At 49.2% G+C, this 139,631-nt stretch overlaps 2 protein-coding genes and 3 long non-coding RNA genes across 67 annotated transcripts; 3 read left to right on the forward strand and 2 right to left on the reverse strand.

Moving 5' to 3' along the window:
- Nucleotides 1-2,714: 2,714 nt before the first annotated feature.
- On the reverse strand, nucleotides 2,715-74,297 carry COMMD7 (COMM domain containing 7). 13 transcript variants are annotated; one of them, XM_021077440.2, is made up of 9 exons: nucleotides 74,181-74,297; nucleotides 66,499-66,549; nucleotides 66,300-66,402; nucleotides 53,724-53,780; nucleotides 53,605-53,642; nucleotides 53,057-53,147; nucleotides 52,434-52,483; nucleotides 51,513-51,561; nucleotides 50,325-50,994 (listed from the first exon to the last, which is right to left on the reverse strand). In XM_021077440.2, the coding sequence occupies exons 1-9, from the start codon at nucleotides 74,262-74,264 to the stop codon at nucleotides 50,918-50,920; spliced, it is 600 nt and encodes a 199-aa protein (XP_020933099.1). In that variant the 5' UTR covers nucleotides 74,265-74,297; the 3' UTR covers nucleotides 50,325-50,917. The 13 variants fall into 13 exon arrangements, with proteins under 13 accessions (XP_084859672.1, XP_084859673.1, XP_084859667.1 ...); XM_021077439.2 differs by having other exon boundaries at nucleotides 66,499-66,552; XM_085003546.1 differs by lacking the exons at nucleotides 50,325-50,994; nucleotides 51,513-51,561 and adding an exon at nucleotides 2,715-6,508 and having other exon boundaries at nucleotides 66,499-66,552.
- Nucleotides 25,776-31,719, forward strand: LOC146395259 (uncharacterized). The gene is made up of 2 exons (XR_014832169.1): nucleotides 25,776-26,987; nucleotides 27,581-31,719. It is a non-coding gene; the product is annotated as an uncharacterized LOC146395259 (long non-coding RNA).
- LOC146395260 (uncharacterized) lies at nucleotides 54,167-58,026 on the reverse strand. Its single transcript, XR_014832168.1, has 2 exons — nucleotides 57,757-58,026; nucleotides 54,167-57,271 (listed from the first exon to the last, which is right to left on the reverse strand). It is a non-coding gene; the product is annotated as an uncharacterized LOC146395260 (long non-coding RNA).
- Nucleotides 74,298-74,375: 78 nt separating the features above from the next.
- On the forward strand, nucleotides 74,376-83,078 carry LOC102161730 (uncharacterized). Of its 2 annotated transcripts, XR_014832166.1 has the most exons (4): nucleotides 74,376-74,470; nucleotides 76,477-76,702; nucleotides 82,222-82,348; nucleotides 82,482-83,078. It is a non-coding gene; the product is annotated as an uncharacterized LOC102161730 (long non-coding RNA). The 2 variants fall into 2 exon arrangements; XR_014832167.1 differs by lacking the exon at nucleotides 74,376-74,470 and having other exon boundaries at nucleotides 82,706-83,078.
- Nucleotides 83,079-95,308: 12,230 nt separating this feature from the next.
- On the forward strand, nucleotides 95,309-135,605 carry DNMT3B (DNA methyltransferase 3 beta). Of its 50 annotated transcripts, none has more exons than XM_085002749.1 (24): nucleotides 95,566-95,674; nucleotides 97,441-97,515; nucleotides 110,832-111,021; nucleotides 111,839-111,900; nucleotides 114,084-114,191; nucleotides 115,500-115,625; nucleotides 116,256-116,465; nucleotides 117,502-117,660; nucleotides 119,568-119,675; nucleotides 120,557-120,701; nucleotides 121,394-121,453; nucleotides 122,803-122,928; nucleotides 123,050-123,094; nucleotides 124,151-124,230; nucleotides 124,520-124,632; nucleotides 124,971-125,154; nucleotides 125,648-125,732; nucleotides 127,536-127,681; nucleotides 128,007-128,097; nucleotides 128,420-128,568; nucleotides 129,523-129,608; nucleotides 131,728-131,797; nucleotides 132,542-132,660; nucleotides 134,082-135,605. In XM_085002749.1, exons 3-24 carry the CDS (start codon nucleotides 110,838-110,840, stop codon nucleotides 134,221-134,223), a joined length of 2,598 nt encoding a protein of 865 aa, XP_084858875.1. In that variant the 5' UTR covers nucleotides 95,566-95,674; nucleotides 97,441-97,515; nucleotides 110,832-110,837; the 3' UTR covers nucleotides 134,224-135,605. The 50 variants fall into 50 exon arrangements, 42 of the variants coding, with proteins under 42 accessions (XP_084858883.1, XP_013840728.1, XP_084858899.1 ...); XM_085002750.1 differs by having other exon boundaries at nucleotides 110,832-111,012; XM_085002751.1 differs by having other exon boundaries at nucleotides 110,832-111,003.
- Nucleotides 135,606-139,631: the final 4,026 nt, after the last annotated feature.

The raw sequence follows: 139,631 nt of genomic DNA on the forward strand, positions 1-139,631 counted from the left end.
GAAGCCCTCAGTCCCTGGCAGACCGTGATGGCTCTTACAGGGTGGGCTGGACCCCACTGCTGCGAGAAACTGTCTGTGAGCCACACGGGGTGAGCCCACCTCCCCCCACCCTTCCAAGGCCACCAAACAGGCCCAAAAAAATGTTTGCTGATGCTGGCTGACGGACTAAATGACTGAATGAATGAATGTGGATGGATGGATGGGTGGATGGGTGGGTGGATGGGTGGATGGGTGGGTGGATGGGTGGGTGGGTGGATGGGTGGATGGGTGGGTGGATGGGTGGGTGGATGGGTGGATGGGTGGGTGGGTGGATGGGTGGGTGGGTGGGTGGATGGGTGGGTGGGTGGGTGGATGGCTGAAGAAACACTCTTTTGAATTTTTGCTCAAATGGCCCCTTCTCCTCGGGCTTTCCCTGGTTGTGCTACCTCACATGATAGCACCCCCTCCCCTGACGCTTTTCCTTGGCGTCTATCACCAAGTGACAATCTCCATATGTCACTGTTCCTTTTCTCTGGGGTCTGTCTCTCCCACTAGAGTGTTGGCTCCACTAGGGTAGGAGTTTTGTCTTCCATTTGCTGCCGCATCCCCAGCGCCTAGGACAAGTGAAGGACCGAATGATTGAATGAGTCTGTGTTTTCCTACAAAAGGCGGAGCCTCGTGACCTTCTCACATACTTGGTGTCTGTGTAACTTGTTCAACAGACCTCAGCACCCATGTGTCAGCGGTGGGGAGGGAGGTGTCCAAGCAGAGGACCCGGTCTGCTGGCCCGGCGGGAGGAGGAGGGGCAGAGGCCAGGCTAAGAACCCCAAAAGCCATTACGCCTGGTTGTTCTCGAGGCCCAAGGCCCAGCATCTGGAGCTGAGGTCTCCGGGGCAGAAGCCCTGCACTTTGCAACGGCCTTAAAAGGCTGGGATCAGAGTAACTGTGGCCAACATGTTAAACGCTTGCCATGGCCCAGCACAGTTCTGGCTCTTCCCAGGTTTTTTCTCAGTTAATTCTCCAGTCTTTTAAGGGGCAATTGTTCTCCCCATTCTGCAGATGAGGAGACTGAGGCTGGGGAAGCTGAGTAGATTTCTCAGGATCCACAGTGAGTAAGTGGGGAGTCAGACTCACTGCTGATACCGGGGCCATCGAGGAGGAACAAGGCTGAGAGAACAGGAGTCCCACTGGGGGGCCAGCCTGGACGGTGCTGGGATGACCGAAGAGAGGGGGACAGGGGCAGGCCGGTTGGTGTCCATGTTCCAGAGGTGCAGAGCAGCGGCACCTGGGAGGACTAGGGGGACCGGGCCTGGCTGGGGAGAGTGGGGCAGGCTTCTCGGTAGAGGTGTCCCCCCTTCCTCTCCTGTCCTGGGAAATGGACATGGAAACTGTGGGTGACTGTCTCTGACCCTTCATGTGGGCTGGCCACCCTCGGCTGGACCTGGAGAGCAGTGTGAAAAGGCTGAGCTGAGCAGTGGCCCCTCTCCTGGCCCCTCCTCCTGGGCTCCCCGCACCCTCCACCCAACCCACCCGGTGGTGCCAAAGCTTATTCTGCATCAGGAGGCGGCCAAGTGACACAAGGTGCTCTAACTTATCTAATTCATTTTTTTTGCTTTTTACGGCCACACCTGTGGCATATGGTGGTTCCCAGGCTGGGGGTCGAGTAGGAGCTGCAGCTGAGGCCTATGCCACAGCCACAGCAACATGGGATCCGGGCCACGTCTGTGACCTACACCACAGCTCACAGCAATGCCAATCCTTAATCCACTGAGCACGGCCAGGGATTGAACCCAAATCCTGACAGAGACAATGGTGGGTCCTCAACTCACTGAGACACAAAGAGAACTCTAAACTGAGTTAATTCTTACACCCACCTAATAGAGACAGGGGACGCGAGCTCACACTGTGAGGAAGCTGCCCAAGTCCCCAGCAGATGGGGGATTCCAACCTCAACTGTCTGTCTCCCGGGCCTGGCCCCTAACCCCTACCCAGACGTGGAACCCTGCCCACCCTGGCTCCCACCCTGCCAGGCTGCCATTCCAGCAGACACATACTCAAGGTCCCACTGCGTCCCCACAGCCCGAGCCTGGACTCACACCACACCAGCACATCCTCGTGATTTAAATCTTGGAGCGGCCACTTCCTCGTTTGGGAATAAGAACACAATCCCCCATTTGGATAGAACTCAAGCTTTTTTAAAGACATCGCTTTAAAAGAAGAAGCAAGAATCCTCTTTCAACCGGCTAACCTGGAAATGCACTCCACCTGCAGCTGTTTGAAAAGGTCAAGTGACTGCACCTCCCCAGGCCTCGGTTTCCCCTTCCGACATAAGGGGTGGATAACACCCATCACAAGGATGAAAGGAGATACCTTGAGCCAGGGCCAGGCACACAGTAGGTGCTCTGACGAGTGGGTTTTTTTTCCATCGAGGGTCACAACCACCTCCAGGACTCTCCCAGGGTCTGGCCCTGAACTATGGATGTTTTGAATCTTGGTGTGTTTGAAACATACAGAACATACAGAAATGAGCTGCCCCTGGTTGGAGCACTCCTGGCTGGCACGAGCGTAATCACATAACAAAGCCTCTGTTGCCAGAGTGTCTTCCTGGGCTGGGGGTACCCGGTCGCCTGCCTTCTTCCTCACAGCTTGCTCCGTGGGGGGTCCTGTGGTTACCCCACCTTGCAGGTGGAGAGACCAGGGCTCCGGCGCACAGCCAGTGAGTGGTGGAAGTAGGATTTGTTTTTCTGTAGAAGTATATTTATTGACATGGAAAGATGTTTACAATGTATTATTAAATGAAAAAGCAGCACATAGGGCAACAGAGTATAATTTGGGAGAGTATCATTAAAACATAACAGTGGTTGTCTCTAGGTGATAGGATTATGGACCTTAACTTTTTTTTTTTCTTTTTTCTTAGGCTTATGTGTATTTCCCAATTTTTTACAGCAGCTTTATGGAGATACAATTCACAATAGCATACAGTTTACTCATTTAGTGCCCAACTCAATGGCTCTTAGCATCATCACAGAGTCGTGCAACCATCACCACTGTGTTCTAATAGTGTCATCATCCCTTCCCCTCAAACCCTACCCATCAGCAGGGACCCCCACCCCCCGACTTCCTCCAACCCCCTCCCTAGACTTGCCTGTTCTAGACAATTCACACAAATGCATCCACGCACTATGTGGTCATCATGACCGGCTTCTTTCACTCAGTGTATCTTCAAGGCTCATCCGCGCTGTAGCGTGTCTCATTATGTCATTCCTTTTCACGGTCAAGTCATATTCCATCTTATGTTTATTAGTTCCTCAGTCGAAAAGCACTTAGGCTCTTTCTACCTTTTGGCTATTACAAATAATGCTAGTGATGTTTGTGTAAGTTTTGGGTGTGGACACACCGTTTCACTTCTCTGGGGTAGAGAGCTGGGAGTGGGATTGCCGGGTCATGGGGTAATTCTGTTTAACCTTTGGAGGAACTGCCAGGCGTTTTTCTAACATGACTGCACCGCTAACATTCCCGCCAACGGCAGAGAAGGGCATGGTGTCTCCACATTCTCACCAACCTGTGTTATTCTCTGTCTTTCGGATTCTAGCCACCGTAGCGGGTGTGACAAGGTCGCTCGTGTGGTTTGGGTTGCACGTGCCTGTCCCTGATGGCTGGTGATGTTCATGAAGCGTCTTTCATCTGCTTGTTGGCCATTTATCTTCCTTGCAGAAAGTCTATGTCCTTTGCCCATTAAAAAAAAGTGGGGGGGGGGGGCGTGGGAATTTCCGTTGTGACTCAGGGAGTTAAGAACTCGACTAGTATCCACGAGGATGTTGGCCTCACTCAGTGAGTTAAGGATCTGGCACTGCCGAAAGCTGCCGCACAGGTTGCAGATCCAGCTCGGGTCTGGCATTGCTGTGGCTGTGGTATAGGCTGGCAGCTGCAGCTTTGATTTGATCCCTAGCCTGGGAACTTCCATATGCCACAGGTGTGGCCCTAAAAAAAAAAAAGAAAGAAAGAAAAATGAGACGTGGCGTTCTCTTGTGGTGCAGCGGGTTAAGGATCTGGCGTTGTCACTGCAGCGCTTGGGCTGCTGCTGTGCTGTGGCTTCAGTCCCTGGCCCAGAAACATCTTTGTGCCAAGGGCACAGACAAGAAAAAAAAATTGGGTTGTGTCTTTATTATTAAATTATTGGCAGTAGGATTTGAACCCAGGTCCTGTTCTACCAACAGATCCTGCACTCGCAGGCGTGCACCCTTGCTTCCAAGGTGATCTGGAAGCACCTGAGGTCCTGGCCACCCTTGGGGCAGGTGAGGGCCAGCAAGCTGCCTGCAGAAGTGAGCCTGGCGGGGGCCCAGCCCACAAGAGGTGCCCAGTCCGCAGATGGACAGACAGATGAACAACTCTATCTCCAGGAACCAGTGAGCTAAAGGGGAAGAAACAAACCACTCAGAGTGAAAAGTCTGCACCCCAGAAGGAGGAAGCTCCAGGGGCCCTGCTCCAGGAGGTGGAGATAAAGCTCCACGCGGCCAAGCGGCCACCATGGCAACTGCTTCTCACGGAGGCGCTCAGTGCTGGTGACCTATCTGCCTGTTTTTAGGCTACTGACTGTTGGGCCATGTGCGGCTGGGAAGGGGAGGCCCAGGGAGATTATCAGGGAACCCGAGATCATATCTGTCCAGCGTGGGGGCTGAATGGGTCTGCAGGCGTGGCCGCTGGGCAGAGGAGAGTGGGGCCTGATGGGGTGTGGCCCACGGTGGCTCCGCTGCCCTGGCCATGGGAGCCCACTGTTTTGTTACCAAGGGAACTCGTGTCTTGAACATCTAGCTCTGGAGTCCAATGACCTGGCTCCAACCCCAGGCTCACTGTCTCCTGGTTGTGTGTCTGGGCAAGTTACTTCCCCTCTCTGAGCCTGGGTTCCCCTCCGGGGCGCTCTCTACGGATGGTGCTAAACAGGGTGAGATGAAATGAGAGCATAACATGGTCTTAACGTGGCCTCCGGTGGGGCCAGGCTGCTGGCGGCGCAGCTGGGGGCAGTAGGGCACCCACGGCACATCCCCGGGCCCGACTCAGAGCTAGAAGAAGGCCACCCTGGCCATCTGGGAAATAGAAGCCACAGGCTCCCCTGAGAGCTCCTGAGACCAGCCACTTGCAAGAAGCTTCGCCCTCAGACAGGAGCTTCAGTGCACGGCTGCTGAGTGGGCAGCTTCCGGAGACCCCAGAGCGAAGGTGGACCGTGCAGTGGCCATGACAGTAGCCCTTCACTCAGCAACCTGGGTTCAAATCCCAGCAGCACCACTTACTAGATATGAACCTTGGGCTAGGACTTGTCTCTCTGTGCCTTGGTTTACCCTTTGGAAAATGGAGCTGATGACAGCGCTTACTTTATAAAGTGGTTGTCAAGATTAAATGTGTTAAGACAGGGAAAATAAGGATTAAAGTCTTAGCTTTTTAAAAAATTTTTGGCCACACCCACAGCATGTGGAAGTCCCCTGGCCAGGGATTGAACCCATGCCACTACAGCGAAAACACCAGATCCATAGCCCACTGTGCCATAAGAGAACTCCAAGTCTTAGCTTCAAAATAAAGGTGAGGGAAGCTTCTGTTGTGGCTCAGAGGGTTAAGAACCCGACTAATATACATAAGGATGCAAGTTCAATCCCTGGCCTCGCTCAGTAGGTTAAGGATCTGGCGTTGCCGCAAACTGCGGTGTGGGTCATGGATGCAGCTCAGATCCACTGTTGCGGTGGCTGTGGCACAGATTTGCAGCTGCAGCTCTGAGTCGACCCTTAGCCCAGGAACTTACATACGCCACAGGTGCGGCCCTAAAAAAGACAAAAATTTAAACATCTGAAAATTAAAATAAAGGCTAGAGGAGTTCCTGCTGTAGTGCAGTGGGATCGACAGTGGCTCTGCAGCTGCAGGGATGTGGGTTTGATCCCTGGCCTGGCGCAGGGGGTTAAGGATTCAGCATTGCTACAGCTATGGTGTAGGTCACGGCTCTGGCTTGGATTCGATTCCTGGTTCTGGGAACTCTATCTATATGCCTTGGAGTGGCCAAAAAGACAAATAAATAAATAAGTGAATAAATAAGTAAATAAAGAAATAAACAAAACAAAGGCTAGAGCATCTTCCAAATCCTTTTATTTGGACCCTATGTCCCAAGATTCCTCCAGTTGCGTGGTGGAGGGGGAGGTTTTGACTATGGTGGCATTTCCCAAAGTGGCTTCCATAGCCCTCTGAGCTCATGAGATGGTCCAGGACAGCTGAAAGGACACCGTTGTCAGAGAGGCCTAGCTGCTGTGTAGACAAAGCCGCGGCCTCTCAGAATCTCACGATGCACCTGAAAGGCGCTGAGAAACCTTGCAGAGAAGAAACCGTGTCGTCGGATGTTGAAGTCGGTGTTTCCCAACTTTATTTGATTATGTTTCAGGTGGCATTTCCCAAACATATTTGACCAGGAACACCCTTGTGTGCCCCATTATCATTTTAAAATCCTCCCAGAACATCGCTGGTGATCAAGGTCATTTCTAGCTTGTCGTTTCTGCCTCACAGAAAAGACAGAAGGGTTTTTAAAGCTCATTATGCCCGCACAGGAGAAGCCCCTTCCAGTTTTTCCAACACTTTCACACCCGCCCACGGGAAAGCACTAGACCCCTGCCAGTTTCCCTCAGCCCAGGGGCAGGGGGCAGAGAGGACCAGGCCGGAACACCACATACCCGCACCCCACCCCCGCCTGGACCGACGCCCCCAGGACTGGCCCAGCTCCCTTCCACCCCCTGCAGCCACCTCCGGCTCCAGACCAGACGGAACGCCCAGAACACTGTCAGGACAGTAGGCGGTGTCTTCTGGGAGCCTTCTAGAAAAGGAGTTGCCAAAAAGAAGTAGTTGTGGGCTGAGCCAGCCCAGCCTCAGGCGGCAGGGGGTGGGGGGGCGGTGCTGAGGATCTGTCGGTCGTCTCCTGGCACTTGCAGAGGAGGCCCTGTGACGCCGGGTCCCATCAGTAAGGGACGGTGCCACTTTCAAACAGTCTCCCCCACCTCCCTGTAAGTGTTTCAGCAATTCTAACATTTGGCAACCAAAGTACATCCCCGACAGCCGCGTGAACACAGGACAAGTGCCAAAACTCGTCTCCAGGCTGTGGGGTTTGGAAAATGAGTTTAATCAGCTAGTCAGTGGAGGAGAGTGACATTTATTGAGCACCAACTGCATACCGTGCATTGTGTAAGCAGCTCTACCATTATGATGATGAAATCTCAATTCTGATAATAACCCTGTTTTGCAGACAAGGAAACCAAGGCTCGAGGCGGTGAGGTAATATGACCAGGGGCACAGGCGAGCTGGGATTCCAACCCGAGCCTGGTTTTGCCTCCTCAGTTCCGGCATTCCCCCTCCCCACCCCGTGTTGTTCTGGGCAACCTGGCTGAGATCACTGCCAGATGCTCCCAGACTGTTCTGTACCTCAATCCCCAGGCCCCTCTCACTACTAAGCCAGGTCAGCAGTGTGGCTGTGGGCTGGGGGAGGATGGATGCGGGGGACAGGGGCTCCACCCAGCCCCCGCTCCTGGGAAAGCTGCTCATCTGTTTTGCCTGCACAGCTTCATGGAAGGAAGGCCCCACCTGGGCCCTGACATGCCCACCTGGCCACACCTTTCCTCCTGCCTGCCATAGGGAGCACCCACTGGACAGTGAGAAGAGCAGCATAACAAGTGCACCGGAGGAGTTCCTGTTGTGGCTAAGAACCTGATTAGAATCCATGAGGATGGGGGTTTGATCCCTGGCCTCACTCAGTGGTTTAAGGATCCAGTGTTGCCACAAACTGTGGCGTAGGTCGCATTCGAGGCTTGGATCTGGTGTTGGATGTGGCTGTGGCGTAGGGCAGCAGCTGCAGCTCTGATTTGACCCCTAGCCTGGGAACTTCCATATGCCGAGGGTACAGATCTAAAAATAGAAAAAAAAGGAGTTCCCTTTGTGGCTCGGTGGTTAACAAACCTGACTAGGATTGATGAGGATGCAGGTTCGATCCCTGGCCTTGCTCATGGGTTAAGGATCCGGCATTGCCGTGAGCTGTGGTGTAGGTCGCAGACGCAGTTCAGATCCCATTTTGCTGTGGCTGTGGCTGTGGTGTAGGCTGGCAGCTACAGCTCCGATTTGATCCCTAGCCTGGGAATTTTCATATGTCGCAGGCGTGGCCCTAAAAAGCAAAAAAAAAAAAAAAAAAAAAAAAAAAAAAAAATTAAATAAAAAGAGAAAGAAAAAAAAGTGCACCAAAGGCCTCGCCCTCCACTCTCACGCATCCTCAAGCCATCTGAAAGGCAGGCTTCCCTTCCTCTGTTCCTTTTCCCAGACTACAGGGAAGGCAGCAACTGTCCAAGGCCGTGCAGAGGGCAGTGGCGGGCATCGCTCCCGGGTGTGGCTGACTCCGGAGTTGAGGTCCTTTCTCCGGGGACAGTGCAGTGCTCAGGGGTGTGGCTCTGGAGTGAGACTACCAGACTCAAGTCCTGTATCCTCAACCTCCTTGCTGGGTCCCCTGGGGCTGGTTACTCAACTTTTCTGGCCTCCCTTTCTTCATCTATACAATGGTGTCAGAGAGTCCCTGAGTTCAAACCCTGTATTAGCTGTGTGGCCTTGGGTGAGTGACTTAACCTGTGTGTGCCTCAGTTCATTCCAATTTTAAACAGATGTATATGTATATATGTATATTTATATATTTTTTAATTCCCATACCAACCCTTGCCATACACATATATATATTTATATATACTTTAATTCCCATACCAGCCCTTGCCATACATACATATATATTTATATATTTTTTAATTCCCATACCATATATATATATGGCAAGGGTTGGTATGGGAATTAAAAGCAACAACTGTGCATCTAGAGCTTTCTTGCAGGTCTCCACCCCTATGGGGCCTGCTGGATTTTTGCTAGTGGTCAAGACACTATTTCAGAAGGATGCACAAGGAACAGGTCTTCGAGGGCGTCTCTGGGGAGGGAAAGTGGGAGAGGGGGACTTTAACTTGTCTCTACTTGTTGTTTTGTACCTTCAGGATTTTGTATCACACAGGTGTAGTGTGACTATTTCCAAAGCTGATTACAGAACTGTGGTACAAAGACGCTCCCTTGCTTGAGCGCCCGCTCTCCTGCGGGCCGCCCTGCCACAGCCGCGCCCAGGCCTTGTGCAGGGATGGGGCCCGCCTTGCAGCCACTTTGTTTCCCGGCAAGTCCCCAGCACAGCCTCGAGGGCCATGAGGTCTCTGGTTCCAAGCACAAGCCTGTCGCTTTTACACTTTCACTGCTTTTACCTCGGGACTTGGGCTGAGTCTCTGTTCTTCCTCGGTCTTACCTGTAGGTGAAATGATGGTACCTCCCCCCTCCCAGGGGTGGGGGGGGCAATGACGGTAAGGACTAAAATGAGGTGCTAACTCCTGGAAAGGGCCAGACACAGATCCCAGCCCAGAGTCTCGCTCTTTCCCCCGTCCTTTGAAAGGGACAGGAAGTGGTCAGCTCCTCTTCTCAGAGCTCATCTCCATCCACCCGGTCCCCACCTATCCTGCAGGTGGCCCTCAAGTCTCCCAAGCCATTTCCTGCCCCAGGCCCTGGTGCCTGCTGTCCCTCCTCCTGGCCAGCCCTCCCCTGATCCCGGGCTTGCTTCTTCCCATCACTCTGTTTCTCCCGATTGCGGCCTCCTCCGAGAAGCCCTCCCAAACTACCCTGTCTAAAACGGCCCCACACCCTCCTCCATCTCTTGCCTCTGTTTATTTTCTTCGTGGTACTTCCATTAGCCCTAATTGTATTTTTTTTTTTTTTTTGGCCCATGACTGGGGCAGGTGGAAGTTCCAGGCCAGGGACTGACCCACAGCAGCGACCAGAGCTAAAGCAGTGACAACACTGGATCATTAATCAGCTGCACCACAAGGGAACTCCCTCAAATTGTATTTTTAAAATAGGAGTTCCCGTCATGGCGCAGTGGTTACCGACTAGGAACCATGAACTTGCGGGTTCGGTCCCTGCCCTTGCTCAGTGGGTTAACGATCCGGCGTTGCCATGAGCTGTGGTCTAGGTTGCAGACGCGGCTCGGATCCAGCGTTGCTGTGGCTCTGGCGTAGGCTGGCAGCTACAGCTCCGACTAGACCCCTAGCCTGGGAACCTCCATATGCTGCGGGAGCGGCCCGAGAAATGGCAAAACGACAAAAAAAAAATTAAAAAATTAAAAAAAAAAACTCTTTTTAGAGAATAATTTTAGATTCATAGAAAAGTTGCAAAGACAATACAGAGGATTCCTGTATATCCTCCCATTACCTCACCTGGTACCTGGGTCCAAACCAAGAAAGGAACACCCCTGTGGTACCATTAACTGACTTGCAGGCTTAATTCAGATGAAGTTACACTTTTCCTTTCTTTATGACTTGTTTTCAGCTGTCTCCCCCACTGGAAGGAAAACTGAAAGCAAGGAGGCTGCCTCACTCACCCGCCACCAACTCCCTCACACTTGGCCGTAAATACTGATGAGGAAAAGGAGGAGAAATAATGGCAGAAAGCAGCAGCCCGCCCGTGACTGCTGAGGGCCCCCTCTGTTCTGAACGCCCTGAACACTGCCAATCGTTGAATCCTCATGACAACCCATGAGGTGGCTGCTACTTATGGGGAAACCGAGGCCAGTGCAGTTCGGTGGCTGGCGGGAGGCCACCCAGATGGTCAGGACCAGGGTCGGTAGGCTCTGGCACTTCCCTCGGGGACCAGAATAAACGCTGATCCTTCCACGCCCTTAGTCCACCTCAGAGCCAGAGGTGGGGGTTGACAGCCTTCTTCGGCCCCAGGGTGGCTGATTTACCTGCAGCCACAGGATGGACCAGAGCACAGGGCTGGGATGGAACCCGAGCCTCCTGCTCCAGCTGGCTGCCCCGAGGCAGCAGCCGCCCTGGCTCTGCACAAGGGTGTGCGGTGTCCCTCCCGGGGCCACGAGCCCCGCCCTGCTTCAGGGAAACAGAGTGCCTGGCCCAGCCACAGACTGTGGGCTCACTTTGGCAGCCCTGACTCCCGGGTCCGTGAGGATGCAGAGCAGGGCTGAGAACCCCTTGCCACCTCCTTTTGCCCGTAGCCTGGTTGCAGAATGGACGCTCTCCATCCTGAAAGATGCGGCCTTTTCAGAAGCGCCTGCTAGGCTCTGGGGACAGAGACGAACAGGAAGAAATGGCTGTCCCTTTCGGGATGTGGGGAGGGGGGAGCAACACCTCCCAAAGGGAAAAGTCGTCCCCAGCAGGAGGTGGCCACCCAGCGCCAGCCTGGCACAGCCTTGAGGTCCTAATAATGTTTGCCGGATGCCCTCAATATAAGCGTCAGTGCCCAGAATCTCCTTGAGGTTTCAGCCAGGCGCGCCCGCCCCATCCCCCATTCTGGGGAGCAGAATAAGTATGGGGGGTGGTGACAGGGGACACCATGAGGTGGTGGCAGCCTCTGTGAGAGAGGCAGGCTGCTCAGCCCAGAGCTGGGGGGTAGGGGTGCCTTGTGTGCAGCTAATTAAACAGTGACTGTGATGAATCGGGGAGAGGCTGCCGCCTGCTAATTAAAGGTGCAGGCGTCTTGCCTGCAAGGATGGGAGCGGCAGCAGCCCCGGAACCGTGTCGAGAGGCCCGACCAGCAAGGACACCACAGGCTCTGGGCGTCCCTTCCAGCCTCAGGCCTTCCCAACAGGACCCAGAGGCCCCCTCCCCACTTCCCTATCTCTCCCACCCACCTTGCTGGAGCCCCGGGCCTCAGGCTTCCCCCTCCGCACCAACCCGAACTGCTTCCCTGATAAGAGCCCGGGCGTTGAGGAGGAGGAGCCTGCTGGTGCCCCGCGTCTGGGCTGGTGGGTGGGCACCACCCTGAGCCTTCAGGGACTCCCCCCACCCTCCACCCCCACCTCCCAAGACCCCAAAGTCCAGCAAATGAGTCCAAGGCAGAGGCTGGCTGTCGGGAATGAGACCCCAGGACAATTCTTAGAATCATAGACTCTCAGACTCAGGGGGCCTTAAACATCCCCCACTTTCCGTGCCGGATGGTACCCAGCTCCTGGCTTGCCCCAGATGCCCTGGCATGTACGAGAGGCAGAGAGAGACAGAGGCACAGCATTGCTTTCTAGCCTCAGGGCTCCTGACCTGGATGAAGATTCCTACAGATGGACAAAGAGACCTCAGGGCTGCCCACCCCCTGCCCCGCATCGGCTTAAACAGGGAAGTTCAGTAGCTAAGAACACAGGCTCCAGAGGCCGGGCACCAGCGTCCAAGGCCCAGACCCACCACTGGCCCCAGGGCGGGACCTCAGGCAAGCTAGCTAATGGCTGCATGCCTCAGTTCTCCTGTCTGCAAAGCTGGGCCTGGTCGCACGCCTACTCTAAGGGTCAACTGAGAGGATGAAGAGACGATAGGGGTGAGGTGTTCAGCACAGAACAGGCCTGGAAACGTCAGCCATTGTTATTTGCAAACTGGGGCACTCGGGAGGGTGTGGCCTGCCGCCAGCCTCTCCTCCACGTGACCTCCGCGTGCAGTCCTGTGCTCTGAGGACAATTACACCTGACACAGGGAGAGTATGTCACCCTTCACACAGGGGCTCTTACACCCTCTCTGACCCCCACAACCTTCTGAGGGAAGTAGAGCAGCAGAAAAGAAAACAAGGTAGATGGGGGTTCCCACTGTGGCACAATGGGATGGGTGGCATCTTGGGAGCACTGGGACACAGGTTCGATCCCCCAATGTGCTGGGAGGCGCTGCTTTGTCTTGAAGCTTGATTTGCAAAGCAAAGGTTCTGCTTCTACTTCGAGGGCAAAATCAGCATTAAGAGAGTCTGGAGGGGAGCTGATAAAGCCCCTCTGGTGCTCCCAGGATAATCCTTCACAAAGAGGGTCAGATATTGGGCTCTGGGAAGCGCCAAGTGGGCCCTGAGGTCTATGGTGCCTGTTTCTGTGGTTCTGGGGTCTGTCATGTGAGGTATCTGGAGGTCCTGGATGTTGTGGTTTCCGAGACCACACTGTCCAGGGCCCCAAGCATGAATCCATCCATATCTAAAATGGGCTGTGAGGTGCCCCTTCCAAGTGGCCAGGCACTCACCAGGACAGGGGCTTCCTACTGCAGAGCAATGCAGTGGGGGAAGGATGCAGCAGCTATAAGAGGCTGAGAGACAGTGGAAGCCTTTTGAGGCTGTCAGCCCTGACACTGGGACACCTGGACCTTATGCAGTCAACCCAAAGCAGACAGGGATGAGTGCAAGATTGCCGGCCTTGGATGCTCTATCTCCATCCTCCCTCTTCAGAGATCAGCGCTCAGCCAGAGGAATGGGGAGATAGCTTGGGTAGGTCTGGCCATAAGGCAGCCCCTGTAAGCAAAGCTAATGGCTCCTGGAAAACACTCCCTGCTACTCACTTTCCTGAGGGCCCCCTGCACCAGAGCTGGACCAAGTGCTGGTCTAGGGCGCCCTCTGGTGGTCCCTCTGGGCAGTGGCAGAAGCAGCGGTGAGTTTAAGGGTGGGTGGTCAGAGCAGGAGGACTTCAGAGTGGACAACCTCTCCCACTACACAGGTGGAAACACTGAGGCCCAGGGCAGGGGAAGATGCAGCGACCTGCACAATATCACACAGAAATTTAGTAGCCAAGCCAAGAACAGAACCCAGGCCTCCTCCTGTACCAGTGGCTGCTCTTGGTGGATCTCCAGGCAAGAGAGAAGGCTGAGTGTCCAGGAGGCTCACTTCCCAGTGCCTGCGGACAGCTGGACAGTAGGCAGCTGAGTAGCTGTGTCATGAGGCATGCAACACTTCCCCTCCCTGGCCTTGGGGTCCTCACCTCTATTGCGTTAGCAAGGGGCAAGGGGACTGGGGTCCATCTCACACACATTAGTAGTGAGGGTGTAACCAGCCAACCTTCCAGAAAATCCTAAAATAAGCCTTCCTACAGCGAGGGTTGTATTTAATGGTGAAAGACACGGTGCTTTTCCCCTGAGATCAAGAATAAGACAAGAACGTCCACTCTCACCAATTCTATTCAATGTTCTATTGAAGGTTCCAGCTAGGGTACTCAGGCAAGAAGAGAAAGGCATCCAGATTACAAAGGAAGAAAAAACCATCTCCATTTGCATATGACATAATCCTGTACATAGAAAATCCTAAAGAATCCACCCCCACAAATCAGAATAAAGGATTTTAGCAACGTTGTGGGATACAAAATGAATATACAAAAGTCTATTGCTTCTCTATACACATGCAATGTACACTTTAAAAATGAAATTAAAGAACTGCTGGAGTTCCTGTTGTGGTGCAGTGGTTAACGAATCTGACTAGGAACCATGAGGTTGCAGGTTCTATCCCTGGCCTTGCTCAGTGGGTTAGGGATCTGGCGTTGTCGTGAGCTGTGGTGTAGGTCGCAGACATGGCTCAGATCCCGAGTTGCTGTGGCTCTGGTGTAGGCTGGGGTCTACAGCTCCAATTAGACCCCTAGCCTGGGACCCTCCATATGCTGCAGGAAGCGGCCCTAGAAAAGGGAAAAAAAAGGACAAAAAAAAATGAAATTAAGGGAGTTCCCACCATGGCACAATAGTTTGGGTTGCTGTGGAGGTACAGGTTCAATCCCCGGTCTAGCACAGTGGGTTAATGGAGCCAGTGTTGTCACAGACGCAGTGTAGGTCTTACTGTGGCTTGGATTAAACCCCTGGCCCAGGAACTTCCATATCCTGTGGGTATGGCCATACATTTTTAAATTAATTAATTAAAATGAAATTAAGAAAATAATTCCATTTACATTAGTATCAAAGAGAATAAAATGCTAAGAACTAAATTTAACAAAAGTATAAAATTCCTAAAAAACTACCAAATATTATTGAAAGAAATTAAAGATGACCTAAATAAATGGAAAAACATCCCATGTTCATGGATCAGAAGACTAAATCTTGTTATGGTGGCAAGACTCCCCAAACTAATCTTCAGATTCAATGCCATCCCCGTCAAATTCCAATTTGCTTCTCTGCAGAAATTGACAACCTCATTTTAAAATTCATATGGAAATTCAAGCGACCCACCAAATAGCCAAAACAATACTGAAAAAGGAAGAACAACATTGGAGAACCCACAATTTTTGCTCTTTATCTTGGCCGAGGTGTGCAGTGGCTTAATGTGGGATTTCAATTCCCAGACCAGGGATTGAACCTGGATTGCAACAGTGAAGGTGCCAAATCCTAACCCCTACACCACCAGGGAACTCCCAAGGATCCACACTTCTGATTTCAAAACCTTCTCTCAAGCTATAGCAATCAAAACTGTGTGGTACCGGCATAGGAACAGACATAGAGATTAATGGAATAGAATTGTTGAGCCCAAAAATAAAGCTTCACATTTACAGTCAACTGATTTTCAACAAGAGTGCCATGACAATTCAATGGGGAAAGAAGAGTCTGTTCAACAAATGATGCTGAGACAACTGGTTATCCACATGCAAAAGAAGGAAGCTGGACACCTTCCTCACACCACGCATAAAAATGAACCCAAAATGAATCTTAGACCCAAATGTTAAAGTTAAAACTATAAAACTCCTAGAAGAAAACATGCATAAAATCTTCCTGATCTAGGATTAGGCAACAGTTCCTTAAATATGAGGCCAAAAGAACAGCAACAAAAGAAAAAAATATATAAATTGGATATCATCAAAATGAACAACGTTTGTGTTGCAAAAGACATCAAGAAAGTAAAAAGACAACCCATAGAATGGGAGAAAGTATTTGCAAAGCATATATTTGATAAGGAATTGTAACCAGACTATATAAGGAACACTTACAACTCAATCATAAAAGACAAACTAACTTAAAAATGGTCAAATGATCTGAGTAGACACTGATCCAAAGAAGATACACAAATAGCCCACAAGCACATGAACAGATGCTAAAAATCACCAGCCATCAGGGAATGCAAGTTAAACCCCTGAGATACGACTTCACAACCACTAGGGTTCCTATAATAAAAAAGACAGATAATAACAAGTGTTGACAAGGATGTGGAGAAATCAGGACACTCTCGTACCACTGCTAGGAATTTAAAATGGTGCAGACCATTTTTATTTTATTGTTTTATATTATTTATTTTATTTTTTGTCTTTTTAGGGCCATACCAGAGACATATGGAAGTTCCCAGCTAGGGGTCAAATCAGAGCTACAGTCTCTGGCCTACATCACAGCCATAGCAATGCAGGATCCGAGCCATGTCTGCAACCTACACCACAGCTCACGACAATGCCAGATCCTTAACCCACTGAGGGAGGCCAGGGATCGAACCTGAATCCTCATGGATACCAGTCGGATTTGTTACCACTGAGTCACAATGGGAACTCATGCAGACCATTTTTAAAATGGTCCGGCAATTTCTCAAAAGGTTAAACAGAATTACCATATGACCCAGCAATTCCATACTTAGGAGACATATATCCAAGAGAAATGAAAACATATATTTGCACAAAAACTTACATGAATGCTCACAGAAGCATTATACATAAAAGCCAAAAGTAGAAACAACCCAAACATGCATAGACTGATGAATGGATAAATAAAGTATGGTATAACCATGCAACGGAATATGATTCGGCAATAAAAAGTGATTAAGAACTGATACGTGCTATGACATGGATAAATCTTGCAAACAAAGCTAAGTGAGGTCAGTCACAGTTCACACACGGTATGGTTTCATTTGTACAAAATGTCCAGAATAGGCAAATCCATAGAGACAGAAAGGGAGTTCCCATCATGGCTCAGCAGAAATGAATCTGACTAGTGTCCATGAGGACGCAGGTTCGATCCCTGGCCTCACTCAGTGGGTTAAGGATCTGGTGTTGCGAGAGCTGTGGTGTAGGTTGTAGACGCGGCTCAGATCCTGTGTTGCTGTGGCTGTGGCGTAGGCCAGCAGCTATATCTCCAATTGGACCCCTAGCCTGGGAACTTCCATATGCCGGGGGTGTGGCCCTAAAAAGACACACACACACACGAATTGTAGAGACAAAAGACTGTTTTTTTTGTTTGTTTGTTTTTTACAGCTGCACCTGTAGCATTTGGATGTCCCCAGGCTAAGGGTTTAATCAGAACTGTAGCTTCTGTCCTATGCCACAGCCACAGCAACACCAGGTCTGAGTTGCAACTGCGACCTACGCAGCTTGTGGGCAATGCTGGATCCTTAACCCACTGACTGAGGCCAGGGGTTGAACCCGCATCCTCACAGAGACAATGTCTGATCCTCAACCTGCTGAGCCACAAGGAGAACTCCAGAAGATTGTCTTTTATAGCATTGCTTGTCTAGGTCTTGTCTAGGAGGAGAGGATTAAGAAAAGTAGGTGTGGGATTCTTTATGGGGTGATGAAAATGTTCTAAAATTGATTGTGGCGATGGTTGCACAACTCCAAATAAACTACAAAACATTGAACTGTATGCTTTAAATGGGTGAATTGTATAGCATGTGAATCATATATCAAAAAATAGCCTGTTGGAGTTCCCGTTGTGGCTCAGCAGGTTAAGAATCCAACTAGTATCCAAAAGGATGTGGGTTTGATCCCTGGCTTCATTCGGTGGGTTAAAGATCCGGCATTGCTGCAAGCTACAGTACAGGTCACAGATGTGGCTTGGATCCTGAGTTGCTGTGGCCAGCAGCTGCAGCTCCCATTTGACCTCTAGCCCAGGAACTTCCATATGCCACAGGTGTGGCCCTTTAAAAAAAAAAAAAAAAAAAAAAAGCCTGTCTTGGCATTCCCTTGTGTACAGCAGGTTAAGGATCTGACGATGTCACCTGCAGCACCTTGGACGACTGCTATGGCGTAGATTCAATCCCTGGCCCAGGAACTTCTGCATGCCTCAGGCCCAGCCAAAAAAAAACCTGTCCTTTGAACCCATGACTTTACTTCTAGAAACTCCTTCTAGGAATCATTCAAGCACACAAGGACATACGCATAAAGATTTCCATCACAGTATTGTATATAACAGCAGAAGTATGAGAATAACCTAAGGGTCCATCAGTAGGGGAACAGGTCAGTTATGTTCGTCCTTGGGATGGAACAATGGACTCATTAAAAATGAGAGTCACATTCACTAACGTGGATAAAGTCCAAGATACACTGCCAAATTTGGGATTTTTTTTTTTTTGAAGTTACAAAAATAAACCTGTAGATTAAAGGGACTTAAAAGAGATTTTTTTTTAAAGACAAAATTATAGCATGTGGGCATGCACACTTGGGTGATAACATGCAAGAAAGTGATTATCTTAAAAATCGGGATAATGGAACTTTTGGGGGAGGTAGGGTGGGTGACTGAGACGGGGCATGCTGAGGGCTTCTGGGGCAGCTGGCAGTTCTTCACCCAGGCCCTGGTTCCAAGGTGTTTGCTTTATAATACATCAAAGTGAGCAATCATTTTATATGGTCTGTGTGTGTGATATTTTACAATGAAAAAATTTTAAGAATAAAGTATACTCACTCAAAAAACATATTTATTTTGACTACACCCTTGGCATATGGAAGTTTCCGGGTCAGGGATCAAACCCACACTACAGCAGCGACCCAAGCTGCAGCAGTGACAATGCTGGATCCTTAACCTGCTGCGCCACAAGAGAACTCCTGGGGTGCTCTTAATTTATATTTTTCTAATTTTGTTCTGCAACGAACAAGAATTTACTTTTACAGCCAGAAAATAATGATAATAATAATAATAAAGCTTTTTGCTGTGTCTCAGGTGTTTCCCTGGAGGTCTTGGCAGTGTGTGATGGCGTTGGAGCAGAAGGCAGATGTGACGGCGTTGGAATGGCTGGGAGACAGCGCAGGGACCATACAGGAGAAAACCAGGGTTCACTGCCTGATGGGCCCCCTAGGGCCTCCAAGACCCCAAGACCTAGCCTGGAGACTCAGCCCCCTTCAGGTTGTTGGTGGCATCGACGGCACTGCTGGCCCCCTTGTCCCCAAAGACGCTGGAATGCAGTTCCGGGCTGGCGAGCTTGATGGCGGTCACTCTGCTCCCACCTGTTCCGGTCTCCTCTTGTGGCCGAGGAGCAGAAGCCCTGGGCAGGGTCCTGGAGAGGTGGCGGTGGGGGTAGTTCTCATCCTCGCTGGCTTTGCTCCCACCAGCAAAACCCCCAGAGTAATCTCTAAATGAGCGCTTTCTACACGGCTGGCACTTGTGCCAGGTGGGTTACAGGGTTCGTTTTACTGAGCCCTTTGGATGACGGAAGCCGTGCGTGGGGTCATCCTCCTCATATCACAGTCAGCAGAATGAGGTCCCAGGAGGCAGGTGGAGCAGCCACTATCCCCGAGGCTGGTCTGAGGCAGGCTCCTCATGTGCAGGGCCTCAGTGACTCAGTGAAACCCGGGAGGCTGGCTGCCCTTGTTCTGCAGATGAGGACGCTGAAGCTGAGAGATGAAGTGAGGTATCCACGGCCCACAGCATCTGTATAGAGGGCCAGGTGGCCTCTCCCAGCTTTGAGGGGGCAGTGGGTACCCCGCCGCAGGCTGGCTCCTAGTCAAGCTAATAATTGTATTATAACCTCCAGAGTGTGTGTGATGGTGGTCGAGGGGCTGTCATATACACCATCTTATTTGCTCCTTTCAACAGGCCTGTAAATCTTCGGTCAGACTGTATCTCCATTTTAAAGGCTGGAGGCCCAGAGAGTTGAGTGACAGGCCGAGAGGGCTTAGGGCCCCCATTATGCAGCAGCCGCCCCCATCTGCACCGGGGCAGCTGGTGTGGGAGCCATGGAGGCAGTGCAGCTCTCCAGAGGAGCTGCCCCCTGCTCCTTGACGAGCGCCCCCAGCCACAGTGTGTGCCTCCCCAGCAGGAGAAAGAACACCCAATGACAGAGCCAAGGATGCAGTGCCAGGAACAGCTGCCAGGATCTCATGGGACCCAGAACCCTCTGCAGCCTCAGCCCAAGACCATCCCCTGCGCCTCCGTCAGTCAGCGGTCAGCCAGCTCACATCGGGGAGCTCACACCACACACAAGCCAGGCCACTGCCAACAGGAGGGGCCACTTCTCCCTGAGTGCCCACCACCTGCCGGGCGCCAACTGTGCTGGCTACCAAAGCCTCACCATGTTTCAAATCAGCCCCATTTTACAGAGAAGGCAATGGAGGCTCAGAGAGGCTGAAAGACTTCTCCAAAGTCACTCAGCCAGGAGGCCTGCTTTATACAAGGAGGAACAGAGGAAGAGACCATTCAGGACCCTTCAGTGGGAGGGAAGGGACCCACACTGAGGGGAGGAGGGGGAAGAGAGGGCCTGCATTCTGAGCTCTGATTCTCTTTGGACATAACTTAGTCATCAATCTGTCTGGTCTCTGTTCCTTTACATATTCGTGGATCCTCTCCACGTGCCATTGTCTTTGCTGGGCACTGAAGAATCAAGTAACCCTTGACAGATGACTGGATTAAGACGATGTGGTACATATATACAATGGGATACTACTCAGCCATAAAAAAGACAAAATAATGGCCATTTACAGCAACATGGATGGAACTAGAGATTCTCATACTAAGCCAAGTTAGAAAGGGAAAGGCAAATACCACATGATACTATTTATACGTGGAATCTAAAATCTGGCACAAATGAACCCATCTACAGAACAGAAACAAAATCATGGACGTAGAAAACAGACTTGTGGTTGCCAAGGGGGAGGGGGAGGGAGTGGGATGGACTGGGAGTTTGGGGTTAGTAGATGCAAACTATTGCATTTTGAGTGGATAAGTCATGAGATCCTGCTGTATAGCACAGGAAACTGTATCTAGTCACTTGTGATGGAACAGGATAAAAGATAATACAAGAAAAAGAATGTATGTATGTATGTATGTATGACTGGGTTACTTTGCTGTGCAGCAGAAATGGACAGAACATTGTAAATCAACTATAATTTAAAAAATTTTTTAAAAGAGGAGTTTCTGTCGTGGCGCAGCAGAAATGAATCCAACTAGGAACCATGAGGTTGCAGGTTCAATCCCTGGCCTTGCTCAGTGGGTTAAGGATCAGGTGTTGCCATGAGCTGTGGTGTAGGTCGCAGACATGGCTTGGATCTGGTGTTGCTGTGACTGTGGTGTAGGCCGGTGGCTACAGCTCCGATTTAGCCCCTAGTCTGGGAACCTCCATATGCCCCGGGTGCGGCCCTAAAAGGACAAAAAGACCAAAAAAAAAATTTTTTTTAAAGAAAAAAAAAGGAGCAGGTGGGAGTTCCTGTTGTGGCTCAGCAGTAATGAACCCTACTAGGATCCATGAGGATGCAGTTTCGACCCCTGGCCTCACTCAGTGGGTTAAGGACCCAGTGTTGCCATGAGCTGTGGGGTAGCTCGCAGATGCAGCTTGAACCCTGCGTGGCTGTGGCTGTGGCGTAGGCCAGTGGCTACAGCTCTGATTCAGCCCCTAGCCTGGGAACCTCCCTATGCTGCCAAGCCCAATGCCAGGCACTGAGGGCACAGGCTCCAGTCCTTCCTGAAGCCTTTATTCCAGTGGGGGTTCAGGGCTAGACCACCTGAACCCTGAACATAAGGGAAATTTCTTAGGACAGGCTGGGGGTGCAGTTGACCCAGGGGTCTCCATGAGTCATACTGGGTCCCAGTTCAGGGCTGCTGAGCAGGGATCCGGGAAGGGCCGGGAAGCCCAATTAGTGCCTTGCCAGGGACTAAATTAGGGCCCTGGGGAGGCCAGAGCTGTTCACAGGGGTCTGGAGTCGTCCAGTCTGGACAACTGGAAGGCCAACAAGTTGCAGCCATTCAAAAAGTAGCCTCAGACGCCTGGGGCAGGGACATGCCAGAGAATCTCAGAGCCAGGAGGGGCTCCACAGCCCTTACAGGACAAAAGCCACTTGCCCGAGGCCACCAGGCCCCACCAGGTCCATGTTCCTTTGCTCTGCAAAGAGGCAACACTGGCTCAGAGACAGTTTGATGGTGCTCCATTCTAGCCACTCCATGGAAGAGGTCCAGTTACAGCCTAGAGAAAGCGAGAAAGGGAGCCGCCAGGGGACCCGCCCCAGATCACGTGTCAACTCATCACAAGCAGAGGCCCAAACCTTTTCTCCAGCTTGTGCCCCAGCATGCTGCCCAGAGGAAGGGCACTCCCACGTCCGAGATGGTGACGTGGATGGCACTCCAACAGGGGCACCACAGAGGGAAACTCCTTTCTCAGCCTCCTCAGGGTGGTAGGTTTTATCTTTTTGCTTTTTCCAATTGCTTAACCTTTGCCATCACCTGGAAACGTTAAAGCAGGGACCCCCTCTCAACGTGAACAGCAGAAAGGATAACCCAGAAACGCTCCATCTTGGCAGTCGAAAAGCTAGATCTACACACACACAAACACAGACACACTTTTTCAAAATCGCCATACCCAAGGCATATGGAAGTTCCCGGGCCAGGTGTGGTGCAACCTACACCACAGCTACAGCAATGCCAGATTCTTGAAGCCACCATGCCAGGCTAGGGATCGAACCAGCACCTCTGCATCGACCTGAGCTGCTGAATTGCATTCTTTTTTTTTTTGTCTTTTCAGGTCCACATCTGAGGCACATGGAGGTTCCCAGGCTAGGGGTCGAATCGGAGCTGTAGCTGCCAGCCTACGCCACAGCCATAGCAACGCGGGATCCAAGCCGTGTCTTCGACCTACACCACAGCTCACAGGCAAGGCCCGATCCTTAACCCACTGAGCGAGGCCAGGGATCGAACCTGTGTCCTCATGGATGCTAGTCAGATTTGTTTCTGCTGAGCCATGACAGGAACTCCTGGAATTGGATTCTTAACACATTGTGCCACAGCAGGAACTCCAGGATTTATCTTTTTAAGTGGAAGTTTTAAAATTGCCAAATTCCCTTGGTAAAAAATAAAAATAAAAAAATAAATAAAGAGTCAAAATAAGAGAATCTGAGGGGAAAAAAAGAATGGCTAAATAATTAATAGAATATTATACAGCCATTAAATAACTTTAAAGAAAATGTGAACACTGTGAGAAAGTGTTCACAATATAACATAATGTGGGGGCAGGGAAGGCCGCTCCAGAGCAGGATCACAATTAAAATACACACTTCTGTTCATGTGTATAATCCACACGGAAAAATTGGACTGGAGAGAAATAAAGCAAAATAGCAAGGGTGTTATCTCCGGGCACTGGGATGACAGATGACTTTCATTTTCTCCTTTCTACTTTTCCGTATTTCCCAAATTTTACAATGAGTATGAATTGCTTTTATAATTAGACATAAAACAGAAAAGCAGAGTCGGGGGGTTGCTCTTGCCCAAGCTCACCCCCTCCACTGGCCGCCTCCCTCCACACCCCGCTGGCGGGTGCTGGGTTCTGCCCTGGCCCCCGCCCAAGGTCGTGTCAGTCACCAGCCATTTCTGCCCTTGGAGGAACCAGCAAGAGGACACTGCTCTTTTGGAGCGCAGGCCCCCACCCCAGGGCCTCTGGAAGGGTCAACTGTAGTCTGTGAATTTCCTGGCTGGGGACACCGGGAGGTGATCTGGTCCAGGGCTCTGAATCAGAACAGTCATTATCTACTGTACGCGAGAAGGCATCCTCTTTGTTCCGTGCATTGCTTTCGGAGCCGCTGAGTGCAGCAGGAGGGCAGAAGGAGGGCTGATCCTGTCACCTTCTCACCGTGGGCCTCCGTGGGCTCCCAGCTTCCCCACGTGGCACTGAAGCACCCGGCCCACCTGGTCTCCTGGGCCCTACCCACGCCAACACTCTCTGCCTTCTGCTAACCTGAGAGGTGAAGGCCTGGGGCGCTGGCCTGTCTTAGAGAAGCTGTCTGGATTCATTCAAGAGCAGTGTTTGGACAAGACTGGAGAGTCGGAACACAGTATTCACCCCTTAGCCACCAGCCCTGCATCTGGCTGGCTCCTCCCTCAGCCCGTTCTCACCCACAGGGCCTGGACTCGAGGAGGTTTCCAGAGAAAGGGGGGGGTTCCCTGCTCCCCAGAGCCAGCCAAAGAGTTGGGTCAGTTCCAAAAACGGTGCCCTCACTTCCTTTCAGCCACCCCCTCTCAGTTCTGGAAGCTTCTGCCCTCCTCCTGGGCTATTTTAGCAATCAGGTCAGTCACAGGCTCACTCTGAGCTTGCGGCCAATTAAAACCCACAGGCCTTTGTCACAGAAATTGTGGTACCTCTGCCTCCTCTGGGTCCTGCCAAAGTCAGGGTCCTCAGGGTGAAAACAGAGAACGAGGCAGTGACCTGAACGGGCCTCCCGTAGCGGGAGGTGGGGGGCTTGCTCAGGAACTGAGGCCACGCATTGCTCCTGCCCCCATCACGGCCGGCGCGCTGCAAAGGTGGCTACGGGCGGAAAGGGAGTGCGGATCACACGGGATGGCCATAGCGCCTGTGTGTCCCCCCATCGCTCTGGGCCTCGCCGGCCCCAGGCAGTGAGCCGATGTTCATTTGGAGAGGAGCTTAGTGACCTGCCAAGGTCGTTGCGTTGGTGAGCAGCAGGGCTGAGACGGACCCTGGGTACCCCAGCAAAGCCAAGCCCAAGTCCACCTGGGCTGCCCTGGCATTTCCAGTGGCAGTTGACCGGAGCTGCCAAACGAGTTATCATGAAGCCTGGGAGGCTCTGCACCTCTGGTTCTACCCACACAGCAGGTTCCCAGGACCCCACGAAAAGCCTGAAGCACCTGGTAGCCTGTGTATTCTGCTCAGAGCCACTGATTGCCTGCTCCTGCTTCAGCTAAACCCTGGACAATAGCAGGTGGAGCCCTCTGGCTGAAGACCCTCCCCTCCGCCAGGCTCTAGGCAGAGATGCCAGCCAGCGCCCATCCTTCTCTGTCCCGGGCCTCTGACTGACCCTCTGGTGAGTGTGGAGCCAGGTGCTGAACCAGGAGCACATCCTTGGGAACCTACACACCACTGGGGGGAAAACAGGTAAACACGGGGAGTTGCCGTTGTGGCTCAGCAGTAACGAACCCGACTAGTATCCATGAGGATGAACGTTGGACCCCTGGCCCTGCTCAGTGGGTGAAGGATCCGGCGTTACCATGAGCTGTGGTGTAGGTCGCAGACACAGCTCGGATCCCACATTGTTGTGGCTGTGGCCTAGGACAGTGGCTGCGGCTCTGATTCGATCCCTTGCCTGGGAACTTCCATATGTCTCGGGGGCAGCCCTAAAAATACAAAGAAAGAAAGAAACACAAAGGGTTCTTGGGGTGCGGGCGGGAGCAGAGAGGCAGTGGAGAAGAGCTGTGGGAAGAGGGTGCAGGGCCCTGCGGCCTGAGGCCGGGAAAAGCTCGGCACCGACCAGGAACTGAATGAAAGCCAGCAGGGCTAGAGCGGCACTATCCACTAGGAACAGAATGCAAGCCACACATGCAATTTACAATTTTCTAGTAGCCACACTGAAAAAATAAAAAGCGGGGGTTGGCATGGGGGTCTCTGTCCAGGCTGGTTCCACCATGGTTTCTTTTAAGACCATGATGACGCTGGACCCAAGGCTGCCTTACAAAGTTCTCAGCACTCCCGAAAGCACACCTTTCCTAACAGCCTTCATGTTTGCAGCAGCAGAATTTAAAGTTCCTGCAGCAGCAATGCACTTATTACCAATGGTGGGATAGGAATAAATTCTGCACAGACGAGTGGAAATGCTTTTCCAAAGCCTGGTTCAGAACTGTGAATTATCCCTAGGGATCTAGAGATCGTGCTGTTAATATCTGCTACTAAGAACACACAATTACCTTTCAGAATAAATTTTGTTGTCCTTAAAAAAAAAATACATAAAAAGAAACCAAATTTCATTTTAATAATATATTTTCTTTAACCCATTATATCTCATATATTATCATTTCAACATAGAAACAATATAAAAATTTTTTCGTCTTTTTTTTTTTTTTTTTTAGGGCCGCACCCAAGGCATATGGAAGTTCCCAGGCCAGGGGTCGAATACAAGCTGTAGCCACTGGCCTATACCACAGCCACAACGGCAACGCTAGATCCTTAACCCACTGAGCAAGGCCAGGGATTGAACCCGCATCCTCATGGATACTAGTTGTGTTGTTTCTGCCGAGCCACAATGGGAACTCCCAGAATCACGATAAAAATGATCAATTTTACATCTTTTTTTGTACTGGAGCTTTGGGAGCAAACATGTATTCTATGCAGACGAGCTTGCCTCAGTTTGGACTGGCCCCTTTCCAAGGGCTCAGCAGCCCCATATGGCTCGTGGCCACTGGCTGGGCCAGCACAGGGCTATGGGAGGGTGAGTGAAGGGGAGGAGGTGTGAAATGAGGTCAGAGGGTGGCGGGAGTCACCTTGGACTTATACCAAGACCTTCAGGAAGCCGTGGGAGACCTTTAGGTAGGGGCATGATGAGAGTCATTGCTGTCTTTTATTTTATTTTCATTTTTGGCCACCCCACGGCATATGGAATTCCAGGGCCAGGGTCAGATCTAAGCCACAGTTGCGACTTAAGCTGCAGCTATGGCAATGCCAGATCCTTAACCCACTGTGCCGGGGTGGGGATCCAACCCCGCCAGGGCTCCCAAGACGCTGCCGATCCCATTACATCACAGCAGGAGCTCCTCACTGCTGTCTTTAGAGGCCGACTTTGGCTGCCCCTTGGAATGTTTTGGAGCAAGTGAGGTCAGCTGCCTAGAGAGACACATAGGTCAGGGCCAAAGGTGGCCTAGACCTTGCTGAGGGCAGCTGTGACGGAGCTGCAGGGAACAAGAGGCCATGGAGATGCAGAGAGACAGGGAGGCAGGCCTCTCCATCTGCTTTTTTTTTTTTTTTTTTGCCTCCCTCTGCCAAAATTCCTCCCAAGGAGCCCTGTCCGAAGAGTAACCTTCCTCCCAGGAAGAGATGTGCACAGTTTCAATTTAACAGAGGCTGCAGGAACTCAAGCAGAAACATTTTGCCAAGGGCCCAGAATGGAAACGGCTGCCACTCTCTGTATCAAATAATCACCGCCTTTCTGAGCAAGAAAAGAAAACTCTTCTAGGAGTTCCCATCGTGGAATAGCGGAAACGAATCCAACTAGGAACCATGAGGTTGCGGGTTCGATTCCTGGCCTTGCTTAGTGGGTTAAGGATCCGGCGTTGCCATGAGCTGTGGTGTGGGTGGCAGACGAGGCTCAGATCTGGCGTTGCTGTGGCTGTGGTGTAGGCCGGCGGCTGTAGCTCCCATTAGACCCCTAGCCTGGGAACCTCCATATGCCTCACGTGCACCTTCAAAAAAGAAAACTCTTCTAGATGCTCAGTATCATCTGTGATGAGGTGATCTCTGGGGCTGGCCTGCCTGTGCTTCAGTGTCCCTCTAACTAACTGTGTGACCTTGGACAAGATCCTTAACCCCTCTGGGCTAGTGTTTCCTCATCTGTATATAAGCCCTATCTCCGGGGTGACTGGGAGGAGTAAGTGGGTTTATACCTATGAAAGTGGTCAGTGCAATGCCTGACACATAGGAGCCACTCATTACATGTTTCCTATTATTGCTGTTGATGTTACTATTATCATTTTTCTTTTTAGGGCAGCATATGAAAGTTCCCAGGTTAGGGCTGGAATTGAAGCTGTAGCTGCTGGCCTACACCACAGTCACCACAACGCCAGATCCGACCCACATCTGTGACATACACCACAGCTCACGTCCACACCAGATCCTTAACCCACTGAGCGAGGTCAGGAATCGAACCCGCATTCTCACGGATACTAGTTGGGTTCTTAACCCACTGAGCCACAACGGGAACTACTGTTCCTGTTATTGTTAACACATGTGATGACTGAGGCCCAGTGTCAACAAAGCAAATCTGTGCCAGAGCAGGAAAAAGAATTTGAATTTTCTAATTTCTGGCTCCTACACAGAGCTGCCTCACAATTGAAAAAGCTGGTCACCCCTTGTTCAGACACTTCACATGTTCTGCCCATGTGTCAGGTGCCCTGCTGGCAAGCTGGGGGAGACACTAAAGGGTACAAACCCCATCTCTGCACAATCAAGGCTTTCCAGTTCAGAAGGAAAAAGCTCTTTGTCAACCACTTTAGACTGCAGGGTGAGGAAGGTTTTGTTTAGTGTAGGCAGGGAGCCACGTGCTGTTCAAACGGTGCTGGCCCAAGAACTGGGAAACCCTGGGCCGGGCCACCTCTGGCTGAGCTGCTCTGTGATGTGGGCAAAGGGCTTCATCTCTCTGGTGTCAGCACCCCTGGCTGCATGGACGTGAACACACACTAACTCCGCCTCCTCTGTGGGGCCCACAACTCCAAAGTGCTCATGGTCTAACTGGGGACAAGGAATCAACTGCCAGGCCTCCAAGGACATGGGCCCTATGGCTCAGATTTTCTGGAACATTCCTGGCTGACCCACTCTTTTCATAAGAGCCATTTGTATACGGGACCACATATCCTAGTTTTTCAAATATAAAACATCACTATAGTAACATTATGAGAGTCTGGTTCACAGGATTTCACAAACCAGGAACTCTCTCTCTCTCTTTTTTTTTTATAGCCACGCCTGAGGCATATGGAAGTTTTAGGGCCAGGGGTCCAATCTGAGCTGCAGCTGAGGCCTACACCATAGCCACAGCCACAGCCACTTCTGCAACTTATGCCACAGCTTGCAGCAACGCCAGATCCTTAACCCACTGAGTGAGGCCAAGGAATGAACCCACATCCTCAAGGACACTATGTCAGGTACTTACACAGCCCAGGAACACTTCTAAGGAAACTATAGGGAACCTGCAAGGCACTGTAAATTTGTTATTCTGCCAAGGAAGCCCTTAGAACCAAACAACAAATGGTGCTGGATATCCATATGCAAAAGGATGAAATTGAACCCTTATCTTCTACCATACACAAAAGTCAACTCAACATGGATTGGAGACTTAAATTCAAGACCTGAAGTTATAAGACTCTTAGAAGATAACAGAGGGGGAAAAGTGTCATGAACATTGGTCTTGGAAATGAGTTCTTGAATATGACATCAAAAGCACAGGCAACAAAAGCAAAAATAGACAAGTGGGTCTACATCAAACTCAAAAGCCTCTGCACAGCAAAAGAAACAATCGACAAAAAGGCAACCTACAGGATGGGAAGAAATGTTTGCAAACTGTACATACGATAAGAAGTTATTATATAAGGAACTCCCACATCTCCATAGCAAAAACCCAAATAACTGAATTAAAAAATGGGCAGAGGAGTTGAACAGACTTTTCTCCAAAGAGGACACACAGATGGCCGACAAGCACATGAAAAGGCGCTCAGCATCCCTAAGCATCAGGTAAATGCAAATCAAAACCACAAGGAGGCATCAACAAGACAATGTTAACAAGTGTTCAGTGTTGGAGGATACGAAAAAGAGAACCCTTGTGCACTGCGGGTGGGAATGCAGAATGGTGCAGCTGTTAGGGAAAACGGTATGGAGGTTCCTCAAAATAAATTAAATATAGCATTACCGTATGATCTAGCAATCCCACTTCTGGGTATATAGCCAAAAGAACTGAAGTTAGGATCTCAAAAATATATTTGCATTCCCATGTTGACTGCAGCACTGTCAACCTACACATCCACTGGTGGATGAATGAGAGAGAAAACGTGGTCCATACAGATGATGAAATGTTATTCAGCCATGAAAAAGAAGGAAGTCCTGTCCTATGCTAACAATGCGGACGAAAACTTGAGGCCGTTATGCTACGTGACATGAGCTGGTCACAGAAGGACAAGCACTGCCTGAGTCCACGTCCGTGAGGTATGTAGAGCAGATGAGGTATCCAGAGCAGACGCATCGAAACAGAAAGTAGAAGAGTGGCTGCCAGGGGCTGGGGTGGAGGTGCGGGGGAGGAAGTGGGGAGTTGCTAGTCAGTGTGGGTAGAGTTTCAGTTAGGCCAGGGGAGTAAGTTGGAGGGACCTGCTGGGCAGCACTGGGCATCCAGGTAATGATACTGTACCACACACGTACCATTAAGAGAGCAGAACTCATGTTCTCTTTAGCCACAATAAAATGCAAACAACAGACTGTCTTCCAGAAAGGACAGGAAAACACCAAAAACCAGGAAGGCCATCATCTCAGAATAAAGAACAGTCCTTCAAATTAAAGAGCTTTAGTTTTGTGGGGGAAATGGACCACAACGTGTGTGTGGGTGTGTGTGTGTGTGTGTGTGTGTGTGTGTGCGCGCGCGCGCCTTGCTTCCCCCCAGCCCCGCCCCATTTCTCGACACACCAGACCTTGTGCTTGGAAGTCCAGGGAAGGAAGCCATGGACTCTTCCTCCTCTGACCACTGCCCTGCCCTCCCCCTCTTCCTTCCAGCCTGCAGCACTTAGCACATATGGTTCTAGAAATGTGCTCCTCTCACTCCACCAGGCTGGCTCTAGATCTTCCCTCCGGGCTCTGAGCTCCAGACCGCAGGGGTGTCCCACCCACCCCTCTCTGTCCCCGCATCTAACTGGTACTGGCAGGGGGTAGGGGACTGGCACACGCTGTTGGGAAGGGAATTGGGAAGGGAAGAACGGACACCCACAGGAATGAGGGCTGAGCAGTGTCCGCAAAAGAAGCTGCCCAGCCCCCTAACCCCTCTGGCAGGAGGCCTGGTTGGTCCCATCTCACAGTGGGGGGGGCTGGGGGGGAGGAAGTGGGGAGGGAGGTGGGGAGAAGCCCTGGAAAGTTTCCTTCCCACGGAGCCTGGGCTGGGACAGATGGCAGGAAGAGGCTGAGCCGGCCCTCAGAACCACAGACCAGCTGGGAGTTAGGAGGCCCCGGCCCCTCCTGGGCCAGCCCCTCCTGGGCAGGGCAGCTGCCTCTGCCGCTCCCCTCCACACTGGCCCAAGGTGTCCCGGCCCCTGCCTCCAACCACAGGGACAGCAGAGGGCGGAAGTGGCCAGCTCTTCAGACCCGGCTGCTGGAGTTGGGCTCAACGGCCACAGGCTCCCCACATGGCAGGCCCAGAGGCCCAGGTGGGGGCTCCAAGGGACATGTGACACCAGGGAGATTCAGATGGCAGCTTCCGAAGCACACACTGGTCTTTTGGCTTGATCTTTCACTCAGTCACCCCCATGCCTGTCACCCAAGCCCTCAGAATAAAGACAGAGGCTGTGTCCAGGCGAGTGCGGGCTCCCCTCGCCCTACCCCACCCTTCTCCGTGCCTCCTGCCCTGACCTTTCAGTTCTGTTCGCAAGCACGCATTTAGTCGTGAGAGGCTTCAAGTGGGCAGGGACAGACCTGCTTTTGCTCCTGCGGCCTCCCCTACGTGGTGCAGAGAGCCTGGCCCTGGCGGCTACGCAGAGCTGTTTGTCAGTGGACTGGATGAAGAAGCTGGGGAGGAGGGTGGGGTCGTGGGCAGCGAAGGGTGTGGCGATCAGCCAGGCTTGGGAAGACCCACCAGCTGTGCGACCTCGTCAAGCCTTTGGCGGCTCAGCCCCAGGTGGGTCTCACCACACCCACCTCTGAGCGCAAAGCAGGAGCCATGCTATTCAAAGAAGATTGGTTTCCTTCCTTTCTTTTCTTTTTTTTCCTAAGTCCAGCCCCTTCATTTTATGGACAGAACACTGCAGGGGAAGTGACCCACCCAGTCTCATCTCGGTGTTTATGTTTCTCTGAACCAAAAAGGGAGTGCAAATTATTTTGGAAAGAGACTTAGAAGTCACCTGCCTACATGTAAACTGCTAACACCCACCAGCCCAGCCTTTGTGCTTCCGGGAGCTTGTCCTACAGAGTATTTATTGCATTTGGATATATTAGTCTGGTACTCAGAAAAAAAGTATAATCTGTTGGGGGTTTTCTGTTTGTTTTGGGGGTTTTTTTTAGGGCCGCACCCATGGCACATGGAAGTTCCCAGGCTAGGGGTCAAATTGAAGCTGCAGCTGCCAGGCTATACCACAGCCACAGCAACACCAGAACTGAGCCGTGTCTGTGATCTACACCACAGCTCAAGGCAACACGGATCCTTAGCCCACCGAGCAGGGCCAGGGATCAAACCCGTATCCTCATGGATAGGAGTTGGGTTCGTTACTGCTGAGCCACAACGGGAGCTCCTGCTGTTTTAATGAGAAAAAAGCAAGTGAGAGAACCTTCAGTATTTTTTAGAACTAACCACCAGGGGGCACCTTTGTGTCAAGGGCTCTGTCAGATTAGCCCGAGTGCCTGGATTCAAAGAACAGAAACAACTGATAGTACCCAGCCTGCCTCAAAGGACTGGCCAGTTTTACTTCATCTCACCCTCGGAGCTTTTGTCTTGGACACTATCTACGTGTTTTACATCCTCTCTCTGCTCCTTCTCACCATACCGCATATATATATATAATATATTAAAAAGGCAATTCTAACATATCCTTACATTGTTCTGCTGGGCTTATTTTCATCTCTCCAAGCACCTCAGTCAGAGTTCAATTCCTTAGAACTTGGAACTTGACTTGTGCAACATCCTTCGTGGGCTTGATGACACACGGGTGCTATAAATCTCATTCCTGTGAATGGGGGAAACCGAGGCACACAGCCCAGGCTGCAGACAGACAGCAGCCAAGAGGAGAGAGCCTGGGCCCAGGGTAACCTAAGCAAGCCAGAGAACTAGGCCCTGACCTCAGGCTTCGGGTTCGCTCAGCCCTCTAACCCCCCCTGCTGCCTTCCCTCTCCGCATTTTCGCCACTTTCATGGCTCTAAACCATTCCTGCCATTTATCCTCCTCCTCTTCATTTGCCCTGCAGGTCTGGGGGCCCCTTGGTGGGCCATGTGCCCCCCTTTCCCCACTCCAACTCCAAAGAGTCCAGGCAAGGACTCCCCGTCTGGTCTGAAGGGCTCAGATAAAGGCAGGCACCCTTCCCACGCCCCCATCCTCTGCTAGAGACCCCTTCCCATGCCCCACCGCGTGGCCCGGATGCTGAGCTCAGAGGAGGACAGAGGCTTGTCTAAGGCCAACTGGCACTGGGGTCCACCCTCACCCTGGGAATCAGTCTGGTGCCCACCCCAGTGACAGGAAGTAGGGATGCCTCCTCAGAGGGGCTACTCCTTCTGAGTTTCCAGGTGTCCGATGGGACTTCCTCCTGCCCTTCCCTGTAGCACCGTCTCTCCCCAGCCAGGCTGCCTGATGCCAGGACACTCCTGACAGGCACCCACCCTGAGTGGCACAGGGAGGGCCTCTCTCTGGGCCTCGTTCCTTGTCTGGAGGATCCCTGGGCCCCTCTCAGTTCAGTTTCTCTATATCCAGTGCAATTTTTCATTAAGCTAGTCTTTCAAGGACAAAAAGGAATTAAAGAGAATCTCTTTCCTGTCCTCCAGGCTCTTTACAATGACAGTTCATCAGGAACAGGGCTCTGAGCTGAAAAAAAACTCCATTTTGGAAGAGGTGAGGCCTGGAGGGGAAGCAGGGAGAGAGAAAAGAGCCGGTGACAGTGACGGCTCAGCGCTGGTCTGTCCCCCTCCTCTCCTCACCCCTCACAGGGTGACAGGAAGGCTTTTTAACAACACAATTGTGGTCATGTTGTTGCTGCTTGCTGCCTCTTTTAAAATCCTTCCAGTCTTTCCCACCCTGCAGGAGCAGCACTTGGCGCAGTGAGCAAGGGCCCATGGGATATGGCACCTTCATTCATTCATTCAGCAAACATCGACTCGGTGCGAAGCTCTGGGCTGGGGAGAGAAAGACAATACCAGGGGCAGGACATATATACACTGCTGCCCCTGAAGCAAGAGTCATAAGGAACAAGGGGGGATGGGAGGAGGAGAGGCTGGGTGGTCCTGGGAGGAGATGACACAAGCTGAGGCTTGGCTAATGAGGAGGAGCTGGCCTAGGAGGCCACAGGAAGCCAGAGCTCCAGAGGGAGTGCTGGGGAGGCTGGCAAGACAGGACACAGCAGGAGAAGCAGGGGCTGGGTTGTGCAGCACGGCCTGACAGAGGGAGAAACGGAGGCACAGAAGCAGGTGACTCTTGCACCACAGCCCTGCAGCTAGTTGGCTGCTCCCTTCCTAACTGTCCCCACTCCAGACATCCAACCCTCTGTTTGAATGGTTCTGAATCACCCCACGTGGGTCCTGTGTTCACCCTGGGGTTTCCCAGGGCGGGGCTGCCTCAGCCACCCCCCGAGGTCCAGTGTCTGGTGTATAAGAGATGCTGTTGAATTGGCTCTGGGCATCTCCAGGATGCCACCCCACGCTCAGAGAACCAGCAGGGACTCGAGCCTGTGGGCCATACTGACAGTGTCCCAGGCCACGTACAGACCAGCAGGCGGTGGTGCAGCAGCTGCGTCTGTACCCACCGCCTGTCTCACTGCTCACTGCTGATGAGAGCTGTCACCCAAATGGGGGGGCTTGGTGGTACTGAGCACTGTGTGCCCCCAAAGAGCTAGGGACCCAGCTCCTTACATGGGCTTCACCTCTGATCTGTGTCTCTGTCAGCCCAGTATGGTTCACACCTCAAGGGCAGCAGCCCATAGAGCGGTCATGAGGCCGCCTTCGGTGATTTCGAGGAGGTTACTTAGCTGGCTGGTGCCGGGGAAGAAAGCCCCACCCTGTGAGCAGGGATCCAGCAACCACATACCAAGCACCTCGGAGGCGCAAAGCTGGGGACATGTCAGGGGAAGTGGCTCTGGGCCTCCCTGTGCACCCGAAAGTTTATCAACTGCACAGAAGATCAGAAACCAGAGTACAGAATTCCCAGACCGCACCATCTAGGAGGTGCGTAAAGAAGCAAGTACGATTCAGGTGCTCAGGCAGAGGCCCCGTGAGAACACTGTCAGGGGACCAGGGCAACAGTCGTCTCCATCAGGGGCAGCGTCCAGCACTGTGCAATGTGGGGCTGGGGGTGGTGAGCTGTCACACCAGCCACAATGACCGCCACCCAGCAGCGCAGGCTGCTACTGACTGGCTCACGATGGGCGGCAAGAACACACACTCGGCTCCATGTACTTTGCCCACAGTCCCAGAAGAGACATTGCTCCCATTTCAGAGGTGGGGAAACTGAGGCATGGAGAGGTGAGCACCTTGTCCCCCGGCTCCCAGGCATGAGGGTAGGTCTGGAGGAGGAGGCTCACACATGCTGGTTCTGGAGATGTTTCTCCAAGGTAACAGTGACGGGGCTCCTGGGCGTTAGTGTGTTTAAACTTGGCAACTGGTTCCATCTGATTTCCAGCATCACCCGCCACCCTTGCTACTCGGCCTGCTCTGGGCTAGCTGGGAGGGGCCTTTTCCCAGGGTGTGGCACAGAGACGGAGGGGGGCGGGGGGCACAGCCTGATTTGACCCGGGACAGGCCTGGGAAGAGGCGACTATGACCCAGATGCTGCTCAGCAACCAGATTTCCTCGGCCTTCCAGACGCTGCCTCCTCCGCTCTGGCCCCCACCGTTGGCAGTTGGTAGCCTGCAAATTGGCAAGTGTTGATAATTGCAGGAGTCCCAATCTAATCAACACCTGAGAGGGAGGAAGCAGGGTGTGGGGGGGGTGGAGGGGTGTGACAGAGAGCGAGCAGTGTGTGGAGTGTGTGTAAGCAGGGTGCGTATGTGTGAGACAAAGAGGGAGGAAGCAGGGTGTGTGAGTGTCTGTGTAAGCAGGGTGTGCATGTGTGAAAGAGAGAGGGAGGAAGCAGGATGTGTGTGTGTGGGTGTGGGTGTGTGAGAGAGAGAGAAAGCACGGTGTGCAGTGTGTGTAAGCAGGGTGTGTATGTGTGAGACAGAGAAGGAGGAAGCAGAGTGTGTGTGTGTGTGTGTGTGTGTGTAAGCAGGGCGTGCATGTGTGAGAGAGAGAGGAAGCAGGGTGTGTGTGTGAGAGAGCAGGGTGTGGAATGTAAGCAGGGTGTGCATGTGTAAGAGAGAGAGGGAGGAAGTAGGGTGTATGTTAGAGCCCTGGGCATCCTCTCCCCTGAGCTGGTTCTCCAAGGCCTGGGCAGGCCAAGGTCACTAGACCTTGCCAGGCCATGCTGAGTTAGGGGCCAGTGGCACCTCTCCTTCCCTGAGCTGAGTGAGCCTCGCGGGGAGAGCGCAAGACCCGCAGGCAGGTGCTCCGGTGGCCAGAGCTGGCCAGGACTCTCAGGCCAGCCCACGTCCACCTGCTTTCAAAACTCGGAGCCTCAGAGAGGTGGTTTCAGAAGGAAAATGCTGGCACAGAGCAGGGATCTCACAAGCATCTAGTTTAGACCTTTCCTGGTCCAGACGGGGTAACAGAGGAGCAGAGAAATGGCAGCGTTTACCCAGCATCACGTAGCAGGTTAGACTCAAGTCCCTGACTCCCTCATCCCATACTTCTCTTCTGGCACCAACAAGAGGGGCTTGTCCTCCAAATCCACCTTCTTCACAGGCTTTATCTCTGAGATGCAGGCGGCGGTGCAGTGTAAGGAATGGGGCTGGGGCTGGGCAGACTGGTTGGAAGCCTCACTTAGCCTACATTTTTTGTCTTTTTTTTTTTTTTTTAGGGCCATGCTTACAGCATAAGGAGGTTCCCAGGTTAGGGGTCAAATCGGAGCTGCAGCTGCTGGCCTATACCACAGCCAAAGAACACAGGATCCGAGCTGCATCTGTGACCTACACCACAGTTCACGGCAACGCCAGATCCTTAACCCACTGAGCAAGGCCAGGGATCAAACCCGAGTCCTCATGGATACTAGTTAGGTTTGGTACCACTGAGCCACAAGGAGAACTCCCTCACTCCCGTACTTAATTGCTGTGTGACTTTGGGCAAATGCATTTCCTTCTCTGAGCTGATTTCCTTCTCTGTAAAATGGGGGAAATAATTGCTCCTTAACTGCTTATTCTTGGTAAGAATTCAGTAACATAAGGTGTCTCTCACGGAAAGCTCCTCCTGGGCCCTGGCAGGCAGGCCTTCTGATGCCTCGTAGGTGGTCAGACACTTCACAGGCTCGCTCCCCATCTCTCTCTGTGATGGCAAATACCCCCAAGCTCAGAAGCACATATCTTCTGCCCAGGCTTGGGGACAGGCTTGAAAATCCTCCCACGTTGGCCACAAGCACAGGGCTTCTCTCTGGAATGGTTTCTCTGACCCAGGGGGAGATGACAGAGAGTGATGGAATTCTCCAGAAAGAAAGCTGGGAGGGATGCCCGGATGGAGGGAGCAGAATCCCTCCTCACTCGGTCCCCCCACCCCACAAGAGCCTCCTGGCTGCAGGGTCCTGCCGGGCAGAGGGCTTCTGGGGAGCAGCCTTCACCCCTCCCAGGCATGTCTGCTGAAGGCAGTGCAGACCCGGGTGGGAGGCAGCAGTGGAGCTGAAAGCTGCTGACAGCGGCCTCTGAGGAGGAGGGGGGTGCGGGGGTGGGGGGGATCGGGGAGGAGAAGGAAAAGAGAGAGGAGGAGGAGACCGGGGGAGTCCTGCTGCCTCCCCCACAGCCCACAGCCCACCGACCCGACAAGCTAAGAAAAGCTCTGGGGGAGAAAAACCGCCAAAGATGCACAGTTGCCCTCCCCGCCCAGCGAGAGGCCCTTCCTTCCCGGAGCCAGCTGCCCCAGGGAGATTAGTGTTCGGCTCCGGAAAAGCAGGCCCCACACACCAACCCACGGGAGGCTGCCAGCTGAGTCAGCCTCTCTACCTGTCAGGAAATCATTCATAAAATATGACACCTTTCCAGCGCCCAGCGCCCGGCCTCGCCCCAGCCACTGTCCCCAGCCGGCTGGCAACCGCAGCGCTGCCAAGCCCTCCCCTGGGGCCTCTCTGGCTGCTCTGCACTTGGCTCCTGGGATAAAGACGAAGGAGACCACTGTGAAATAAGGCCAGCTCAGCTTCAGTAAATCAGTATTTACAGGTCACCTGCCCCGGGGACAACAGCCGAGTCAAAAAGAGTGACAATGACTCCACTCAATGACCAACGAACATCGCTGACACAGCTTCCAAAGGGTTTTCAATGTCACCGCCACGCCAGTGGTGGGCACTTCTTTATCTTCAGTTTATGTGTGGGCAGCTGGAGGCTCCCAGGACACCTCACTAGATACAGCTGGACACAGGTCATGTGACCCATCCTCCCACAAAGGAACACTGGGGACCACAGCGGGGAGGTGACTTGCCCAGGTCACATGTGAGTTCAAACTTGAAGCCTATGTCCTTCTCACTTCCCATCACTTAAACCCTGATGCACTCTTACCGGGAGATAAAAGGCGGCTGAGGAACTGGATTCTTTACCCTCCACCCTCACCCCACTTCCTCCTGCTCTCCTTCTGGGGCAACCACTCCGGCCGCCTTGTTTCTCAAACACACCAAGTGTGCCTCAGGGCCTTTGCACATGCCACTCCTGCTGCCTTCTAGTCACTACACACCAGGCTCCCTGTCCTCCTGCAGGACGAGGTTCTTTGTCACCTCTGAGGGACCTTCCCTGACCACCATGAGAACAACCCCCAAATCATTCTCGATCCTTGCATGAAAACTGTTCCCATCCCAACCCTGTACCGCAGGTTAATCATGTACTTCTGCCCCCAGCAACTATCTGTCTCCCTCGGGAGTAAGCCTGTGAGGTTGGTTTCATCAGCCTGATGTCCTCAAGGCCTAGCACAATGCTCGGTACAAAGCAGACCCACAGTAAATATCCGTAACGTGAATACCTCATTGGGTTCATGATTCCTCATTGTGTGCAGTCAGAACCCCTCAGGCTGGCACTCAAGTCCCTTTGTCCTCTGACCACACCACTAAGTTGAGCAATTAAATGATCAGAACACGCTTTCCCTGTTCATCATTCCTAACTGGTGCTCATGACAGAGAAGCTCAGAAGAGCACTGGAGGGTTAGGATGGAGCCGAGAGCTGGGAGCCCGTGTGCAGGGCCCCAAGTCCCCACCCAGCCAGGTGGGCACCCTGACAGCAGGGAGCTACGGGTGCTGTGTGACAGCCTTCTGTAAGACACCATGAAACTGCTCTTATTTCTATTCCCTGTGCCCCCAAGAGTGGCAGTCATCAAACCCTCATTGCTTCATGAGAAGGATTTCAAGCCTCAGCTGGGTCACCTTTCTGACCAGTCTCTAATCTGCAATGACCCACCAGGACTCAGACCTACTTTAGAAGCCAAGGCAGGAGTTCCTGCCCTGGCTCAGTGGTTAACGAACCCATGAGGATGTGGGTTTGATCCCTGGCCTCGGTCAGTGGGTTAAGGATCTGGCGTTGCTGTGAGCTGTGGGGTAGGTCACAGACAAGGCTCGGATCCCATGTTGCTGCGGCTGTGGTGTAGGCTGGTGGCTACAGCTCTAATTCAACCCCTAGCCTGGGAACTTCCATATGCCGTGGATGTAGCCCTAAAGAGAGGAAAAAAAAAAAAAAAAAGAAGATGAACCCAAGGCAAGTATACCCAAGCAATAGGCTCCAGGATTCTCAACATTATACGAACGCTAGAGTCACCGGGGACCTGTGGAAATCACAGAAGCCCTGACCCTGCCCACTCCGCCCCACGCTGATTTTGCAGGCCTGGGCTGGGGCAAGGCGAGAGCCCAGGGAAATTCTGACACACAGTGAGGGCTGTCGGCGATTCCAGGCCTGGCCTTCGCTGCAGCTACTGGAGCAGCTTTGGAGGGCCCTGGCCTCAGGGCCCTCTGCTGCAGAGCTTCTGGATCACAGGCTGGGGTTTTTCAAACAATCCCCAGGTGCTTCTACAGTTCGGCTGGGGTTAAGAACCACTGCCCAGATGCGGATCTCCAGTGAACACTGAGCACTGGGCTGTGGGCTGAGCTGGACACATCCCCTGCCCCTAAAGCCTTCCCTCCTGCTCGGGTTGGGAGACAGTGAGGAGCCAGGTCACGAGGCAGGACAGATGCCCCTGTCACCCTCTGGCCTAAGCCCGTCCATGACTCCCTTTAAGGACCACTTCCTAAGGCTCACCTGCTAGAATCTGGTTCCTGACTTATCTTTCTGGCTGCCTCTCCTGCTGGTCCCCAACACCCACCAGGAGCCTCCTCCATCTTAAACTACCTCTAGTTTTGCTACAAGTACCATGAGACTTTCAACTGCTTCCCTGCAAAGGGAGTGCTATTGCCCATGGCAGTGCCCTCAACCCCACATGGCTTGTGTGTCTCACTCCTGCTGGGGCCTCACCTCATTGGGCTCTCTGGGTGTGTCGTGCACACCTCCTCCAGTGGGTATCTGTCATGCTGCCCTGGAGTCGCTGTCTACCTCCCTAGGAGCCGTCTGTGTGTCCCCAGCATTTAACAGCGGCACGTCAGGGTCTGGGAGGGCAGAGGGTAAGCAAGGGCAAATTGCGTTTTGTTTTTTTGTTTCTTTTTATGGCTGCACCTGCGGCATATGGAAGTTCCTAGGCCAGGGGTTAAATCACAGCTGCAGCTGCCGAGCTACACCACAGCCACAGCCACAGCCACGCAGGATCCGAGCCGTGCCTGAGACCTACACTAAAGCTTGCAGAAACGTTGGATCCTTAACCCAATGAGCAAGGCCGTAGATCGAACCCACATCCTCGCAGAGACAACATTAGATCCTTAACCCACTGAGCCACAATGGGAACTCTGGCAGCTTGTGTTTTGAGGTTACTTTGGCCACGTCCTAAAGGGCAGGGCAGTCAGAGAGGAGACTGCTCAATACCAACCCAAGGATTAGAAGGTTGCCGCATGAATGGAAATCATAGGCTAGAAATTACCAAGAGATACCCTATCGCTTGGTTAAAATCCAGACTCTACCACACACCAGCTGTGGGCCTTTGGGCAAGCTATTTAACTCTCTGGGCCTCAGTTTCCTCATCTGTACAATGGAGCTAATTTTAGTGCTAACTCAGGGCTGCTAAAAGCAGTAAAACAAGCCAATGAAAATAAATCCCTTGACATAGCAGTGCCCGGCCTTAAGGAATCAGTAAATGTTGGCAATTATCACTGTTATTCTTACTCATGGAACTCCCGTGCGGAAAAGGCCTTTGGAGATTAACTCCTTCATGTTACAGGCCGGGCACTAAGACAGACAGGAGGACAGTCACACCGGCTCTTCTGTCCAGGCTCTAGAGGAGGCCCAGGCCCACAGGGTCTCCTCCTGGGCCACTGAGGAAGAGGGGCTGCTGGGAACCAGCCAATGCGCGGGCAGGATTCCAGCAGGACTTTCTAATGACTTGGAGTCTGACAGTCCCAACATCTCGGCTCTGTTTCAGGCAAAATCACTGAGCATATTTTAGGATCAGCAAAAACCCACGATGCCTTTGGCTTGAGCACTTTCCCTCTTCTTGTTGAAGCCCAGGGGTATTTTCTAGGAAATTGAGTCCATCTGTTTCTGATTCATTTGTACTTAACTCATCACCAAGCTGTTTTGTAAGAGCCCTTTGATGTGAAAGCAGCCTTATTCCATAAGCCTCTCTAAGCCTTTATTTAGTCAACAGTAGGTAAACGGGGCTCTCCAAAGAGGCCAGAGGCAGCTTCTTCATCTCCCTCAACACCAGGCCACGTGAAGGAGAAGCGTGGCTCTGAGACACCCGCCCGCCTCCCTTTGGGCCTGTCAGGGCAAAGCGACCACTCCCTGATTCTGGGCCAGCCTGCAGCACCTGGCCACCTCTCCTCGCCGAAGGCTGTGACCCTGCGTCCTCCTCCTCATCCACAGCTCCCAGTCTGTCCACGAGGATTTACGATTTCTTGTGTGTGGCTCGAGTTTCTTGACTTCAAGTTCCTGGAGGGTGAGACGCAGGGCTCCTACTTCATTGGGTCCCCACCCCCACCCCTCAGCGCCACCCCTTGTACAGAGACAGGGACTGTCACTTCCAAACCAGAAACCCATGGAAAAGATCCAACAAGCCTAAGGGTCCCCAAAGGGATAAAGGGGTGGAATATTTGAAGGCGGGGCTGCCAGGAACAGAGCGAGCATGTCAGAACCACGGGCTGAGCTCAACATCCCAGGGTATGAAGGGAAGCCTCTGTCTCCCCTGCCCTCTGCACCCAAGCCCACCACAGAGTCTGACACCTGCTCTGCTTCCTATAGCAGAGGGCCAAACAAATCAGAGAAGCCCCCAGTCCAAGAGAAGAGATGAAACTCTTCACTAAATTCAGGGCCGACTGATCAGAGGATGTTGCAGAAAGGAAGCCAGGGTGTTTTGAGGGAGTGGCCCTAACTTTGGGGTTGCCCTCAGGGCTCCAAGTCCCAAACCAGAGGCGTCTCTGTTAGAAGATGGATCTTTGGAGTTCCCGTCGTGGCTCAGCAGTAATGAACCTGACTAGTATTCATAAGGACTTGAGTTCAATCCCTGGCCTCACTCAGTGGGTTAAGGATCCAGTGTTGCCACGAGCTGTGGTGTAGGTTGCAGCTGCAGCTCCAATTCAACCCCTAGTCTGAGAACTTCCATATGCTGCAGCATCTGAGGCCCTTAAAAAAAAAAGTAGGATCTCGGAGGGGCCCCCAGGGCTAGCTGTACCCAGTGTTTATTATAGACACAGTTAGGGAAGTTCTCCTGCAGGGCAGCAGATTAAGGATCTGGTGTGGTCACTGCAGCAGCCTGGGTCACTGCTGTGGTGCGGGTTTGATCCCTGGTCAGGGAACTTCCAAGTGTCATGGGCGTGGCCAAAAAAAAAAAAAGGGCAGACAGACAGACCTGGGGGTCTCTCAAAGGCAGAGGATGGGTGTAGCTCAGTGGCTCTCAAAGGCCAGCATGCATCACAACACCCTCTAAGGGTAGTTACTAAGCAGAGCACTGGATCTTTTTCTTTTTTGTCTTCTTGCCTTTTCTAGGGCCACTCCCATGGCATATGGAGGTTCCCAGGCTAGGGGTCCAATCGGAGCTGTAGCCGCTGGCCTACACCACAGCCACAGCAACGTGCAATCCAAGCCACGTCTGCAACCTACACCACAGCTCATGGCAACACCGGATCCTTAACCCACTGAGCAAGGCCAGGGATAGAACCTGCAACCTCATGGTTCCTAGTCAGACTCATTAACCACTGTGCCATGATGGGAACTCCAGTAGGTCTAGAGCAAGGCCCGAGAATTTGCATTTCTAGGAAGTTCCCAGGTGAGGCTTGTGCTGCTGGTTCCTGGGACTATCCTTCAAGAACCACTAGTCCAGCCACTCATTTAGTCCTGGGGTGAAAATGTCAGTGGGGACGACAGCTACCTACTGCCAATGGATGTGTTTCGTTTCCCCTTTTTCTTTGGCCACACTTACAGCAGGCAGAAGTTCCAGGACTAGGGATCAAACCTGAGCCACAGCAGTATCGACACCAGGTCCTTAACCTGCTGAGCCACCAGGGAACTCCCTGTTTCCCCTTTTCTCTGAATACAGCGGCTAAGGACTACCAACCCAAAGGAAGGTGGGAGGGGTGGGGCTGCAGGCTCGGAAGCAGGCACTGGGCTTGATGCCCCACAGAGACCTCCCTCAAGGTCACACTCTGCTTAGCCCAGAAGCTGGTGCACAGCGAGAAGCCAAAATATTCTACCGAGTGAGCACAACCGTGTACACAGATGCTAAGAGGCACATCAGAGCCTAAGTCTGACTCCAAAGCTCAAACTCATTCTGACCACATTGGCAGGAAGCATTGAAGGAGGCAATGCAAGCTCTGGGAAGGAATGCACTAAAGTGTCTCTCTTTCTCTCTTCCTCCCTCCCTCTCTTCCTTTCCTCCCTTCCTTCTCCCTGATTCCTGCCAACCCCTCCTCCCTTCCTCTTTAGCTTTCTTTCCTCTCTCTGAAAGTAGTGAGCTGACCCTAAAGCTCTGCTTTCCTGAATCTCCTGTCAGGGTTCAAGGTCTGACCGAGGGGAACAGAAATGAAAAGCAGTGGTGAGGACCTGGTCCCAGAGGGGCCACAGGAGAGAAGCGGGAACACCTGCCAGAGGAGTGAGGACAGAGCCCAGGTCTGGGCTCAGCTCAGCCTTGAAGAATCACCATGGCCTCCTGAGGGACGAGGCATCTAGAACTAATTCAGGTGGTTGGTGTGGCGGAAGTTTAGTTGTTGTGGTTTAAAGAAAAAAATTTTTTAACAAAAATAATAGATGTTCTTAGCAATCTAGGGGGTAGGGAAGGAAGCTGTTTCTACTTTTTTAGTAGTTCTGTTTGAAACTTTTACTGTACTTTTCACGCATTATCTCTATAAATAGAGCACACTAATTTATGCTTATAATGAGAAATTTAGAAACTATAGATAAGCAAAAGAAAAAATTAAAAAACAGTAACTCCATGGCTTGGCAATAACTGCTGATGTTTTCCTTTATATTCATTTACTACGTTATTTCATCTTTTTTTTAAGGGCCATCCTGCAGCATATGGAAGTTCCCAGGCTAGGGGTCAAATTAGAGCTACAGCTGCCAGCCTATGCCACAGCCACAGCAACGCCAGATCCTAGCAGTGCCTGTGACCTACATCGCAGCTCTCAGCAATGCTGGATCCTTAACCCACAGAGCAAAGCCAGGGATCAAACCCAAATCCTCATGAATATTACTCAGGTTCTTAACCTGCTAAGCCATAATGGGAACTCCCTTTTCTTTTTTTTTTTTTTTTTTTTTTTTTTTGGCCAAGTCCGTGGCATGTGGGAGTTCCTGTGCTAGGGGTTGAATCCGTGCCACAATAGGGACAATGGGACAAGGGTTAGAGATCCTTAACCTGCTAAGCCACCATGGAAATCCACTAGTTTACGTCTACGTCAAAATTTTTTTACAAGAGCAGGTTCACCTTGATTTACTATTTCATAACCTGATTTTTTGTCTACACATCATGACAATGATCTTTTTTTTTTCCTATTTTTGGCCGGCTTGAGGCATATGGAGTCCCCAGGCCAGGGATCAGACCCAGGCCACAGTCAAAACCTAAGCTGAAGCTGTGGCAATGCTGGATGCTTAACCCACTGTGCCGGGCTGGGATTAAACCTGCGTCCCAGTGTTGCCAAGAAGCCACCAATCCCATTAGGCCACAGAGGGAACTCCAACAATGATCATTTTACTATCTGCTTCAACATCCATTTTAATGGCTGCATGTTCTCTCATTAAGTACACATATCATAATATATATAATTAATCTCTTATTGCCCGATACTAGACCGTTTTCAATTACTTGCTATATCAATTTTAGTTTATTTTGGACTAGCACTTTCACTCATTTCATTCATTCATTTCATTTGAACGATCACCCACAGTTCAAAAGAGCCCCATTCGGATCAAGAGATGATTATTTTAAGATTCCACCTTCTTTAACACTGGATGAGAAATAAAATACTCATGTAGATGTTTCAGTAGAGGCTTGATTTTGTAATATTTCTTTTTTTAATCCTTTTTTTGGCTGGACCCATGGCATGTGGAAGTTCCCAGGCCAGGGATGACACCTGTGCCATAGCAGCAACTCACGCTGCTACAGGGACAATGCCAGATACTTAACCCGCTGCACCACAAGAGAACTTCAGATTTTGTAATACTTCTTCATTTATATAGGTTCTGTTGAAACCTTTCCTCCCTTTTTTTGGGCCATGCTTGTGGCATGCAGAAGTTCCAGGGCCAGGGATCAAACCCAAGCCACACCAGTGACAACGCCCGAATCCTTAATAGCTATGCCATGACAGGGGGCACACTTGTTAAAATCTTCTAATTGGAACTTTACGGAATGTGGATTTTATCTTGGTAAAAACCAAACAGGCGTTCCCATCGTTGCTCAGCAGTAACGAACCATGAGCAGGTTCGATCCCTGGCCTTGCTCAGTGGTTTAAGGACCCAGTGTTGCTGTGAGCTATGGTGTAGGTCACAGGCACTGCTCAGATCCTGAGTCACTGTGGCTGTGGCGTAGGCCAGCAGCTACACCTCCGATTCGACTCCTAGCCTGGGAACCTTCATATGCCTTGAGTGCAGCCCTAAAAAAAGACAAGAAAGAAAAACAAACAAACTAGGATGTAGCCAGGCCTAAAAAAGAAAAAACTACTAACACATCAATAACATAGGTGAAGCTGAAAAACACCATGCTAGGTGGAAGAAGCTAGGCACATAAGGCTACATACAGAATTATTTCATTTCTACAACGTCCTCGGAAAAGGCAAAGTGTGGGGACAGGAATCAGGTCAGCACTGGGGGTGAGCGGAGAGGACTGACTATAAAGATGCATGAGGGAACTTTTCGGGGTGATGGAAATATTTTAAATCTTGATTGCGGTGGTGGTTACAGGACTGCATACATTTTTCAAAACTCACTGGACCGTACACTTAAAAGGGGTGAATTTTACTGTATGCAAATCATGCCTTAATGAACTTGACACCCCTCAAAACAACAAAGAAGAGTGCTGCCCCCCATGAGATATTAGCCATCAGGTATTCCCTGTAACACTTTTCACAGAAATTCTGAAACATCTTTGTGAAACATGGCAAATGTGAAAAAAAAAAAAAAAAAAAAAAGTCCAGAAAAGACAAAATGTGCTCAGGAAAATGTATTGCTGGGTTATCTGCCTTTGGAGTGGGCTGTTTCTACATCCTATCACGTGCCTGTGTATAAGGCAGCTGGTCCCACTTGGGAGCAGCTGAGTACTTGGACTATTTGGGGACTTCCCTTGTCATCATATCTTAAAGAAAAAAAAAAAATCACCAGAGTTAAAAGAAACAACAGTGTCAGAACTGAACAGAAAGCATCTCCCCCGCCCCAACCAGGACAGTCCTTTTTCCTCGAGGGAAAGAATACAGGTATTTCTGGTTGGTCTTCTCTTGGCCTGCCCACTGCCATCTTAATGAACACTATACTCCAAAAGTAAATAAAATATAAAATGAGAATAACCTGCAGCCTAAGACTAGGTGAACGGACAGATTTCTAAGTAGAACAGGAACCAGAAGGGGAATGATACAGAGATGAAGTGCTACCAGGGAGAAAGAACCTGCTCAAATCTGCAGGTGCTATGGCAGAATCCCTGCCCTGCGGTCCGTGGCCCTCATCAATGGCCCTGTTTCAATAGATTACACTTGTGACAAAATTCCAATACAACCAAGGGACTGGAGTAGCTCCCGGAGCCCATAATGGGATCTACAACAAGTGCAAGTGCGCATATAATCTCCTCTGGCATAGAGATAAGGTCACTGAAAAGAAAGGGTCAGTGTGCACAGCTCACGACCTGCCCCACGGGCCCAGCAGAGCTCTGGCCCACAGGAGGTGCTCCAAGAACGTTTGTGGCCTTCAACTGCTCCTGGAAGGGGGCTCCTGGAAGATGGGGGCCTGGCGGGGCCTGGCCACTTCTCACTAGAGACTTTTTTGTGATCCATGTTGAAAGTGACCAATAATCAAAGCAATTTCCCCAGACGTACTCTAAAGCCACGTGGGCGTGCTAGCAGTCCTGCTGTCCTGCCTGGAGGGTCTTCACCCAACAAACAGCAGGGCCTCTGACTCTCTTAGGGAGGGGTGTGGGGAGAAGGGAGCTGACTGATGATGCCAGGGGTTGGATTTCCAAGATGAAAAGCAAGGCTCTTATCCACTGCGCCACGATGGGAACTCTGTGGCTCTTATTCAGAAGCTCACACACTAGTGGGGAAGCAAATTCTGGAAACAATTACAATAAGTTGATAATGAAGAGCTCATTGTTAGTTGAGCAGACAACTGTGCTATGTGATCCATCCAATAACCTTGTGAGCTGAGAACTACACCTCATTATAAATGGGGACACTGGAGTTCCCGTAGTGATACAGCAGAAACGAATCCGACTAGGAACCATGAGGTTTCGGGTTCGATCCCTGGCCTGGCTCAATGGGTTAAAGACGTGGTGTTGCTGTGAGCTGTGGTGTAGGCCGGCGGCTATAGCTCCTATTAGACCCTTAGCCTGACAACCTCCACAGGCCGTGGGTGTGGCCCTAAAAAGACAAAAAATAAAAATAAATGGGGACACTAAGATTCTGAGAGGTTAGGAGCTTGCCTGAGGTCACACAGGTGGAGAGCAGAGGGGCCAGGAGAGGAAGCGGAGAGGTCTGACTGCAGAGCCTGGAGCCCTGGCTCTATAGCTGAGGTATGAAGGAGACCTGAGCAGTGTTTCTCGGGGCCTGGACACTACATGTCCAAGTGAGGGGAAGCACTGTGGCCCAAGGGAAGAAGAGGCAGCCGGCCTCCTGGCAGACAGGACGCTGCCAGGAGGCAGCGGAGATGGAACCCAGGGTGACACAGGCAGGGCCAGACTGGGGGGCTGGTGTGCTGGGGAGTTTGGACCTTACCCGAGACCCTAGGAGAGCTGGGAGCATTTGCATCAGTCCTCTGCCAGGAGTCTTGCCCAGGAAAATGACCACACAGGAAACAGGCCAGGTGGTAGGCACTGGGAGGCTGAAGGCTGGGCTGGGATCATCAGGAAGCCACTGTGGTGAGGGGGCCCTGGGGGAGCCTGAACTGGGCAGGGCAAGGAGCTCCTGGGTCAGAATCCATCCAGGGGTGCTGGGCACAGCTCTCACAGGGCACCTGACAGGGCCAGCACTGGCTGGCTGGCTGGCCTAATCCCTGTCGGGTCTCTCGGGATCCTGTTTCTGAACCAAGCAGGACTCCATGCTTCACAGGGCAGCACAGACCACTGGCCAGTCAGTGACCAATTTTGGTCTCTAGTCTCAGTTTCCCCATCTGTAACACGAATGGATTTATCTAGATTGCATTTTAGGTACCTTCCTGTCTTCCTGTTCTGACATTCTGTGAATTCTTTTTTTTTTTTCTTTTGGCTGTATCCGTGGCATATGGAAGTTCCTGGGCCAGGACTGAATCTGAGCTGCAGCTGTGACCTATGCCACAACAGGAGCTCCCTGTAAATTCTTTTTTTTTTTTTTTTTTTTGTCTTTTTGCCTTTTCTTAGGCCGCTCCCGCAGCATATGGAAGTTCCCAGGCTAGGGGTCTAATCAGAGCTGTAGCCACCGGCCTACGCCAGAGCCACAGCAACGCAGGATCCGAGCCGCGTCTGCAACCTACACCACAGCTCACGGCAACACCGGATCAATAACCCACTAAGCAAGGGCAGGGATCGAACCCGCAACCTCATGGTTCCTAGTCAGATTCGTTAACCACTGCGCCACAACAGGAACTCCTGTAAATTCTTTCTATATGATTCCCATGGTCTCAGGCACATGAATCCTCATGGACACATTTGGAAATTTTGTCCAAAAGCACTGATGCGCTCTTCTTTAGGACTTGTGGACAGTGATCTTATATAAATTGGAACAATCTCTGAAGAAGTCAGTTTGGCACTGTGATGGTTTGTTTTGTGTGCTAATGTGGCCAAGGCTGCTGTACCCAGATATTTGGTCAAACGTTATTCTGGGTGTTTCTGTAAAGGAGTTTTTTGGATGGAATTAACCTTTAAATCAGTGGACTTAATTTTGTACTGTATGGAATGACGTCCCTATAAATCAGTGGACTTTAAGTCAGAGCAAAGCAGATTCCCCTCCATGATGGGGGTGAGCCTCATCCAATCAGTTGAAGGACTTAATAGACCAAAGACTGACTCCCCTGCCTCCTCCCAGCAAGAAGGAACTCTGCCTGCAGACTGCCTTTGGACCGGATCTGCAACTCTTCCTCGAGTCTCCAGCCAGCCAGCCTACCTTACGGATTTTGGATTTACCAAGCCTCCACAATCCTGTGAGCCAACCCTTTAAAATAAATCAGTCTTCTCCTCCCACCTTCTCTCATACACACAAGCACTTACACACACACATGCACAGTTGGTTCTGTTCTCTGGAGAACACTAATACTGGCACTATTTATCAAAACTGCACCAGTTCTCTTGTGGTGCAGCAGGTAAAGGATCCGGCATTGTCACTGCAGTGGCTTGGGTTCGATCCCTGGCCCAGGGAACTTCCAGATGCCTCGGGTATGGCCAGAAAAAACTGCAAATGCTGGTTATAACCTATCCATATAACAGAACATGCTGCAGCTTCTTTACATACCAACATGGAAAGACCTCCAAGATATATTAAGAATAATGTGTACATGCAAAATGATATACACATGCAAGAAATTCAGATGCAGCCTCGTTCACAGAAGAATGGAAATAACCTAAACCCCATGAGCAGGAAAGCAATTAAATAAACCATCCATTTGAAGAAACCGGCGCACTGGTTACAGAGAATGACGCTGTGCTCTCTGTTCTGATGTGGAAGGATTCCCAAGTTAAGTGGGAAAAAGCAAGGTGCAGACTGCAGTGTGTACAGTGCTGCTATTTGTGTGGGAAGAAGAGTCAAACTCTGCCTATACATTTGCAAATGCACAACACGGAATAAACTAATAACAGGGGCTGCCTCCTCGGGGTGGGGAGAACTAGGGAAGTGGGGCATGGGTGGGGAGAAGGGAGTACCGAGCACTGTATTTTCTGCATCTTGGGCAGGTATTATCCTATTTCTAAGGTTGGGAAGAAAGCCATCTCAACACAAAGCATTCATACGCTCTGCTTTTTATGACGTTTTTAACTTGAATCTCCCCTGAACTGCTCTTACAAATTCCAACGTTGGACCACGGCGAATTTCACGAAAGACTCGGGGACATCACCCAAACCAGGAAGAGAATTTTTGAAGATAAGAGCACTGGCTCTCTGCAAGGCAGGTGAATCTTTAATCCATGCACAGAGACAACTGGATGCAGACCTGTTCTTCAGAACCTTTTTTATTCCTCATCGAGCCAAGAGAGGAGGTCAGCTTGAGCCCATACGAGCTGAAATAGCTCAAAAGGCCCCCGTCATTACATAGAACATGGCAAAACCTAAAATGAGGGCAGTCAGCCTCAGTTCTTTTCAGGGCAGACCAAGCAGTGTCCATGAAAGATGCCTAGCAGTGAACCAGCACCACGTGTGTCCGGACTCCATGGGGCTCCGCGGTATGTCGCTTGTGGAGTCCTCCCCTTCCTCAGCCATAACCAAGCCGCTGCGCTTTGGTGGGGAGGGTCATCAGTGCCCACCTCCAGCCACAGACCTGCTTGTTTACTCTAGAACCTTGAACGGGAGGAACTTATTTTCTGCCCCGAATCTGAGATGCAATGGCCTCTCTGAATATCTCAACAGTGACCTGGGTGGTGGAGGCTCCCTCAACAAAGACACTTCAGGGTCATCCGTAAGTACTTAATCCTGTTGTTTTTCAGAAACCTTTGCACCTGGGCTCCCAAGAAGCAAGTGGGCCTGAAGGAGCCGACGCCAGGGCGGGGGGTGGGGTGGGGAGGGGGGCGGAGATGCAGGGGGGCAGAAATCAGCTGAAACACTCCATGCTGGTTCTGACTCGCTCCATCTCGTGCAGGAAGCTGTAGAACTGAGGCAAGGTTAATTCTGGGGAGAGAAAATGACGCTTCAGGTGAATGTTTCCAACTCCACAGAATCATCCAAGAAAACGAATTTCCACCCAGAGACTTGCTTTGTCTGTGTTGGCTTCGTACATCCAAGCAGTTCTTGACGGGTAATTGATCATGATAAAGACCTAAGAGCCTTGAACATAGAAAGTTCTCAGCTCCATGTTAAAGGGTGGCGGGGGTGGGGTGGGTGGGATTTAAAATGGCATTGACTCCCCAGCACAAAAGGATGACAGGGACCATCGAGCTGGTCCTGCAGCAAGAGCTTCCTGCTCTTCCACACTCGCCATTCCTGCCCCCCATCTTTCCCTTTTGCAAAAAGGCATTCCAACCTGCCAGAGCCTTATTATTCATGGGAGCAAAGCCAGCAGAATGGCAACTCCACCGCTCGGGGATGACTTCTTTTCTGGAGAAATGATTGGTGGGGGGCTTCACGAGCCCAGTGACTGAAGAGAACATGGGAAAAGTGAAAAGGCTCAAATGGGAATTTGGACTCACCTATGTATAAATTTTCAGTTTGATTTCCTTTCTTAACCACCAACTTTAACTGATACAAAAAGGGAAAAAGATTAAAAAAATTTTTAATTAAAATGGTGATAACTGGGCAAAGCTAGGGGTTCACTCAGAGCTACAGCCACCAGCTTATGCTACAGCCACAGCAACACAGGATCCGAGCTGCATCTGTGACCTACACCACAGCTCACGGCAACTCCAGATCCTTAACCCACTGACTGGGGCCAGGGATTGAACCAGCATCCTCATGGATACTAGCTGGGTTTGTTACCGCTGAGCCACATTGGGAACACCCAGGAATTCTTTCTTTTTTTTGGTCTTTTCTAGGGCCGCACCTGCAACATGTGGAGGTTCCCAGGCTAGGGGTCTAATCGGAGCTGTAGCCGCCAGCCTACACCACAGCCACAGCAACAAGGGATCTGAGCCGCGTCTGCAACCTACACCACAGCTCATGGCAACGCCGGATCCTTAACCCACTGAGTGAGGCCAGGGATCGAACACGCAACCTCATGGTTCCTAGTTGGATTCATTAACCACTGAACCACGACCAGGAACTCCATCACCCAGGAATTCTTGAAACCTAAGCTTTCATGTAAAAATCAAAGCATCTGGCATCTAGCTCAAGAGTCACTCAGGAGCAGTCTGGATCATCCACCACCAAAACTCCTAACAATTCCCACAATCACAGAAACAATCAAACTTTTAAGAACAATAGCCAGATCCTATTCACCTGAAAGTAAGTATATCAGTGACCACATATCTGGCTGACCACAATGCTCTGAGATACATAAGACAGTTCAGTGGAACCCCTACTTCATAGGATATTAATGAAACCCAATGCAGATTTAATAATTTTTAACCATGTCAAAAGATCTTCCAATTTTCAGGGATCAGGAGAAGACTTACTTGTAAAAAAATACTTCCCACTTTCTCCAGTTCGCTGCTCCCAGACGTCACTATGACACAAAAGAGAAAACCAGTAAGTGACTGGCTGAGGACCTACTCTGAAGACCCCAATCTTGTAGGGTGAACAGCAAAAAGCCATGTAGGGACCATTAGGTGGACAGCAAAATGTGTTTTTTGTTCTTTTTGGTCTTTTTAGCACCACACCCACGGTATATGGACGTTCCCAGGCTAGGGGTCAAATTGGAGCTGCAGCTGCCGGCCTACACCACAGCCACAGCAACCTGGGATCCGAGCTTCGTCTGTGACCTATACCACAGCTCATGGCAACAACAGATCCTTAACCCACTGATCGAGGCCAGGGATCAAACCTGCGTCCTCAAGGATGCTAGTCAGGTTCATTTCCACTGAGCCACGACGGGAACTCCAAAACATGCTTTTCAGGAAGTGAACAGAGAGCCATGGATAGAAAGAGCTGTTGGATGTGGACAGCAATAGAGAAGCAGCTGCTGGCCCCAACTCTCTTGGGGGACCGAGGACACCTTTCCCCAGTGAAGCCATCTGAAAGCCTCTGCAACCCAACCCTACAGCACCCAAATGAGCTGGGACTGGCTCTAACTAGTTACCTCCAAATTTCCACTCCATATCTATGAGCTGGTTAATCATCAGAGTCTGACCTATGGCCCATCGAGCAAGGGTGGGGGCATTCTGCTTCCACTGAAACAAAAGCAAAAAGCCAAAGTCATAACAATGGGAAAAATCCCCCCTCTTCATTCTGCCCCCAACACAGCATGTTTAGTCTTTACCCCAACAGTGGGAAGAAGGCAGAACCAAGGGCTTGGCCTACAGACACAGGTCTGGGGGTTTGGGGGAGCATAGAGAGGGCAGGAGATAACATAAATTTTTTTTTCATTCCAAGATTTAATCCACGTTGGAACAAACACTGTATGACATTTATATTCAGTCAAATCAGAGAGAAAAAATTAGAGATACGCTAAACAGTGAGGGTTAAGAGCTGCACTGTATCATTTGCATGAAACCAAATGAACAACATAAAGTTGAGGAAATGATACACAATGACTGACGGGTTTTCCTTAGTTGGCGTTTTCCATTTGTTTCTTTCCGTGAAATAAAAGCAAGTGATCTTAACCTTGATTAAGAGGAATCATGATACCTTTTCAGAAAAGTAAGTGGCTTTCTCCTCACTAAGACCTAGAAGAGAACAGAAGGAGACATGAGCATGATGAAGAGCTGCAGGGCTGTCACTCTGAGCGACCTTGGGTGGTGACCTACCCAGAGTTAGGAAATCAGCCCGGACCTGCTCAGCCGTGAGACTCTTCTTCAAGGCACCTGGGAGACGGGAGAAATCAGTCACAAAGGGCAAATCAATCAACCAGTTGGCAGCAAGTATTTAATGGGCACAACAGAGATGACAAGAGGAACACATGGAGACTCCGCTTGCTCTGGACAATCTCCGGCCAGCGGAGGAGGAGGGAGTATCTGAGACGAGGGACAGCAAGGCAGCGGCTTTTCGTGCCACCCAAGTGCTGGCCCCTCCAGGGAGCATGGAGGGAATCAGAGACAGAAGAAAAGACTGTATGGACTTGTGGATGGGGGCACCTCATCTGAGGAAATAAGGCCACAGACTCCTGGAGCCAAGCGGGGGAGCTCAAGGTCAGGCGGGGCACAGGGGCAACAGCCTTGATCTGTAATCACTAAACACGCATGTTACCTAATTTTTCTTTTTTCTTTTCTTTGTTTTCTTTTTGGCCGCCTCCACTGCCCAACCCCCGCAGCATATGAAAGCTCCTATGGGAGGGATGGAATCCAAACTGGAGCTGTGACCTACCCACAACTGCAGCAGGCAACACTGGATCCTAAACGCACTGCACCGGGCTGGGGACCAAACTGATGCCTTCACAGAGACGAGTTGGATCAGTAACCCACTGTGCCACAGTGGGAATTCCTCTAACTTTCAGTAAATGAAAATTAAATAACATTTAATATTCTGAGCCTCAGTTGCACTAGCTGTTTCAAGTGCTCAATAGCCACATGGGCCCAGTGGCCACAGAACTGGTCAGTGCAGCTTACAGGCCGTTCTCGTTGACATACTGGACAGCGCCCTTAGAAAATCAGCCCTCAGGAAGCAAACCAAACCAAACTAAGCGGTCTGGCCTCTACATTTCCCAAGTCACTAGCAGAGGGGACGTCGAGCCCTCCTCTCCTCCTCTCGGAAGCCCTAGGCACACCCCCACCCCTCATCCCCCGCCCCATGGGGGCCGCTTTGTTCTCCTTGAGGCTCCTTGATTCCTGAAAACAAAGTGCTGCCAGCAATCTGGGCTTCTCAAAGTTTAACCGGGTAACAATTTGGGAAACGCTTTAAAATTTTCAACTTCTTAGTCTTCCAGAAGATGACTAATCAAAGAATAAGAGGACATCCACCACCATCCAGGGAGAGCCCTGAAGTAATGCCCTAAAACCCGAGCCCCCACCCCCAGGGCCGTCCAGAAAAACAAGCCTAAAGGCTGCTGTCTCCTGAAAAATAAACCAGGTCAACAAAGGGAGGAAATCTTTTATCTCCAAAATCAGACTGAGCGAGGAAGCCACAGGGAAATAAAAAAGGCAAGACCCCAGGAAACCTTGGCTATAAAAGCCTTCCAAAGAAGGGGCTACTTCCCAGCCAATTAAGTAAACTCCTGGCTACCACATGCTGCTTCTCAGTTTATATGAAGTTCACTTCCAATATTCTGTCGGATGATCCCCAAATCTCTGAAGCAGCAATTATCATTATAACTTATTTTTAAATTTTTTTATTAGAGTATAGTTTATTTACAATGTTATGCCATATGGTAATCTTTTTTTTTTTTTTTTTTACAGCCGTACTTGCGGCATATGTAAGTTCCCAGGCTAGGGGTCAAAATGGAGCTGCAGCTGAGGCCTACACTACAGCCACAGCAATGCCTGATATGAGCAGCATCAGCAACCTATGCCACAGCTTGCAGTTATGCTGATCCTTAAATCACTGAGTGAGGGCAGGGATCCTCATGTACACAAAGTCTGGTTCTTAACCTGCTAAGGCACAACAGGAACTCCCATAATGTAACTTTTAACTTACTAGGAAACTAAAGATCAGAAAGATTCAGCTCTGGGGGAGAGGAGTTCCCATTGCGGCTCAGCAGTAATGAACCCAACTACTATCCATGAGAATACGGATTCAATCCCTGGCCTTGCTTAGTGGGTTAAGTATCTGGTGTTGCTCCAATTCAACCCCCTAGCCTAGGAACTTGCGTATGTTGTGGGTGCGGCCCTAAAAAGACAAAAGAAAAAAGAAATAGGTAGGCAGGCAACCACTTCTCCACCCAGCTTTGGGGGGAGAGGATATGGCAAATTCATAGTCAACAACTGCACTGCTAAGAAGTCACCCTACAGTCAGGCCTCCCAAACACACTGAGGTCTACGTACTAAGCTCTTCAACAATGTGGGCAGGAGAGATGAAAAGTCAGGAACAGTGTGCTGGTATGGATGCATTCACACAGCAGCTTGGGCGCCAAGGTGATTTTGTTAAAACTTAAGTCAGACCATGGCTCTCCTCTGCTCAAAACCCTCTAAAGGCTCCTGTGTCATTCACGGTAAAATCCAGAGCTCTCAGAATGCCCTGCAGAATCTGGCCTTCTTAGAATCCAATGCTCTTTCTCTCTCTTGGAACCCAATGTGCGCTCCCTCTCTATCTCTGCCAGGCAGGTTCCTACCTCCAGGCATTTGCCTTTGCAGGTCCCTCTGCTGGGAACACGGGTCCTCAAATCCTTGGCTGCTCACTCCCTCACTTCATTCAGGAATCTGCTTGACTCTAACCTCCTCTGAAAGGATCCCCGTCCACGCTTCACTTGTACCCTGTACTGTCGTATTTTCTGCATTGCATTTTTAACTACCCAACTTTATGTTACATATTTATTGTCAATTTCCCCACTAGAATGTTTGATGAGAACAAGGATTTGGTCTGTTTTGCCCACTGCTGTGCGCCAAGCTCCTAAAAAAGTGCCTGGCCCAACTGTTATTGGTTGACACTCAATAAACACATGCTGAATGAAAGAATCCATACAGTGGAATGTGCAACCTTTAAAAAGAATAAGGTAGCTCTCAATGTCCCAATTTGCAAAACGTAATTAAAAGAAGTAAAGGAAAGGTAAGAACAGTCTGCACAGTGTAATCCCTTTTGCATAAAGAAGGGTATACTGCTGATCCTTCTTCATAGCTTTAATTATATCCTTATCTTATAGCTAAGTAGACAGATTTTGTTGTTGTTGTTTTATTTTTATTTATTTTTTCCTTTTGGCCACCCTGCAGCATATGGAGTTCCCAGGCCAGGGATCAGATCTGAGCAGTAGTTACGACCTAAACCACAGCTGCAGCAATGCCAGATCCTTAATCCATTGTGCCTGGCCTGGGATCAAATCTGCATCCCAGCATTCCCAAGATGCCGCCGAGCCTGCTGCGCCACAGCAGGAACTCTGATGTAAGGAAAGTTTTTCTGAACACAATCACAAAAAACTTTAGAGTAGGGAGTTCCCTGATGGTCTAGTGGCTAGTATTCATTCAGGCTTTCACCACTGAGGCTTGGGTTCGATTCTTGGTCTGGGAACTGAGATCCCATATCAAGCCACTGCATGCTGCAGCAAAAAAACAAAAACCAAAAAAACTTCACAATGGATACCTTTGGGGAAAAGGTAGGGCCTTTTGGCGGTGTGGGGGGGTGGGGGGCAAGTAGGGCTTTTTTTTCTTTGTGTCATTTAAAAGTTTTCCAACTTGGAGTTACTGTTGTGGTGCAGCAGAAATGAATCCGACTAGGAACCATGAGGTTGCGGGTTCGATCCCTGGCCTTGCTCAGTGGGTTAAGGATCCGCTGTTGCCGTAAGCTGTGGTGTAGGTTGCACAGGAGGCTTGGATCCCAAGTTGCTGTGCCTGTCGTGTAAGCCAGCAGCTACAGCTGCGATTCAGCCCCCAGCCTGGGAACTTCATATGCTGCAGGTGCCGCCCTAAAAAGCAAAAAAAAAAAAAAAAAAAAAAAAAATTTTCTAGCTTCATGTAGGTTTGGTTTTGTTTTTTTGGTCTTTTTAGTGCCACGCCCTTGGCATATGGAGGTTCCCAGGCTAGGAGTCTAATCAGAGTTATAGCTGTCGGCCTACACCACAGCAACGCCAGATCCGAGCCGCATCTGCAACCGACACCAAGCTCGTGGCAATGCCAGATCCTTAACCCACTGAGCTAGGCCAGGGATGGAATTCGCAACCTCATGGTTCCTAGACGGATTTGTTAACCACAGAGTCACGACAGGAACTCCAAGGGTTTTTTTTTTTTTTTTTAAATGTGAAGGCTGTAAAATTAAGGCATTTTTGTTTCCTTTCTTGTAATTTTCTGTAATTTAATTTAAAAAATGCTGGAATCCTCTTGTGACTCAGCAGGTTAAGGATCTGGCACAGCCACTGCTGTGGCTTGGGTGGCTGCTATGGTGTGGATTCGATCCCTGGCCCGGGAACTTCTGCATGCTGTGGTCTGGAAAAAAAAAAAAAAAATCCCCCTTTAAGGAAAAAAAAAAAAGGTTAAATGAGTTGTCCAGGGCCACAACAGGCAGCAAATGGCAGAGAAAGTGGCTTACAGGCCAGAGAGTCCCAAAGGCCAGGCTCTTTCTACTCCAGGTCATTCTGAGATGGTGTTGGTGAGGCAGTACCAGGCAATGCCTCCACAGTGACTGAGAGCAAAGGCTACCAAGCTGCAGAGGCCAGACGGCAAGCTCTCCATCCTGATGTTACCTCAATACCTAGGGCAGGTAGGAACACACTTTAGAAATATATATATATTTCAGGAGTTCCCGTTGTGGCTCAATGGTTAACGAATCCAACTAGGAACCATGAGGTTGTGGGTTCGATCCCTGGCCTTGCTCAGTGGGTTAAGGATCCGGCATTACTGTGAGCTGTGGTGTGGGTTGCAGACGCAGCTCGGATCCCGCGTTGCTGTGGCTCTGGCGTAGGCCGGTGGCTACAGCTCCAATTAGACCCCTAGCCTGGGAACTTCCATATGCCGCAGGAGCGGTCCAAGAAATGGCAAAAAGACAAAAAAATAATAAATAAATAAATTTCTAAAATAAAACCATTTTTAAAAAAAGAAATATATATATATTTCATCTTTTTCCTTCAGTGATTCCTCCATCTTAAGCAGAAGACAGGCCTGCAGCCTTGACCCTGTGTCAGAGAGGAAACAATGTGAACTCTAGGGCTGACGTCACCAGAATATGTCACTAGAGGAAATTTGAAAATGTCCTTTAAACCCAGATAACCATCTGGATGGTTTATAAAGCCCCTGAGCTCCAATTTTCACTGGTACAGTTGCCTTAGGCAAACCCCATTGCCATCAAACAACATGGGTGGCAAGATTGAAGTGTATGTGAGGCTAAGGGTTTCAGGAAGCAGTTGGAAAGTTACCAAACACTGTTCTTGCAGCCGAATCTATGTAAGCTTGTTCAGTGTAAGAGGGGAAGCCCAAGGAACAGAAATAAGCCCTGGTGAAGACCCCTGAAGGAGGAAGCAGAGGGAGAGCACACGGAGCCCCAGTCATTGATTACTGATCCTGAAGGCTGACCAGCTGCATCTTCCTCTGCACGTTTCACGGGGAAAGAGAGGTCATGGTCACCGTACCTGGATTTACTGTGCACCTACTAGGTGCCAGCACTGAGCTGGGCGCTGGAAATCATCAATGAACCAAACAAACAACAGTCTCTGTCCTAAAGCTCATATTCTTTTGGGAGAAAAAAAAGACCATAATGATAAAGTAAATAGAGAAGCCATATATAGCGCATTATTGAAAAGTACCTTAGAAAAAAGTAATAGAGCAAGGTGAGGTCAGGAACCCTGGGGAACTTGGTTCAACACTTGATTAAATACCATTTGTGACTACTGTCCAAGGCTCATTATTCCTTTTCCTGCCCAGCCAGCCAGACTCTTTTAGGAGCAGCAAAGGGGAGTTACCACTTTTCCTTAAAAAACAACCAGTTACTGAGTACCCAGTAGGGCCAGATCCCTTGTTAAGTATTCAAGTAAAACCAGGCTTAAACTATGGCCCTGCTGTGAAGTTCTCTGTAATCTTTTCTAGGAGACAATTCATAATGACAATGATAACCATATAGCAGCAGTGTGGCCACCACTTCTTATTCAGGCAAGTGCTTTACATTTACTATCTTTCTCCATTTTCGTAACGATGTATGAGCTACTAGTACTGGCTGTTTTATTCCCAAAGAAATGGATTCTCAGAGTGGTTAAGTGACTTGGCTCAAGGTCTCATAGCCATGAGGGAGCCATAGTGACAGGCATACACAGGCCACCTCGTAACCAAATACAAGGTGGGGGCCCTATCTGGATCCTGATGAGAACAATGCTTACAAACAAAATGTATGCGACAATGGGGACATTTGAACACTGACTGCATATTTTAATTTTAGATATGATAACTGCATGGTGGTTTGATAAGGAGGGAAAAGTCCTTTATCTTTTAGGGATACATAACTAGGAATTTAGGAATGAAATGATATGATGTCTGAGATTTGTTTTAAAATAATCCAGTTTGGCGAGCAATGAGAAGTAGGTGGGACACAGATGAAACAATCTGGCCACAGGTTGATAAAGGCTAAATGCAAACTATTGCATTTGGAGTGGATAAGCAATGGGATCCTGCAGTGTAGCAGAGGGAGCTATATCTAGTCACCAGCGATGGAACATGATGGAGGATAATGTGAGAAAAAGGATATATATATATATATGTATGTATGACTGGGTCACTTTGCTGTATCACAGAAACTGACAGAATACGGTAAATCAACTGTAACAGAAAAAAATGAAAATCTTACCCAAAAAAAGGTTGCTAAGTCAGGTTCTTTTTAAGAATTAAAATAATGGGAGTTCCCATTGTGGCTCAGTGGTCTAAGGACCCAGCATAGTCTCCCTGAGGACTGATCCCTGGCATGGCTCAATGGGTTAAGGATCTGGCATTGCCGAAAGTCGCAGAGTAGGTCACATGTGCAGCTTGGATCTGGTGGTGTTGTGGCTGTGGTGTAGGCCCCAGCAGCAGCTCCAGTTTGACCCATAGCCCAGGAACTTCCATATATTGCAGGTGCAGCATAAAAAGAAAAAAAAAGAATTACATAATGGAGTTCCCATTGTGGAACAAAGGGATTGGCGGCATCTGTGCAGCACCAGGACACAGGTTTAATCCTTGGCCCGGCACAGTTAAAGGATCCAGCACTGCCACAGCTGTGGTATAGGTTGCAACTGCAGCTTGGATCTGATCCCTGGCCTGGGAACTCCATATGCTGTGGGTGGCCAAAAAAAGAGAAAGAGTAAAAGAAAAACATCAAAAACCCCACAGGCATTGGGCTAATCAAGGGAGGTTCCAGCACCAGCTTTTCCAGTGTAACATCTTAAGCAAGTCATTTCCCCTCTCTAGGGCTGTTTCCTTATCTCTAAGACAAAGATCAGACTACATTACAAAGCTTTTACCTGGCCCTCCCCCATCCCCCTCTCCCCTCAAAAAGAAGAGTGCCATGGTTAACTGTTTCACAGATACTGGTTAAGCAGGTTGCTTTATTGCAGGATTTTTCAGAGCCTGAGATGTGTTAACATGTGTGTGAATCTCCAAGATTCCAAGGCTGGGGGATGGGGGGGGAACGACAGTATTTTATGACCCTGTATGGTCACTGAAATCTTTTCTGGATGAAAACACCTATTTGAGGAAGACTAATCTGGAGGGTTCTCAAGGTCCCTTCAGCTCTCACAAGCTGCACTTCTACAATGAGGTCTTACTGTATAAGCAGGACCAGGATGAGGGAGGAAGGATAAGAGAATGAGGGCCTGGCATTTCAGACTAGAGTGGGGAAGGCCCTGGATGCCAAGTTCAGGACTACTGAACCCATTATGCACAGTAAACAGCTGAGAGGAGCAGCAGGATCCAAGGATCCAAGCTATACTTGCTGTACGCCAGGACAAACTGGAATCTGCAGTGGGAAACAGAGCTGGAGATGCTGCTGCCATAACAAGGCATGAAGGGCCAAGAACTCTCTCTGGGATGGCAGCATTTGGGACTGAAAAGAAGATGGCACGTTAGGCTGAGGCATGAGGAAGAGACCAAGAGACTTACAGGCTACCATCTCAGATGCTTAGGAGATGCTCTAGAAGAAATGGAGAATTTGAGCAGAGAAATTGCAGGAAGGGAAAAGTCAGACTGCATGAGAAAAAGAAGAGGAAAATAAACAGAAATTGTTGAATGCCTCTGAGAAGTATAGCAAACATGAGACCGACTCTAGAACTTGAAAAGCCTAAAGAGCTTTGGGGCATTAAATAGTCAAGAGGTGACTTCACAGAATGGCCATCATCAATAACTCTACAAATAACAAAAGCTGGAGGGGGTATGGAGAAAAGGGAACCCTCCTACACTGTTGGTGGGAATGTAAATTGGTACAACCACTATGGAAAACAGTACGAAGGTACCTCAGAAAACTAAACATAGAACTACCATACGATCCAGCAATCTCACTCCTGGGCACATATCCAGACAAAACTTTCATTCAAAAAGATACATGCACCCCTACGCTCACTGCAGCACTATTCACAATAGCCAAGACATGGAAACAACCTAAGTGTCCATCGACAGATGAATGGATTAAGAAGATGTGGTACAAACAACACATATGGCTGGAATACTACTCAGCCATAAAAAAGAATGAAACAATGCCATTTGCAGCAACATGGATACAACTAGAGATTCTCATACTAAGTGAAGGAAATCAGGAAGAAGACAAATACCATATGATATCACTTATACGTGGAATCTAAAATGTGGCACAAATGAACCAGTCCGCAAAACAGAAACAGACTCAGACATAGAGAACTTACATACAGAACAGACAGTTGCCAAGGGGGATGGGGGAGGGAGTGGGGTGGACTGGGAGTTTGGGGTTAGTAGATGCAAACTACTTTTTTTCGGTCTTTTTAGGGCTGCACCAGTGGAATATGAAGGTTCCCAGGCTAGGGGTCTAATCAGAGCTACAGCTGCAGGCCTACACCACAGCAATAGCAACCCTGGATCTGAGCCATGTCTGAAACCTACAACACAGCTCAAAGCAACACCAGATCCTTAAGCCACTGAGCGAGGCCAGGGATCAAACCCGCGTCCTCATGGATACTAGTCAGGTTCATTACCATTGAGACTCGACAGGAACTCCTAGCAGATGCAAACTATTACATTTAGAATGGATAAAAAATGGAGTCCTGATGTACAGCACAGAGAATTGTATCTAATCTCTTGGGACAGAACATGCTGGGGATGATATGAGAAAAAGAATGTTTATATATGTATAACTGAGTCACTTTGCTATACTGACTTTTTTTTCTTCTCTTTTTTTGCTTTGTAGGGCCATACCCATGGCATATGGAAGTTCCCAGGCTAGGGGTCAAATTGGAGCTACAGCTGCCAGCCTAGACCACAGCCACAGTAACGACAGATCCAAGCCACGTCTGCAACCTACAGCACAGCTCATGGCAACATTGGATCCCTGACCCACTGAGCAAGGACAGGGATTGAACCCTTGTCCTCATGGATACTAGTTGGGTTCGTTTTCCCCTGCGCCACAACAGGAACTCCTGAACTATAATTTTTAAACATTTTTTAAAAAAAGAGGTGAATTCAGATCCTCTCCATTAGGTGAAAGAATGTTTAATCTGAAGATCTGATATCCAGGTGTAGGACTGAAACTAACTGAACTATCGATAAATAATGCTAAAGTTTAGCAAGCACGGTATCAAGTACTTTTATGTTCTCATTTATTCCCAAAACCAACAGCATAAACTTACTCTTATTACTCCATTTTTCAGATGAGAAACTGCAACTCCAAAAGGCTGATTTGCCCAAGGTCAAATAGCTACATTAGGTGATATGACCAACACTCAAATCCAAGTTAGCCTGCAAAGCCTGTCTCTCTGGATGGTGGTCTCTGCATCTACAGAAAACAGTGGGCTACAAACAGTAGTAATCAATCCTGCTTGAAGAATACACACCCAACATCCCCTGGGAGGATCACAAGAGCTCCCAAATCCAGCTCAACTCACCCAGCATGTACTAAAAGATCCTGCTCTATTTCATCGCTTTACTTGTAACCACGGCTCAGGAAAGTGGTACAGACTCCGTCCCTGACTTCGAGGAACTAGCTCTCTGTTAGGTTCATGAGAGAGACACAAATAAAACAGCACCAACAAGAGAAAACAAGATGATTATGATCCAGAAGGAGAGCTGCAGATAAAAGAACCCATCCTGGTTGCTGAGAGGAAGGGGAGGTCACTGTGGATTGCACTGGTTTGAGAAGACTGTTCTGAAAGAGGCGGCATAGGAGCTGGAGCACAAGGCCTGGGAGGGATTAACACAGTCTGGCAGGACGGAATGGGGCGGGAGCAGAGATGAGAAGGGCAGGAACAGATGGAGATCGAGGTCTCCTGAAAATCAGTGTTCACAACAGCTCACGGGTTTCCCCATTCCCACAGGTGCAGGCTAGACAACGAGAATGCGGACTCCTGGTTCTGCACTCCGGGCACCTAGCCCACAGGCATGCTCACGTATGCCGGGAACGTGACATGCTACGGACATTCACAGCGGGATTGTTTCTAAGAGTGAAGAGTCAGAACTAAAACGTCCAGCAACGGGAAATGGACTAACTACAAGAAGGTACATTCAGTCCAAGGTACACTGCAGTCACCGGAAGAATGAAGCTGACGTGGAGAGATCCTCCATGTACTAGGTATGAAAAAATGCAAGATTCAGGGTAATTCTAGGGTTTATTACCATTTATGAAAAACAAAACTACATGAATGTATATGTGTATGTCTGTCAGTGCACAGAAAAATATGCCAAAATTATACTGTGTGATTATTTCTAGAGGCAAGAATTGGATGAGAGTAAAGAGAGATGTTCCCCTTTGACTCTCCAGAGCTCTGCAGTTCTAACTTTGCGATGCACATTTATTCCTGTGTTGAAAAGACCGTAAGCTCCCTTCCAGCCTTGTGGTTCTCATGCCTTTATCCTGCCATGAGGGCAAAAATTGCAAGAATCACACTAACCAAGGATCCTAAAATTTCACAGCTGCAAACCTGGGGGATGTTCTGATTCACACCCCTGAACCTTAGGAGCATGAGACGGGGCACGTGAAGGATGTGCACTAAGATATATCAGAAGGTCTGAGGTCCGAGGCCCGGCAGGAACAAACAAACCAAGCTTTGAACTTTTCATGCAATCACTGGGCTGAGATCTTGGGAAGATCTTATTACTGATTTGTAAAATGTGCAAACTGGGAATGCTGTTTTAGGGCCCCCACCTGGGGCATACGGAGGTTCCCAGGCTAGGGGTCGAATCAGAGCTGCAGCTGCCAGCCTACACCACAGCCACAGCAATGCAGGATCTGAGCCGCATCTGCAGTCGACACCAAGCTCACAGAAACGCCAGATCTTAACCCACTGAGCGAGGCCACAGATCGAACCCAAGTCCTCACAGATAGCAATAGGGCTCTTAACCTGCAGAGCCATACTGGGAACTCCATCACCTCCTTCTTTAAATAAATTTAACTTTTAATTAAATTGCCAAATTATTTCCACCAACTTTTTAGACAAGACATAGCTAAAAATGAACAATTAAAACAACCTGCAGTCTTACCACTCAGACAGAGCCACAATTAACTCTTTATACTTTTTAACATAAGGACTGTAGCAGACAGTATCAAACAGAACATTGTGCAAGGTTTTCCATATGACTACATTTTCCTCAACAGCATCTGTGTGTGTGTGTGTGTGGGTGGGTGGGTGGGTGTGTGTCTGTGTGTATGTCTGTGTTTAGGGCCACACCCGCGGCATATGGAGGTTCCCAGGTTAGGGGTTAAATCAGAGCTGCAGCTGCCAACCCACGCCATACCAAAGCAAGATCCAAGCCACGTCTGCGACCTATACCATAGTTCATGGCAACATCAGATCCTGTTAACCTGCTGAACGAGGCCAGGGATCAAACCCGTGTCCTCATGGGTGCTAGTCGGGTTTGATACCACTGAGCCACGATAGGAACTCCTCAAACTGAATTCTTGACCACCCTAATACTCCCCTGTAAAAATGGACCACGGCTTGTGACACCCATTTCCAGTTGCTGGGTAATTTGATTGCTTCTAATTTTTCTTTCTTATGAACAGAGCTCCAGCGGAGAGCCCCACGGCGCAGCCTCTGTGATCACCTCCCTCCCGCCAGGAACTGTTGCCTGATGGCTCTAAGGCAAAACCTGCTTCTCAAACCATCAGCCGCCAAAGACCTATCTTATACATTTTTCTATCCATCATAGGCTGAGATTTTTGTAAAATACAATGAAAATTAACTCTTAGAGGAAATGAAAAAACACAAAATATAAGATCCACATGGTTCAAATGATCAATTGTATGTTATGTATATTTTACCACATTAAACAAAAACACAAGCCCCTTTTTAAAAATTAGTACAAGAGACTATCAAATTGCCATAACAGGTTCTAGATCCTTACTCTCAGTTTCTGCGCCTACCAGGTAGGGGACCAGAGATGCCTGGGGCCGGAAGCAGGGATGCGACTGCACCCTGAGGGCACCTCTATTCTGCTCACCTGCTCGCCCTCCGTCTAGCTGGCTCCCCGCCCTAGACTGCGAGGCCCGCCCATGTCTGGTTCACCACCGAACGCTCTGGCTCGGCGCCCAGAGCACGCCTGCCAATTCGGTGGATTGAGGGAGTGTTCAAGTCATGTCTCTGACCTCAGCTGCTGGGAGAGGCTACTCACCATTTGGAACCAGAAGGAAGCTCTTCACGATGCTTCTGAGGGGGCCAAGACTGATCTGATTTGTGGTGGCAAATTCAGAGAGCTGAGCCAGAAACCTTTCCACCTGCAGAGAGGGAACAGCACAGACCAAGTTTTCACTTTCTAGATGTCTCAGGTCCACAGACACACTCGGGAACTCCCCTTTCACAAGATACTTTACCTCTTTGGGCTCAGTTAGGAAGTGGAAGAGCACTTCTGTCAGGGCTGAGAACTGCTGTGAAGAGAACAACACGGAACATCAGTAAGACTCAACTCTTGGGTCAGTGTTCCCACGTCCCAACTACAGCCCCTTGAGAAAGAAGAGAAACACACAGGTGTTGACACCTGTTTTGATCATGTTAAAGTGACACACAGTCATTCAAGTTCCCATCGTGGCTCAGTGGTTAACGAATCTGACTGGGAACCATGGGGTTGAGGGTTCCATCCCTGGCCTTGCTCAGTGGGTTAAGGATCTGGCGTTGCCGTACGCTGTGGTGTGGGTCACAGACGTGGCTCAGATCCTGAGTTGCCGTGGCTGTGGTGTAGGCTGGCAGCTACAGCTCTGATTCGACCCCTAGTCTGGGAACCTCCATATGCTGTGGGAGCGGCCCTAGAAAAGGCAAAAAGACAAAAATAAATAAAATAAAATAAAACAAAGTGACACACAGTCATAATTTGAAAAGATTGAAGCTCACCAATGTTCATGGGAACATTATTTACAATAGCCAAGATACAGAAGCAACCCAAGTGTCCACTGATAGATGAATGGATAAAAAAGATGTGCTGTAAACATACAATGGAATACCACTCAGCCCTAGAAAGAACGATCCTTGCCATTGGCAACAACATGGATGGATCTATGTGAAGTGAAGTAAGTCAGAGAAAGACAGATACTGTATGATCTCACTTACATATGAAATCTGAAAAACAAAATAAACAAACCAAAAACAGACTCATAGATACAGAGAACAAACAGGTGGCTGCCAGAGAGGAGAGGGGTCAGGGTAGGAAAAAGGCTAAGGTGATTAAAAGGTACACACTTCCAGTTATAAATTAGCCACAGGGATCTAATACACAGCATGAAGAATAAGGCTGGAGTTCCTCTGTGACTCAGCAGATTAAAGACCCTTCCTTGTCACTGCTGTGGCTTGGGCTACTGCTATGGTGTCGGTTTGACCCCTGGCCCAGGAACTTCCACATGCTGTGGGCGCAGCCAAGAAAAAGACAATGAAGAGAATACAGACAATAATACTGTTACTAAGTTTGTATGGTGACCGGTGGTTGTGATTATTTCACAAGGTAAGCAAACATCAGTCACTACGCAGTACACTTGAAACTAACATAAAATTGTATATCAAAACAGTCAACTTTAAAAAAAGCAAAAAATGTCACAATACCCACTACGGGTGTCAAGATATTTGTACAACTAGGAGTTGCCACTGTGGCTCAGCGGTAACGAATCTGACTAGAATCCATGAGGATGTGAGTTCGATCCCTGGCCTCCCTCAGTGGGTTAAGGATCTGGCATTGCCATGAGCTGTGGTGTAGGTCACAGACATGGCTCAGATCCAGCTTTGATGTGGCTGTGGTGTAGGCTGGCAGCTACAGTTCTGATTTGACACCTACCCTGGGAAATTCCATATGCCACGAGTCTAGCCCTAAAAAGCAAAAAAAGAAAGATATATTTGTACAACTACATTGTCTGAAAAACTCATATATTTTGTTGGGATACTTGGGAGACACACATTGAGAGACTGAGTGTTTGCACACATGTTCACACGTACGTTGCAAGGGTCACCCCCCCCACCTCCTCCCCAACAAGACCTAAAAGGAAAAAAAAAATCTCTGGAACATTCATAGTAGTTACTTCTTCTTTTAAATTTTTCTTTTTTTTGGGGGGGGGGCTGAAGGGAAAAAAAAAAAAAGCGGTATTGCTTTGCCAGGCAAAGGAGGGCCACAGCAGGCTAATGCCCTAAAGACTGTGCCCCCCAAACTTTTCTTTTTGTTTATACTTTGACATATTTATCATTCAAACCTAAGTCGATTCAGGAGTTCCCGTTTTGGCTCATCGGTTAACAAATTCGACTAGCATCCTTGAGGACATGGGTTCAGTCCCTGGCCTTGCTCAGAGGGTTAAGGATCCGGCGTTGCTGTGAGCTGTGGTGTAGATAGCAGATGCGGCTCAGATCTGGCATTGCTGTGGCTGTGGCATAGGTTGGCAGCTGTATTCTGATTAGATCCCTAGCCTGGGGACCTCCATATGCCGCAGGTGCGGCCCTAAAAGGCAAAAAGACACACAAAAAAAGTCAATCCAAATATATAATTTCTCCCATTTTCCCCCTCACAAATGGTAACATAGGAACTTTTTCTCTTCCTTGCTTTCAAAAGCAGTTACTTCTGTGTGGCAAGATTTTGGGTGATTTTGGGTGCGAGATCCTTAACTCACTGAGAAAGGCCAGGGATCGAACCTGTGTCCTCATGGATGCTAGTCACATTCATTTCCACTAAGCCATGACGGGAACTCCGATTTAATTTCTTTTAAATACAAATGAGACCATACTGAACCCGCTCCCTGAACCTCACCTTTTTTTCACTTAGTTATGTCTTAGAGACCCATCATGCCAGCATATAAATCTACCCAGTTCTTTTAACAACTGCATGACATTCAACTGTTAAAGACTTAGCATCATTCTAGCTCCCTAGAAATGAACATTAGAGTATATGTGTATGTTTTGCAGCACTGTTATTACAAACAATGCTATGATGAAAATCCTCCCATGTATTTCTTTGTGACATGTAAGTCTATAAGATATATTCTTCAACTATATCCTAGGTCAAAAGATACATGCATTTTTAAAAATGAGGTATAGTTGATATACAATACTATATAAATTTCAGGTGTACAACAGTGATTCACAATTTTTTAAGGTTATATTCTATTTATAGATATTATAAAATATTGGCTATATTCCCTGTATTATAGAACATATTCTTGTGGCTTATTTATTTTACACATAGTAGTTTGCATCTTTTTTTGTAATTTTTTGCTTTTTAGGGCCGCACCCACAGCATATGGAAGTCCCCAGGCTAGGGGTCAAATCAGAGCTACAGTTGCTGGCCTATGCCACAGTCACAGCAATGCAGGATCCAAGCCACATCTGGGACCTATACCACTGCTCACAGCAATGCCAGATCCTTTAACCCACCGAGCAAGGCCAGGGATTGAACCTGCATCTTCATGGATACTAGCTGGGTTCATTACCACAGAGCCATGACAGGAACTCCAGCAGTTTGTACCTCTTAATCCCCTGTCTCCGTCTTGCCCCTCCCCTTCCCCTCTTCCTATTGGTAACCACTAGTTTGTTCTCTAGGATAAATGCATCTTAAACTCTGAGAAAATGTTGCCAAATCACCTTGCAAAGAAGTTGCAAGGATTTACACTCCCACCAGCCAATGGCATAGAGGTATCAGCTTTCTCAAAACTTCATGGATATTCCACAGAAACACTTAAACCAATGCTGACCAGGGTCCTTCTGCAAATCTGTGATGTTGGGTATTAGCCTTGCACAACTGCTGGTAAGAGTAAAAACAAGAACAGTCAAGGCTGGTTTGAGAATGTGTTCTCCTCTATTTATTTAAATTTTTTTTGCTGCAAATTTTTGGAACTGTTAGATCTTCGGCCAGCTGTGTTTCCTATGCCTCCCAGGGCCTTTTACAAAATGGGGCGGGACAGTGTTCCATTTCCAGGCCTCGGTGGTGCACTCTCCCTCTCCAGTTCTCCTTCAAGAGGGGCCTCAAGCTCACCTGGTCTGTAGGCTGCTGCCAACCCCCACCCCTATCTCCACTTTTCCAATCCCTCCTTATCCTTCGAGGCCCTGCCAAGATATCCTGACACTCCCAACAAGAAAGGGACCTACCCAGATTCTTAACTTCTGATCCCTCTTGGAACCTGACCTGTGGGGATTAGACTTCTCAGTCTTGATAAGGATCACAAACCTGTCTTAACAGAGAAGGTTCCTCCTACAGCTTTTTATGGTCACAGCACTTAATTACTCTAAGTGCACGGTAAGAATTTGTTGACTACATCTTCCCCAAACACTTTCCCCACTCTATGCCTCTGTTACCTGCATAGCTGTCTCTCCCTGGAATGCTCACCTGCTCATGACTGCCCAGGAAACCAAAATCGTAGCTACATGTAAACATACGAAAAGATGCTCAAGATCAATCCAGATGAGAAATGCAAGTCGGCAAAACAAGGAGATACCATTTTTGCACTTATCTACAAAACTAAAAAGTCTGATAATGTTGGTGAAAGTAGAAGTAAACAGACAAGCCAGGATAAGCAGGGGCAAGCTTTCTGGACCACAATTTGGCAGCCCCTAACTAATTCTTTAAATAATCATATCCTTTGACCTACTAATTCCACTACAAGAAGTATACCCTTCAGAGATGTTCCAAAAAGTAAACCCAAACACAACAAAAAACCAAAGGCAAGTTAAGTGTGTAGGAAGAGGGACTGGCTAGATTATATTAATTAGATCTGTTTCAAGGAATATTAGACAATCCTTTTTGGGTAAAAATGTTTTTAAAAGAGAAGTTCCCGTCGTGGCGCAGTGGTTAACGAATCCGACTAGGAACCATGAGGTTGCGGGTTCGGTCCCTGCCCTTGCTCAGTGGGTTAAGGATCTGGCGTTGCCGTGAGCTGTGGTGTAGGTTGCAGACGTGGCTCTGGCGTAGGCCAGAGGCTACAGCTCCAATTTGACCCCTAGCCTTGGAACCTCCATATGCTGTGGGAGCGGCCCAAAGAAATAGCAAAAAGACAAAAAAAATAAATAAAAAATAAAAGATACCCATATATATGATGGCAGACGCAGACTTTTTTTTCTATAAAAATACACAAGAAACTATTAAAATGATGATTTCTGGAGATAAGAGAAATAAGTATTTTATTATATATATATATTTTTTTTCCCCCCATTTCTTGGGCCGCTCCCTCGGCATATAGAGTCTCCCAGGCTAGGGGTCTAATCGGAGCTGTAGCCACCAGCCTACACCAGAGCTACAGCAACGCAGGATCCGAGCCGCGTCTGCAACCTACACCACAGCTCACGACAACACAGGATCCTTAACCCACTTAGCAAGGCCAGGGATTGAACCCACATCCTCACAGATACTATCTGGGTTCATAGCTCACTGAACTACAATGAGAACTCCTGTCTGAATTTTCTATGTGCATTGCTTTCATTTATAGCTGGGTGAGAGGACTACAGAGCATTTGTTTTCTTTTCATATTTTTCTGAGTTTCTTCTCTCACAACCATTCTAAAAATGATTTTTTTTGAGGGGGGTGGCCATGCCTCTGGCATGGGGAAGTTACCAGGCTACGGATCAAACCCAAGCCGCAGCAGTGACGTGAGCCACAGCTGTGATGGTGGATCCTTAACCTGAAGAGCTACCAGGGAACTCCTAACAATGATTATTTTTTAATTCTCCCTGTTCTCAAGGTTCTACAGGTCCTAGGACTGACTATGGGCATCAGAGAGCACATGTAGATCCACTTAGTACTAAATAGTGTCTCCATTTTCTGACCCACTCTAGCAGATCGCAACTTCCCCAGTACAACAGGCCTCTTTCATCAAGCCTTTATGAACCTCACTGGATTTAGTGGCTGTTTGGTGCAGAGTAAGCATTCAGATAAATACCCCCAAATAAGCAACAAATGATGATGCCAACATTAACACAACTCTTTTTCTCCTTACGGCCTAGGCCTCAGACTTCAAAGTAAGTTCAGCTAATAGAGTGGGTATTCAGAGAAGTCTGATCACCTAAGAAAAGGGGGGGGGGAGGAAATGAACCAAAGGACTCTGGTAAATTGCTCAACAGGAAAAAGCTTTCTGTACTGAAAACAAAGGTATAAAGTTTAGAGTGTGTGTCAAGGTTAGAAAATAAGTCAAGGGATTTCCTGTCATGGCTCACTGGAAATGAGTCTAAGATCCATGAGGATGCAGGTTTGATCCCTGGCCTCGCTCAGTGGGTTAAGGATCCGGCGTTGTGAGCTGTGGTGTAGGTTGCAGACATGGCTCAGATCCCATGTTGCTGTGGCTGTGGTGTAGGCCAGCAGCTGCAGCTCGATTGGAGCCCTAGCCTGGGAATCTCCATATGCCTTGGATGTGGCCCTAAAAAGACCAAAAAAGAAAAAGAAAAAAGAAAAAAAAGAAAGAAAAAAGAAAAAGAAAGTAAGTCAAGGAAGTAGGTTAAAGTTTTCCAGGAATACCAAATTGGAGCTAAATTTAGGGATTATACAATCCAGCCGTAGAATCTCTTTTTATTCTCCAAATGGAATTCTTCGCCAAAACCCCAATACACAAACAAAAGGTAAACTATCTGGTTGTGGAGATCATCTACAAAGCTCTACTCCAAATTGTACACAACACTGTAAACCAACTATACTTTTTTTTAAAATGTATATTAAAATACAAAAAACAAAATCCCTCTATTCTAGTGTTTAATACCCCAGGATCTGAAGTCAGGTGTCCAGTCCTGAATTCTGGCTACATCACTTCCTGGCTCCCTCACCATTAAAAGTTTATGTCCCTGAATCACTTTTTCTTATTAATGGTAACAGTACCTGACTCCTAGGGCGGCTGCAAGGACTCGGTGACTTAAGACACATAAAAGCACTTAAAACTGTGCTGTGCACTACAGCGGCCGCTAACCCCATGTGGCTATTAAACATTTCAAAAAGGCTACTCTAATTTAAGATGCGCCTTACATGTAAAATACACACTAGAACCAGAAATTTTGGTACCAAAAAGTGAAATATCTCACTGATATTTTTATGTGGGTTACATCTTGAAATGATAATATTCTGACATCGTGGATTAAAGAAAACATTACATTCATTTCCTGTTCCTTTTTAGTTTTTTAAATGTGGCTACTAGAAAATGTAAAAGCAGAACTGCGGCTTGCCGTTTATTTCTAGGGGACACCACAGCTTCAGAACATGCCCAGCATCACAATTAGTGTTACTTCATGAGAAAACAATAAGTTGTAGAGATGCTGAGATGAAAGAGAGGGGCCCCACCTCCTGAGAAGTTACAACCCAGTGCGCACAATAGATGCACCTTTGTACTGATGGTGAGAAGTGTCATTTTTAACTTGCTCATCTGGGCTGCTTGGTGGTATGAAAGGGGAATCCCAACCCGCACAGGAGCAGGAAGCCTTCAAGGCTGACTGGCTGGCACCTGCAGCCTACTCCCCTACCTTCAAGGGCCCACCCTCCACTGTGCAGCGTGCATTGTTTCTTTCTCTGAATTGGGGGTGGGGTGGGGAGGAGCCTGCCCACAGAGTCCCACTCTGGCCTGGCCATTATCTACACCCACATCCCATTGCCCGGATGAGTGCCCCCACTCCAGGTTCCCTTCTGCGCCCCGCCCCAGGATGCGCAGATCCTCCCCAAGTCATCCCAGCCTCCCTACTAAACATCTCAATCCTTCCCTTGACCCATAAATACCAGAGCTCCCCTAAACTCCCTCCGCCTCCCAACCCCCTCAGTCTGTAACTTCAGTTCTCCAAACTCCCTTAGGCCTCACCAAGACTCCCCTCGGTCACTCTTCCGGGACCCTGCAAACTCTCCTCGTTCCCTGGACCCCCAGAAATCCCCCAGCCCCATCCCTGGGTCCCCAAGATGCCCCCGAGACGCCTCAGCTTGGCCTTAGGCTTCCCTCGGCCCCCCAGACTCGCCTCCGATCCCAATTCGCCTTCGCCCCTCCCCCACCCCCCTGTGGCCTTAAGGCGCAGCGGGCGGCCGCGGCGCGACCCGCCGTCCCCCTCCCCCGGCACCCGCTCGCCCCCGCCGGCCCACCTGCGCGCCCAGCTGGTTCAGCTGCTGCATGTCGCCGCCCACGGCCTCGGGCACGGGGTCCTGCGTGCAGTGCAGGCGACCCATGGCGTCCGCCGGGCCCCGCAAGTTCCGCAGCTCCCACGCCTCCCCCGACTTCCTCCTTGGAGCCGCGGGCCTGGCCGCGCTTCCGCAGCCGCACTTTCGCCACGGGCCGCCAGCCGCCGCCGCTGCCGCTGCCGCCGCTGCCGCGCTCCGCTCGGGCGGGTCCCCAGGGCGCCCTCTCCGAGCCGCGGACGCGCGCGGACCCCCAGGTGGGGTGGGGGCGCCCAAGATACCCGCTACCGCTGTTCCCTGTCGAGAGCCCTGAGCAGCACAACGGTCAAACCCGCTGGGAGACCCAGGGGCACAGAGCTTGGCCTTCCGCAGCCTGCTTCTCTATCCGTAAAATGATCCCGGGGGTGGCGCCTTAAATGAGCTAACTCTTCTTAAAGGTTTAGAAGATAACCTGGCACCCAGCAGGCGCTCATCTGTGGCTAACTGCTATCATTATCATCGTTATTATGCATTCAGCAGATATTTATTGCATGCTTCCTAGGTGCCAGGCTCTGGAGACAGAAAAATAAACGGCCAGGCCAAGTGTCTGGGAGTGCTTAGGTCAAAGCGGAGCAATCAAATCTCAAATTTGGTTGCACCAGCAGCATTCGGAACGCTTGCTGGAATGCCAATCGCTGGGATCCGCCCCGAGTCTGATTAGAAAGGCCGGGGATGGAACCCGAGAAACTACATTTTCCAACTTCCCAAAGGCCACACTTGGAGAAACTCTGGGGTGGAGGGAATTCTGACGCAGAAAAGCGCAAGCACTGTGATTGATTGTGCCAGGAAGGCAGGTGGTCAGTTGGTGGGGGAGATTACTGGGACAGTGATAATCACTGCAGCCTCTGAAATACTTTAGCCCCCATGCTCTCTTCCCAAGGACCCCTGCTGGTAAGTACTATCGTGTTCCCCATTGGAGAAAACGAGGCATGCTCCCTGGAACCTAGGACCTGGACTCCTCAAGCCCCAGATCGTCTTTACCTCCCCCTGAGGTGTAGGAAGGTGCCTTGAGGGTAGTAGGAAGGCTGCCTAGAAACATGGGGTGGGGGAGTGTAGGGAGGATTGGCTGGCTTCCCTCCCACCCACAGGCTTTTTTCTCTAGTCTTCCCCCAAAATCCCTTCTGGACAGGTATGGGCAAAGTTCACTCGTGCACTCTTCTACAGATAATACTGAGTGCCACCTGTGGGGCTGATCTCCTGATGTGCTGGGACCCTACAGTGACAAAACCAAATGCAGTGGCTGACTTGGGAGAAGTCAGAGTTTAGTTAGGGAGGTAGACACAATACTTACGAAAATCACGTGTGTGAAATTCTTAACTGATGCCAAGAAGTACAAAGTGCTTTGAGGCCATATACACGGCACCTGTCCAAGTGCAAGATACCTGGAAGAGAGTAAACTTTCGGGATTCTGACAGAGACTGAACTCAGACCCCCTGACTCACCGTCCAGGAATTTTTATTTTAAAATAATTTTAACCCATTAAAAAAATCACTGCCAGGTCCTTATATTTATTCATATCTTTAAGTGTTAAGCCAGAGTTGTTCAGGTATAATTTATATAGAGTGAAATGCACTCATTTTAAGCCTGCTTCTTTACTTTTTTTTTTTTTTTTTTTTTTTTTTTTTTTAGTCTTTTTGTCCTTTTAGGGCCGCACCTGCGGCATATGGAGGCTCCCAGGCTAGGGGGTCTAATCAGAGCTACAGCTGCCAGCCTACGCCAGAGTCACAGCAACTCGGAATCCAAGCCGTGTCTGCGACCTACAGCACAGCTCAGGGCAACGCCGGATCCTTAACCCACTGAGAGAGGCCAGGGATGGAACCTGCAACCTAATGGTTCCTGGTTGGATTCGTTAACCACTGCGCCACGACGAGAACTCCATTCTTTAATTATTTTTAACTTTTTTTTTAAATAACTTTGAGGAAACCACTGGATTTCCATCATTTCTGTTCCCACAGTGACTGGTGCTGAGGCACTTAATACATATTTGTGGAATTGAATCTGACAGAAAATAGAGAAAATAGAAAGAAATTAATTTCAAATTGTAGCCCTCCACCACAGTAAGGCAGTAATTGTATTGTCTTCCAGTCTTTATCCACCTCCCAGGTCACTGGGGCTTCCATGATTTGTTAGGTTTTTACATATTCAGGGCTCTCCCTCTTTGCCAAACTGTTAAATCTTTGGTACTCAAAATGTGACTTTTTTTTTTTTTTTTTCCATGTGGAAGTTCCTGGGCCTGGGATAGAACCCCGGTCACTGCAGAGACAATGCCAGATCCTTAACTGGCTGCGCCGCGCCTCACCAGCAACCCCAAAATGTGGTCTTTAGACCAACAGCATGGACATTACCCAGGAGCTTGCTGGATATGCAGACTCCCAGGCCTACCACATTCCACCTAATTCAGCACTTTAAACAAGATCCTCGGGTGATTCAGGATCACATTCAAATTTGAGGTACAAATAATCACCATTTTTATTTATTTATTTATTTATTTTTTCTTTTATTTTCCCACTGTACAGCAAGGGGGTCAGGTTATCCTTACATGTATACATTACAATTACAGTTTTTCCCCCACCATTTCTTCTGTTGCAACATGAGTATCTAGACATAGTTCTCAATGCTATTCAGCGGGATCTCCTTGTAAATCTATTCTAGGTTGTGTCTGATAAGCCCAAGCTCCCGATCCCTCCCACTCCCTCCCCCTCCCATCAGGCAACCACAAGTCTCTTCTCCAAGTCCATGATTTTCTCTTCTGAGGAGATGTTCATTTGTGCTGGATATTAGATTCCAGTTATAAGTGATATCATATGGTATTTGTCTTTGTCTTTCTGGCTCATTTCACTCAGGATGAGATTCTCTAGTTCCATCCATGTTGCTGCAAATGGCATGATGTCATCCTTTTTTATGGCTGAGTAGTATTCCATTGTGTATATATACCACATCTTCCGAATCCAATCCTCTGTCGATGGACATTTGGGTTGTTTCCATGTCCTGGCTATTGTGAATAGTGCTGCAATGAACATGCGGGTGCATGTGTCTCTTTTTTTTTTTTTTTTTTTTAATTTTTTTTTTTTTTTTTTTAGACTTTTGTCGGAAGCTTTATTTTTTATTATTATTATTATTTTTTGTCTTTTTTTTTGTTGTTGTTGTTGCTGTTTCTTGGGCCGCTCCCGCGGCACATGGAGGTTCCCAGGCTATGGGTTGAGTCAGAGCTGTAGCCACCGGCCTACGCCAGAGCCACAGCAACGCGGGATCCGAGCCGCGTCTGCAACCTACACCACAGCTCACGGCGACGCCGGATCGTTAACCCACTGAGCAAGGGCAGGGACCGAACCCGCAACCTCATGGTTCCTAGTCGGATTCGTTAACCACTGCGCCACGACGGGAACTCCTGCATGTGTCTCTTTTAAGTAGAGCTTTGTCCGGATAGATGCCCAAGAGTGGGATTGCAGGGTCATATGGAAGTTCTATGTATAGATTTCTAATGTATCTCCAAACTGTTCTCCATAGTGGCTGTACCAGTTTACATTCCCACCAGCAGTGCAGGAGGGTTCCCTTTTCTCCACAGCCCCTCCAGCACTTGTTATTTGTGGATTTATGAATGATGGCCATTCTGACTGGTGTGAGGTGGTATCTCATGGTAGTTTTGATTTGCATTTCTCTTATAATCAGCGATGTTGAGCATTTTTTCATGTGTTTGCTGGCCATCTGTGTATCTTCTTTGGAGAAATGTCTATTCATGTCTTTTGCCCATTTTTCCATTGATTGATTGGTTTTTTTTGCTGTTGAGTTGTATAAGTTGCTTATATATTCTAGAGATTAAGCCCTTGTCGGTTGCATCACTTGAAACTATTTTCTCCCATTCTGTAAGTTGTCTTTTTGTTTTCTTTTTGGTTTCCTTTGCTGTGCAAAAGCTTTTCAGTTTGATGAGGTCCCATGGGTTTATTTTTGCTCTAATTTCTATTGCTTTGGGAGACTGACCTGAGAAAATATTCATGATGTTGATGTCAGAGAGTGTTTTGCCTATGTTTTCTTCTAGGAGTTTGATGGTGTCCTGTCGTATATTTAAGTCTTTCAGCCATTTTTAAATGCCTGCCGCTACTGTGATTTATTTAAGCATCCAAATATACATTGTGTATAATGTTAATACTTTGCCTTTTCTACCTATTATCACTCGTGTTATTTCTCTTTCAGTGTGTATCACATTGTGTTTTTGCTGTCCTCTATGTGTATTTCTCCTCCTCTTACTAATTCTGTTGTCTTGGGCCAATTACTCACCTTGCTGTGCTTCCATTTCTTTTTTCATTTGTAAAAATGAAGACAATAATAGAACCTATTTGAAGAGATTAAATGAGACAATTGCTTGTAAAACACTTAGCACAGCAACAGGCCCCTGGTGACTGCTCAATAAATGCTTGTTATTAATCGTATTCCAGGAGTTCCCAAAATGGGGAGGAAGGGGGTCACTACAGAGTTGTGGGTTCAATCCCCTGCTTGGCACGGTGGGTTAATAGATCCTACATTGCTGCAGCTGTTGCGTAGTTCACAACTACGGCTCGGTTTCGATCCGTGGCCCAGGAACTTCCATGTGCTGTGGGTGTGGCCGTTAAAAAAAAAAAAAAATATATATATATATATAGTTTCCAATTTTTCAGTCTTATAGAACGAACACGGTAGTAAACATTCTGGCACTCAATTCATTTTCTTTTTCTTTCTTTCTTTTTTTTTTTTTTTTTTTTGTCTTTTTGCCATTTGTTGGGCTGCCCTCGCAGCATATGGAGGTTCCCAGGCTAGGGATCCAATTGGAGCCGTAGCCGCCGGCCTACACCAGAACCACAGCAACGTGGGATTTGAGCCGCGTCTGCAACTACTCCACAGCTCACGGCAACGCCGGATCCTTAACCCACTGAGCGAGGCCAGGGATCGAACCCTCAACCTTATGGTTCCTAGTCGGATTCATTAACCACCGCGCCACGACGGGAACTCCATCAGTTCATTTTCCATATGGGGTTTGTTCTTTAGGAGAAATTCTTGGAAAGGTTAAGGGTTATATTCAGACTTTCAGGGTTCAATAGCACTGGGTGGACAAACGTTTTTTTTTTTCTTTTTTATGATTTTTATTTTTTCCATTATAGTTGGTTTACAGTGTTAATTTCTACTGTACATCAAAGTGACCCAGTCATGCATACATACATTCTTTTTCTCACATTATTCTCCGTCATGCTCCATCACAAGTGACTGGCTATACAGCAAAGACAAACTTTCAAGGTAGGGTGAGACTAGACTATGATCAACCTGAGAACGGCCAGGTAGCATTTGAGCCTGAACAGGAACATGGTGGAGGGTTCATTTCTCTGATGAGGACCAAGCTCTCCTCACCCACGTCCCTCAGTTCCGAGAGGAATTTCAACTGCTCTAAGGGAAATCTCAAAATCTCAGACAACAGCATTCTTGGTTTCAATTATAAATGCTAGAGGAAAACATCATGAAATGCTGCATAATATTCTATGGGTTGAGACTATAATACCTAAAACAAATTCCCATTGGTTGTCTCTTCAGATCTTTATAATTTTTCAAGTTTATTAAGAACTTGGCAAAGAACAAAGACAAAGATAAAAATTATCTTTTCTGAGTTCTTCACAATCCACTCCCGATAGAAAGGAGGTGTGGTGATTACTGCTAATGAGATAACTTTGCAGCAGGAAATGCAGACCTGGGGGCCAGGCCGCCTTCTTGAGAACCCCCGCCCCCAGCAGCTCCCATTTCAGCCTTAATGAGGGACCTTGCTCCCTTCATTCACTTTAAAATATCCCTGTGGAGGGCCAAGGAGGCCCCCCTCCCCCTCCCTGCAAGTGAAAGGAGTTCATTAAGAAGTCCTTTCTCAGGCAGGAGGATTCCCGCTGGGAATTTCTCCGAGGGGCTAGGTTCACCCTAGGAGAATGGTTGACACATCAGGTTCTGAAATGCCCAAGGGTGTTGAAAAAAAATTAAACTTTTTATTTTGAGATCATTATAGATTCACTTAGAACAATAAAAAAAATCCTTCGGAGCGATCCCTGCCCCCTTTGCCCAGCTTCTCTCTGTGCACAGGTCCTGTCTTGTGTGTCCTGTCTTGTGCCATCTCCCAATCAGGATATTGACATTGATACAGTGGAAATACAGATCTCCAACACCACAGGGACCCAGCATTTTAACAGGAAGGACAAATTCCAGATCCTCTTTCTACCAAAAACTATAGGGGAAATACTACGGATTTCTTTCCCTTTTTTTTTTTTTTTTTGGTCTTTTTAGGGCCCTGGCTGCGGCATATGGAAGTTCCTAGGCTAGGGGTGTAATCGGAGCTGTAGCTGCCGGCCTATGCCACAGCTACAGCAATGCAGGATCCAAGCCGCATCTTCGACTTACACCACAGCTCATTGAAAAGCTAGATCCTTAACGCACTGAGCGAGGCCATGGATCGAACCTGCTCCTTATAAATACTAGTCAGATTTGTTTCTGCTGAGCCACAATGGGAACACCTGGATATTTTTTTCATGTTTCTATTTGTGATTAGCCTCATTCTACTTTCAATATTAGCCCCCTTATTTATTTATTTATTTATTTTGGTTTTTTTTTTGTCTTTAGGACCGCTCCCGTGGCATATGGAGATTCCCAGGCGAGGGGTCTAATTTGAGCTGTAGCCGCCGGCCTATGCCAGAGCCACAGCAAAACCAGATCCAAGCTGCGTCTGCGACCTACACCACAGCTCATGGCAACAGTGGATCCTTAACCCACTGAGCAAGGCCAGCGATCGAACCGCAACCTCATGGTTCCTAGTCAGATTGGTTTCCACTGCGCCATGATGGGATCTCCAAAATTAGCTCCTTTATTATAAAAGTGTATAACAGAAGCCACAGAATTACAGTTAACTTAGACTCTTCTAAATGCTTATGTCATGAAAGTCATGAACAAGGAAGGCTGGGAATTTTTCCAGATTAAAAGAAGGTGAAAAAGAAGAGGTAACTACATACATGCAATGCGTGAGTTTACACTGTGGCTCAGCAGTAATGAACCCATGAAGATGTGGGTTTGATCCCTGGCCCCATTCAGTGGGTTAAGGATCCAGTGTTGCCATGAGCTGTGGTATAGGCCACAGACCCTGCTTCAATCCTGTGTTGCTGTGGCTGTCCTGTAGGCTGGCAGCTGTAGCTCAGATTTGACCACTAGACTGGAAACATCCACAGCGGGTTTGGCCCTAAAAAAAAGACCAAAGATAAAAAATTAAAAAATAAGTGCAACGTGTGATCCTGGATGAAGGTAAACAATTGCTATAAAAGATATTGGCACAACAATGTGAAAATACTTAACACTACTGAACCATTCACCTAGAATTGCCTAAGGTGATAAATTTTATGTAATGTGCTGTTGGGTTTTTTTTAAAACCACAATTAAAAGAAAAAAGACATTATTGGGACAACTGATGAAATTTAAACACTTTAGCTTGGATAATAATATCATATCAATGTTTAATTTCCTGAATTGGTCATTGTACTTCATTATGTAAGAGAATGTCTTTGTTCTTAAGACAAGCCGAATGTACTTAAGGGATGAAATGGTTCAAGAAAAAAATGAGGAGAGGGTGGTGCAAATATGGCAAAAGTTAACAATTGTTGATTCTGGGTAAAGAATATAGAGAGAAAGAAGAAAAAGGGATATACAGGGATTCTTTGGATTATTCTTGCAACTCATAAATTTCCATTTATTTACAGAATAAAATGTAAAGGGTTTTTTTTAAAAGCTTAAAAAAAAGTGAAAAGACCTTCATCCCCGTGTGGTCACACGAGAAATGATTTTCTGTTTTCACTGATACATCTTTGCTTTTCACGGAGTATTCACTCTGGGAGAGGTGCCTGGCATTTTTAGGCATTTTCTTCCTTAATCCTCTCAGTAACCCCACCAGGAGGTCCTAACTCTTATCCTTGTTTTTTTGTAGAAGAGGCTTCGACTGAAAGGAGCTACTCGAGGTCACTTGGTGGTTAGGGGCTGGACTGAGGTTGGAACCTGCCAAATGTGCTGATGGACATCTCTCTGGAATGACCTATTAGACTTCTTCCTCCATGGTATTTATTTGCTTTTTTGACCCTGGACTCATATATACACTGTTTACACTATTTAGCATCTTGCCTTTTTCTTTCTTTCTTTCTTTCTTTTTTTTTTTTCTTGGTTTTTTTGGTTGCTCCTTGGCGTATGAAGTTCACAGGCGAGGGATCAGATCCCAGCCATTGTTGCGACCATCGCCTGATCCTTTAACCCACTCTGCTGGGCCTGGAATTGAACCTGCGTTCTGGAGCTGCAGAAATACCATCAATCCCATTGTGCCACCGTGGGAACTCCAGCATCTTTCCTTTCTACTAAGCGGTAGATCTTGGAGCTCTCTGTACATCCGCAGTTTCAGACGTACTGTTTCCTTTTCACAGGTGCATAGGGTTTCATCGTCTGGATGAGTTTTCGAACCAGGCCCCCGTTGGCATTTAGGGTTTTGATTGTTTGCACTATATACAAACAGTATCTGCACACATGGAGTTCCTGGTGTGGCTCAGCGGAAACAAATCTGTTAGCATCCGTGAGGATGCAGGTGCTATCCCTGGCCTTTTTCAGTGGGTTAAAGACCCAGTGTTGCCATGAGCTGTGGGCTAGTTTGCAGACGCGGCTCTGATCCCACCTTGTTGTGGCTGTGGTGCAGGCCAGCAGCTACAGCTCCAATTCGCCCCCTAGCCTGGGAACCTATATATGCCTCAGGTGTGGCCCTAAAAACAGACAAATGAATAAATAAACAAACAAACAAAACAATATCAAGAGACACTCATTAATGGGGTTGCTGGGTCATAGAATGGAATTGCCGGGCCTGTACCCTTCTTTTGGAAAGCGTTGCCAAATGCCCAAGATTTGAAGTCAGTTTTGTGGCTATGTTTGTCCATTCACGTGACATGTCTTTATTGAACATTTACTATGTACTCAGCATCGTGCTGGGGGCTGGGACAGAGCAGTGAACCTGACAAAAACTCCCCTGTTGAGGCTATTAAAGGGCAGAGGAAATGAGATGCTTAAAATAGGAAGATTTTTAAAAAATAAAAAATGATAGTAAATCAGGACCAGGTAGGAAGCAAATTTATCAACCCGTGGGGGCAATGGAGAGATTACTAATTAGTTTTCAAACTGTCTGTGAGCTTGATGGAGGGGAGTCAATTCCTCTTTTAGATTTTTATCCTTACACATGTAAATTAATGTAAACAATCTACAGACAGTTCCAATTCCCTGATTTTTGTATAGGATTTGGTGACATACTTGTCTGTTTAAAAATGTTTCTCCAAATCTCAAGATTTTGCCTTGAGCCAAGTTTGAGAGTGGAATTCCTGGGGTAAAGTTTAAGCCTGTTTCAGACCCCTGGCCTAAGCTCCCTTGGACATTTACACTGTCCCCTCCAGCAATTTGCTTTTTAAAGGGCCCTTTGGCAGTTCCTAGTTTTGAGGGTGGGGGTGTTAATGCTCCACCTTTTGGGAATCTTACCCCTTATTTCAAATTCAAGATGGGATTCACTTTGCCTGAGAAAATGAGAGCTTGGATCTCTATTGTCTGCTTTGTTTTTCTTCTCGGGATGATTATAAAGTGAATGACTGGCCTGGGCCCTGATTTAGGACTGCAATGCAAATGGCTAAGGGTGTTGTGAACGCAACCTGGGTGTTAACTGGGAGGGGTCTGCGCAGAGAACTTTCTCTTCTAGACAATTTTTATTATCTGAAAGCTGGAGGTATCCATGGATTCCTTCAGGCAGCAGATACTTATTGAGCACCTATTATGTGCCAGGGCCTGTGCTAGGTGCTGGGGACACAGCAGTGAACAAGACAGGGTACTCCCCCCCCATCCCCCTGCCCCATGCAGTGCCCAGTCTGATGGGAAAGACACACAGAACTGAAGAGTTGCTCAAAGACACTAGGAAGGGATACTATGCTAGGAAGGAGTGGGGGTGGGGGTTACAAGCCGGTTCAGTGACGGGGTGGTGTGGGGTAAAGGATAGGGGAAGCCAGTTGTGAGTGGACCTGAGAGTTGAATGGAAATTAAGCAGAGTTGTCAGTCCTTGACTGCCTATACAAAACAATCAAGGAAGAAAGCCCTGGGTCTTAGGCTCCTCACCCAGCCTCCTCCTCCTAAACCCCAGGTCAGCACCACTCAGCAGCCTTTCCCAAAGCCCAGCCTGCAGGCAGGGTTGTGGGCCTGCTGGGTATGTGCATGTCCTGAAGCTTGGAGAGAGGGCCTGCCCAGAAGAGATAAGGACAGGTCTGGACCAGGGGGATCCATCCCCTCTATGTTTATCTCAAAACAAAAGAGGAGACAGAGTCCAGATCCAGAGCAAACCCAGGAAGTAGGACCCTTCCTCTCCAGCCCCTCAACAATGACAGCTGTTATGATTACTGTACATCAGGCGGGCTGTTAAGCACTTTCCACAAGGCTTCTGGTTCAACCCTCAGTAAACTTCTGAAGCAGAGAATAGCATGGCCAGGGAACTTGAGTGACCTGTCTGAGGTCACATAGGCATCAGAAACCAGACCCTAAGCCCCAGGACCTCTTCACCTTCAACATCCAGATAGTAACTCCGTACCCTGCCTGTCCATGCACCATCTCACTTTTCACAATGAGGAAAACACTGGGAGCTCCATTTAAGGGAGGAATCCAAGCTTTAGAGAAGCTGTGTTGGAGGTAAGTCCCAAATCTATGTTCCTGACTCACCAACAAGGATTTCCTGAGCACCTACTAGGAGGCAGGGCCTGTTCTATGTACACCATGAACAGAAGATAGCAGTGGTCAAAATAAACAAGCAGTCCCTCGTGGAGCTTGCATTCCAGTCAGGTAGACGGACAATAATGAGGAGGTGAATACATAGCAGTTTGGATGATGGGAGGTGGAAGGGAGACGGGGAGGAAGATCGAAGTTTGCTCTTTCAATGGGGAGGTGAGGGATGCCATCTTTAATAAAGTGACTTTTGAGCAAAGACCAAAGGAAGTGAAGAAATAAGCCACACAACCGTCTCAAGGGAGAATTCCAGGCAAGAGAAAGTTAATTGCCAAGGCCCTGAAGTCACAGTATGTTTGGTTTGTTCAAGGAAAAGCTAAGAGGCCAGTGTGGTGAGATCTGGGAGGATGGTAGCAAGAGAAGTCAAGGTCCTATTGGGTCAAGATCTTGGGGGCCCTTGGGGGCCATTGGAAGGATTTTGGCTTTTGGCCTAAGATGGGGAGTCATGGGAGGGTTTGAACAGAGATGGGGGATGGTCTGACCCAAGTGTTGCAAAGAACCTTCTGGCTACTTTGGAAGAGAATATGGGGCAAGTTTGGAAACCAGGAGCCCGGTAAAGAGTCTGGTGAGGTCTTCTGGGGGGAGGAGGATGGTGGCTTGTATAAACGTGGTAAGGGGCAGGTTTTGTTTTTGATTTGATTTGATTTGATTTTTAGGACCACATCCCACATTATATGGAGGTTCCCAGGCTAGGGCTCGAATCAGAGCTGTAGCTGCCAGCCTATACCACAGCCACAGCAACACAGGATCCTTAACCCACTGAGCAAGGCCAGGGATAGAACATGCATCCTCTTGAATGCCAGTCAGATTTGTTAACTGCTGAGCCACAGTGGGAACTCCAAGGGTCGGGTTTTGGATCTGACTAGAAGAAAGAACTGTCAGATTTGCTGCTCCATCCAGTTTGGAAGCTTGAGAGAAAGAGGTCAAGACTAATACTAAGGTTTTGGGCCCATTCCATACTCTGCCATCTGCCTCATTCAACAGTGAAGGAAGGAGTTCCCCATTGTGGTGAATCGGTAATGAATCCCACTGGTATCCATAAGAATGTGGTTTTGATCCCTGGCCTCACTCAGTGGGTTAAGGATCCGGCATTGCTGTGGGTTTTGGTGTAGGTCGCAGATGCGGCTCAGATCCCATGTTGCTATGGCTGTGGTGTAGGCTGGCAGCTGTAGCTCCAATTGGACCCCTAGCCTGGGAACTTCCACATGCCATGGGAGCAGCCCTAGAAAAAGCAAAAAAATAAAACAAACAAAAAAGTTTTCTTCATAAATTCTTCCAACTTTGCTGAATGCCTAAACATTTTCATAATAAAATATTGGAAAATTATAAAAGTAATTAATAAATTCTTTTTTTGTTGTTGTTGTTTTGGCCATGGCACACGGGATTCCCAGGCCAGGGGTCAGATCTGAGTCGCACTGCCTTAGATGCAGCAACACCAGGTCCCCAACACACTGTGCTGGGCCAGGGATCCAACCTAAATCCCAGTGTTCCCAAGAAGATGCCGATCCTGTTGTGCCACAGTGGGAACGCCAATGAATTCTTATGTGGTCATCTTGGACACTTTTATAGTAACTCTTAAAACTGAAAATATCTATACTTAGGAGGAAGCAGGTAGGGGAATATTCCTGGCAGCCAGGATTGCGATGGGGAAAAGTTGTAAACAAACACATTGTCCTTGAACAGGATAAACTGCTTGATGATTGACAGTTCATTGATACTGTGGCATTCTATAAAGCAGTTTCAAAAGGGTGACAAAGGGTCATATGAGCTAGTGTGGCTGTTTTTCCTTGGATTGACCAAGGAAAGGGGGAAACTTTACACACACAGAACACACCAGGGCCTTCACCCTACTCTGGGACTTTGTGTTTTGTTCTGAGAGCAACCTGTGTAAGAGTTCTAAGCAGAGGCATGAGGGTTAGTGAGGTAGGGGGACTAATGCATTATAATTCAAGAGGATCCCTAGGCACCTGCCTGGGAAGAGCAGACAGGACCTACAGGTGGCAACCCTGGGACCTGGATGGTGGGTGGAGGTGGACGGAGGTCTCCTGAGACCCCAGAATGGAGCTGGAGTGGGTACTAGGGCCTGGAACTTGCAAAAGGTGAACAAGGTATGGTTCCTGGGCATCCCCAGTGTGCTGTCCCCATTACCTCCACTGGCTCAACTGATGTTTCTTCAGGGAGAACTCAAGGCTGAAGTCTGTGCTGCTGGGCCTGAGGATGGACATAAGGATGGCCATCATCCCTTTCAGTCCTCACCAGCCCCTGCTGCCCAGATGGGGGAAGTGAACTCAGACAGGTGAGCTCCCAAGGTCAGATGACAACTGGCAGAAGTGAGACTTTTTCTCTTTGTTTGCCTTTTTAGGGATGTACCCACAGCATATGGAGGGTCCCAGGCTAGGGGTTGATCGGAGCTGCAGCTACCAGGCCTACGCCACAGCCACAGCAGTACCAGATCCGAGCCTTGTCTGTGACCGATACCATAGCTCATGGCAACGCTGGATCTTTAACCTACTGAGCGAGGCCAGGGATCGAACACACATCCTTATGGATACCAGTCGGATTTGTCACTGCTGAGGCACGACGGGAACTTCCGGAAATGATACTTTTTCAAAGCGCTTCTTTACAGTAGAAACCTATCAGGTGTGAATGAATCAAAGTTTATGTAACCTCATTTCATGGTCATTGCAAAATTTGGAAGGCCTTGGGGCACTTTCTAAAGTGTAAGGCATACAATGATGATCTGTTTTTAAGGCTCAGGAGAAAGCCATCAGTGGAGTTCCCATTGTGGCTCAGCCCTAATGACCCTGACTAGTATCCATGAGGATGTGGGCTCTATCCCTGCCCTCACCTGCTGGGTTAAGGATCTGGTGTTGCTGTGAGTTGTGTAGGTCGCAGATGTGGCTCTGATTCAACTCCTAGCCTGGGATCTTCCATATGCCTCAGGTGTGGACCTAAGAAGAAAAAAAAAAAGCCGTCAGTGATTCAGGCCTAGGCCCCAAGTCAAATGCCACAAAAACAAATTGCAAACAATTCTGGGTGAAGCCTCTTCTCACAAGGGCCACTCTGAAGGGTGTGTTTTAGGGCAGTGGGCCGTAGGGCTGTGTTTCCTTAATCACGTCTTATATCTTTAGAATTGATGGTCTTGGGCAATTCAAGGGAGGCAAGTTACTACTACTAATAACAATAAATAACTTGAGCATTCGTTCATTTGATGTCTGGCAAAATGGGGATAAAATGTCTAGATCCAGAGACTGTTACAGAATGAAAAGAAGGCCTTCTTGTTTTCTGTGCCAGACACTATGCAAAACGCTTCTTTCCTAAGTGAGCACATTACTAACTCACCTGATGAAAATCCTCCAGTGTCTGAGTCTGAAGTTCCCCATAACTCGGCCCCTCCCTTCTTCACTAGATTCTGGCCTCCTCTCCACCGAGTCTCCAGCCTCGTGGGCCTCCTTTCAGTTCCTTGTGTGGACCCTGCTCCTGGTGCCCTAGGACCTTAGTGAGGGATGGTACCTCTGTCCCAAACACATTTCTTTTTTTCGCTTTTGAGGGCCGCACTCGTGGCATACAGGGGTTCCCAGGCTAGGGGTCTAATTGGAGCTGTAGCCGCGGACCTACACCAGAGCCACGGCAACACCAGATCCGAGCCGTGCCTGCGACCTACACTACAGCTCATGGCAATGCCAGACCTTAACCCACTGAGCGAGGCCAGGGATCGAACCTGCAACCTCATGGTTCCTAGTTGGATTTGTTTCCACTGCGCTAGGACGGGAACTCCCCCAAACACAGTTCCCTCCCGCCTGAGCCTCCTCACAGGCCGCCTCCCTGTCCCCTCAGATCTCTGCTTGGCCATCACTTTCTCTGGGCCTGTCACTGAAAACCCTTCCTCCTATTATAACCTGCTCTTGTCTTCTCAGCACATAACTGTAACCTCATAACTGTTCATGAGATAAATTGAATTAATGTCTGTTTCTCTTACTCACTCGATTGTAAACTCCAAGAGGAGAAGCCCAGAAGTGTTTTTTTGTTCTCTGCTTTATCCCCTGCCTTACTGTGATCAACTCCATAAATATCCCCCCCCAACCCAGCCCCAGTCCTCTTCAGGGAGGGCAGCAGAAAGAACTTCCAGGCAGGCTTTGCAGGGGATGGAGGGAGTGGGCTGTCAGGATGTGGAGGAGGCAAGGTATATCCCACTTCCCATCCCAACCCCCATCCCCACTCCAGGGCACTTCCCTTTCTTGGAGGAGGGCAAGGAGGAGAAGATGGGAAACGCCAAGAGCAAAGCATCACGATAGAGTTTCCCTGGCTTAGAAGCTAGAGGAGATTCACCTCCCCTGGCAAAGGAAAATCGTGGGGCTGTGCAGTGAGCAAAAGGTTCCAGGACCTAAAGAGATCCATCCTCCTGCCCTCCAGGCCAGTGACTTGCTAAGTGACCTTAGGCAAGCTACTGCTCCCTTCTGGGCCTTAGTTTCCTATGTACAGGGCCTCATATCAATGATAAGAACACTAACAACATGTAACATTTAAAAAAAATTTTTTTTCTGCTTTTTTAGGGTCGATCCTGCAGCATATGGAAGGACCCAGGCTAGGGGTTGAATCAGAGCTGCAGGTGCCTGGCTACACCACAGCCACAGCAACACCCAGTCTGGCCAATACCACAGCTCAAGACAACTTAACCCACTGAGCGAGGCCAGGGTGGAACCCACAATCTCAAGGTTACAAGTTGGATTTGTTACCACTGAGCCACAAAGGGAACTCCCCTAACACACTTATTTAATGAAAACTACAGAATAATACCTGGCTGGAGGCTGTGTACTTGTCCAGGCAGGTGTATTTAAAAATAACTATTTCGACGGCCCATTTGGAGGTTTAAAAAAGCAGAAAAGAATTCTTTCCATGGTCCACTAGGGCAGAAAGGAGTCTGGGTGTTCCTGTTGAAAATGAAAGGTGAGGAACCCACTTTGCAAATGAACGTGGCCTCTAATGACACTGCAATTAAGACTGAATACTTTACAATGGAGTTCTTTCACATACATGGGCTCCTCGAATCCCCGCAGTCACTCCGGGAAGTAGGCATTACTATTATTATTATTATTCCAATTAGAAGGGGAAGAAGACTGAGGCTCAAACTCCTTAGCATAGCACTGGAGGAGTGGGGGGCTGAGCTGGGAATCTAGTCCCAAGCTGCCACCACCCAGCTGGGGCTCCAGCAAACCTCTTCGCCTTGCAGTGCCTCGGTCTCTGCAACTGTAAAATGGAATTCATCATAAGAGACAAGGCATGTGGACCTAGAGATGAACCGGGCTGGCCTCCGCAGCCAGGAGCCCAAGGGACGGGGTTATGTGACCCTGCGGAGGAAGGAAGCATGCTAGTCTCTGCACCTGCCACGAGCTAGGACAGCCAGGAGCTCAGTGCAGCCTGTACTCAGTATTAATGACAATGTAGTTCTTTAACAAGCCCCTTTGGGGCAGTTTCCATGTGCCAGGCCCTGTTCAAAATGCCCAACATGAATTAACTCAGATAATTCTCACCCCCATCCCTACTGTGGGTACAATTATCACTTGCATTTTGCAGCTCAAGAAATTGAGGCACAGAGAGATGAAGTCACTTGTTCATAAAATTACTGACCCTATATGGAGACGCTTTTGCAGGTCAGGCCCTGTTTGCGTGTGTGCTTAAAACTTGTAGCTGCTCTAAGCGCTGAAAAGATGATGGTATAATACAACACAGATGTCACAGTTCGTCACAACATAGGTGAAAGTCCACCCCTAGATGGGAAACTTCCATATGCTGAAGCTGTGGGCCTAAGAAGCAAAAAAAATAAAAAATAAAAATAAAAAAGAGTTCCCCTCTTGGACATGGGGCCAACCCCTCTGAGAATGGATGCTGTGGGAGTGGGTGTGGTGTGGGAGATGAATAGGGCACACCTTAAAGCCCAGACAGGGGGAAGAACACTGGATGGGAACTCCGAGAATTAATTTTTTGAATAAGGACGGATTAGCATGAAGGCATCAAGGATGTATATATGTTGGTTTTTTCTTTTTAATGCTAATTTTTTAGAGGGAGGCACCTTTTTATTGAAGATGATCTATGGTTGATAAAAGAGTTGTAAGACTAGCAAAGGGAACTTATGATGTCTTTTAAATCAGATTCTCCATTTGTTTACATTTTTGCCTCTTTGGCTTTACAGTCTCCCCCTCCCATACATATGCGTATTATTGTTTCTGAACCATTAAGGGCAAATTGGTGATACTGTGCCCCTTTAAGCCTCAATACTTTAGTGTTTATTTCCTAAGAGCAAGAACATTATCTTATCTGTGTTTTGTTTTTTTTTAATGACAAAACAAATGTCCTTTAATCACAAAATTTTTGTTGATTCCTTAATATTGATTGCCATCATAAGGATTGTGATGTTACAATAATTATCAAGTAAACATTGTTGCACATGTATACAACCAGAGGAAAATTTGAAATCAACCTAGAAACAAAATTTATGTGCCTACAGTAACATCTATATATATATATTTTTTCCCTTTTTGGCTGCACCCCCAGCATGCAGAAGCTCTGGGGCCAAGGATTGAATTAGCCACAGCAGCGACAACAATGCCAGATATTTAACCTGCTGCACCACTGGGGAACTCCCACATGTTTTTTCAAACTATTAAAAAGAAAAATCTTCCTGAAAAATATTTCTTTGGGGGCCAGAACCTTAACTGCCTAACTGGGTAATCAGCTTCAATTTGTCCATTTAAATTCATTCAATGGTTCCAGCAGCAGTCCCATGAAATCTTCTCTCTGTGGTTAAGGAAACTGAGAATCAGAGAGAACAAGTAGCTTACCATTCTTAGGATCTATCTGATAAAAAAGTCTCCCTCCTGGGGAGTTCCTGTTGTGGCTCAGTGGGTTATGAACTCGACTATTATCCATGAGGATGCAGATTTGATCCCTGGCCTTACTCGGTGGGTTAAGGATCTGGAGTTGCCATGAGCTGTGGTATAGATCATAGACTCAGGATCTGGCATTACTGTGGCTCTGGTTTAGGCGGGGAGCTACAGCTCTGATTTGACCCCTAGATTGGGAACTTTCATATGCTGAAGGTGCTGGCCTAAAAAGCAAAAAAACTTAAATTAAAAAAAAAATAGTCCCCTCTTGGACATGGGGCCAACCCATCTGAGAATGGCAGTGGGTGTGGTGTGGGAGATATATAGGGCACACCTTAAAGCCCAGACAGGGGGAAGAACACTGGACAGAGTGAGGGGACCCGGGTGCCAGTACAGCCCATGCTGTGACCCCACATTTGCATGTCCCTGAGGCAGACCCTCTGTATTTCCCTCCAAATCCACATTCTGCAATCCTGCCTCTTTAGGTAAACCCAGGTGCTCAGGTTTGAATCCCAGGGGTCAGAGTTCCTGCTGTGGCGCAGTGGGTTATGATCTGGCTTGTCTCTGTGGAGCACTGGTTCCATGGATCCCCATCCTGGGGTGGTGGGTTAGGAATGAAGCATTGCTGCAGTTGTGGTGTAGCTCACACATGGCTCCATTTGATCCCTGGCCTTGGAACTTCCAGATGCCACAGGTGTGCCTGAAAAAAAAAAAAGTAAAATAAAATCCCACGGGTCATCCTTGATGCCACGCTTTTTACCCCATGGAGCCCTCAGTACCCCTTGACTCAGCCTCCACAGTCTATTTCCAATCCAGTCACTTTTCCCCACCTCCTCTGCTCCCCCTGACTGTGGTGGTCCAGGCCACCATCCTCAGTCTTCCAGATCTGGCACCAGATCTCTGCCCACCTCCGAACTCTACTTGGGTCTGTTTTTAACATTTGAGTCAGATCATGGCTGACCAGGGCTCACAAAACTTGGCCTTCCTGTTATTTCTCTGTTTTTCATGCCCTGTGCTCTGGCCACACTGGCTATCCCTCCCACGTGCCAAGCTGGATCCTGATCCGGGTCTTCCCCTGGCCATATCTTCCCAGTCTCCATTTTATCTCCTTCCCAGATTTATCCACACCTGACATTCTTAGGTTTATTTATGTTTCTTACCTGACACTCCCCAACCAGTGTGTAAGCTCTGGACCTTCCTGTCTGAAATCCTAGGCCCGTAGCTGTGACATAGCTGGTGTTCAGAGAAGGGCAAGCTCCGTGGCTGTCTTACTTTGCGTCTGTTCTTCTCTGGGCCTCTCACCCCTCATCTGAAATAGGGCCCCCAATTCTTCTTGCCCTGACTCCTCATAGAGTGGCTGTGAGACTCAAGTGAGGTGGTGAATATGACCTATGGAATTTGCAAACTTTAAAGTTCTGCACCATAGGGACACATGCCAATTTCCTTTCACCTCTTCTGGTTTTCACCCTCTTTTCCAAATGACAGGACATGGACCACTGGCTTTTTCAAACCATAAATATTTTCTTCATGGAGCTGGGTGGTCTGCTGTCCCCAGAAATGTCTGTTTTGTCTCCCCAAACCCGCGTCTTGGCATCCTAACTACACCTCCCTGGCATTCCTGATAGCACACAGACATCCTTCGCCACACGGCAGGTCTTAGCTTATGGATCATAAAACAGAGACCCGGCATACCTCCCCACAGGCCCACCAGCTTCATACGCCATTACTTTCCCCTGAAGACACACCTCAGATGGTGGAGACAAGCCACAGGCCCTGTTGAGAGATCCTTTTCTTCCTGCACCAGCTGACTGGAACCCAATTTTGCGTGCCCATGACAGAAGGTCTTGGAGTACGTGCCACTCATTCACATGAGGTTTTCCAAATTGCTGAGCCCATTTCGCTTACCTATATATCTCCCTAGCCTCTCTCTAGGTTTCTAGGTAGAGCAAGATCCAGAGAGTTTAGAAACTTTTGCAGCTTCCAGAGATTATATTATTCACACATTTGCAAACACCTGGGAAGAGATGAAGGGAGAAAACTGTGGTTTCATTCAAAGAGATAGCATCCAGGAGGCAGGAAATCTGTATTCATTCATTCATTCATTCAACAAACTTCTATTGAACTCCTCCTGTAGGAACTAGAAATAGAGCTTGGAACATGACAGACATGTAGTTTTGTCCTCATGGAGTATTGTGTGTACTGTACGTGTGTGTGTGTGTGAAAAACAAGAATCAGAAAGATATAAACAAGGAGTTATGCAAAAAAGATTTCAGATAGCTGTAAGTGCTACAAAGAGAATGAAATTGTGAAGTAGAGACTAGACCTTTCAGGTGGGATAGTCAGAAAAAGTCTTTCCAGAAGCTAACATTTTGGGAGAAAGCTGAATGGTGCAGAGATTTGGGCAAAGAACACCCATTAACATGCTTGATGAGTCTGAGAAACAGCAGAGTCTGAGAAACAGCAGAGAGGGGAGAGATTAAAGTGAGGGAGGGGAGAGGATTAGGAGATGCCTGGGAAGGCAGGTAGGAGCCAGTTCATAGAGTGCCTTGCAGGCCATCATGTCGTCATTATTTGTTTTTTCATTCATTCAACAGACATTTATTGAGCATCTATGATGTGTGGGCTGAGACACATGAGACCCTGCCCTCACAGTCGGATACCTGGGGACACACAAACAGATAAGGAAATACTCTAAGTGTAAATACCAGCTGTGAGAAATATTAGGAAGTGCTCTTTTCCATTACTTCAATGCCCCTTTAAGGGCACAGGAGGAAGAGACCTGCTAACAGAGTGGGGCTTCTCCTTCGGATGATGCCAGCTGTACCCCAGGAACTCAGCCAGGAACCTGAGGGCCCTGACTCCTCTGCTCCCCCTCCCCTCTCCTCCCCTCAAGATGGCTGACGAAGGGCCAGCCGGGTGGGTGGGAGGAAGGAAGGACTTGTCCCAGGGTCCAGGGCTGGCGGGGGCACCGCAGCGCCCATGTGGCATTGCGGCTGGAGCTGGGGGACTAAGGGCAGAACCTGCTGCTGCTGTGCGACTCCAGTGGGGGCGCTTCCTTCTCTGGGCCCCCCACAGCCAAAGCTAAGCGTCGCCGGTCGGGGTAGGCGAGCGGGAAGAAGGGGGCCCCAGGAGGAGTCTCTAGCGTAGAAGGACCTTTGCGGGCTCCCCTCTAGGGCCTGTTATCCGGGTGGTGATTTAACCAGCCGGGGGGCCAGGAGGCGGTGCCTGTGGAGGAGGGGCGGAGGGGGAGGCTCCCGAGTGATTTCAAATTTCCCTCGTCCCCGCCCCCCGCCCCCCGCGCCAGAGGCGCGGTTCTGAGTGGCTGTGGCGGGGGCGCCCCCGGGCGGGGGCGGAGCGACTGCCGGGCCGGGGTTACAAGGGGACTCGGCACCGCCCCCTCCCCACCCACTCCTGCTGCCAGGTTTGGTCTGCGTCTCTTCCTCGCAGCAGCCGCCCCCCCAGCCCGGCGGCCGCGGCCCGCGTGGACGCCCCGAGCGCCCCCCGACGGACGCCACCGGCTCACTGGCAGGCGGGCGAGCGTGCGGCCGCGCCCGGCCGGCAGCGCGGGGGTTAAGGGGCCCAAGTAAACGTAGCTCGGCGATCGGCGCAGGAGATTCGCGAGCCGAGCGCTCTGCTCGGCCGCCCGCCGGCCTCCCGCCAGCCTGCCCCGACCCGCGGCTCGACCGCGGAGCCGCGCCCGAGTCAGGCTCTCGGCAGGTGAGCGTCCGGTGGCCCCGGGGAGGCTCACCAGCCCGAGGACTCCGTGGGTTGGTGGGGGAGGGGGCAGAGGAGGGACACCGAGACTGCAAGGAGGGATCCCGTCTCGGGACCTCTTAGGGAGGCAGCTCCCATCCGGCTGGAGACCAGGCATGATTGGGGAGGAGAGGTCTTTGACCCTATCTGGGAAGCGGGCTGGGGGGACAAAATGGGCGGGGGCATGTGTCTTAGAGGAATATGAGTGGAAGGGATACTTGCTGTGTTCCCGAGGAGAGAAGTTCGTCCCCAGGGAGGGGGACTGGCGGCCTTCCTGGGGTCTAGAGCCGAGGGGAGGAGGTGACCCATTGAGAAGTGGAGTAAATGGGGCGTGTGATCTTACCTGGCATCAGCTTTAGGGGAAGCTTCCTTGGGGAGGGGAACGGAATAGAAAATAGTCCTGCCAAGGAAGTGAGTGTCCGTCCATTACATCTTGGAACTGGCGTTTCAGCCGAGATAGCTGCCCGCCTTCCCTGGGCTAGGAAAGAGTTAGGGGGCGTGGGTGCGGGCGAGCAGGTGGGCCAGGGTGTTGGCGCGTACCGGGGGCGTGCGCCAGACGAGCGGGCTCGCTGGGTCCTCGCGGGATGAGCTGTGGAGAGTAAGGATCCGCGGGGCTGCCGAGATGCCCTCGGGAGAGGTTCCTTTCTCCCCCCTGTGCACACCTGGCCGGGGAGGAGCCGGCCCGGGGCGGCGCCTTCCTGCTCTGACCACGCTGCCTGCCCTGGGGGCTCACTTTCCATTTTCCACTCTTCCAGAGGCAAGCTGGTCCCACCCCCCAAACTTGCAGACTGAGGCGTGAAAACCTCCAGCACTATCTTGGTGTCCCTGTGGTTGTTTGGTGAGAGAGGGTGCGTGGTTCTCCCACTTTGCAGGGGAAAAAGTGGAAGCTGGGGCAGAGCCTGCCGACTTAGCAAGTTAGCAGCAGAGAATTGCTCCTGGGCCTGGGTTTTCCCTGCTGGAGTCCTCACCTGTGACTGGGAGGGGCTGCAGGAGATATGGGCGCAGCCGAGGCCTGTGCCTCCTCTTTGCCTCCTTCACTTATTCCCCTAGACTGAAAGAGCCTGGCTGGGCCCTTGTGCTTTCCCAGCCACCCATGCTGAAAGGTGTATGAATTAAAGAGAATTAAGGATAAGAGTATGAGTTCTGATTTTCTGCTTCCTGATTTCTGGATGCTGTGAGCTTTGGTGAATTGGTGGCAATTATCTTTGGGTGTCAGGTCCTGCTGGGGCCCTCCCTTAGAGCCTCTAGTAGAGGGCCCAGGGCACTGACCTGCCTCTGCCCCCCTTCCCCAGGCCAGCCATTGGAAACCCCAGGTGCAGACTTGATTTTTCCCAGTGTTGAGATGATGCTACCTATAGTATAGGTCCAGCATACACTAATTCCTCAATAAAGGCTTGCCACTCTTGGCATCATTATCTAACATGTAGGCTAAGCAGGCTGCCCTCTTTAGGGGAATGCATAGGTCATTGGCATGTGTTTAAGTCTCCCTGTAAATCTGTTGCCCTCTGTGACTTAGTTATTATATCTGCGAAATGGGAACAATCATACTAGTAACCCCAGGTTGTGTAAGAATGAAACTAGTTGTTACGTGATTTAACCTCTAACCCTCTGTTCCTCAGATGTCTGAAGGAGGTAAGAGTCCCAATCACATTAAGTTTGAGTAAAGACTCAGTGTGATAGAAGGTGGTGACTGCTGGTTTTTGTATTAACCAATAGCCCCTCTTTTTAAGGTGGCCATTAATGAGAATTGGAGATGAAGGGAGGCACCTCTTCTGGCCACTTCTTTCCTGCCTTCTTCCACCAAGGTATTCATTCCTCTCTCAGCTAAGAAAGTTTTGCAAATCATTGTCCTTCATTTGGGAGTTGGCAAGAAGGAGGGCCTTTGTTCCTTTCTGAAAGGAGCATCTTGTGGCTTTATGGGTTAGGGCCATTTTTACACCCCCAGTCCACCCTCAGTTTGGGGCCTGCCTTGAAGGTGTAAAAGCAGAGCTAAGTGAACTCCTTTACCCTCCCCTGTTGGGGTGGAGGAGGCTGAGACAAAGGGGCCAGGGCTGGGGCTGGCTGCATCCTGCTCCTTAAAGCCATAAGCATTACCCCCACCCCTTGCAAAGTTTGCTAGGAGGGGAGGAGGATATCTTGGAGCTGCAGGGGGCTAAGGGGAGGAGCAAGGGAGGTGGGGCTGGGAGAGGCTGCTTCCCCTGCTTCCTTTCCTTCAGCCACGTGGGGCCTGCAACCCAGAGGTGCCTGTTACTCTTTCTTATTGCAGCCCCAAGCTTCCTGATGGGGGGCTCTGGGCAACAACTTAACCCTTTGTCTCAGCCCAGCTTCCCTGCCAGCTGTCCCGCCTTGAGGCTCAGATATTTCCCATTGCACCTGAGATGGTCCTTGCGAAATCTGAAATTCCTCTTGGTCCTACGCCATGGCAAATGCCCCCACCCCCAGCCATTGAAAGAAACAGGATCTCAGCTCAGGCACACTCTGTGTTGAGTGAGTTTTTAAAAATCTTGAATTTAGGGTGATATTTCAGTTTCTCAGTGGTCCAGGGCCAGAAGGGTACAGAATCCCTCATGTTGTTGGCACTCGTTTGTAAAGTGATGTGCTGATGTTCTCATGCAGCTGAAAAATTGCAGGTGTTGGGACTCAGGGCTCGGGGAGATCCAGGTACTTCGGCAGCTTGGTGATTAGTGCTTTCCAGAACTTAGACACCCGCCATTATCCTGGGACAAGAGCTTGTCCCTCCAGAAGGGAAAAAGCCCAGTGTGCAGATATGGCTGTGGATGTGGCTGGAGGGAAGTGGCCTGGTGAATGCAGAGGGAGCCCACACATAAGCCGCTGTGTAGATTACAAGCGCACACACACACACACACACACACACAGGAGAGTTGCTAGGAAGACTAAATGGAATCCAGAGGCCTTTTAGCTTAGTAAGCCTTAGGTGTTCTTTCCCAAAATAAGTTAGGTGGCGGCCCTAAGTGTTATAAAAAACTTGTTATCCTCTAGGTCATGTTATACATCTGAGGCAATAGACTTAAAGGGGCCTGGGCTTTGGAATAAAATCTGGATTTAGGAGTTCCCCTTGTTGCCCAGTGGGTTAAGAACCCGACATAGTGTCCTTGAGGATGTGGGTTCGATCCCTGGCCTCGTACAGTAGCTTAAGGATCCAGCCTTGCTGCAATCTGTGGCATAGGTTGCAGATGCAGCTCAGATCTGGTGCTGCCGCAACTGTGATGTAGGCCTGCAGCAGCTCCAATTCCAGCCCTAGCCTGAAAACTTAGATATGCTGGAAGTGCAGCTGTAAAAAAGAAAAAAAAAATTGGATTTATATATTCCTCCATTTATAAGCTGGTGGGTTAAGTCTCAGTTGCCTCATCTGGAAAATAGGGTTGCATTACTGACCATTTCCAGGGGATGCTGAAGCTTGAGGCAGTTGAGATGCTGTAGATTAAAAAGCTCACATACTGACGACTCAATTATGTTGTGTTATGTAGTAAATACTGAGATATTGGCAAGTGGTCATTATTTACTTCCTGAAAGTTGAAACAATCCTGGTTAGCATTCCTGAGATTTTCCCCAGAGAACAAGCAAAATGAGGAGGAACTGTTTTGTGTAGGGAATAGGTATATTTTTTAAAAACTGCCTTCCTCTGTTAGATACAAATGAAAATCAAATTTGCCATCCTCAGATGTCAAGAAAAAAGAGGTCATGGCCTGTCATCTCGAAGTCCCAATTTTTTTTCTGTCTTTTCTAGGGCCGCAGTTGATTTTCTAGGGCGGCATATGGGGGTTCGCAGGTTAGGGGTCCAATCAGAGCTGCAGCTGACAGCCTATGCCAGAGCCACAGCAACTTGGGATCCATGCCGGGTCTGCAACCTACACCACAGCTCAGAGCAACGCTGGATCGTTAACCCACTGAGCGAAGCCAGGGATCGAAACTCATGGTTCCTAGTCAGATAACCATTGAGCCACTACGGAAACTCCTCGAAGTCCCATTTAATCAGTGTTTTGCCTCTCAGTTTCTTCTGGAAATGGAGAAAACTCTTGAGGACCTGTAACCCGTCTTAAGCTAAGGGATGAGAACCCAAGGGAAATGCAGAGTGGTGAGGAAAAAGGTGCTCAATTAATTGGTGATGGTCTCCGAGGGCCTTGCGGTCACCTGGGACAGGCTTCCCAGGTGGATGGAGGACATTTTGGCGGAGCAGTGGAGATTTCTAGGAATCTGCAACCATTGGCCTCTGCTCTTAATCTTCCCCAGTTTGGCCTGACCAGGTCCTCTAAGAGGTCACCTGCAGAGATTTTCATTCCAGCGCTGCAGCCTGTGGGCTCTGCGCCAGGTAGACCCCTGCCACGTGCACCGTGGCACCCTCCCCTTCCCCACCCGCCCATCCTGCACGACGTTGCGACATAGGGCTCAAAATTATTTTTCAAGAAAAATGATCTTTCTTACAGTCTCTGAAATTGGTAGGGAGAGCATTAGCCATTGAAAGATTGTGATGAGTAGGAAATTAGAAGTCCATTTTCTCCCCCCGCCCCCTACTTTTTTAACTGGCCAAGGCATGTGGAAGTTCTCAGGACAGACATCCAACCCACACTACATGGGTGACAATACTGGATCCTGAATCTGCTGAGCAACCAGGGAAGTCCTGAGAAAATTGGTGGGTGGGAGAGAGCAGGGAGAAAATGTGCTTAACCAATAAATTTCCTCTTGGGGACAGGTCGATGCTGACCAGGTGTGTAGGAAGGGAGTATAGGAGGAAGAAGGCCCAGCATCCTCGGAATCTCCCATCATAAGGCTGAGGGAATAAATCATCTTGGATCATCACCTCCCTTGTTTCTATTCTTTCTTTTTTTTTTGGTCTTTTTGCCATTTATTGGGCCACTTCTGCCGCATGTGGAGGTTCCAAGGCTAGGGGTCTAAGAGCTGTAGGGGTTTAGGAGCTGTAACCCACTGAGCAAGGCCAGGGATCGAACCCACAACCTCACGGTTCCTCGTCGGATTCGTTAACCACTGTGCCACGACGGGAACTCCCGATTCTTTCTAAAACTTTTCTTTAGCTACATCATGCAGTATGGCAGTTTGATGTGGGATCGTGGGATCGTGGCTCTCAGACCAGGGATTGAACCTGGGCCACAGTGGTGAAATTGCAGAGTCCCAACCACTGGGCAACCAGAGAACTCCCCTGTAACTCTTATTAAATATAAATCAGGTGTGGAGCCCTCCTGACCTGGTGGAATTTCACCATTTGTCCTTAAGTTCTGCTTTCTGGTGTCCTCAGCTTTTATGTTTTGAATGTTTTTTGTCCTACAAATTCCATTTGTAAAAGTGTTAGTGTCTTCATCTTTGGACACATCCTTTATCTCTCTGAGAATTTTTTTTTGTTAGGGTCACATCCATGGCACATGGCCCTTCCCAGGCTCGGGGTCAAATCGGAATCCTTAACCCGCTGAGAGAGGCCAGGGATTGAACCTGCATTCTCCTGGATACTAGTTGGTTTCTTAACCCCATGACCAACAATGGGAACACCCCTCCCTGAGAATCTTGATTTTAGTGTTTTAATGCTCCCTCCAATATTTCTGAGTGTCTTTTTGTTTTTACTGTTTTCCTTTTTCATAGTTAAGCTTTTGACCCTTATCTCTGTAATTGAGAGGGAACAAAATTAAGATCATTGGTGGGACTTGAAAACTGAAGTTTCTTTGTGGGACAAGGACTTGAAAAGTGCAGAAGTTCCCTGCTACTGGTGGTTATTCCCCAGAGCAGAGGAATCTTCCAGGGCCCTGCCTAGAGGTCCAGGCCTGGCATCAGGAAAGGATACTGGGGATTTCTCAGGCAGGTCTCCTGTGTGGTTGCCTACCTATTTCTCTATTATCTTTTTTTTTTTTTTTTTTTTTGTCTTTAAGGCCACACCCACGGCTTATAGAGGTTCCCAGGCTAGGTGTTGAATCAGAGCTGTAGCTGCTGGCCTACACCACAGCCGCAGCAATGCCAGATCATATAGCCGCTTTTGCAACCTACACCACACAGGTCACGGCAACACCAGATCCCTGGCGTTCTTGGATACTAGTCTGGTTCATTACTGCTGAGCCCTGATGGGAACTCACTACCCATTTCTTTTCCATCCCTCCCTGCAGCACCACCTTCCGAGGTTTAATGGGTTTCCTAAGCAGCATTTATTTCCAGTTGCATTTGCTGCCTGTTCCAAGTGGGTGTGCTGGGGCCAGAGCTGGGTCGGCACCCCAGCTCTTGGGGATAATGCCTTATTGGTCGCTGTCCCCAGCAGCCAGCACAGTGCTGGGGCCCCTGTACTTTTGAGTAAAGCAGCAAAAAAAAATCAGGCCTCAGTCAGCCTGAGTGTCCCACAGCTGCAGCACTGGGCCACTGGTGAGCCGAAGGAAACCTCACCCGGGGCATGGTGAGAAATGCGCTGTTAGGTCAGATGCTTGAACAGGCAGGTGTTGTCCATGGGAATTTTCTGGGTGGTTCTGGGTTACATGGGAGGCAGTGTGCACTTGGATGATAGGATTTGGAAAATTCTGAGCAAAGGTGCTGAAATCTTGTCCTCATGAGTTCCTAGCAAAAGGTTATCTGTAGTGTAAGCAGTGCAGGTTTTTTTTTTTTGGGTGAGCCTGGTGATCATAGCTTCTTATTTACACTGTTTCTTCCCCTACCCACCTCTCTCACCCAGTTCCTAACCTCAGCTCCATGAGGACAGGGGCTGGCTGGCCTTTGCCTGCCTTTGATTCTCCTGCTGAGCATGGTTCCTGGAGCACAGCAGGAACTCCTATCTGAATGGTTAAGAGTGGACTTTCCCAGTGTCCTTGTCTGCTTGCTGTCCTAGGATGTTGTGTTTTGAGCTGAAAGCCTAGTACAGATGGATCGTTCAATACTAAATATGATTGTTACCATGACCTAAGGCACAATAGCTAGCAGGGAGTGGACTTTGCATTGAAATGCTGTTAAATATCTTTGCACCCTTTGCCTTCACCTGGTGTGGACCAGTTGGCAGGATTCAGGATGCAGGATGCAGTTGGGTTCAGATTCTCTGCACTACACTGTGTAGAGGTGGGCAGCTCTGAACCCCTATCAGGTAATTGTGGCTAGATTTTCCAAAGAGCCATTTCTATGAGATAAAATGAGCTCCCCCGCCCCAAGCCAATTTGGTTTGCAGTTCACTTTATTTTAGCTTTACAAAGTTACTGATGTTTTTCTCGCGATGACAGTTTTTAAGATCTAGTCAGCAACTTTCAAATACATGGCATTATTAACGAATGCTCCCAGGCTGTGCATTAGATCCCATGGTCTTAGCTTCTCACTGGAAGTTCTTAACCTTTGGAGCACCTTTCCTCACTTCCCACACACTTACCCCTTAGTTTTTCTTTGTACTTTGTCTTTTTTAAAAACAAGTAATACACAAGGATTAATTTCCTGATTATCCCAGAGAAAAAGCTGTAAGTCCTCTCATGTTGAAACATCTCAGAATGCCATCTAAGTTTATTTGTACAGAGCTGAGTTCCCTGGAAAAGAAATCTAGGGGCCAGAAGATTGAAGTAGAAATGAGAAAATATCAACTAATGGACCTTAAAGAGAAAATCAATGTAACTTTTTAGGAAGGTTGGCAGGCTTGTCCCAGCAGGTATGAGCACTGATTATAAAGCCATGGTGTTTAAAAGGTGATAAGGGGATAAATACTAAAAAGAAATGAGCTCAGAAACATCCCATGTATATTAGGGATGGAGATGGAGTTGGGACATTATAGGCATCACAGGTATCTGGCTTTCCTTATAGGGAAAAATGAGATCTCTGCCTCTTAACATTTGCAAATAACTTGAGGTTGACTAAACTTGAACATTGATTAAATACCTTGAGGCAACTTGAGGTTGACTAAACCTGAAAGGTCATTTTCAAAGGAAGAAGTGTTTCTTGGACAGTGGTATTTTTTTTTTTTTAACTCAAAGAATTTTAATTTATAGTTGTACAAACATCACAACCAACTTTTACATTTCCACCCCAACCCCCCCCAGCCCGTTGGTCCCTGCCCCAACCTGTCTCCTTTGGTAACCAGAAGTCCTTAAAAGTCTGAGACAGTTTCTGTTCTGCAAAGAACAGCATATCCTTTTTTGGAGATTCCATATGTAAGTGATAGCATGCGATGTTTGTGTTTCACTAACTTCACCTAGAATAATTTCTAGGTAAATCATGTTGCTGCAAATGCCATTATGTCATTCCTTTTTATGGCTGAGTAATATTCCATTGTGTATATGTACCACACCTTTGTCCACTTCTCTGTCAGTGGACATTTAGGTTGCTTCCATGTCTTGGCTATTGTATATAGTGCAGCAATGAACACTGGAGTATGTGTATCTTTATGAGTCATGGTTTTCTCTGGATGGATGCCTAGAAGGACAGTGGTGTTCTAAAGTCAGCTTTCTGATTGTAAAAGTAACCTGGAGATAGGATCTTCCATTTCCCCCACAAACTACCTTTCTGGGAAATCTAACTTTTTGTAGTAAGAGAGAAAATGCTGGAGGAACATGGCTTCATACACATGCCAGCATATTAACAAATGAGATTATATCCTTAGGCAGACTTAATGGCTTTAAATGGGTTCATCTCCCAATAGCTGCCCTATTCTTTACCTCTCAGTAGTCTCCCCATTGTGGCTGCTTATAATTTAGTCAGTCTCCTATTGATCATTTTTAAATTTTTTTATTTTTTGGTCTTTTTCTATTTTTTTAGGGCCGCACCTGTGGCATATGGAGGTTACCAGGCTAGGGGTCTAATCAGCTGTAGCCGCTGGCCTACGCCACAGCCACAGCAACCCAGATCCGAGTTGCATCTGTGACCTATATCACAGCTCACTTCAATGCTGGGTCCTTGACCTGCTGAGTGAGGCCAGGGATCGAACCCGCAACCTCATGGTTCCTAGCCGGATTCATTTCTGCTGCGCCATGGGAACTGCTTGATCATTTTTTTAAATTGCTGCACCTGCAGTATATGGGCCAGGGATTGAATCAGGTACAGCTGTGACCCGAGCCACAGCTGCAGCAACACCAGATTCTCCCCGCCCCAACACCCTACTGCACTGGGCCCAGAATCAAACCTGCACCTCTGCAGTGTCCCAAGCTGCTGCAGTGGATTCTTAACCTGCTGTGTCACTGATGGGAACTCTTACTGATCATTTGTTTGCAGCTTCGGCCACAACAAACACAATAGTGCCCATCCAGTACACAGGTTTTGGTGAGATCTTTCCGCGGAGTCAATTCCTAGAAGTAAGTAGAAGAATACTGTGGTGCAGGATATGGACACCTGGTATTTTAGATCGTCCTGTCAGATTGCCAGCTTCAAGGCTGAATCAATATCCCTGCTGCCTCCATGTGTAGATGGGTTGAGATTTATGGTGAAACCTGCTGTGAGGGGCAGAGCCGAGGTGGTGGTGGGAATGCAGAGAATTGCTCTTCTTCCTTAACCACCTTGGAAGGGGGCAGAAGGTGCTTTGTCTCTGCTTTTGCCAAGGGGCACATGGCAGCAGGAGTGGGCATGGAAGCTCCCAGAATCCTCTGCTCCTGTGAAGCCCCCAAACATCATGGGTGACCCATATCTTCCCTCCAAATTTGTGTGTCCTTCGCAGGGTTTCCCAAATAACCTGTAGGCGAAAGGAGCTGGTTCTTTGCATTCTGTTTATATATAGGGTGAAAAGTTGGACTCTGTAAATGCCATTCCCAGTGCTTGTATCATTTCAGAGCCTTCTGCCATTCCTAACTTTTTCTGTGAATTCTCTAAAAGGTAATGGTATATAATTTTATTCTAATCCAATGGCAGATACCCAGGTGTTTGTTAGTAATTTTGCTATTAATGAGCAACTCTGCAGGGAACATCCTCATAGCCAACTTGTACTTGTCCGCTTTGACCCCTGCTTGGAACATGTCTTAGGGTAATTCTAATAAATAGGCCAAGGCCCAGCTAATCCTGTACAGTGACAGTGGGGCAGGTAGCTATGACCCAGAGGCACTGAGCAATACTCTACTCACTTCTTAATCATCCTGGATGTAGAGATGCTCTCCTTCGTGAGGCGGAGCTGGGGTACCTGACAAGACAGCACATGAGAATGCATAATGGCCAGGTTTCAAAGTTTTGTCATCTACTTTGGGATCTGTGGCACCAAGCACCCAAGGAATTAGGTGGGGTCACTTCTTTAACAGACCATAAAACTGGGGCTTGAGAAAGACATTGAGCGCTTTTCTTTCTTCCTGCTTTCCTGTGATCTGATCTTTTCTGGAATTTAGTGGAGCTTCCTAATCAGGCAAATGCACTGAACTGAGACCTTTTGCTCTGTCCCCAGCCAGGTGGGCAGCCTGTTTTCAGCTGCCACACCTTTGTATGTACTGTCCCCATGGCCTGGGCGCCTCACTGCTCTCCACGTACCTGGGGGAGGAGGTATCCCTCCTCGGGCTTAACTTTTAATAGCTAGACTTACTGCATTGTTTTAAAGATATCTTTAAGATCTGTCTCCTGGACTAAGGCCTTAATCGCCATCACTTAGTCACTCTGGGAGTCTGGGCAAGGGATCTGTGGATCTGCCTCTGAGCTGATTTACTCATCTGCAAATCGGGGATCGTAAGAGTAACTCTGGTGAGATAACAAAGTGATTGCTCCATCCCTGCTGTTTTGGGGGAATGAGGAAGGAAGACTTGAGGAACAGATCCAGAGGAGGAGACAGGAGTCTGTCCAGACTTCCCTCCCACCTGCTGCGAAGGAATTCTATTTAAGTAGGGGAGGTGGGGCTACCTTTCAACCACTCCCTTTTTACTTCCCCAAATCTCTTAAGCCCCTAGTGACTAAGGGTGGGGTGAGGATGCTCAAGAGGCCTCCCTTCCGTCTTCCCCATCTTGCCCCCCCCACCCCCGCTCTTCCTGCGCTGTGAGTTTAATGAATATGATTCATATGTACAAGGTCCCTAGGAGATCGCTTTGCTCCTGGTGCCAGGCTGGAGGACGTGCATGACATCACTTCTCAAGTTTCTAGCCGGGTTAGGGGGAGTCCCTGGGCCGCCTCCAGTCGTCTGTCTGCCACATTGCATTTGGACACGTCTGACCTGGTTCAGTCAGGACACAAGCACCCTGCACTAATGAGGAGGCAGGGCCTTCCTTGCAGGGAGAACCTTGCTGGTGAGCCCACCCTACACCGCTGCCCACCCCTGAGTCACGTGCTGCTGGGAAAGGGTCAGAGTTCACCTGCAAGTTTGGATTTCCTCCTCTGAAGGTAAACACGCAGCTGGCATATCCTGTCCCTCAGCCCTACAGCACCCCATTGCCCCTGGGATGGATGGTAGATGCATTGTTCATAACTTTATAATTCTCATCTGCCCTATCTTGAGCCCAGGAGTTATAGGCATGTGCCCTGGTCTTCCTGGGCATGAGTCTTGGCACTGTCACTTTTGCTGAGTGACTTTATTAATTCATCTGAGCCTGTTGAGAGCAGGTTGATCAGAGGACTTGCATCAGAATGGGGTGGGGGTTAAGAGACCTCTTAGGAAGATGCCACCTCTTCCGGGGAGGTTAATCCAGCCAGTTTATCCTCCAGCGCTGGTGCCATCACTCTAGATAAAGCAGTTGGTTTGTGTTGCAGGCCACGGTATCCCAGAAATGCCAGCTTTGACTCATTAGAAGCCAGACTGATGAGGGACATCTGCATATACCATTATAAGCCAATCGCTGGTGCTAATTTCTTCCTGTTGCCAAGAGCATGTCTTTAAACGTATATGTTGTTTTTAATCTTATCGAGCCAAGAGGTATTAATATTGTTTAATCTACCTATCTGCCTCAGTCTGCCCATCTGTAAAATAGGGATAACAGTATATGCCACATTTATTATGGTTCACACAAGTTAATGCAGGTAAAGCACAGAAGAGGCATATAGGAATCCACACTAAAAAAAATTCAGATGAGGATTTGTATAGCTCCGTGGGGAGGACCAGATTATTACTTAATACAGAGACCTAGGAAAGAAGCCTTCCTGGCATTTGAGCTGTGGTTTTTGTTGTGTTTTGTTTTTTGCCTTTCAGGGCCGAACCTGCTGCATATGGAAGTTCCCAGGCTAGGTGTCAAGTCAGAGCTGCAGCTGCTGGCCACAGCCACAGCAAGGAGAGATCTGAGCCGAGCCTCTTCTGCGACCTATGGCAAAGCTTGTGGTTATGCCAGATCCTTAACTCCCTGAGCGAGGCCAGGGATCAAACCTGTGTCCTCATGGATCCTAGTTGGGTTTGTTACTGCTGAGCCACAACGGGAACTCCTGAGCTGTGGTTTTTGAAGTCTGAGTAATAAGGAGGCCTGTGTGAGGGAGTTGGGAAGGGTTGCAGGCTGAGGGGACAGCTTGGAGCAGATTGGTTTGGCCCGTGTGTATAACGGGGCAGGGAGAGGAATGAACCGGGCATCTTTCAGTAAGACAGGTTTTGGATGCTGGTGTGTGCGGAGTAGTTAATGTCACTGCAAATCCAGGGTAATGAAAACTACAGGGAAGGAATTTCTGATGAAAATGCTTTGAACTACGCCCCTGGAAGTAGGGCTGTTTTACCTGCCAGCTGGGTAGCTGGTGACACAGTGGGCTGGTTTCCTTTCCAGAGTCTTCCTCCAGTGCCCATCCGTCTGGGTCTAGGGCAGGAGGTTATTCCTGTATGTTGGGACCCAGTTTTGGGAAGGAGCTCTGCTCTGCTCACTTGTCCATCCCTCGGGCAGGCTGGCAGACAAGCTGGCACTGCTGAGGCCCTGGGGGAAGCCAGAGGTGGTTAGAGTTAATCATTGTCAGCTCCAGGCTGCAGGCTCCAAATGGGTCTGTCCAGGAGGGAGATTCCCAGTTGACCCAGTTGGGGCTGTCTCTGGGAACCCTGGGCCCAGATGAGAGGGAAGTCTTATTTATCCCTTGATTTCAGCCTTTGACCTGCTACCTGCTCCTGATTAGAAGCCTGCCTAACCCCTTCTCCTCTGAGCTCCCTGAGGACCCTCTTGGTGTCCTGAAACCCATAGCCCAACCTCCCACCCCCCTGTGAGGCCACCTAGGTTACTTAGTTCACTGGGTTGGCCCCAGGCGAAACGCTGGAAATTAATTATTACTTTGAACCACCCTCCAGCAGTTTTCTTGGGGTACTGGCCGCTTGGACACAGGAACTGGCCACAGGTCAGACAACCTGTTCTTCCGGGTCAGAGCTTGTGCTTGAAAGGGGCTGAGAAGCAGCTGGGTGAGGGGCTTCCAGTACCCTAGAATGGTGAGATTCCTTAAGCTGTATTGAGAGAAAACCCAGACCAGGGACTGCGAACCCACCCACCCTGGACACATGGCTTGGTTAAATGCCACATTGTGCCCTGTATCAGCCTATGTGCATTTATAACCCAGGCAGTGTGGCTTTAACTTGCGTGTTAATCACCCAGGGATCCTGAGAAAAAGTTGATCCTGACTTAGTAGATGCATGAGATTCTGCAGTTGAAGGCAGCTCCTAGGTGATTCCATGGTCTCTGGGCCACATGGGGACTAGCTGAGGACAAGTTGCCCCACACCCACGCTTGCTTGGAGGTTGGCTCTGCAGAGGATGGAATTGAGAACCCACACCTCATTGCAAATCCGTCTGGGGGCGCTGCGGGCCTCATCTGTCCCAGTCCCACAGCGCCCCCTGGTGTGCATGGCACTAGCATTACCACTGCAACTTACTGCTCCTTAGCCTAGATGATGCTTCTGGAAGGTACCCCCGGCGGCCTGCTTGGGTCACCAGGCACCACATGGTGAGTCTTCAAGATGGCGCGTTAGGAGAGTTCCCCGATGTGGCACAGCGGAAATGAATCTGACTAGTATCCATGAGGATGCAGGTGGGATCCCTGGCCTTGCTCAGCTCAGTCGGTCGGGGCTCCAGCCTGTCCTGAGCTGTGGTGTAGGGACGTGGCTCAATCCCGCGTTGCTGTGGCTGAAAGATGGGGATTAGGGGCTGGGAGTGCTCAGCGCCCATAGGCCACCATTTGCTGAGGAATCTTTTCCCAAGCGGAGTCCCAGGACAGGAGGACGTGACACCAAATATTTATGGAGCTGTTTGTGGAGAACTAAGGAGTTGGAGTCTGGGGCCTCACCTTTTCTCTTTGATAGCATTTTTTTTTTTTTTTGGACCTTGAAGACTAACTAACTAACTAGGTCTGTGTGTCAATTTTCCTCTTCTATAAAATAATTCCACAATCACAGGAGGAATAAAAGAGCAAGGTGCAGGTTCTTGAGGCGAATGTGTAGGCAGCTGGCCAGGTCCCAGGTCTAAGGTCGCACAGCCCTTTAATGCATCCCAAGCTGGTCTTAGCTGAATAGCCTGGTAATGACAAAGTCACCAGGGTGGGCAGCAGTGGGGAGCAAAGGCCCAGACGTGGGGTGAGGGTGGACAGATGGGCAGCATGCCCCTTGTTAACTGCCCCAGCGCTTTGCCTCTGCCTCCTCCATCTCATCCCTTCTTGGGAACTTGGGACTCTGAGCCCCAGCTGGTGAGGGAGGAGGAGAGTGAGCGACAGACCAGCAGACCAATGGGCCCCTGAGGCTGGGGTGGGGCGGGGCTTCTGCTGCCATGGAGAGGAGAGAAGCTGTTCTGTGGGGGAGGAGGGGGCGGCTGGGAAGAGGACCTGGAGATTGAGGGGAAGGGAGAGAGCAAACAAAGGGGTCAGGAGGGAAAATAATGCAGTGGCTTCCTGAGGCCCTGCAGAGGCTGGGCAGGGAAAGAGGGCCAGGGGCAGAGGGGACCAAGGCCGGCGGCAGGCAGGCCGGGGCAGGCGGGCCCTAGATGGCATTGTTTGAAGTGGCCGGGTAATTGCACAGAGCCGTCTGAGCCTCATACCTCGGCCCTGCCCCCTCCTCTGTCCTGGGTGCTGGCTTCTGAGCCTTTGGGTCGCCTGGCCACATGGAACCAAGTCCCGAACCTCCGAGTTTGGTGAGGGGGGCAGTCTATGGGGGGTAGCTTGGGTGGGGTTCTTGAGCAGGAGTAATGCCCTGAGGACACGTCATGGGTCCTCTCTTGGGCTGCGGACTTAGCCATTGGCAGGATGTTTGGGAGCAGGCCGCCCCCTGGCACCCTGTCTTCCCTGCTACCCTACTCACTGTGGCCTTCCTGCAGGAAACAATGAAGGGAGACACCAGACAACTCAACGGAGAGGAGGATGCCAGCAGGAGGGAAGACTCCATCATCACCAATGGGGGCTGCAGCGACCAGTCTTCCGACTCCAAGGACGCACCCTCGCCCCCGATCCTGGAGGCTATCAGCACCCCGGAGATCAGAGGTGGCAGAGGTGGCAGAGGTGGCAGAGGTGGCCTGGCCTGTGGGGAGGGGGGATGGGCAGGCACTGCAGACCACAGCTGGGAGGCTGCGGGCCTTTGCGGGGAGAGTCTAGTCTCTGACAATGTCCACCAAACCCAGGGAAGGGAAGAGGGTGTAGGCAGAACCCCTGGTTTCCCCTTGCTCCTCGCACCCCAGCTGGGACTTTCAGCAGGTGACCTCAAGGCCATGACCCCTGATCTTTTCTAGAGGCGGGTGGTGGTCACAGCATAGGCAGAGACTTTGGCCCATCTCCTGGGGGAGCCCCCTCCCCTCAGACTTTTATGGGAAGAAAGACCCTCAGACAGGGAGAGTCTAAGGCTCATCTCCTCTCCCAGCCTCCCCTCCCCCTCTGCTGCAGGCACCCAGGTCAGATCACTGGGGATTCTCTCCACTGAGATTTTTCTGCCCCAGCTGGTTTGGAAATCCCTGTAGTGTCCGATCCTGCTGTTGACGACTCCTCAAGCTCTGCTGTCCAATAGAACTTTCCGGAGGGAGAAAGTGTAGTATTATGCATGGTTCACTACTACAGCCATGAGCCACAGCTGAGAACTTGAAATGCGGCTGCCATGGCAAGCCCTGGATTGCTCTCATTTAAGTGGTTATGACCACTAATTTTGGAAGGAACTGTTAGGCGTACCTTCGGTATTGTTTTGGGTCCTGTTTTGTGCTGGCCCTGTTGGCTCATGAATACATTGAAGGGACTATGGGCCCTGTAAGGAGGAGAATGCTAGTGGGTTTAGGGAGACCCCAGGCCACAGCCCAGAGGCTACCCCTGCCTCAACAGACTCTGGTTCCTTCCAAAACAGGCCGCAGATCAAGCTCTCGACTGTCCAAGAGGGAGGTCTCCAGCCTCCTAAGTTACACTCAGGTACGGCTCCACTCTCATTGTAGGGGAAATTCCCTTTAGTTTTCATTGAATAGGGAACCTTGGGCCCACTTGTTACCAGTTCAAATGCATCAAAGGATGCATTTGAACATTACCAGGCACAAAGGCTTTGAACATCCTCACTTAGGATGGCATTTGCGAAGTTCCCAGGTGGTACAGTGAGTGGCTTAAGGATCTGGCATGGTCACTGTTGTGGATAGGGTTGCTGCTAAGGCACAGGCTTGATCCCTGGCCCAAGAACTTCACTGCATGCCAAGTGCACTGCCAAGAAAGGAAAAGGATGGCATTTGCCGCTATTACATGCCAAGTTTTTGAATCAGTTACATTGTAAAAAGATTCTGCTCTAGCAAATGATATACTTTTATTCCTGGAATGAGTCCAGCTTGCTCATGTTATGTTTGGAATTTTATATACGTTAGCATCTATTCATGGGTAAAATGAATGCATGATTTTATTTCTTGTAATATGTCTGTGTCTGGTTTTCACAGCAAAGGAACGTGGCCACTATTTCCTTTTCGCCCATTGGAAAGAACCTGCCTGGCTTGTTGTAGGGGAATTTTCAGCAATCACTATAGCATCTTTTATTTGTTTGTTTGTTTTTTTTTTTTGTCTTTTGTCTTTTTTGTTGTTGTTGTTGTTGCTATTTCTTGGGCCGCTCCTGCGGCATATGGAGGTTCCCAGGCTAGGGGTTGAATCGGAGCTGTAGCCACCGGCCTACGCCAGAGCCACAGCAACGCGGGATCCGAGCCGCATCTGCAACCTACACCACAGCTCACGGCAACGCCGGATCGTTAACCCACTGAGCAAGGGCAGGGACCGAACCCGCAACCTCATGGTTCTTGGTCGGATTCGTTAACCACTGCGCCACGACGGGAACTCCGCATCTTTTAAACAATTGTTGCAATATCAAGGTTTCTACCTGATTGTCGCCATGGGATAGTCTTTCGGTGTTTTCAAAATTGCCGACATGATTTATGCCTTCTGTTATCCTACGAGGCACATTAGAGTTTTGTCAATTTGGTTACTTTTTTCAAAGAACCACCGTTGGGGTCAAAAGGCTTGGGCAAATGAAAACTTGCCCTCATGCAGCTTCTATTCTCTGGGCTCCAAGACAGCAAGGAACAAAGGCTGTGTGGGGGATTGGGAGAGACCCCATCTGGCATCAGATGCTCAGAATAGCAGTTCTAGTTCTGTTGGTAGTTAAGCAACAGCGATGAAACCTATGCCAAGTCTGGGCTGAAGCCTGCATTGTCTGATTCTTACTATAACCATGTTGTCCCACGAGGGCAAAGTACTGTTGCTTCGATTTTAAAGAGAAGAGTTGACTCGCAAAGCAAGTGAAAAGTTCTTAGCACTCCCACCAGACCTTGAGCCACGTGCCACAGCTCTTGTTTTCATGCTCAGTTTTTACCGGATTTGGTGTGTGGCATGCGGCATGCATTCGGAAGTCTTCATGACTTGACACAGGATTGGTGCCATTCCTTTATGGCGGTTATAGCAAGAAGCAGGTGATTCTTCCAGACACTGTTCATTGTGCAAAATGACTAAATCTTCTTGCTGGGCACAGCAAACTAGTCTAACCTCTGTGTGGAAACATGCTTCACAATGCACACTGCATTGACACCATTTCTTTGGTTTTCTGATTCCACTGGGGTTTTCCTTTTCAATTACATCTTTTTTTTTTTTTTTTTTTTTGTCTTTTGTTGTTGTTGTTGCTATTTCTTGGGCCGCTCCCGCGGCATATGGAGGTTCCCAGGCTAGGGGTCGAATCGGAGCTGTAGCCACCGGCCTAAGCCAGAGCCACAGCAACTCGGGATCTGAGCCGTGTCTGCAACCTACACCACAGCTCACGGCAACGCCGGATCTTTAACCCACTGAGCAAGGGCAGGGACCGAACCCGCAACCTCATGGTTCTTGGTTGGATTTGTTAACCACTGCGCCACGACGGGAACTCCTCAATTACATCTTGACTTCATGGGCAGGTATTGGGCCATTGCAAATTCTTTGGAACAAAATGAGGTAGTTGCAAATCCTCTTAGGTCACTTGGACTAATATTATGATTGGTCTTAATGATTTCAATGATTGGCTTTTCATTTTAAAACTACGTTGCTACTTTATGACCTTTGAATGACATCCTTAAGTTCATTATGTTTCACTTATAAAGGATTTGACGGGTGACGGAGACGGTGAAGGGGAGGATGGAGATGGCTCAGACACTCCAGTGATGCCAAAACTCTTCCGTGAAACCAGGACTCGGTCTGAAAGTCCAGCGGTAAGTGGCTGCCCCTGAGGCGTTGGTACCTCAACCACGTGTAGGCCCGCATTAAAACTCTCATCTTGGGAGTTCCTGCTCTGACGCAGTTGGTTAAGAATTGACTATAGAAGTTGCCCTTGTCACCCATGGGTTTAAGGATCTGGTGTTGTCACAAGCTGTGGCAAAGATTGCAAATGCAGCTCAAATCTGGCATGGCCGTGGCTGCTGTGTAGCCTGCAGCTGCAGCTCCAGTTCAACCCTTGGCCCAGGAACTTCCATGCGCCGCAGGTGTGGTCTTAAAAGATCCAACTGTAGCAGTTCTGGTCATTCCGGAGGTGTGGTTTTGATCCCTGGCCTACTACAGAGGATCTGGCATTGCTGCAAATGAGCTCAGATTCAATCCACGGCACCGGAACTTCCATAAAAGAAAAAACAAAAAAACAACCAACTAGCTGTCTCTTGAAATTAGAAATGACAGCAAAGCTCATGAACTATCATCATGAAGGTTGTCTCTCAGTTGGCACTTCTATAGATAGTTGTCTATGCTTTTTTTTTTTTTTTTTTTGGGCTATACCCGGGGCCAGGGATTGAATCTATGGCACAGCAGCAACCCAAGCAGGGGCAACACCAGATCCTTAACCCGATGAGCCACAAGAGAAGTCCAGTTCTATACTTTCTTGGGGAGAATACTCTTAGACGTGCCCAAGGGTGATAGAATTTGCACGTGGATGACTTGACTGCTATTGACCTTTGGGAGCAGGTTGACCCGTGGTAACCATTGCAGGTGCAGTTTAAAGGCACCCCCAGTGTGTGATGTGTATCATCCCCTTTCAGCAGATGAGGAACGCTGGTGATTTAGCCAAGGTGAAACATTAACCTTTGTGCAAGATTGGAACACAGGTTCGCAACACCCAAGTTCCTGCCCTTTGGAGCGGGAAGCCTAAGGGCTTCTCATCCATCCTGAGGCTCCAGTACCTTCCTGAGGAAAATGCAGCAGTTGTTCTAATGGTTTTTGAAAAGAAAAGTGTTTGGCTGAGAGTAAACTTGGATTTTATTTTTCAGTCGAATTTGCAGATGCCAGTTTCAGCTGGACAGGAAGCGTGGGATCTGTTGTGGACTGTCAGACAGCCCTGCTAAACCCCCTTACCACACTAACTGGGAAGGCTCTGGGTGGGAAGCTACCAGTACAGAGTCCCCTCCTACAAAGCAACCGCAGGAACTTCTGTGGCCCGAGGCTGCCTCCCCAGCCCAGCCCTCTGGGCCCCCTGCCCGAGACTCCAGCTTCCATTCACCAAAGGCCTCGTGCTTATCCTCTCTTGCCTCCAGGTCCGAACCCGAAATAACAACAGTACCTCCAGCCGGGAGAGGCACAGGCCCTCCCCACGGGCCACCCGAGGCCGGCAGGGCCGCCACCACGTGGACGAGTCCCCCGTGGAGTTCTCAGCTACCAGGGTTGGTTTCCCCCGGCCACTCAGACCCCTGCCCTGGTCTCATTGGAAGATCTGTCTCACTCACCAGGCCCCGGAGAGGGTCCACTGCCTAACCTGCTTCCTTTCTAGATCCCCAGTAACCCTCACCACCCTGCTTTTCCTTTCTCTGCTGGGGGGGCTGGGTAAGCCTGATGACGTCTCTCCCGGCCTCACCCCCGGATGGAACGGTGGTGGGAAGGCAAGACGTGCCTGTGATGGGTTCTTACGCCTGGGAATGAGCTCAAACCTCTTTTGATTCCAGAACTGTCTTGTCTCCTTCGTATCTTCAGTGACTCTCTGAAAGGCACCCCATGGGTTACAGCCACTCTCAACTCCTGGTGCAAAGGTGGGCACCAGGAACGCACATAAGGAAACCAGTGGCACCACTCATTCTCATGGCTTGGTCCCTGATTCTGGCTTTGTTCGTGTGGAAGTTGCTTTCTGTCTTCTGTCACCACTCAAGGGATCCTTGTTCCCGGAAAACCAGCCTGGGTCTCTGGCCTCATGAACTTCTTCATGCTTCTGCTTGCCTGGGAAGGAATGGGGGTACTACTGCTCTCTGGTCATCCTCTTGGTTTGCCGTGGTCCAAGCTCTGTGTCTTTCTGTCCACAGTCCCTGCGGCGGCGAACCGCGTCATCGGCAGGCACGCCGTGGCCGTCCCCTGCCAGCCCCTACCTCACCATCGACCTCACAGAGGACGATGTGGTGCCACAGAGCAGCAGTACGCCCTACGGCCGCCTGGCCCAGGACAGCCAGCAGGAGAGCATGGAGTCCCCGCAGGTGGACACAGAGGATAGGGATGCAGACAGCTCAGAGTACCAGGTATGCTAGGGAGGGCTGAGTGCGGAGAAAAACGGTTACCCAGAGGCGACCATTCCTATACCTCTGTCACTTTTATCATCATGTTTGAATTCATTCTCCAAATACATTTTCCGTAAGCAGTATGGTCCTTCCTGTATCCTCCTTTCCAGACAGAACTCGAGCACCAGATTAGTTTACCACTTGATTACTGTTTTTTAATTAAATTTATTATTTGTTTTTTAGAGCCTTACCTGTGTCACATGGAAGTTCCCAGGCTAGGGGTCGAATTGGAGCTACAGTTGCCAGCCTAGGCAGATGCAGCACCAGGTCCAAGCTTTTTATGTGCAAGTGGCCAAATTTGTCTTCATTTTAATGATTTTGTTTTTCTGGGTTTTTTTTGTTTTTTTTTTTTTGTCTTTTTGCCTTTTCTAGGGCCACTCCTGCGGCATATGGAGGTTCCCAGGCTAGGGGTCCAATCAGAGCTGTAGCCACTGGCCTACGCCAGAGACACAGCACTGAGGGATCCGAGCCTCGTCTGCGACCTACACCACAGCTCCCAGTGGTGCCGGATCCTTAACCCACTGAGCAAGGCCAGAGATCAGCTGGCACCCTCACAGTTCCTAGTTGGATTTGTTAACCACTGAGTCACGACGGGAATGCCTAATGATTTTGTAATATGCGATTTGGTGGCCTGTGGTAGGACTATGCAGGTTTTTTACTCTGATCGTTCTTTCCTGTGAGTTTTCAATTGACATCCTTCCCAGATATTAGGTTAAACCTAGAGGTTCATTTCGTAGATCTATTTTCTATTAGAAAAAGCCCCTTTTCCTATCCAACAACCAAGCCTGCTCATCCACTGCTCCTTTTCTCCCCAAGCCATCCTCCCTGAGTTCCAAGCAGGAAACATTAGAAGGGGGAGGGAATTTCCCGAGGAACTCTGGTGCCCGTGCAGGAAGCCATGTGTTGGAGGCAGAGCCAGCTGCCACGGGGGTCAGAGGGGTAGGCAGGGATTTTCCTTGGCCCAGCTGACCTGTCTCACATGTGTTATTTCTTGCAGGATGGGAAAGAGTTTGGAATAGGGGATCTTGTGTGGGGAAAGATCAAGGGTTTCTCCTGGTGGCCTGCCATGGTGGTGTCCTGGAAGGCCACGTCCAAGCGGCAGGCGATGGCGGGCATGCGGTGGGTCCAGTGGTTTGGCGATGGCAAGTTCTCCGAGGTGAGTCCAGGGCAAGGCAAGCTTTCGTGGCGCCAGGCCCGTAGTGTTTCCTTCTCATCCTTCTACAGATGCCTTTGAAATTAATGGCCTGCTCTTTGCCGATAGATGGGTAGTTGCATGAATCTGTCTGTAGGGTCTTGTGAGGCCCAGAGATTTGGATCCAAAGCCCCTTGGGCTCTGATTTATTTATCTGGGAAATAAAGGACCATTAGGATGGATGCTGAGGGGTCAGGAGTGGCCACCTGGGTATCAAGTATTGCAGTGGAGGAGTTCCCTTTGTGGCTCAGTGGTTAAGGAATCTGACTAGGAACCATGAGATTGTGGGTTCGATTCCTGGCCTCGCTCAGTGGGTTAAGTATCCAGCGATGCCGTGAGCTGTGTCACAGTCGCGGCTCGGATCTGGCATTGCTGTGGCTTTGGTGTAGGTCGGTGGCTACAGCTCCCATTGGACCCCTAGCCTGGGAACCTCTATATGCCATGGGTGCGGCCCTAGAAAAGGCAAAAAGACAAAAAGACAAAACCAAACCAAAACAAAACAAAACAAAACTTGCAGTGGCAATGCCTGGGAGAAACAGGAAGCAGGGTGGTCTCTGCCTCAGTCATTTAGCCCTGGGGGAAGGGACATCCCTGGCTGGGATTACAGATGGAATCAGGGTCGCCTGGTGAGAGTTGTGGAAACGTTCTATGAGTGGCCACTTCAGTGTTTCTTGCTTATTGATATTAGCCATTTAAATCCCATGTCTGGATGAAAACCTGCTGGTTAAGAGCTGTGTTAGGCATGAATTAGGTTTTTTGGATTCTTAGACTCTCTTAGATCCCCCGATTTTTTATTAGAATGCTGCAAACAATACTTTTCTTACTATGTCCTTGGTGCATTCCTCAACATGTCCGGAGTTTAGGTGAGGAAGAGCAGAGAAAGTGGGCTGGGGTGGAGGCTGACGTGGGAATATAGGACCAGCTAGTGCTTTTTCTGGGATTTGCCCTCAAGGTGAGATTCTGGTTTTACATAAATTGGTCCATTTGCCAGTTCCCAAAGGGCAAGAAGAGTATGCCCTGTAGTCTCCCTATGGGGAGAGTCTGCATGCAGGTGTCCTCTTTGGCCAGCAGAGGGAGCAGAAGAACAAATGTCCTGGGCCTGTGTTCTCCCGGAAGCATCCAGTTGTAGGGATGTGGGCAATCACTTTTGTGAAATGAAAAATCATAGATGGCTTAATTGCTTTTGGCCCAAGGGGACAAGAAATGTGCTAATGGGATGAAGTGTGGGGCTGTCATGTCAGCTTACTATATTGGGATGGTTTTGCAATATGGGGCCTGGAGCTGAGACTATTGAATTGAAACCATTCAGCATTAGGGTAACACATGCATTTTAAGTGCACAACTGTGTTGAACCCTAGTTCTTTCTCACCAATGGTGGCAGTGCCCCCACGGATGGTTTGGGCTTCGAGATATAAAGTTTACCTTGGGTGAATGATGAAACCTGAACCCTGGCAGCCGCATTAGTTCATGCATGGCCTGGAGACTTTGGGATGAGACGTGGAGAATATGGGTCATTAGGACCAGTGGAATTCATGTATTAACAAATGAAAATAATGAAAAAATGCTTATTCTATGCCAGGCATTCTTCTCTAGGCATGTCTGTTTACTCAATTAATAAAAGGCTAAAGTAAATAAGAATCACAGCTGTCTGTCATGATTACAAAGGAGGGCAGAGCATTTGTGCAACCCCTAAAGTTGGAGCTTCCATGGTGAATTTCATGGCTGAGCTACGAGGTTTCGCACTAGGGACCATGTAGGTCATTTGGTCTTCAAAGAACTGTGAACTTGATCCTCAAGATTAAGCCCATGAGAAATGCAGGACCTCCCAGACACTGACTGTTGGTGATATTAATGACAGCTTTCTTTCCTAGATACCAGCTGATAAGTTGGTGGCCTTGGGGTTGTTCAGCCACCACTTTAACCTGGCGACCTTCAATAAACTGGTCTCGTACAGGAAGGCCATGTACCACGCGCTGGAGGTAACAGGGTGGTGGGGGCTAGGGCCTGTCCCCAAGAACAGGGTAAAGCAAGAAACATACAGGAAGTCAGCTCAGGCCACAGTTTGGCCAAGATGGCGTGGAGGGTACTGGGCAGCCCTGGAGTTGGGATTAAAAGACAGTGGCCTGATGGGCAGTGCTGGGAAGGGAAGGATCGGATCTGGGACTGCCTGGGGTTTCCCAGCACTACCCCAGCCTGGTGTCTGTCCTGGTGTCTATCCCTATTGCAGACTGAATGATGAAGACAAGCCCCAGGAATATTTGTGTCAGTGAGCAAGCTTTTCTAGAGCTTGTGGTTCAAAGCCAAGGCTGGGCAGCAGCTGAGGCCAGCTGCTTCCTCTCCTTGTCTGTGGCACCCACCAGGCAGGCTCTATTTCTTTCTCAACCTTAACTTGGTATGAAAAGATGTGAGTCCTATCCAGCAATTATGAAACAAGCTCTTTAATTAAAACATGTAAATCTTCCTAGTGCCCCTGACTTGACACTTGACACCTCCCCATCCATCCTCACTAAGCAAATAAAACAAGTAACCTGGAGTTTTCTCCAGTGATGAGACACTCCTGGCCTTATGCGTCTCCTATATCTAAAAGTGGCCAAGGTAATTGATCCTATGCCACTCAAGTTCCTTCAGGAAGAGATCTTATTGGTGCCTGTGACAAAGGACTTATCTTTGACCCATGGCCTCCTGCCTCTGTCCCTGCCCGGGCCCCTCCTAGCTGTCACATACCACAGCTCAGGACAGCTGGCTGGCTATGAAAGGGCCCAGTGTGAAAGGGAAGGCGGGCCCCAGCTGGGGGATCCCTGGGTCTGGCCTGGCAAATACCCGCTGCTCCTCCAGTTCATCAGATTCTCTCTCTCTTCAGAAAGCCAGGATACGGGCTGGCAAGACCTTCCCCAGCAACCCTGGAGACTCAATGGAGGACCAGCTGAAGCCCATGTTGGAGTGGGCCCATGGGGGCTTTAAGCCCACAGGGGTCGAGGGGCTCAAACCCAACAACAAGCAACCAGGTGGGAATGGCTCCCTGTGGCCTCACCCCTGCCACTGCTGGTGGGAACACCCTTGGGAGTCTGACTCTTGAGTTCGTAGTTTTTCCAACAGCCCAGCGTTTTCTAGCTTGGACACTCTCCAGCTAAAAGGTCCAGTGCATAGAATGGCAATTGAACCTGTTCTGAAAACTTCAGTAAACGGAGTCAAGATGAAAGCTTCTTTTACTTATTTATTTTTTGCTTTTTTAGGGCTGCACCTGCGGCATATGGAATTTCCCAGGATAGTGACTGAATCAGAGCTGCAGCTGCAGGCCTACACCACAGTTCACAGCAATACCAGATCCTTATCCCAGGGATCGAACACGCATCCTCTTGGATCCTAGCTGGTTCGTTACCTGCTGAGCCAAGATGGGAACTCCCTGAAAGCTTCCTTTAAAAGGAAAACATCTTTAAGCTCTGTCTGCTTATTGGAGAAAACTTGGAAAGTTTGTAATAATAAACACCAAATATCTAGAAGCTCCCTCCACGCAGAAAGAGGCGTCATCTGTTCTGACGTGTTAACCATGAGCATTTTCTCCATTGTTGTGAAGCTCTGGTTTCCCGCTGTCACTCTGCAAATCCAGGATGCCTGAAATCCAGGATTTGTCTTATAACCCTTGTATTTAACGCAGTTTTTCTGTTTTTGTTTTGTTTTGTCCCCCCCCCGAAAAAAGTGGTTAATAAATCGAAGGTTCGACGTACAGGCAGTAGGAGCGTAGAAGCAAGGAAACACGGTATTCCCTCCGCCTTTGACTTGGCCCTACTTTCTCTGCACATTCTTTCAATTTCCTTGCCGACACAGCCCTCACTGGAGGAGGACCTGTCAAAAAGTCTAAACTCTTAACGCCACCCTCTTTCCCTCCATCCATCACAGTGGCCCTCCAGGTGAATGTTGTTGGGTGTGCACATCCTTCCAGCTCTTTCTGTACACTGGTTGAATTCTTGCTTTCCCTTTATTTCTCAATATTAATAGTATAAGCACTGTCAAATGTCCTGTCATTAAAGGGTCCTTAACATTTTTCAATGGCTGCATAATTTTCTCTCCTGGGGGCAGAATCAAATCTAACCCTGTCCGTTATAGATGATGATACGGTATAGACTGATGAAAAATACAAGTGGAATTTATAGAAATATAAATAGCAGCCCTTAATAAAACAGCATATGGAAGTTCCCACGCCAGGGGTCGAATCCTGAGCTGCAGTTGCTGGCCTATATCACAGCAACACCAGTTCTGAGCCCAGGCAACATCCTAAACCGCATTTTGCTGCTGTGCTGGATCCCGTAGGCCAGGGATTGAACATGCATCCTCATGGATACTAATCAGGTTCTTAACCTGCTGAGCCACAGCAGGAACTCCAGATGCTGAACTTCCATTAGAAATACTTGATCTCTATTTTCACCAATGTCCAGCTTTGTCAAATGAACTAGTTTAATGGTTTAATGGTCCCTTTATAAATTTACATCAGAACTAAATGGAAAATGCAGTTCTCCTGTCACATCCGTTCTCCTTTACCCATGGCCGTCCGCATGATGGTGATTGTTGATGTCAGGGTCTCAGCTGCAGACCAAACTCTGTCTCATTCTTTGCCATGGGTCTAGAGGATGTATTTTGCGCCTGTAGCTGTTTAAGACCCCACACATGTCAGATTAGTGAGGATTTTTTTTTTTTTTTTTGCCTTTTTGTCTTTACTAGGGCCACTCCCGCGACATATAGAGGTTCCCAGGATAGGGATCCAATTGGAGCTGTCGCCGCTGGCCTACGCCACAGCCACAGCAACGTGGGATATGAGCCGCGTCTGCAACCTACACCACAGCTCAGGGCAACGTCGGATCCTTATCCTACTGAGCAAGGCCAGGGATTGAACCCGCAACCTCATGGTTCCTAGTCAGATTCGCTAACCACTGAGCCACGATGGGAACTCCCGGAGTTTTGAATCAACGTCCTTATCCAAATTCCCCATAGAGCGGCCATGTTATGCGAAGAAGCTTCTGGCCAGGTGCTCCTGGCTCCCAGGCATAGCAGGGTCCTCTCCTCCTGCACCCTCTCCCCACCCAGCCATGGCTGCCTTCTCACCTTTCACAGAGAGTAAGACTCGAAGACGCACAGCTGACGACTCGGCTACCTCTGACTACTGCCCCCCACCCAAGCGCCTCAAGACAAACTGTTACAATAACGGAAAAGACCGAGGGGATGAGGATCAGAGTCGAGGTGAGGCTGGGCCAGGAGCCTGGGGGCCGGTAGTGAGGACCACTCAGCAAGGGAAGAGGTCGCATAGATGTTCAGGCGGAGTCGCTCCCACCGCGTCTCACACCTTCTCTGTTCTCAACAGAGCAAATGGCTTCAGATGTGACCAACAATAAGAGCAGTCTGGAAGGTAAGACCCTGGCCCTTCCCGGGCAGTGCCCCCACCCTGTGTGTTAGGCCTGCATGTCTACCCCGCGAGCCAGGTTCAGCCCAGAGCTCTCCCTTGACCTACCGTGGAGCAGTGGACATCTTAGATGCTTAGATGCCTGATGGTCACTGAGACTGATGCCTTAGGTTGGAAGTGTGGGTAAGGAGGGGACTTGGGACCCAAACATGAATCCATGTTCTGTGGCCTCATATGAGTCCCACATAAGCACTGTTCCTGGCTTCGAGGTGAAAAGGGCAGGTGCATTTCAACACCGTCACTATCTCAAGCCAGCTCTGGTTCATTTGTCCTGGCCAGGAATTACAGCTGGAACTGCAACTGCCCCCAATGTGTCTAATGGGACTCAGAATGGATGAGGAAGACTGTGTATTGTCTTTTTGGGCCTGATGCCCTTTAGTCATCACATATTCAGGAAAACCACACAGCTCCCGATCCAGGGAACCTGGCTTTGGAACCTTGACCCATGGACCTCTCATCCCCCAAGACTCCTTCACCCATCTGCTTCCTTCCTGGCCAGAGTACTTGGCATTTTATAGGCCCTGCCCACTGGGTCACTGATGTTAGATCAGTAAGACCTGCGAATGTGAAGGGAGGCTGTAAAAGGATCTGGTCTCTTGAAATTACAGCCAAGGCTTGGTCATGGGCAAGTTCAAGTGCAGTGAGATGGTACACAGACTGGCATCACCACAAATTCCTCAGGCTCCAAGATTTTTGCACCAGGCCCTCTAAGCTTGTCCCTCTACTGGCAGCTCCTTGTTCTGCCCCCATCCCTGGGTCTTTGTTCTGGGCCAAGCCTTTGCCTATCAGGTGGAACCTTCTGCTTGAGCCTGCTTGGAGGTACCCTCTCCTCAGCTCTGAAACAGGGATGGCACCTTTGCAGCACTGTCAGAGGAGCAAAGCAGATGGAGTCTTTGCCATAAGCCTGGCATTCACTTCATGTCCAAGAACAGTTGGACCCAAGGCTTCAGTAGCTGATGCTGGGGTTGTAATGGCTACAAGCCACATCTGTCTTTCTTACAGACAGCTGTTTATCCTGTGGTCGGAAAAATCCCGTGTCTTTCCACCCTCTCTTTGAGGGTGGGCTCTGCCAGACATGCAGGGTAAGTCCTTTCCCCATCCTGGATGTCGCTGCCCCTGCCTTCGTCCATGACTTGCCTGCACTTCCCTTAGAAAAAGCACCTCCCTGTCGGCAGCAGGGAAAGCTCTAGTGGGGCCAGGCTGGGCCTGGTGGTAGCAGCGAGGCCATCTGCTGGGGCAGACCCCTGCCAATTGTCTCTGCAGTGAGCACCAAGCCACCAGTGACTGGCTGAGCCCTAAGGCCTCTGTCTGAACCAGGCTTAGCAGGCCTGGGTGGCAGATCTCACGTACGTTTATTTCTCTGGCTGCCAGGACCGCTTCCTCGAGCTGTTCTACATGTATGACGATGACGGCTACCAGTCGTACTGCACAGTGTGCTGCGAGGGCCGCGAGCTGCTCCTTTGCAGCAACACGAGCTGTTGCCGGTGAGCCTGAGACTCCAGTGTCACGCCTGTGACTTCTGCAGCTGACCATGCTGGGGACAGGGCCCCATGCCTGATGTACATTGGGATGTGGGGATGGACTTAACACGGGCAGAGAACAGAGTGGGTAGGCTCCTTGGAGATGAGCCAATTCTGGCGGGGCTGGCCAGCTTTTCGGGTGAGCCTGTGGACTTGAGCATGCTCCAGCGCAGGGCTCATGGGAAGGACAGTGGGGGACCAGGCAGGTTTTGGGATCGGCAACGCCATCTCTGCAGGGAGGGTAGGGGTGTCGGAGAGAACACTGCCTGATGTCGTCCCTTCTCCCCTGCCACCTGGCACAGGTGCTTCTGCGTGGAGTGCCTGGAGGTGTTGGTGGGTGCGGGCACGGCAGCGGATGCCAAGCTGCAGGAGCCCTGGAGCTGCTACATGTGCCTTCCGCAGCGCTGCCACGGTGTCCTGCGTCGCCGCAAGGACTGGAGTGTGCGCCTGCAGGCCTTCTTCACCAGTGACCCGGGCCTCGAATATGTAAGCCACCATCCCCCGACACCCCCAGCAGCACTCCGCCCAGAGCTTGGCGCTCTGGGAGTCTGTCAAGAGCTAGAAAGAAAGGTCTGCTTTGCAAAGGAGCATCTGAAGCCTCTGTGCAAATCCCAGGCTCCAGAGTTCTCTCCCCTCCTTGGCTTGTGTTTTCAAAAGGCCTTGCTGCGGACATGGTGATAGAGCCCAATCCAGCCTTAGTAGAGCTACAGAGGGCAGAAAGCCTGTGCCTTCCTCTCAGTTCTTAGTGGGAGTGGGTTTTCCTGCAGTTCAGAGGGAAATGTCTCTCAGTGGCCAACTTTGCTCCTGTGTTTCAAGGCTAGAAGGGCCATCTGGGCTGAAGCTCCCCAGGGCATCCCAGCTAAGAAAGGAGAGAGCACAGGACTTGTGTCCCTCAAGAGTCTCAGCCCTTCCTTCCCCCCAGAGCTGCGGTCTCCCCTCGGCACCTTGACCTCCATGACCTCTTTCTTTAACCTGGCAGGAAGCCCCCAAGTTATACCCTGCAATTCCCGCAAACCGAAGGCGGCCCATTCGAGTCTTGTCCCTGTTTGATGGAATTGCAACAGGTGAGTTTGGAGTTCACCTATTCCAGGTGTCTGTTGTCATTGTCAAGAACCCCTAGGATTACCTGTTGGTCACCTATTCTGAGAAATCCACTGCCTCCTTCTTAATCTCCTCAAACCTTTCTACTGTTACACCTGCCTGTTCTTGGTCCCCTTTTAGCACTTTTTTTTGTTTTTACGACCAAACCTGAGGCACATAGAAGTTCCCAGGCCAAGGGTTGAATCAGAGCCGCAGGTGCCGGCCTGTACTGCAGCCACAACAGCACCAGATCTGAGCCGCATCTGTGACCTACACCAAAGCTCCTGGCAACGGTGGATCCTTAACCCACTCTGTGAGGCCAGGGATCAAACCTTTGTCCTCATGGGATCAAACCCACATCCTCATGGATACTACTTGGGGTTCGTTAACTCCAGAGCCACGACAGACACTACCCCTTTTGGTACTTTTTAAAAGCATTTTTTTTTCTTTTTTGTTTTTTCTTTTTATGGCTGCACTGGGGGCGTGATGAAGTTCCCAGGCAAGGAGTCAAGGCAGCTGTAGCTGCCAGCCTACACCACAGCCACGGCAACAGCAAATATGAGCTGCATCTGCACCCTACGCCGCAAAAACAGATCTGAGCCATGTCTGCAGCCTACACCACACCTCACACAATGCTGGCTCCTTAACCCAACGAGTCCTCATGGATATTCGTCTGGTTCATTACCGCTGAACCGCAATGGCAACTCTCCTGCATTTTATTTTTTATTATGTGCAAGAATCTTGGAAAACCTTCTCTTCCATAATCATAGATACATTGGAGATGAATTAAACCTTCTAATAGCTCCAGTCTTGGTTCTATCCTGTTCCCCCAGGTTTCCTGTATGTAGAATAAGCATAGCATGGAATACCCTTGTGGCACAGAGGGTTACGGATTTGATGTTGTCACTGTAGTCGCTCGGTCCCTGATGTGGTCCGAGTTCCACCCATGGCTTGGGAACTTAAATATGCTGTGTAGGTGCAGCCAAAAAAAATTCTGCCACCATGGATGTTGCCCCTGGGGGCTCTGCCTGACTTAACACATTTCATTGGCAGAAATGCCCTGTGATTTTTGTTATGAGCATCTCCCTTTTAGCAGAGCTGAAAGCAGTGAGAGTGAGTCACTGTGCATATAGCATCTTTTGTACTTGTGTGTTCACCAGTGTCCACCTGCCTAAAACATTGAGAGCTTGTAAAGACCCACATTATCACCTGATGCTAGTTGTCTGCCCCCCCCCCCGCTGCCACACGCCACCCATTTGACATCCTAAAACCTACTTTTTTTTTTTTTTAAAGTCCTCACCTGTGGCATATCGAAGTTCCCAGATTCAGGGTTGAATCAGAGCTACGGTTGCCAGCCTAGAGCACGGCCAAGTCGACTGGGATCTGAGCCATGTCTGTGACCTACACCACAGCTCACGGCAATGCCAGATCCGTAGCCCCCAGAGCAAGGCCAGGGTTCAAACCTGAGTCTTCATGGATACTAGTCTGATTTATTATCGCTGAAGCGTGATGAGAACTCCCCTAAAACCTACTTGTGTAGATTAAACCCTAGGGGGACTGAGCCACTGTTGCCAGATTTGAGGATTTTAATAGATACTACCGTGATCTATAGCAGTCACACCTGTTTTCGTCATGAAACCCCACAGCCCAGGGAACCCAGTTTCATGCCGTCTGCAGGGTGTCACCTGAGGACTGCCATGGTGTTGCGATTGAGTTCTGCAGATGGCTTAGAATCATTGGAAGGACCACCCTGATGTGTTTTCTGTCCCCTTTGGCCCCCTCCACAGGGTACTTGGTCCTCAAAGAATTGGGCATCAAAGTGGAGAAATACGTCGCCTCAGAAGTGTGTGAAGAGTCCATCGCTGTTGGAACTGTTAAGCATGAGGGCAACATCAAATATGTGAATGACGTCAGGAATATCACAAAGAAAAACGTGAGGGCAGCACCCCGCTTCCTCTGCTCCATGAGCCCCACACACCCTCAGCCGTGCTGACACCTTCCTCATGCCCAGGGTTGTGGCTGAAGAGAAGCTTTCCTTACATCAAGCTATAGTGTTGGATGGAACTTGGAAGTCGTTCAGAATGATTTAGATCCCAAGCATTGGGTTTTCTTGGGTCAAAAGTGGAGTTGGGAGATTTAAATGACCAAGCAAGACTTAGAAGTAGGTTTTCCTCTAGCTGGTTACCTAGAACCCAGGATGTTCAATTCCCCATCATCACCCGCATCCCTACCCTAAGAGTCTCTATTCTTCACTCCAGATTGAAGAGTGGGGCCCCTTTGACCTGGTGATTGGTGGAAGCCCATGCAATGATCTGTCAAATGTGAACCCTGCCAGGAAAGGCCTGTATGGTGAGCATCCCTTATTTCTGTGTCCCGAAGAGACCCTATGTCGCCTGAGTGTGTGTTCAGGTGGAGTGGCCTTGGGAAGTACCTGTTTGCTCTGGTCTGCCTTACTTGTTGGTGCTGTTCATGCCTCATTGTGGGTCCTCAGTCCCCTAGAGATGCTACTAAATACCTCAATGCTGATGCTGTGTCCCTCGTCATTCCAAAGCATCACAGGGAGAAGGACCGTAGGGTGTCCGCCCTAGGTGGTCATTGGGACCCAATTGGTCTTAAGGAGGCAGGGGCTGAGGGGTTTGACCCTGGCTCTGCCATCTTTTCTGGGGCTCAGAGGGCACAGGTCGGCTCTTCTTTGAGTTCTACCACCTGCTGAATTACACACGCCCCAAGGAGGGTGATGACCGGCCTTTCTTCTGGATGTTTGAGAATGTGGTGGCCATGAAGGTTGGAGACAAGCGGGACATCTCTCGGTTCCTGGAGGTGAGGGGACCTTAATTGTCAAGGTACTGTGGTGGGGGGGGGTATGTGGCTCAGTGGGTTAAGGACCCAGCATCGTCACTGCTATAGCTTTGGTTATGGCTGTGGCATGGGTTCAGTCCCTGGCTGTGAACTTCAGTAGGCCAAGTGCCACAAAAAAAAATTGCGTGGGCAGGAAGGCCCTGCTGGCAAAGGGGGTGTTTGGGTATTTCCAGTGTTAGGAATGATTCCAGGCTGCCCATGGAGGTCATGGCTGGATCCAAGTGTAGTGGAATCAAGTGGGTTGGTTCTCTTTAGTCCATGGAAAATAGTTGACCTCTAACCTCACATCAGCCCCCCTGGAGTCAGATGATGAAACCATCTCCTGGGGAGGCCTCTTGAGATTTGAGTCAACATTTTTTACCCTAGAGAATTTTCTCATCCTCGTTCTCAGAACTTCTGCTTTAGGGGCCATAGGCAAGTTAATTATCCACTGCTTAATAGTCATCATACATTGTAGTAAATACTTGATGTATACGTATTTCTCCCCAAGCTTTAGAGCTTAATTTCTGCTAGAGAGGTTATATGTAGAACTGCCTAAGTCACTCATGCTATATGAACCTGGCAGATGGGCAGCATGTTTTGCCAATACTGTATAACCAGGACCTCAATTTGGCCAGATTGCAATTTTGAGCTGCTTTACATACAGCCTGTAGTCTGGCCTGCCCCAGGGTAGACCTAGACCTTCTCATCACTTACAGGCCTGATCTGGCCTCTTTCCCTGCCATTAATACGGGGGCACTACTTATGTCCTTCAGGCAGATTCTTGAGGGGAACGGATCTGTCCCCTGCCTGGCAGGAACTATGCCTCCTCCACAGTCAGCAGATAGCCGTGTCACCCACCCAGGCCCTCCTTTGTCTGCCACTGGAATTCTGTCTCCGTTCCCAGCAGCTGCCCTTCTTTCTGTCTCCCTGCAGTGTAATCCAGTGATGATTGATGCCATCAAAGTGTCTGCTGCTCACAGAGCCCGATATTTCTGGGGCAACCTGCCTGGGATGAACAGGTAACGAGGGGCTTTGAGCGGGACAGGTAATAGCCAAGTTAAATTTTATCGTGTGAGCCCTCACCGTCGGCTCTTAAGACAAAAACACTTTGGAGCCTTCTAGAAAGAAGTGGCTCTGCTGAGAAAGTGCCTCACCCCGGCCGACCAACCTCTGGTGATAAGGTTGAATTGAAGCCTGTTAGGCCATATATAACCACTGCCCAAGAATCTCAGGCTAGGATTCTTCAGGTCGCTCTTTCTCTTTTGTTTGTAGGATTAGTTCTTAAAAAAGCCACTGTTGTCTTCTCAGCCAGGGACCCTACCTCTTCTCTGTGTTGCTTGCCATCCTACTGGGAAATGAACTACATCTCCCTGCTCCTGAGATGAAGCAATCCCCGCAGCAGGCCTGTGGCCATCAGAGCTCAGCTAACAATTAGTGGCCCAAAGCCTGTCTCCCTTGGATTTTCTTAACCACGATTTTCCCCCAACTTTTCATCAGTCTCATGTTGAAAGCCACAAAGCACGTGTCTTTGCTGAGGATTAATTAGCTCTTCCGTGCTTCCGGGAGACCAACCTGCTAATTAAGATCCAAAATATGATGGCAATGTGACTTGCAAATACGTTCCCTTCAAAAAATTATCCTTTAAAAAGGAAGCGTTGGAAGCATAACTTTCAGGCATTTTGCACCGTGTGGTCAGAGGTGAAAGGGTACTGGATGGAAGAGCTCAGGATTTCTGTAGGGGTAGAGAAGACAAGCAATGATTTCAGGGTCAGGGACGGAGGAGCCTTGGAAGATTTGATGGGGAAGCTGCCCTGTGAAGGAGTGGAGACAGGCAGTGGAGTGCAGAAGGGAGAGGTCAGGGCTGCTGGCCACAGGGCATTTGAAGACACGCTAAATGTTCCAAGGGTCAGGAGTGTGGGCGAGAAGAGGGCAGAGAACTTGTCTCTCTGCCAAATTTATGTGATGTCTGTGGGTCATCCATAGCACCATGTAAGTTTACTTTGGCCCCAGGTGTTTGTGGGAGCTTCTACACAGATGGAGGTATCTAGTCACAGGATAAAGGCAGAAATATATGGGGAGGCAGCCAAGGTGAGGGAGGAGAGCAAATTGTCTTGTGCCCAACGGGTACCATCCACATGCATGGAACACCCAGGGGAGTGGCAACTCCAGGAGGATGTCCTGTGGACTTGAGAAGGGAACAGATTCTTAAGAGTAGGGATCAGATTCTATGGCTCTTCAAAGAAACATAGGACCCACAGGATTTGCTGAGAATTGGATGTAGGGTGTGAGATGGAAGAGGAGGCAGCAGAGACGTTAATGAGTTGGGATGAGAAGTACCCTGCAGGATGGGCATGAAATGGGTCAGAGCCAAAGCCAGCCTGTAGACCAAACACCCTGGAATCAACAGAAGGGAGGGCAGGGCTGTGAATCCCTAGCTTCCCTGGGTTCATGGAAGAGTTGGGAATGGAGAGAGGGTGGCATTTGAAACCTGGAACGGGAGGTCAGAATCTAGGGAGACATTTATGTTCAGTGTCCTCGCTTGTGGGTACCATATCCAGCCTTATGTCTGTTTTGGCCTGGGGGTTCCTTACACAGGGATGCTGTGGCCTTCACCAGCTCTGTGCCTTCAGACCTCTTGTTGGTTTTCCCTCGGGACCTGCTTAACCCCTTCAGTTCCTAAAGTTCTATCCCTTCCCCTTCTCAAGCATCTGTTTGCCTCTCTCTGCATTTGTGAGTTTCAGTGGTAGGGAGTTACAAAGGGAATTACAGTTCTTTTGTGAACCTTCTTTTCTTTCCTGGACACATTATTAAAGCATCTTAAGGCTGCATCCCCAGGAAGAAGCCACCAAATCATGGGTTTGATGTGCTAGTTGTAACAAGTAGCAAGGAGAAGCATTCACTTCTGGACATTGGACTCCCCGTCCTCTCTGCCACCTCCCCAGCCCCTCACCAGGGGGCTTGTGTGTCCCTCGCACAGCCCACAGGCTTGGGCTCTTGCCAGGGCCATTTTAATCATGTATTTGTAGCAAGTTCACTGCCAGAGCACATTTCGCAGCCTTGGGCCCTCCTACCTCGGGAGGTGCCTAGCCAAGGCCCCTTTCCCATGGGCAGACTGTAATGGGTTTTGGATGTTCCCAGGCCTGTGATAGCATCAAAGAATGATAAACTCGAGCTACAGGACTGCTTGGAGTTCAATAGGACAGCAAAGGTAAGATGTGCTCTGTGCCTGGCTCACCAGGAAACACACTTGGTGAACTTGACCTTGGTGTCCAGTTTTTCCCTGCCCCTTCCCCCCACATGACTCCCTGGTGCTGGGCAGCTTTCCCCACATCATTATTCCAACCTCTGAGTAGGAGAGGTTCTTAATCAACAAAAATCACTGAGAAAAAGCAACTCGATTTTTTCCAATTGTGAATGCATACTCCATAGAGACACAGACAACTCATCTCATTCTCCCAGTGAGAAATGAGCAATTATACTTTCTCTAGCAAAAAGTATATGATCTCTTGTTAAGTCATAGATAATTCTCTTAAGAGCACCGTAAACTTATTTTTCAATATTTTCATCACGCTAAGCTCCATTCATTGAAACCCTGTTTGGCCATTCTCCACAATCTGAGTGGACTTGTTTACTTTTGCGGAATCTCCATCAATAACTCTGTAACTCTGTTTTCTGGCCCCTTGCGCCCCCCTCCCGCCATGGGATCTCATTCGTAGTCACTTTTTTTTTTATCTCTTGTTCTCTCTGAGGCTGGTCTTTCCTGTTCCTTTACTTCTTGGTGTTTGTGGAAAGCACAGCGTGTTCTTGCAGAGCTCTCCTTGCCTTGTGCTCCTCGCCTGGCTCTCTCCCTCCCCCACCTGCCCTCCCTCCTCCACCTTCCCTAGGTGCTTCTCAGCCTTGACCTAGAACCCTTCCTTCTGCGCTCACTCCATGATGTTGTTTTGTTCTCCAGTTAAAGAAAGTACAGACAATAACCACCAAGTCGAACTCGATCAGACAGGGGAAAAACCAACTTTTCCCTGTTGTCATGAATGGCAAAGAAGATGTTTTGTGGTGCACTGAGCTAGAAAGGTGAGCAAGGCTGTCTGTGGAAAGGGAAATCCAGCAGATAGAAAGGGAAGACAGCGTGGTTAAGACCAGCAGTACAAGTAGGCAGGTGCTCACGGTGTTTGTGGGGCTGGGAGAAACCTTTTCAGTTAGTCTATATTTCCTAGAAGAAACGATGAAGGGGTTGTTATGGTGAGGAATCTGAAGCATGAGGGCATTAGACAGCACGTGTGCCCAGTGTTGGCTGTGTTGCCCTGGCATCTGGCTGCCGCAGCATGCTGGGCACTAGGGTGTATAAGAATCCAGCTCCGGGACATCCCACCGACATGCCATTGCTCCCTCTCAGCATTCCTCCTGCCAAGTTGCTTATTCTAAAGCTGATGCCTCCTTAGCCACAGTCTGTCTTCACCCTTATCAATTTATGTTGCTAAGTTGGTAGTTTATGTATTTTGCTTTGAAGACCTAGCTCTTAGATATCAATTCTCCTATTTTGTGGGGGTTTTTTTGTTTGTTTGCTTTTGTTTTTTTTTATTTTTTTGTTTTTGTTTTTGTTTTGGGTACATCGTTCGTATGCGGAAGTTCCCGACCCAGGGATTGAACCCACACCACTGTAGTGACAACATGGGATCCTTAACCTGCTGCACCACACTCATTTCTCTGTTCTGTATTTAATTTTTTTCTCATTCCTTCGGTTTTATATTGTTCCTATTTTGGTTAGAAATGTAGTAAGAGCTATGAATATTCCTCTTTACATTTTTGGCTGTACCTGGAGGTTATTTGATAGAGTATTTTCATTTCAGATACTACATATTTTAAACTTGGTTTTCTTTTTACTATGAGATTACAAACCTGGGAAAGAATGTCTGTACCTTGTGTCTGTAGCCTTTTCCCAGGACTATGGTAGACTTGCATTCCAGAGGTTGATCTGGTTTCCATCGGCCATTGAATTAAGTCCAGCTTAGCCGTTGATCCAGCTATTTGGTTTGAAGAGGGAAAGAAAATGCAGGATGCTTCAGTGTACTCATGGTAAATCACCTGAGCATCTGGTGTAAGGTCCATTTTGGTGTTTCCTTATTCTTTGCCCAACTTCTGTCCATCTGTGGTTTGAAGGCCCGTCCTGTCTGTCTGCTGGCTGGCTGGCCATCTGGATGTTTATTCACTTGAGAAAGGCCTACTGTGCCCCGGCTATGTGCCAGGAGCACCGTGCTAGCTTGGGGCCATTCATAAGACAGGTGCCCTCATGATGGTCCTTTGTGTTCTGAAGAACTGGTCGACCTGACCTGCGGGTCAAGAGAGAGCTCATGAGAAGGCCTGGTGGGCCTGGTGAAGGGGACAGGTCGAGGGCAGGAAGCACAGCACCTGTCTCCCAGAGACACTAAGCCTGCTGGAGGGGGCCCTTCTGACTCCCTGTCTTTTCACTCTGGTGCCCCCCCCCCCCCCCCCAGGATCTTCGGCTTTCCTGTACACTACACAGATGTCTCCAACATGGGCCGGGTGGCCCGCCAGAAGCTGCTCGGTCGGTCCTGGAGTGTACCTGTCATCCGACACCTCTTCGCCCCCCTGAAGGACTACTTTGCCTGTGAATAGTTCCCCAGGCACCAGGGCCTGTGGGCAGAGCCACAACCCAGGAGGTGACCCAGGCTGTGCCCATCCTCAGTGCCGCCATGTAACGTGGGTTCATGCCGAGTACCTAGTCGAGAGCAGAGCCACCTTGCCCCTCCTGGCAGGGGGGGCCCCCTCCCGGAGGTGCCACCTCCTTGTGCACAATTCAGACCTGGCTGCTTGGAGCAGCCAAGCCCGGTGCTCATTTTATCTTCTAAAACTTTAAGACTTGAAGTAGGTAGTACGATGGCTTTTTTTCCCCCTCCTGGGTTTACCTCTCAGAAAAATGATGGCTAAGTTACCAAAACCACAGTGCCGACAGCTCTTCAATACTCAGGTTAATGCTGAAAGTTACCCAAGACAGTTACTGCAAGACTTTAATTTCTTAGATATCTGCAGCTCCTTATTTCCAGGAGTGCAGCAGGTGACATGTAGCGGAGGGCCCAGGATAGTTTATTCTTCTAGGGCCAGCAGAAAAAGACATGATGCCCATGTCTTGAATTTTCCCCGGCTGGGTCTCCTGGCCTCAGCCGGGAACCGGGGCCCAGTTAGACTATTTTCCACAAGGATGATGGTTTCAGCAGGGATGACATCATCATCATCACATTCAGGGCTATTTTTTCCCCATAAACCCAAGGGCAGGACTACCCTTAGCTAACTCTCTCCCAGTGACTGCAATAGAACCCTCTGGAAGCTCAGGAAGGGGTGGGCTGGGTCATAAGCCGCCATATATTGTGTAGGCAGGTATGGCTTCTCTCCATCTCCCCGGATGTGTGAGGGGAGAGGGGGAGGAGGAGGCGGCTTAGGTAAGCCCCCCCCCGCCCCATGCACCCTCCAGACAGGCAGGCACAGGTTAGAAGTATGACGCCCTCGTTCCCCAGCCTTTTCTCAAGGCAGCAGCAGTGACAGCCAGGGGCAGAAGCACATTCCTCACACTTTGCCCTCAACTAAGAGACTGTAGGGGGGAAAACTGCAATAAAACCTCGACCCTCCCTCCAGAGATTTTTAAATCCCATTTTTATTCCATGATAAATCGTCTTTTAGGAGGTTGGACAAGCTGCATTTCAGAAATGCTGTCATAATGGTTTTTAACACCTTTTACTCTTCTTACTGGTGCTATTTTGTAGAATAAGGAACAGGTTTTGACAGGTTTTGTGGGAGTTTTTTTATACACTTTTTAAAACAAATCTCAGACATCTATTTTTGTTTTAAGATTTTCATAAAAATTTTTTTTGTAACTGGAGCCACATAACAAGTTTGGGGGAAAATTGTGCCTTGTTTCAACAGTTTTGCTAATTTTTAGGCTGAAAGATGACAGATGCCTAGAGTTTACCTTATGTTGAATTAAAATCAGTATTTCTCTAACAGTCTGGTGTCCCTTTTGTTCTTTTGCAGGTCAGATGGGTGGGACATATGAGGGCCTGGTTGAAGAGGACATATGGGTGGCTGATGGTCATTCATTCAACAAAGTGCTAAGAAGGAATAACATAGTGACCCCCAAGTCTAATGCCATGGTCCCCAGACTCCAATCTTCTGTATCCCCTGGAAGGCTTAGGTGGAGATTTATGGGCCCCACACCCATATTTTCTGATTCATTTAGTATAGAGTGGAGCCCGAGAATCCCTTACCACTGGTCCACGGGCCATTCTGGTTTTCTGAACCTTGGTTCCCAAAACTAATTACTTAAAATAACTCCAGTTACTTGTTTTTTAAAATTATTTAAAGGCTTATTTACATTTCAAGTCATTTAAGGGCTTAATCAGCCCTGTCCAGATGATGTGAGTGGATCACAATGCTCGATCCCAGGCCTGACCTTCAGTTCCATGCACCCTTGTAGAGTTCTCTGCACCTGGTCCATTGCTCCCAAGTTGTTCGCCCCCGGGTGAGGACTGGTTGGGGAGCGGCCCATGAACTATTTTAACATAGCTGCCCTGTGGCCCCAGCTTTTTGGATGGAATGTGTCGCTTGTTCTGTTAAGCTTAATATTGCAACTCCATTCTTTGAATTCACCTGGGCCTCCCCCAGTCCATCATGCCATAATCCTCCAGTTCTCTGAAGATTTCAATACCTCTCCAGAGGTTATGGTCGGTGCACTGGTGCATGCAGAGGGAGAAAAGTTGCCAAGGGGATGCATATGTGTATCAGTTGCACTTTGATTGGGCTAGGCCCCTCTCGGACTCTCAGTTTCATCACACATGAGATAGATTATGATGTGGTCATGTCCATGATTTTACAGAGTTCTGGGCCTTAAAAAGGGAAGTTCTTAAAGGCTCTGGCCCAGAGATGGGGCAGAGAAAGTGAAACCATGTTTTTATGTGCCTCTGGGCTACAGTAGCTTAGGTGCAAGTTGCCATGGCGAGGCGATTGGCAATTAGCAAGGCAGCTGGTGCTCTGCTCAGGTGTTCAGATCCCTGGGGCCTTGGCTGCCCTACTAAGCCATCTCGTGTACAGTGCTACCCCAAATGCCAGCACAGGATGAAGCAAAATAAACAGCCTCGGCCTCGAAACCCCAAGAGAGGAGATGGACTCCAGGTGAGGGGCCCTTGGGTGTCCTGGCCTGCTTGTGGGCAGGCTAGGGGGAGACCCTGGTAGACTGGGGGCAGTTCTCTTTTGATGTGGGGGCCAGCTTTGGATCTCAGTGATGCCTAGCCCAGGCATCAAAGGGAGAATGTGCGGAACACTGAGAGCTTGGGGAAGGGGTTGGGGTTCACACCACGACTAGACCTTTTCTGAAGCAGCCTTCCAGTTGCCTGGGGCAGTATCTGGGGTCTGGCATGTTGTGTCACTTTGGGCAGGTAACCCTTGGAAATTTCCATCTCTAATGAAAGGTGGGGATCATAAACCATACCTGCTTTCTAGGTCTGTGATTGTTGAAGAGTGTGATTTGGGTAAATTGCTTTGCATGGTGCCTGGCAGACATTGAGCCCTCACATTGAATGTTGTGGTAACAAAGCCATTAATTAGTGCAATGACTAGGAGCTTGTAATGATGGTAACATCCAATATTAATATATTAATAAAGTCTTAAAAAAGGACAGGTAATAAGCACCTAGGTGTTGCAAAGGAGTTGTGCTGTCCAATGTTATCCTTAGCAACAGCAGCATCTGATCTTGAAATTGTGTCCATCTCCCCCCTCCCCCACTTCATGTTGGGGTCCACTTGCTCCTTGTAAGTGGGAGTGGATGAGGTTGGCTTTGGTGGCACCCGGGAGACCTGTGGAAGGAATCTTGCCTGGAGGTGCAAAGACCGACCTCTAGACAGTTCCTTGTCCCACACTGCTTCAGTTCCTCTGTAGCCAGCGACCTGTGTTCCGGGCCTGTCCTTGGTCTTTGGTTCCTCTGTGCAGGCAGACTGGATGCCTCTCCTCTCTTGGCTTCACCCCCTTCTAACTTGGGGCCAGGGATAGAATCTGCATCTTCATGGATACTTGTCGGGTTCATTACCGCTGAGCTGCAATGGGAACTCATTTTTGTAGCCCTTCCACGAACTAGGGAGATCCTCAAAGCCAATGAGACCTCCTAACAGCAGTTTTTAGTTTTTAGTTTTGTATCTTGTCATACAGTTCAAACTTGGGCCCTGAAGTTATAGTTTTGGTCTTGGTTTGTTTTTTTTTGGGGGGGGACTCAATTTTCATGATAATGAGATCACCTCACATATCAGTAGCTTAAAGACACTCCAGGAGTTCCTGTCAGGGCACAGAGGAATAGAATCCAATTAGGAACCATGAGGTTTCGCCTTTGATCCCTGGCCTCATTCAGTGGGTTAGGGATCTGGCATTGCTGTGAGCTGTGGTGTAGTTTGCAGGCGCAGCTCGGATTCTGAGTGGCTGTAGCTGTGGGTAGGCAAGCAGCTGTAGCTCCTATTAGACCCCTAGCCTGGGGACCTCCATATGCCACTGGCATGGCCTTAAAAAGAAAACAAAACGAAACAAAAAGACCCAGCAAAGCTTAATCTGACCCAGACCAATTTGGCTAACCCCCTCCCCAGGGTGGAGGGTGGATCTTGAGTAGATGACATGGCTGTCTCTCATTTCTATGGGAATGGTCTCTTGGGAGGGTAGAGGAGGTTTATTTCAGAGGCTGTGCTGTCCTATGTCTCCAGAACCAGGTTTAAACTCCAGTCTGGCACCTGAGGTGACTTTTTTTTTTTTTTTTTTTTTTTTTTGCTTTTTAGGATCACACCTGTGGCATATGGAAGTTCCCAGGCTAGGGGTCCAATCCAAGCTGCAGCTGCCAGCCTATGCCACAGCTACAGCACCGCAGGATCCCAGCCGCGGCTGCGCTATATCACAGCCCACTAGAATGCTGGATCCTTAACCCACCGAGTGAGGCCAGTGACTGAACTCGCATCCTCATGGATACCAGCCTGGTTCATTACCTCTGAGCCACAATGGGAACTCCTTGAGGCTCCTCTTGACTTTCTCCACTAGTCTCATCCCCACACCAAATCCTCCACTACCCAAAATGACTTTTAGGTGCTGCTGATATTTAGTTGATAGTAATGAATCAGAAGGAACCTAGAAATCGCTAACATTTATGGAACACTTACTATGTGCTACGTTGGTCTAAGAACATCAAACACATCGCAGTTGATTCTAACTCCTAGTGGAGTCAGGATTGGAACCCAGACCTGCTCTGCTGGCTTTGCTATTTATGAAATTTACTTAGCCTGTTGGAAACTTAATGTCCTTGTGTCTAAGATGGGTGTAAACCATTCTATTGCCCACAGCATTTTTGAATATCTTTACTCATCCCTACTTTGTATCAATTCATTATACTGCTAATATACTACCATTGCTATAATAATTTGGTTCCAGGGCTCCTTTGCTGCTTCCTCTTGTTTGCCTTTTCCTACCCTAAGTCTTTTGCCAGATTAACATCTCACCTTTTAGGGCAAATGTTGTCTCTTGGAATCCTTCCTCACTGCTCTGATGAGGTCAGGTTTCCTCGTGCTGTACTCTTGGAGCACTGCAGACTGGAGAGACAACCCAGGAGTATGGGTGGTTAAAATAATGAAATGCCTCAGGCTGGTTCATAAATAGCTCCTGCCCCAGCTCTCCACCCCATTCTTCCCTGAACAATTTACCTACCCCCTCCCAGCCCCATCCCCTTCAGCAACAAATTGGGTGAGACCTGGCCCAGAAGGGGCCTCCAGGAACCTACTCCCTGAAATGCAGGTGTCATCACTCCAGCCATCTACTCCTGCCTAACACTAAGTCTGGTTTGTAATTAAACAGCGATTTGTGTAATTAGTTATGTGTTCTGCCTTCCCTGCCAGACTGGAGACTCAGAGGCTATGTCTGGCTCTTGCTCTTCACCAAATCCCTAGGGCTTGATTGATCAGGGAAAATAAATATTTGTTACACATGAATAAGTGATATTTCTACCAGAAAAC

Source organism: Sus scrofa, chromosome 17 (assembly GCF_054392235.1).
Source record: "Sus scrofa isolate SSC_HxYL_T2T_F1_AM1 chromosome 17, Sscrofa_HxYL_maternal_Yorkshire_Landrace_v2.0, whole genome shotgun sequence".
Taxonomy (NCBI): domain Eukaryota; kingdom Metazoa; phylum Chordata; class Mammalia; order Artiodactyla; family Suidae; genus Sus; species Sus scrofa.

Bases quoted from the DNA above. Each gene is read 5' to 3' on its own strand.
- COMMD7 (XM_021077435.2), bottom strand. From the start codon at position 74,264: ATGGGTCGCCTGCACTGCACGCAGGACCCCGTGCCCGAGGCCGTGGGC. The intron at 53,643-53,723 runs GTAGGTCACCAC...GTTCTCTTCTAG, and splicing joins GGCTGATTTCCTAACTCTGG to GTCTTAGTGAGGAGAAAGCC. The intron at 52,484-53,056 runs GTAACTAGTTAG...TTTGTGTCATAG, and splicing joins TATGGAGTGGAAATTTGGAG to TGACGTCTGGGAGCAGCGAA.
- DNMT3B (XM_085002745.1), top strand. From the start codon at position 110,619: ATGGAACCAAGTCCCGAACCTCCGAGTTTG. The intron at 120,702-121,393 runs GTGGGAATGGCT...CCCCGAAAAAAG, and splicing joins ACCCAACAACAAGCAACCAG to TGGTTAATAAATCGAAGGTT. The intron at 124,633-124,970 runs GTGAGCCTGAGA...CACCTGGCACAG, and splicing joins AGCAACACGAGCTGTTGCCG to GTGCTTCTGCGTGGAGTGCC.